The 143789-nt window shown below is 41.6% G+C and overlaps 6 protein-coding genes across 12 annotated transcripts; 5 read left to right on the top strand and 1 right to left on the bottom strand.

Moving 5' to 3' along the window:
- The first annotated feature begins 236 nt into the window (after positions 1 to 236).
- ablim1a (actin binding LIM protein 1a) lies at positions 237 to 47340 on the top strand. 4 transcript variants are annotated; one of them, XM_078273442.1, is made up of 24 exons: positions 3894 to 4033; positions 21798 to 21935; positions 25650 to 25833; positions 26157 to 26266; positions 28382 to 28508; positions 28637 to 28730; positions 30799 to 30886; positions 32081 to 32145; positions 33262 to 33339; positions 33517 to 33675; positions 33902 to 33946; positions 34275 to 34310; positions 34450 to 34579; positions 36094 to 36198; positions 36608 to 36655; positions 37496 to 37636; positions 40477 to 40556; positions 40758 to 40881; positions 41768 to 41829; positions 44043 to 44103; positions 44341 to 44348; positions 44875 to 44949; positions 46010 to 46090; positions 46304 to 47340. In XM_078273442.1, exons 1-24 carry the CDS (start codon positions 3943 to 3945, stop codon positions 46415 to 46417), a joined length of 2244 nt encoding a protein of 747 aa, XP_078129568.1. In that variant the 5' UTR covers positions 3894 to 3942; the 3' UTR covers positions 46418 to 47340. The 4 variants fall into 4 exon arrangements, 1 of the variants encoding a protein (XP_078129568.1); XR_013503362.1 differs by lacking the exons at positions 3894 to 4033; positions 36094 to 36198; positions 44341 to 44348; positions 46304 to 47340 and adding an exon at positions 237 to 434 and having other exon boundaries at positions 46010 to 46034; XR_013503361.1 differs by lacking the exons at positions 3894 to 4033; positions 36094 to 36198; positions 44341 to 44348; positions 46304 to 47340 and adding an exon at positions 12223 to 12432 and having other exon boundaries at positions 46010 to 46034.
- Positions 47341 to 50555: 3215 nt separating this feature from the next.
- On the top strand, positions 50556 to 52237 carry LOC144532795 (putative E3 ubiquitin-protein ligase TRIML1). The gene is made up of 5 exons (XM_078273730.1): positions 50556 to 50567; positions 50718 to 50813; positions 50967 to 51220; positions 51437 to 51579; positions 51675 to 52237. The coding sequence occupies exons 1-5, from the start codon at positions 50556 to 50558 to the stop codon at positions 52235 to 52237; spliced, it is 1068 nt and encodes a 355-aa protein (XP_078129856.1).
- A 3897-nt stretch (positions 52238 to 56134) lies between these two features.
- Positions 56135 to 59878, top strand: LOC144532734 (factor VII-activating protease). Its single transcript, XM_078273665.1, has 14 exons — positions 56135 to 56194; positions 56454 to 56520; positions 56578 to 56613; positions 56743 to 56832; positions 56953 to 57063; positions 57158 to 57274; positions 57379 to 57489; positions 57586 to 57757; positions 57837 to 57934; positions 58022 to 58403; positions 58493 to 58635; positions 59063 to 59197; positions 59384 to 59529; positions 59711 to 59878. Exons 1-14 carry the CDS (start codon positions 56135 to 56137, stop codon positions 59876 to 59878), a joined length of 1836 nt encoding a protein of 611 aa, XP_078129791.1.
- Positions 59879 to 61017: 1139 nt separating this feature from the next.
- On the bottom strand, positions 61018 to 64669 carry LOC144532732 (tripartite motif-containing protein 14). The gene is made up of 6 exons (XM_078273660.1): positions 63870 to 64669; positions 63667 to 63762; positions 63341 to 63574; positions 63184 to 63206; positions 62958 to 63091; positions 61018 to 62876 (listed from the first exon to the last, which is right to left on the bottom strand). Exons 1-6 carry the CDS (start codon positions 64464 to 64466, stop codon positions 62278 to 62280), a joined length of 1683 nt encoding a protein of 560 aa, XP_078129786.1. The 5' UTR covers positions 64467 to 64669; the 3' UTR covers positions 61018 to 62277.
- Positions 64670 to 65314: 645 nt separating this feature from the next.
- Positions 65315 to 74083, top strand: LOC144532731 (delta-1-pyrroline-5-carboxylate synthase-like). 2 transcript variants are annotated; one of them, XM_078273659.1, is made up of 17 exons: positions 65315 to 65451; positions 66003 to 66117; positions 66226 to 66368; positions 67571 to 67720; positions 67828 to 67932; positions 68020 to 68172; positions 68627 to 68717; positions 69831 to 69955; positions 70040 to 70184; positions 70277 to 70350; positions 70713 to 70812; positions 71214 to 71434; positions 72027 to 72164; positions 72270 to 72465; positions 72694 to 72815; positions 72943 to 73225; positions 73368 to 74083. In XM_078273659.1, exons 2-17 carry the CDS (start codon positions 66021 to 66023, stop codon positions 73547 to 73549), a joined length of 2325 nt encoding a protein of 774 aa, XP_078129785.1. In that variant the 5' UTR covers positions 65315 to 65451; positions 66003 to 66020; the 3' UTR covers positions 73550 to 74083. The 2 variants fall into 2 exon arrangements, with proteins under 2 accessions (XP_078129785.1, XP_078129784.1); XM_078273658.1 differs by having other exon boundaries at positions 68020 to 68178.
- A 349-nt stretch (positions 74084 to 74432) lies between these two features.
- On the top strand, positions 74433 to 136938 carry ate1 (arginyltransferase 1). Of its 3 annotated transcripts, XM_078273661.1 has the most exons (13): positions 74433 to 74602; positions 80096 to 80159; positions 80265 to 80327; positions 80519 to 80622; positions 80871 to 81113; positions 88621 to 88832; positions 92834 to 92962; positions 94412 to 94540; positions 103060 to 103092; positions 109699 to 109880; positions 114589 to 114688; positions 129029 to 129149; positions 135372 to 136938. In XM_078273661.1, exons 1-13 carry the CDS (start codon positions 74494 to 74496, stop codon positions 135548 to 135550), a joined length of 1668 nt encoding a protein of 555 aa, XP_078129787.1. In that variant the 5' UTR covers positions 74433 to 74493; the 3' UTR covers positions 135551 to 136938. The 3 variants fall into 3 exon arrangements, with proteins under 3 accessions (XP_078129787.1, XP_078129789.1, XP_078129788.1); XM_078273663.1 differs by lacking the exon at positions 92834 to 92962 and having other exon boundaries at positions 74434 to 74602; XM_078273662.1 differs by lacking the exon at positions 94412 to 94540 and having other exon boundaries at positions 74434 to 74602.
- The last annotated feature ends 6851 nt before the right edge of the window (positions 136939 to 143789 follow it).

Genomic DNA, 143789 nt, shown 5'->3' with positions numbered 1-143789 from the left:
ACAGCACAGTCATCCCAGACAAAAAGTATTGCTACCCGGTTTAACGTTTAGGCGACCCGACATCAGCTGCCTGCAGGCGAGGAATTTCAAGAATGATTGGAATTTCTGATTGGAACTCCGTAATTCTGCGATATTATGTTCACATATGGACATGAAATGGAAAATAAGAAGGATGCTGTCTGTTCCAGGACACGCCCTGTCGCTGGAAAGTGCTCTCCATCGCGCAGTCTAGTATAGTCTGCCAAATCGCAGGCTGAATGCTTCCCCTGCGTTTAATCCCATTAAATGACAGTCAAAAACTTAAAGTCGGCCTACAGATAATATCAGCCTCTCAAACGGTCTTTTCCCCTCCTTCAAAGCTGCACCAGGGCATATCCTCGTGGAAATCTCGGCAAAGAAAGAGAGGCTCTACCTACCGGGCATGTCTGCTAGAGGTGAGTATCTTTTGCCGCAGAAGCCTTCATAACAATACCTATACAGGGGAAAAGTCTCTTAATTTTTGTAGAGGAGGGGGTCTTGGTTCAAGGATGGATGCAATGGACAAGAGAGCCCATTTGCGTCGTCTTTCCGGAGGATCAGGCTGTGATAATGACACTGTTAGTATGTAGGTTAGCTGAAACTACAGCTTCCACTGCTGCAGCCCTCTCTAGACAGCCTACAACTTATTCTGTTGATATGAACACTCTGTTGCAACCTATAGCCTACATAGATCATACCTTTTCCTTAAATCCCTTTCCTTAGTTATGATGAACCTCACTTCATGGCTGTTTCTTTTAACATTTGCTATTAATCCGAGATGATGCATGTCATTAGTTAAAGAATGCACACGCCCAAATTGTTGCCTAAATGAAAGCTGTTGATGGTGGACTTGTAGCATATGATGTTCATTCTTAACTGGTTGATTGTGATACAATGGAGTATTGCAATTTGAGTGCCATTGTACTGTACCTGTCATGCATTTAGCTGGTGATGTGACAAGAAGTGCCATCTTTTTGGAAACAGATGCACAAATACAAACTATCATTTAGTGCAACAATCTCAACCTGTCTGACTGGAGAAGATGTTTTCAGGCAGAACATGTTTGTACCCATCAGGTGGGTCTTAGTGGATTTGTGACAGGTGACTGTGTTCTCTGGCAGAAGAGATAAAGAGCCTCCAGCTGCTCCTGCTATACCTTGTGTCATCAGATGATCTGACTGACTGATTGAGCGCTGGATAGAAGCAGAGAAGTTGCAATATTAACCTGACCTCAAGGTTATTATATTAAATCTGCAGTTGGATTTATCCTGACGGGTCTGATCCAGTTATGAAACATCAACATTTTATAAAGAGATTTAAGCTGTACTCCCTAAAGACTATGTATGGTTGGGCCTGTGTAGCAAGACGGCTTTGAACTGATGGCTGTCACTGATGTGGCCTATCTGTCCTCCATGACTGCTGGTGGAAATCGATGGAGTCCACTGCTTGACGGCCCCCCTGTGGTACATAGATCTGATTAGCACCCTTAAGCCCCTGCAAACAGCCAATCGTTATTCATGAGAACTACACCCTACATTTGTGGCTCTACCTCTGTGTTGGTTACACAAATGTGAGGTTATTAATTTATTATCACAGATAAATCAAGCACATTGACACAAACAACAGTCTTTGTAACAATATGTCAAATCAAAGACATATTTTTTCATGGGCCAGCTGAGTCAATGCTATTTCAATTGACTGGCTGTAGTAGTCCCATCTCACATGACCTCGAGAACTTGACTTACATGTGTTTCATAATATTTAACCAGAGGACATAAAGTGTTTTTGTGTAGATAATAATTCAGAATATTTCGTGACGTCTCAACACGTTTTGGGCGGTCCAAATAAACAGAACATTTTGATAATCGATTAATTGTTAAGTCATTTTTCAAGCAAATATGCCAAACCTTTTTTCCAGATTCTCAAATGTGAGGATTTTCTTTGTCATATGTGATAGTAAATGTAATATCTTGGTTGGTGGGCCAAAACAAGCAGTTTGAAGACATCACATTGGGATTTAGAAATTGAGGATTTTCTGACATTTTATAGAAGAAATTATTAACTGAGAAAATAATCTCCATGTTAGTCAAAAAAAAAAAGGTAGCAACTGTTAGTTGTTGTCCTATTGTGGATTACTGGAAAGAATGGAGATTATCCTTGAACCAATGGTATGTTCCAAATATCAATATATAGTTGCAGGCTCGGTCTGCATTGTTGTTGTATAATTCTATATATTGTAGTATCCAGAAATCTATAGGCATTGGGCAACATCTAAAACACTTTAGCCAATTAAAACATGTTCCTTCTCATAGAAAGAGGAAGTTAAAAAATGTCTCAAATGATTCCACTTTTCCCTCCCAGTATGCATTCATGATTACCAGCCCCTCCCTCTGTTGTCCAGCAAGCCTCAGCCATTACTGTGCTCTCAGTCTTACAGTCGCCAACCCCCCACTCCTCTTATCAGCACAGGGCCATCAGCTTTTACCTTGGTAGTGATGCTACCTTCCATTAGTCACCCCACCTTATAATACACCCTCGTGGCCATACTGCTCTATCTGGGCCTTTTAGTGTCATCATATTTCCTGTGCTGTTTTCTTTTGTCTAGAATCTCTTAACATTATTACTTTTTTTTAAATAAAACCTTTATTTAAAAAAAAAACTTTATCCCAGAGATGTTGACAAAGCACATACTGTATACCTGAGCTGCTGCAGTGAGTCTGCCATTCATGGCCATTGAGCAGTTTGACCCGAGCAAGTGGGAGTTCAGTTCATTGTTCAATGCAAGGTCACCTACAGTATGTAGTGGCATTAAAGGGGGGGCTGGGTGTTTCATATCAGATTCCTCCATCTACAGAACATTCTCCCTCTTGGTCTGGGAAATCACCTGAAAACCTACCACAGTTATGACATTAAGCATCGTCTCGTCGTTTATTGTTATAGTTTGCTATTCTGCTACCATTGGTTCTCTACTGTTTAGGTTGGCCATTCATATGTGGGTGAATTTATTGTTCCTCTTGGTCCATTTAAGCCATTTATCTCTGCTCCACCGCAGAATCTTAAAACAACATGTTGGACGGCAGAGTTCTCACATATGCATGCCAATGTAGTTTATTTATGGTTATTCAGTTTTCTGCTACTCTGGGGCTGTTTGTGAAAGTTGACTTGTCATATTTTATATCTGATTGTATGGACCTTTTTAAAGCCACTGTAGTTTTTCAGGTTTTTCCTTACTTCTTAATGCATTTTTCAACTGAATCTCAGCAACAGAGTTTAGAGAGTTTACCACAAGGTTATTAGGTTGTTAGAATGATTAGACCTGTGATGACAATCATGCAGAATTTTTTTTAAAATTATATTAAATGAATTTAATTAACTGCAAGTACCACATATTATTATAAGTTGTAGCATGAATGCAAGGTATTCAGAGTTATGTCAGCCTAAATAATTGGGGGTTACTTTACTGCTTTCCTGCTTTATCAGATGTGACAGTAATCATTGCATTTGGAAGACTGGATAGCTTTAAACAACTAGCATCTTTAGTTTTCAGCCCTGCTCTGACCTCCTTCTCTGCCCCGCCCTTACCTTGAGCAGGGTTAGCACATCTTGCACACCGAACCTGTTACACTGCAGTGTAATCTGGATGATCAATGGTAGATGGAAAAGGAGGCATTGCTCCATTCTGCAGTAACCCAATCTGATGCCTCATCCTTATCTGAGCACTGGAGAGGGCTGCTCATGCTCCAACAGCACGACCCTCTGCATCAGCACTTTTCTCTGTCTGTGTGTGTGTATACTGTATGTGCGAATATGAGGGTTGGTGTGCGCGCGCATGCATGTGTCCTGGCAAAAGCCTGAATAATTGATGAGCAGGGTAAGGAGTGAAAGCGCTGCCGGACGGGACGGTGTGTGTGGGAGTGTGTAGAGATGGGGGAGAGGGATACAGCGTGGCCGGAGCCTGGCTACGATGGGCTCTGCAACTACGCCCAAAAAATCACCTCCTGCTTCGGACTGGATGGTAAGACTGGGGGGAAACAGATGAAGAGGAAGAGGGGGGAGGGGTGTTTCTTCTAGTGTGGAGCAGAATGCAACAAAAGCTTTGGATGTATTTTGTGTGCGATGCTGATTTTTCTGTGTGCAGGGACAGCTGTCTTGTTTTCTGAGCATGCATGTGTTGATCTGTGAGTGTGTGGGTAGTTGTGTCAAAGCTACCACAGAGTGGATGACAATTGGAGGGCAGTGCCTCACTGCAGCAGAATAGCATGTCCTTAGCCACCCTGGTGTGATGTATGTGTGTGTGTGTGTGTGTGTGTGTGTGTGTGTGTGTGTGTGTGTGTGTGTGTGTGTGTGTGTGTGTGTGTGTGTGTGTGTGTGTGTTAGAGTGTGTCTTCTTGCTTACACCTCTCACACTGGATCTTTTCTCTGAAATGAAACTTTCTGAACGGGAGTCTAATTAGCTAAATACTGTATAGATTTTCAATAGTTAGTTAACTCGGCCAGTCAAGCTCCAGCCACCCCGTTTCTGTGCACCTTCTCCGACGAAGAGGAAAATCATTAAATTTGAAGTGCAGGCCAAGACCGATATCTTCAGACTAAAAGGATATTTTATGCTATGTCATTGTCTGCTGTGCTTTTCATCATGCCTATGTACCTCAATGCTGTACTTAATTTGGTGGGAGAAAGGAGCCGTGATTAGCCTTATCTATTTGATGAATATTGGATGTCACAGAAGTTTTTGTTTTGTTTTTATGATTTTAGTCATTAAAGATGCAGTAGGTAAGACTTATAAGACTAACTTTCTGTCATATTTGCTGAAACTGACCCTATGTTCCAGTAGAACTACATAAAGCAGTTAATTTAAAAAAAAATCCAACTCCTCTGGCACCACCTACAGCCTGTAGTGCGATTTGCAAAACTCCACAGCTCCCTGTTCATTTACACCAATCAGGGCCAGGGGGGGACGTCTAACTGCGTGTCAATCACTGCTCATGCACACACATTAATTTTACCTTGTGGGGGGAGGGGCTTAGGAGACAGTTTGGCCTCTAGCAGAAAGGGGGGGAGGGGACTGAGAAGTTGTTGATGTTCAAATTCTTTGGCTAAGTCCTGGATCTTCACCATAGAGCTCAACAGTCCCGCCCACAGTGGGTTCCGGAAGTACAAATACAATGCAATTTCTCCATTGACAAATTGGAGTATAAGCCATAAAATCGTAACCGTCAATGGTAGCCTTAAAAGAGAGATAAATGTCTTTTATTCACGATGTCTTGGATAAGTACTTCATTACCCACAATCCTGAACAATCCCACAATCCCACAGTGATGCCTCTGATTGGTGGAACTCATGCTGGTGAGGAGGGGGGGTGTCAGTACCCGATTTGTGCTGCCTGCATGATCCGTCACGAGGATTTACAACACTGCACGAATCACGATCTGTTCCACGCTTCTGACGTTAGCCTCTGCCGAGAAGCTAACGTTAGTTTAGCTAACAGCTAATTCGGCTAACCGCTAGCTGACAGCTTGATTCAGTCTAAAATAACGTTAACTCAAACTTAACACTATTTTCTGGTTTTATTTTGAGGGTCTTTTAAAGTTATTACATGCTGTCTCAGCTAGCCGAATTAGCTGTTAGCTAAACTAACGTTAGCTTCCTTTGTTCAGTGGTGCGCAGTGGTTTATGGGATGAGTAGTTCCTTCGCTCTGAGATGACAATATGTACACAGTCTTGTACCTTTGACTTTTTTGGGATTTTCTGTTAGTTTTTTTACTCTAAATGATACGTTGTATGCTTATGAGTCACGTACCACCTGTTTAGATTTTTCCAGACGTCAATGGGAGAAATGAATGGGAAATTTACTTCCGGAACCCAAGGTCTCTCAGAGGAGGGGCGGGACTGTTGAGCTCTGTCTTACCTACAGCACCTTTAATCTGTGTGTATGTATGTAAGATACAGTCCTGTTTTAGCAGCACTGTTTTTATGGTTTAATAAATAACATAATGTTTTCAGTTGCTTTTAAAGATATCAGAGTAACAGCAACATATCGCTTTTGTGGAGTTTGCTCAGATTCTCCCTCTGCATCATCTATCTTTTCACCTCACACCAGGACATGTCTATGATTTAAACTGTACCTCATGCTGAACTCACATTTCCAAGGAAGGTGAATTCATCTTTTCAAGAAAGAGTGCTTGTAATTTAAAAAAAAAGTAATAGCTAGATGTTGGTTTTACCGATTTGACTCATCAAAAAAGCACTCTGGTAGTTTTTGCAGAATCTAATTTGTCCCGACATTAGATGGTTTGAAGATTAAAAACTCAGAACATGCCTTCTTACTACATCTTCCAAAATCCTATACTCCACCACTTCAGCGGATAATTGAGAGTCACTGCTAGCTTTTCCACTACAGACTGATGTAGTTCTTTTATTGTGAAGGATCCTGCCGATGATTAACAGTGGGGTTTTTACATTGTTCGCTGGTGGGGTGACCTTGCTGGTTGTTGCTGGCAGACTCTCAAGGCAATTTACCTTGAAAGTATGTCTTGGATCACTGTGATGCTGCGTGCTGATATGCATCCATTTGGTTAATGCAAAGCACATTCACATAAAAAAACACTTATGAGCGTAATAGAACCTAGAGCCATCTAAAATGCTGTCTCAAAGAGAATCTTGTTGTTTAATGAATTACTTTTACCTAAAATGCAGCGACACAGGAAAAAACAATGTGTTTGCTTTTGATCTTGGCTCATCAAAGACGTGAATAAGCAAAGCAGTGATTGGGATGCACATGTCACATCAGGTATAGAGACTCTCACCATACACAACCAGATGTAGAGCTACCTAACCCCACCCAGAAGATAATCATAGGCTCGACGTCAGCCCTAAGCTGCTTAAGGCCCTAGGCTGGTTGGGCTGAAGACACTCATATAGTGTAAGCTTCTTTACTGTATCTCACTCTGCTCTACCTGCAGCAGAGTGCTTTGTCATACATGCCACCTGCTGTTTGGCGTCTCCACCTGAAGGTGGACATCAACGCTCCAATTCTTACAGCACATTCACTGCAGATCTGAAGTAACAGGTGGATGGATTGTAGAAGCAGGAGTTTCCACTGGAGGCCTCACTGGATATTGCTATGATTTTATGATGAGCTGCTGTGAAGTCGCCCACCAAGCTCTGGCTCCTTTCTTTCTGTTTTGTGCCTCTTTGAACACCCCAGGTTCTTGATGTCCAAAGGCACTGGATTTTAGAACGGGTCTGATCCCGACTCTGGCCGACTTCCACCTGTAGTGCTTCACCCTACTCTGTGGGACAGTCGAAGGGGAACAGGGCGCCATGCCCACTATGCCCAATCTCAACAGCCTGGGCAAGCTGTGCAGCTCCAGCCGCAGCCACAGTGTCCACAGTATCCACCGCGTCCGGGTGAAGCGCAAGAGCTCGGTCAAGCGCATGTCCATTATCGAAGATGGGCACGTGGCTGAGGTCCTGTACCTCATTCCTAAACAATACATGGAGCAGCTGCCCAACCTCAACCCAAATGATTATTATCTGAGTGAGAGGCTGAACGAGGTCACTACAGGTAGGACAGGAGAAACGATGCATCTATTAGATTCACCCATCTCCCATTACAGCCATCCATCCTAACTGAGGCTGACTGCAACACCAGTCAGCTTTAATGATGATTGCTTAATCAATGAGTATTACAAATTACCATTAAAATGCAACAAAAAAAAGGTTTTTGCAAATACATATTTGTTCTACTTTTAGACGCTTTTAATTGAAGTTACATTTCATTTTATTATCCTCTGTCCCTTTCCCTCTCCTCTGCTTTTCTCTCTTCAACAGTTTGTCTGTTGTTGGGTCTGTTGTTATGGTCCTGTATTGCAGTTTGGCCGCTCGGCTTTGCATTCTTTGATTAGTTGTTACTCAGAGATTACTTAATTTTAATTGGATTACAGTGAGTGATAACTCCTCTTGAGGCTTTCCACATCTGACCTGTGTGTATCTGTGAGAGAGCTCCTGTGCATGAGTTACACAACCACAACTCCCCGACGCCAAAAAGTGTTACTGCAAATCACCGTCCTCTCCATAGTTATATAATGCAAACCCATATGCAAGGGTAGACCTGCTGCATTTTGCCAATCAACAGTACATGGGGAAGCAACATGGTGGCTTACATCAGGATTACAACATGGGCATGAGGACAAATCGAGATTTTCAGACCTTATGTATTTTCTGGCTGCATGCCAGGCACAGTAGTAAAATCATCATTGCTTGGCACTTAGTTTGTTTGCAAAATACCACAGACTGCAATAACTCCTTCTGTTTTGTAGTGAAAAGTTTGATTTTGACTAATATCTCAGGTTCGAGGAAGCTTTGTGTCTGCAAACTGACCCTAGATCAAAAATCACAGAGGTCAAGGCTTATGTTAGCCATTTCATTCCTTTAGTGAGAGCTGACAGCGACAGTGACAGTCAATAGCTGCTTATATTCAGAGAGTTCTGAGGCCGAGTCTGGGTCATTTGACTGCTGCTTTCCTGAGACCTGATCTAAAAAAAATCTTTGGCAAGACTTTTAACCTCACAAAGAAACAATAGTCCTGATTTAATTCCCCATCCATTTTTCTTAAACCTCTCTAGTGTTGAATCGTCAGCCCAACAACGCTGAAACATTGTGCTCACATTGTAAACAATGCTGCAGTATTTCACTTGTGTGCTTTTGAATATGAGTGGCACTGATTCTACTCCCCGAGTTATGTTATCCAGAGGTCACCGAATGTTTGACGATACCTCAAAGAAACATGAAAATAAACCAGCAACCCAAGCTTCCTGTGGATTTTAGATTAGAAAATGTGGTGTTTTATGTATACAGATTGTTCTTACACAATTCTTACACAAAGAAAGAATGTTGATTGAATGTTGTAGTAAAAACATATTTCTGTGTATTCAGGGTAACACAGGAATGTAAGCCATTTTAAAATAGAAACAAGCTGGTGAAATGCTTGTCATTATCCAGAGATAGAAAGGAAGGTCTGTCTATGCTCCAAAACAGTTGTCATTAGTATTTTGTCTGTCACGCTATGTGTCTGTTGGATTTGTAAAAATCTGCAAATCATCATCCAGGGCATAGGCATACACATGTTCTGTATGCATTTGTTGGTGTGTGTGTGTGTGTGTGTGTGTGTGTGTGTGTGTGTGTGTGTGTGTGTGTGTGTGTGTGTGTGTGTGTGTGTGTGTGTGTGATTCCTGTTACCCTAATTTTAATCCAGGGATAACAATGTGCAAAATATCCACACACCATTTGTTGTTTACTGTAAATGTGGCCTCAGTCTGGCTTCACCACTCAAGGCAACAGTCCATAACTGTAAAAGGCCTTTATTAGTGGTAATGGTAACAGTGCTTCATCTGCACTGTAGAGATATGATGGCTGTGGAGTGTATAGTCCCCTGGCCAGATTATTAATGGACAGTCAGATATGGATAATCCACAGGTGAGCCAAATAAAGTAGAAACCTTTCATCCATGGATAATAGGCTTTGCTACTCAGGAATTGCTCTTGGCAAGCCTTATGTAGCATGAATGTCCAGCAGCTCCTACAGAGATTATTAAAAGAGGCACAAATGATAATAGGTCCATTACAGTATAATGAGAAGACACAATAATGGGACACTCTTTGTGTTGCATTTAGCAGTTAGTAACCACACTGTAAACCTCTAATCTTTTTAAAGGAGATGGTTTTTCACTAGCCAACATTTAGAAAACTGCTCAGCCACTCAAATCTTTGGCCATCACAAACTCATTACATGTTTCTCTCCCTTTACAATAAAAAAGGGTGGAGTGCTGGAAAGAATATCCACTAACTATTTTTACCGTTTGCCTCACTGGCATGTATCCATAGCCAGATGAGAAGAAAACGCCCATGTGGAAACTGATGCACATTGTTGGGTATCCAGCAGGTGGCATAGTTGACACTGCAGTGGATGAATGCATTATGAATGCATAATGATCTGCCTGCATCAGCAATTACAGAGGTGGTGCTGATGCAAAACTATTCCTCCCCTCTCAGCTGTAGAGAGATACAGTGAGGCTCCAGCATGGGACAGATGGATCAGTGACCGTGTGGTCCCTAATTGCCGCTGGTGTGACATGGCTGTGTTAATTCTGAAATCATATTTTCTTTAGCTTACACATTGAAGTGTCTGCAGACATTGGTTTGGCCCTCTGCTGTGTCTCTGCTGGGTCTCAGTGGATTTAATTTGCTCCCAAAGAGACAAATAAGAAATTGTATTAACACGTTAAATTGTGGAGCGCTGCTACTCAGGCTTGAGTGAAATAGTACTAGTGCATACATACAAAATATAACAGAACTTAGTCAGGTAAGACTTGTAAGTCTGCGAAATATAATAGAAAAGGCTGTCATATACGAAAAAAATGTATCAGTGTCACCTCTCATCGTGTACTTAATTTTCAAGAAAAACATAACATCTTTGAGCCGATGTGAAACTGAAGGAGGGTTTTGAAACTAAAAATGTCTTTCTTTGCCAAATTTAGTCGATCTGACTGGTCTGGACTCCCAAAAATAGCAATTAAGGGGCACGGTTGAAAATCTATTCCTGTTATAATTGAAATTGTGTTGAAATAACCAGACCAGAAAATGTGTAAGCGTGGACAAAGGAAAAACATGTGGCTCAAGTGGCAATGTGAGTTCAGACATCTATCGCACTTATCCTCTACTTCCGGGAAAATAACAGACAGTTTGGTAAAATGGTTTTCTATGTGTTTTTGGCCTTTCGTCCACACTCAAAAACAGATCTTTTGGAAAACTCCTTACAGGGTGAAGATGTTCAGAAACTCAGGTTTCGTAACGTCAGAGTGTGCGTCGTTATCTCCTTTGTGAGGCGTTACAAATGAGGCGACACAACGGTGGACATGGCCAAAATAGTGCTGGTTGTTTTAACCTTGCTAACAGGACTTGTTACAGGTTAACACATACATGTACATTTATTTGTCCACTATATTAAGGAACAGAAGCGTTGGAATGCGCTACGATCAATGTGCCGTTGCAGCCAGGTAGCCTTCCGGTAATAGCTTTTTTTCAAGCTTCTGATTGGCCAACATGGCTTGGTTATATTGTTGGCATGTTGGTTATATTGCTGCCTGTTGGTTTGGACAGCGTTTCAATTGTGTTTTTACGTTTTCATTTGGACAGATTTTTTTTTTTTTTTAAACGGTGCTTGTGTGGACAGGATTTCTTTTTTTAGAACAAAGGACGGAAAAACCCTGTTTTCAAAAATACCTGTGTACGTGTGGACAAGGCCTTAGGTGAGTCTGGCTTTACTGCATGTTGATCAGGTCAACAGTGTTGATTGTATCTGATTAGATAACACCTATATCTTAATACTGTAGTGTAGATAATATTCTCAAAAAGTACTTATCATTTAGGCAGCATTTTATGAACTGTGGATAATGTGTTCAATGCATATTTTATTTAATGTTAATTATTAATTTTGGTGCTTGGCGCTATAACCACTTTACTGTTACGAAAGACAAACATTTCCAGAAAAAAAATCTGTCTTTTACTCCGTTGCTTTATTATTTTACAGCTTTTAACTTCATTCTTTTGTCATATGCGTCAAATACACCAATTGTTGTTCAACTCGACCAATCTTTAGCGCAGCAGGCTGAATACTGCACTAAAAAGAGTAATTGATCTCCACCTGCTACCCTGTTGTAGTGATACAAAGTCTGTTAAGGTGTGTGTGTGTTTAGAGTTTATCTTCATTTTTAGGGAGTCATACATTTACATCATACTACACAGTTTATATTGGAAGTTGATGTGATGTGTTACAAAGACAAGATGTTACAACAGAAAAATACAGAGAAGAAGAAAGTCTAATGTAACAGATTTTCTTTATATATATGGTGATCTTAACAGTTGGTGTCACAGTTTGTCTTTACATGCATGTGTGTTATGTCATGTGTGTAGTCCTGCATTTTTCCTGTATGTGCTTAAATGGGTCTGTTTTAGGGATTTGGGGTTACTGTTTTTGGTTACAGAAGCAGCAGCAGCAGCCACCTGGTTGCTGCAATGAGGAGGCGGCTGACACAACAGAGGGGCTGAAATACTGGGAACAGGAGGGGAAGAGGGAGGAGGAGTGGGCAGAGGAGGAGGAGGAGGAGGAGAGGGATGGGAGGAAAACAGGCAGTTGGGAGGCAAACCCCACGCTGTAGCGGTGTTTTCGGGAGGAGAGCTTAGCAGCGCCTACACCTCTCTCTCTCTCTCTCTGTTTTGTCTCAGCTCTGTTTTCTGCACTTCATTCTTGTCTAAAAAAAGGAACTAGCAGCTCCTGTGTGACTGGTGATCGATACCCGGAACCTTTTCTGGTGCAGATTTACCTCAATTCCAATGGTCATGGTCAAAGAAAAAGGTATTCCAGCGGTCGTGATCAGAGAGTGTGTGTGTATGTATGTGTCAGGAGTGTGTGTTTTTGTGATTTGTTTTGCTTGTTGGGCTGTTCACTGTCTGCAGTGTGTGTAGATGTGCAGCATGTCCAGTTGGATTTGAACTGCCTTGTCTGGCTGTTTGAATTAGATTTAGTTTGAAATTGATTATGTTTTAGATGTGTGATATAGTCACAGTAATATAGACATGGCTTTCTTTATGTGTGTGTGTGTGTGTGTGTGTGTGTTGCTTGCAAGAAACATAATAACACAGTATAAAGATGCATATTCGATATATCAACGGGTTCTCTCTAGTTAAAGACTTGAACGTGCTACGCCCTTTTCAGTACTCTCTAGCAGCTGATGATGCTTGGGTTGGAGTCTGCTTAATTTGGCAGCGTCAGTCTTTATGTAAATGTATGTTGGAACAAAGCATCTGGCTCGTTGTATAGGAGCATGACAGACAAAACATATAGAGTGATAATGTTCAGAGAGTTCCAGGTTAAAACATCCGTCTTCTTATACAGGCTGAATATGACGATAACGTGTAGAGAGAAGAAGTGGAGCACTAGTGTAGGGATCCACATTGCGCAGAGCTATGGACCTGCACTCTCTGTCTCTCCCTCTCTCTCTCTCTCTCTCTCTCTCTCTCTCTCTCTCTCGCTCGCTCTGTCTGCAGCCGTTGCCATGGCGACCATCTAAAAGGCACACTCCATTGTTGTCAGCTGTGGCTTCATTCATAGTGTCCTGTTAAAAGAGAAAGATGATTGTTTCTACCTATAAGTGAGGTCGCCCAGCTGTGTGGGATGAATTAGGTGAGGTCAGGGGGCATGTTCCAGAGATATTAACATTCCCAGCCATTTGCTGGGGCATGTGGTTCGTGAGGTTAACCATTGTTTGTCTCACTATGACTCACTGCAAGCAGCTACATAGGCACAATTTTCTATAATAAAAATGTCTGCTTTAAATTCAGAGATGAAGAATGATGGCAACAATGTTCTTCCTTTCTTTTTGACTTTAACCACAAAGACAAATTAACAATAAATATTTGATTTATAAGCATGTAACTTATACTGAATCCATAAATATTACTAACTATTACATCAACGTTTTCCACATTAACAGTCAACCGAACTGGAAGTGAATATGAAGGTAAAGAATCACAGTAATAAGTCATTATGCGTCACCATTACACTCCATTAACAGTGTCTCAATAGAACCAGCTTTGATATATTACTCCTGTGTTTCAGTAGAAGTTTAATGAGTTGATCCTCCAGCCAGTATTCTATGTGTGGGCATGTGCTATTTTTATGTTTTGTCTGAAAATATTTCTATCACTAAAAAAAACATGTTTACAGATTTTTTTTTAGTGTTTAGGTAGCTTGTTCTCTTGATGTGGATTCGACTAGCCACAAAGAAAAAGGCCTTTGCCATCGAGTCCCAAGGCTGGCAGAACACCCATAACCTCTGGCTGCCACATGTTCATCTCCGACAATCCCTCTGAAAGTGTTTTCCGTAGACTTAACCCGCTGCCTCGCCTGCCGACTCTTGGGATCTGTTGGTGGCAGGAGAATTGTCTGGGTTTATCGTTCACATTTAGAGGCCTCTAGATTTTCATTCCTCTGCCACATACGATTTCTTCTTGTATCTTCCAGGGAGCTCATCGTGCAATCTGTCTGAGGCCAGGTGGGCTCTGTACCATCAGCATGCACAGCTGACCAAATACTAAATTATACTGTATGCCCAGGATGATGAATCATAATAAAAGGATTGCAGTGGTAGCGTTTTGTCTGCTTGCAGGCGGTTGTCCTATTTTCAAAGCCAAGAATACGCTTGAAATAGTTTGTAATTTATTGGGGCCATGTGTACCCAAGGCAGTCTGATCTTGATCTACACGTGCTTCTGAGATTTGTGCACTTTTATACAACTAGTTGATTTATTTATGCTCTTTCTCCTTCTTGCGTTCTCAGCGTTACATTGCGTAAGAGACCTCGCTGACCGCTGACCGCGCTCTGTGAAATTGGATAATCGCCATCACATGCATGTCACCAACTCCCAGAACAACCTGCAATCACCATCTGAACATGAAAGCCTAATGTCATGTGTCTGTGTAGCTGCTTCCCGTGATTTCGCAGAGTGCTGCAGACAACTGCAGTGGTGCCTCATCTTTGAAGCTTGCTAGTGTCTACCCCCTGAAAGAGAAGCTAAACCCTTTCACAGACATCAATGCAACACACACTCTCATAGACACACACTGTTTGTACAGCTGACACACACAGGACCAGAATATACAGATGAGATAAGTGGTCGGCCGGGGAGAGACAGCCACTGACCTATAATATACAGGCTGTAACAACAAGAGCGACGTGAGAATCACATGAAAGAAACACAGACTGTAGCAATACATTGTGCCAGTCAACAAACATCCTCCCTGTCTGGCATCAATCGGTTTGATTATCACAGGAAATATGACACAGGAGTGTGGGGCCGTAATGGGCCGGCATTCAGAGGCAAAGAGCTAAGGCCTTCATCAGCTCCACTTCGGCAAACACAATGGCTTCTGCAGTTCATGAAGCCACCATTGTCTCTGCTCAGATAAGTAGCTGGTCTGGAAGTCCCTGTCTTTGTTTATCAGCTTAGTATTATTATTATGTACCTGCCCAACAACAAACGCTCCGTATTGTGGCGTTCAAGCATTCATAACAGATTATTATTCCAAACCCAGGTCCCTGAGGATTAGTTATTTAAGGTTGGGGGGCCTGGTGGAGGCCGATAGGGTTCCCCCCTGCAATTTGTGACCGCGTTTGAAGTGCTTTGTCTGGGACGCTGGTGGTGGGGCAGAGGGGCGGGGAGGCAGTGAATACAGCCATACATATTCATGGTGGGGAGGGTTAAGAGCTCCTTGTTATGTCTGGGTGATGAAGAGCTCCGAACACCCTCCCCCAAGCACACACTCATCTGATCACGCATTGGGATTTCATGGTGGGCATATTTTGTGCCCTTTGATATTCATTAAGGGTCAGACCCCCTTGGAATATTCCATCCCAAACTGGTTGGATTGGATACTGGAGTAAAAAGTGTGTTTGTGTGCGTTTCGTTTTCACGTCTATGAAGCAGACACATCTAGGGCCCAAAGTATTGGCATGGTTACCAAGAGTGGAGCTTTTGCCACTCTCTTTATCTGTCCCTCTGTCTCTCTTTGTAACACACACACACACACTCATAAGGCACATGTGCACATACTGTACAGACACACACTCCATTGGGGCTGCTATGTGTCTGTACTGGAAACTCTTCTGTCTGTGAATCTTAGTAACAAAGGCGGTGAGTGACTAATATTTTATTTAGACCTTTTCGTCTCTCATCTATTGTTTGATTTAATTCCCCTTTTCCCTGTGCATTTGCAAACCACTACAATGGCTTTGTGTTCCTCAGGGTTCATTGAAGGAAATGAAGGCAACAAAGTCTGAAGCTTCCGCAGCAAATCCTGCACTCTCTGTCAATAAGCCCGCTCTATTGTTATTTACCAGCAAGGCCGGGGCACGTGTTACGGGAAAATCTGTCCTCAGGGAATTCAAGATGGCCTTCTTCACTTCCCTCCACAGGCTCATCTGAAGCCTTTATTATTGCCAACGCAGCTAGGCTCTGCTTAAATGGGTGGGGGGTCGGTGGGATGTAGGGGTGGAGAGAGCAGCCCCCTTTCCTCTACGCCTGGCTTTGGGATGCTCTGCTGGGTTATTGTTCCCTCAGCACCATGTTTGTGTATGTGTATGTGTGTGTGTGTGTGTGTGTGTGTGTGTGTGTGTGTGTGTGTGTGTGTGTGTGTGTGTGTGTGTGTGTGTGTGTGTGTGTGTGTGTGTGTGTGTGTGTGTGTGTGTGTGTGTGTGTGTGTGTGTGTGTGTGTGTGTGTGTGTGTCCATTGTGTGTTTAGGCTCATATCAGTCACTGTATCCCCTGGTGATGAGGCAGTACAGATCACACTGTCAGCACAGCCAACACATCCAGCCCAGAATGAGGAATGTGAGCAGCAGTCGGAAAAATTTGTACTACTGTATATTTCACAGGAAGTTCCTCTGTGCTGAGGTTGCTTCATGTACTGCATGCTTACTTATTTATGGCATTATATAATATACATTCTAGCAAATCAAGCGCCATTTTACTGCCATCAGAAGAACCCCTAAAGACTTACTAATGGATTTATTTCAAATTGATGTTATTGCAGTAAAATTGCTTGAAGTCAAGTCTTTTGTAAAGTCGTAAGTTTTACAGGAGGCCTGCTAAACATTTGAAAGAGACCTCACTAGTTGATTTATGTCCAAACAAGTCCTATAAATGGTTCGATCTGAATCCTTTAAGCAAATTCAAAATTCAAATCTTTTGATGTTGGCTTTCTTAATTTTTTTAAACACCATATAGAGTACCCAGAAGAGGTGGAGCTAAGCTCAAAAAACACACAGCACTCCAATTTTTTTAGATCCTCTGTGCATGGGATTCAAACATCTGTCTTGGATTTTTGTCAACCTGTTATGACGTTAGCAGTGTTGACTTTTCCAAGCTGGGCTGTCCCCGCTGACAACACAACACTTTATGAAATGAAATGTTCAAAATAGTACGTCGGAAATACTCTCAACTCTAAGAGAGATTGTTTGCATCACAGCCACGTAAAATATATACTTCTAAGCTGCTCTCATTATTATTTTTATATGAACACTGGATAAAATGACTTTGTTTGTGAGGATTTGTGTGTAGTGACAAACCCACAGAGAATTACCACCACTGACACTGCAGTTCCCCTCAGATCTACGGAGCTTTTTTTAGTGTCTTTTAACACATTGATCTGGTTTCAAAGCCTGAAACTGTTTTGGTTCACTGTTACCACTCTATTTGGCGTTGTTTTCAGAAATAGCAGGCAGCTTGATAGGATGTCGAATTCCTACTGACCTGATTGTTTTGTTACTTAATGACAACTCTAAATTACATCTGCTTGGGAGACAGAAGAAAATTTGGCTAGCCGGCTCAACCGCAACCAAGAAAAAGATAGCTCAACGCTGGCTCCCCTCCACTCGCTTTGTATAAAACAGTGGTTGGCGCACTTCCTAGACATAATTATGCGGGAGCGCTCTACAGCAAGGATTAACAAAGCCAAGGCATCAACTATAGATAGACCTATGGAAAAACGCAGCAGCACAAGTATCAGTCCTAATGACCTCAGCACCACAAGAATTAGAGGAGAGCAACTAGGCAAGGTGTGATTTTTGTTTTGTTTTGTTTTCTTGTATATTAGTTTGTTTTGTTTTCCCCGACACCGCAGAGGGTGGGGGGTGGGAGAGGGTTTTGGTTCTTGTTTGATTGTAGTTGTTTGTTGTGTATGTTCTATGTTCAAAAATATAAAAATAATAAAAAAAAATTGATCATAAAACAAAAGAAATAGCAGGCAGCTGTTTAATGCAAAAAAGCTCTAAAAACCCTAGTTGTGTTACCCGCCAAGGACCAAACAGAAGGGTGAACATGTAGTTCACAGTGAATGCATTTAGCAGCTAAAAAGACCAAACCAGAGCTAAAGGAGAGTAGTAGAGCTTATTAGCCAGGTTGCCAGAAACACAACTCCAAATCCTGTGTTGGGCAGTAATGCATTACTTAGTAACATGTTTCAGTAATAACTTCTTTCAGTAACGAGTGGTGAAAAGGATTATAATTTGAAATTCAGTAATGTCATTACAGTTACTTTACTTAAACATTTGGAGATCAATTTGTTCATTGGCTTACCAGGAGTTTGATGGAGGGTTGTTGGCAGTTTGGTCTCTCTGCTTTCAGTGGACAGACAGTTCCAGGATGTGCTAGCATGGTACAAAGACTTGAGCTGGGGGGGAGGCAGAGTCTCTCAAAGGGGAGAAATGCAACTCCAGGCAATTCCAAAGTTGTTGGAATTGTTATGTTTTCTTTGCCACGGGCACACCTTCAGGAATAACCTAGTTTTTGTTTAGAGTTGGAGGGGTGTGAACTGCACAGCTGAGGTCAGGACTTGTGGAGAACTGTGTGTGCAGTCACCGAAGCTAAGCTAGCTGCTGGATCTCTCCAAATTATAGGGCTGCCTGGTTGTAAAACAACTATGCCTGGTTTTCTATTTCTACACGTGTTAAAGCTTTAGTGCGTAACTTTTTAATATTATATTATGAACCAGTTACATTCAAGACACAGATAAAGGAATAGTTTGACATTGGGAAATACACTACACACGTTCTTTCTGAGAGCTATCTGAGAAGATTGATACTACTCATATCTGTACGTTAAAGATGAAGCTTTAAGCTTTAGTGCGTAACTTTTTGATAATAATAAACGTCAGTTACATTCAAGCCATTGCCAAATTAGTTGCTACAAAGCTAATCAAGACTATCAGCTCCACACAACTCTCTCTGTATTTCTCAGTATGGCTATGTTCAGAAGATTGTGGCGTCCGGTGACTTTCCCGCGCAGAAACTGGAGTGAAGATAATTACCTCTTCTGAAGAATCCATCTTGGTTTTTTTAATCCTCCGTGTCCTCCGTGGCTACTAGCAACTGCGTGGGGGAGGGGTGGGTGCACGTGTGCAATCACGTAAGGCTTGTATCATGTAGACGCGCCGACAGTGTTGTTGTCATTACTTAGAATTCCTCATGGGGGAGTCAGAAACTACGCACTATAGCTTTAAATACAAAATATGCAATGTGTAGGTGTGGAAGATATGGAGATGTTTAGAAGCACCTTTGACAGAGCTGGGCTGAGTAACAAAAGTAAAGTAAATAATCTAATGCATTACGTTTGCTGCTGAGCAATTAGTTAAGTATGTATTACTTTTTGAATGATTGATTGATATACCCCTAACAGATGGGGCAAGAAACACAAGCAGTAAGTAATTCAGACAGGTTCTAAACAAACCCTCAGTTTAATTATTTAATTATAATTATTTGAAAGAAAAAAACAAAGGGGAATGGTAAAAGTAGAACCTAACCTGTCCATTGTAAGCATCCATCACAATTTACAGACCGAATTCTTGGTTCAGCTTTGACCTTTCATACTTACTGTAGCTGTGGCAGTATGACGGATCAACTTTTCAGATGTGCTCACTTTTGGTATTACCTCCAAATACAGTCTGATCATTTGACCACTCAGATCTCTTAGTTGTAGTGATGTGTGTGTCCAGATCTTAGCAATTACTTTAATTGAGTACAGTGTATAGTCTACATTACTGGTAGAAATGGTGGCCAAACCAACAAAAAAATTAATAAAAATAGAACTAAGTTGTTATAAACTGGATGAAAAGTGTCCATTAGGCTTAAAATGACGTGCAGTTACCCAGATGGCCTGTGTGTTTTCCTGTAGAGGTGCAATGTCACACACACAGAGCTGCTGAGACTCAATTTGCTGTCACAGTAGTCTGGTTCACCCAGAGATGACTCATAGTACTGCTGAGTGTAATCACATCAGAGACACCAGGGAGAGAGCCCCCACCCTCTCATACCCACATCCCTTCCAGCCTCCATCATGTTATCCCGTCTTCTTCTTTAACTGTTTTTTACAACTTCTCTCACTTCCATTTCAATCCAAATTCTGAATGGACCGATGCTCTGTGAATTTGTATCCTTAGGAATTGGCACAGGATATTTTAGACTGCCCCTAGTTGATGAATCAAAGACTGTTGAAGTGTCTCATCAACAAAAGAATGTTCTTGCTGGTTTGATTTTTACTGCAATTAAACAACCGCTCAATATCAGAAAACCACTGCAACTGTAGAAGTGGGATGCAAGGTAGGCCAAGTCATCAATAATCCAGAGTAATGTCTTTCTTTGGTAGACCATTGATTGGTCATGATGCTATTTCTGTGCCTTTGGTGGTGTCTTATTTTAGCCTTGCAGATAATGATTTATTGCAGCACAGAAAGACCAAAGATCCTTTAATTTGTATTCTAAGAGTGTGTGTGTGTCTGTGTGTTTGTGTGTTTGTGTGTTTGTGTGTGTGTGTGTGTGTGTGTGTGTGTGTGTGTGTGTGTGTGTGTTTTTGTGTATCTTTGTTTGAGGGGCTGCCTAGCTGGTTAATGCTCTTGAATATAAAATAATATGGTGGTTTCAGAACAGCTGATAAACTGTGTGCAGTGCGGCACTGCAGCAGTATTTACATCCAGTACAGTAGTGCTGGATTAATGTCTGTCTATGTCAGGGAGGCCCAAACTTTCTACTGAGGAGGGCCAGAGGCTGACGTGTCATGGATCTAAAGATAACACTGGATACTGCTTGTCGAGATAAAGCAAGATGATAACAGCTTCTCTGTCTTATATAATTATAATGGTTGTCCCAATACCTCACATTAAGAAAGTGATGTCTAAATTTTTACTCAGATTAGGGTATTTGCATGCTCTGCAACCAGAGTCATTGTAAAATATTGCCATTAAAAGTAGGCTTTTTCAATACATGTTGGTGGCACAAGTGTGGCTTTAGGGATAGCAATGTCGGTCCACTAATTTTGTTCAGACTGAAATATCCCAACAACTATTTGATGGATTGTTATGGAATGGAAGTACAGCCTCACAAAGCTGCTAATGTGGCTTTGATTTAGTCTTGTGCAAAGTTGCTACTTTACATTGTTTACCTTATTCTTGTTTAATTCACTCATTTGCAACTCTTCCACAGGGTGAGATATTCAATCACCGGAAACATGTAGCCTGCTCTGTTTTATTGTTATCTGAGCTGAGTGCCATGCTCTGCTTACTGTCAAACACTTAACATCCACAGAGAAGAATGGAATGGAACGAATGGAACACCAGCCACAAAAAGCGTGGGACAGGAGTTCATGTCAGGCAGTGTTTGACACTAAAATTTGTCTTCTAAACATGGCAATAGGAAGCCATATATAGCGTGCCCTGCACAATTATTACTAGGAATATAAGCTAGGCATAGACAGCAAATGGCTCATGATATTTTCCTTTAACGATGAAAGTACAGTAAACTCCGTAGCAAAACTGATTTTATCAATACCCCTTTAGGATGCCATTTACCAAGCCCTGATCAGCATTTTGCCTGTCCATCCTCCACTGATAAAGACAGACTATATTTAGGTTGTTTCTCTCTAGAGAGCCTGTCTGGGCCATGAACCCCAAGTTGTGCTGTCCTGCTCAATGTTGTCCTTTTTTCAATCTGACAGGCTCTCAGCAGTTGGTCTTTGGGGTCTGTGTGATGTTGCAGATTCAGATTCACAGTGTGGCCTCAGAAGAACAGAACTTAGAAAACTAAAAGCAATGTTACAAAAACTGCACTGAGTGACTGCTATGACTCATCAACATTACAGTTCAATAGTAACATTAATGTCTCTTCTCTTGCAGTGGCTCATGCACAGGACACACACCACCACTCCACAGAGAAGCCCCTGATTCAGTGCTACAAGTGCGGGGAGCCATGTAAGGGCGAGGTGCTGCGGGTGCAGAACAAGCACTTCCATCTCAAGTGCTTCACCTGTAAAGGTACTGGCATTTTATGTAATTAAATATCTGTTGGTAAATAGGTTTCACATGTATTTACTGATTGTGATTTGGCTCAGCTTTACTCCATAGGAGACAACCCTAATATTATATTAAAAAAAGGCCATAAAAATGAGCCTGTCTTAATTTTTTTCTGAATTGGAGAAGAATAATGTGGGAGTTGTGTGAAAATTGGCAGCTAAGTTGTGAAGTTTTAAAATGTATAGCTAATTTCATGCTGTCACAATAGTAGGACATTTGCTTCCTTTCATTCAGTACATGCTGCCTTATGCTGACTAGTTGTGTTTAGCTAAATATGATTCTCTCCTGTGATGTAGTATGATAGTTCATAGGTATAGAGAAGTCTAGTCTCGCATTGCCAGACCTACAGTATCTCCATAGCGCTGCAGAGTGGACCGGACGCAGCGACGGTGCCTCTGCAAAATGGCATCCCGCAAAAGAAAAGACCACACTGTTCACACAATACAGTAACGTGAGCTATTTAAATCAGCTTTATACATAGTTAAACATAATTTGCTCTTACCAGTGTATCACTGTGTGTCCTTCGTTCACAGCAATCTCACCAATCGGTCCCAAAACGTCCTAGTTAGATAGTAAATGTCCTAAAACATCTTACATCTTTACAATCATTTCCCGAAAGAACCAAGCAGGCCTGCCTTATTGCACGATCCAAATTTTCTTCAAAACTTCCTATTTTCAGCGTGTAGCCTGCTAGTTTGAAGGTTGTTTTTTACCAATAGAACAGAGTTTAACATTGGTAACACACAGGGAGCGGAAGGCGAGGGACATTCGGCGGAACATTCGGCACCGCCGTATGTGAGGCAGTTATCCTGAAAATGTACTGTTTTTGATCCAGATTAAGAGGAGTCATATGTCTGATGGCCCTTTAGGTAAAAAGACAAAAGTGCGACTAAACAAATGTACTTTTTCAACGTCTGTCCCAAAAAGCATCCCAATCACACAAGGTTGGACAGGAGCACTCTCTAAAGGCCACAACGTGCTTTCCATCCTCCTCTAAGGAGAGGGATACATGGTGGTATGACTTATCTTCACTTTTCAAACATACATACTTTAATTAAAGTACCATCCAGACTGCTATGACAAGTTACAGTGCAAATCCTTTAGCCTTATTACTGATGGATTTCTGGCATTCTGTCATGATTACAATGTAGCTTCCCACGGCCGACCAAGCAGTGTCACTCTTGTAGGCTAAACCTGTCCTGCTGAAGCCCTTGTAGTTAATCTGTGACTGAAGCACTGTTATCTTAGGTCACCAAAGGCCCAGAATAACACAAGCAAACGCTGAGATTAGTACCTAATTCAGTCCTTTAAAAGTGGATATACATGCCTTTAGATAGCCAGTGGTACTAAAAGTGTATGTGTGTTTGTGCACGCGAATTAGTGGTTGCCAAAGAAGACACGAGGGCTGCTTTAATAGCCAAAAGACACACTGGCTTAGTCTTTGCTCTAAATTTATATGTGCTGTTGTGAGTCTCCAACTTGTAGGACTAATAATACTGTCAGTTGTGGTCATGTCAGGTTGACTGAGCTTATTGACATTCATACTATCCCCTTGCATGTGTTTATCTCATCTAACTAAAAATGTAAGGAGTCTCTGTCTGTCTGTCCTTCAATCTTCTCAACAACCGTTCATCTAATCGACTTCACTTACTAATAGCCTGGTCCCAAATAGCTAGCTGTAAGCAAATTTCATATATACTCTAGCATTACCAGGGGACACAGCTATGTCATGGCAGGTGTATTGCTCAGAAACCAAGGAAGTGCAGTGTCGAGTATGAAGTTGTTTGGTTGAGCAGTTTTCGAGAAAGCTGCAAGCAGCAATACCAGAGGCCAAGCAATCAACCCGTTCCAAACCAGCACGTTTTGAAAGGGCACTGCAGTGTTCCAAATGCACAAAAGCAAAATATTTTAGTTTCTCTGAATTCACTTTAATTTTCACAAGTTGACCTTCTTAAGTTTCCAAAAATGTATTTAATGTAATGGCATGCATCTGTTGAAAAGCTGAGGTGGTTGGACCTAATGGTCAATGGCCAAAGAATCTCCACTGATGGCTGATTTTCTCTTGACTAGGATAGCTTACAAGCTAATCCCATCACCCCTGAGCCCTAATGAAATTAAATCTGATTCTCCCCTCACTCACTCCCATTCATCCCCAGGATTTAGCGTGGCTCATTGCATAAGAATGATTAGGTACAGTCTTCTCAAAGATCTAAATATTTTCCCTCTTAGTTGTTGCCTTTCCAAAAGGCTATTCAATTCCCAGGCTCACTCTGTGATGCTGGAATGGTGCACTACATGCCCATGTGATCATTATGTGGTTGAAATACTGTACTTATAGACACGCCTTATGTGTGAATCGTGATCAAACCATATGTAGAGTTAACGCAACATATGCAGTCATCATTTTCTTTCTGACAATAAGTGAGTCTTGATAAATGGGAAAACTACGAGAATAATAAAATGTGACATGGAAAATAAGTGATTATTCAAGCCAAGATTTTTTTAATCAGCCATCACACCTGAACAATTTCCCCCCAAATCAGCCACCAAAGGCAGCATGTCATCAGAACTACAATATCTGTTGAAGCATTGGAGAACATGGATTTTTCAATGTGGGTCTGTCTGTTGGTCAAAATCAGTCCACCACTTAAGTCCAGTCTGAAATAACTAACAACAACTATTAGATGGATTGGCATGGCATTTTGTACAGACTGAATTGTAATAACTTTGGTGATCCTGTACTCTAACTTTCTATACCATCATTATTTCATTTGTCCAATACTTTTGTTTTATGACCAAATAAGCACGCAAAAAGACAGTCTCATCAGCCTTTGTGTTTAGTGCCGATTAGTTAATGCACGCTAACACCCTAAACTAAGATGTAGGGGTGGGTGATATGGCCCTAAAATATTATCAAAATATTTCATTTTTCATATTTAAAAAAAGTAAAAAGCCATGAATTCGTAGCCATCCTGGATGTCTCTGCTTGATGTCACAGAGATCAAAGCTATTGTATTCAAATGTACATTCAAATGTTTGAATTTCATATTTCCTCCGAAATAGTAAATCTTTTATATGGTCAGTAAAACCTGATAACAGCGTCACATCAACATTAAAATATCCCAAACTCTTAATTGTTCCCAAACTACTATTTCTGCCTTTGCTAGTCTGTCATGTTTGTCTAGATGACAAGGTTATATTTGAATTGAAGGAAGCTTGTTGGAGACCGACAGTGTAGTATAGAGTATCTATCTTCATGAACAGATCAAGGCCATTTCCTGGGCTAGACAATTGTAGAATTGTTGTTGCATTGAACACTCCACCTCCACATGGACAATCAAAAGACCTTGCAGTGGTAGTGCTGATTAATTGACATGACCCCTCGATGCAGAGTTCCTCCAAAGTGAGAATGTTTAGTTTCTTTTATGGTGACTGTAAACACTGATAAAAGGATTGTACGTTGCGTTCACACGTGTAACGCCCACAGCTGTTAAAATGTATTTTTCAGCATCCATGTCATGCATTCACTGAGCCTCTCAGGATTACACTGACTAGCAAGTCTTAACAAAGCCATTGATGCGTGGAGGAGTTGGGTGACTTGATAGTTGGCTGTGTTATGTGTTATATGGGTAAATGACCTGACTGGCAGAGTGCCAATGTGTGTGTCCCATACAGTATGTGGCTGTGACCTCGCCCAGGGGGGCTTCTTCATGAAGAATGGAGATTATCTGTGCACGCTGGACTACCAACGCATGCACGGCACACGCTGCAATGGCTGTGGGGACTTTGTGGAGGGGGAAGTGGTCACTGCCCTGGGCAAGACCTATCACCCTGCTTGCTTCGTCTGCACCATCTGCAAGTAAGACAAACAGGCACCTTACTTTCTTGCATTTGTGTGAACCTTTCCAATACAGTAATTATGAAATTCTGCTCAGAATCATGTGAACTGATGGACGGTTGTTGAAATCAAAGATGTCAGCAATACCAGTAGACAGTGTCACGTCTGCATCATCTGACTAAATGGCCTCCTTAGGCGCACAGTGTTTACACACATCCATATCATCAGGTCCTGTCATCTTCACCATCAGACAGCCTGCGAGCCACAAATAAATAACTCTTACATTTACCACAGGCTGCAGCTCATGTCTTGTTGACTGATTGTTCATGTCACCCCTCTTCCAGACGACCGTTCCCCGCCGGGGACAGGGTGACCTTTAATGGGAAGGACTGCCTGTGTCAGTACTGTGTCGAGCCCATGTCTCCGGGACCAAAGGACATCCTGGGCTCCAGCAGTAAGTTGCTATCGTCTAATAAACACATGTACACAGGTTTAATTCACAGGAAGGCATTCACTTTCACATTATGCTATTTTTGCTTCCACACAGAATTGGCAGGTTCATAGTAGGATTCATAGTGAAAGTGGATTATTTAAAGGAATTAAAGAAAGTTTTAGAAAAATAAAAATTCTGCATTGTTTGTTGCATGTTTATGTTGATATTTGTGCTGTGAAAAACGATGTTCAGGTTGACATCATCTTGCCCATACATTATTAGTATCAATTTAATTTGCCATAATTATGGAATCGCGGGGCATCTGGTTAGCTCGCCTGGTTGAGCGTGTTGAATCATGATTCATTAACAACTTGTGCTCTGAAGCCAAACATTGTTCAAACCAACAAAAATTCACTTTGAATACTAGTGGAGATCCAGAAGTTTCCAAACTAAAAATGTAGTACTGCTATTAGTGGTAGTAGTTGTAGTAGTAATACTAGTGGTAATGTAGTAACATTATGGGGAAGTATGTATAAAATGAGACACAGCTTGAGTCTTGGGTTTGAAAATGTTACTCAGTGATGACTTTTCCAACCTTAAAACTACTAAAGGAATAGTTTGACATTGGAAAATACACTACACACGTTCTTTCTGAGAGCTATCTGAGAAGATTGATACTACTCATATCTGTACGTTAAATATGAAGCTTTAAGCTTTAGTGCGTAACTTTTTGATAATAATAAACGTCAGTTACATTCAAGCCATTGCCAAATGAGTTGCTACAAAGCTAATTAAGACTATCAGCTCCACACAACTCTCTCTGTATTTTTCATCATGGCTATGTTCAAAAGATTGTGGCGTCCGGTGACTTTCCCGCGCAGAAACTCGAGTGAAGATAATTACCTCTTCTGAAGAGTCCATCATGTTTTTTTTTTAAATCCTCCGTGTCCTCCTTGGCTACTAGCAACTGCGTGGAGGAGGGGTGGGGGCGGTGCGCAATCACGGAAGGCTTGTATCATGTGGACCCGCCAACAGTTTTGTTGTCATTACTTTGAATTCCTCATGGGGGCGCCAGAAACTACGCCCTATAGCTTTGAGGCCAGCACCGGTTAGCTTAGCTTAGCAGACCTACCCATACTTTTTGTACGAATTAAACAAATGAGATAAAACTTTTTAACTAGTGAGCTTTAGAGGTGCTCGTAGGCAGATTTTAGTAACTTTGAACAGAGCCAGGCTAATTGTTTGCCCTTGTTTCTAGCAGCCACCAACATAAGCTAAACTAAGCTAAGCTAAGCTAAGCTTAGTGAATACTGGCTGTGGCTTCATGTTGATTGAGCAGACAATGAAATTCATCTTCATCTTCATTCTTCTTTAACTCTCAGCAAGATGGCGGATAAGCATATCTCTCAAAAGGCATTTCCCTTTCTCTGGAACAGGGAATGTGCAGCCCTAAAACCCCTCCTCTTCCAACTCCTCTCATCCTCCCTCTTCCTGTTCTCTCTCTCTCTCTCTCTCTCTCTCTCTCTCTCTCTCTCTCTCTCTCTCTCTCTCACCCCCACTGGTATCTCTGTTGGCGTTTGAAGAGCTTTTAGACAAGGTCACCTATAAATAAGGCATGCTGATTCTCCTCACGTCATCATCGCAACCTCCTTATGCCTTACGCAGTTATCGTCCCCTGTGGTTGTAGCGGGCTCTGTGTTGCTTTCATCCTCTATTCATTAAAGAAGAGATGACAGGAAGATTGTTCGTTTGGAAACCAACCTCTTGCACTTTTAGAGCCTCAGGATCCCACTTGGATATGGATGGAGCTTTTAGAGCCATGGTAAGAGAGATGTGGATGATAGAAAGAGGCAGCTGTCAGAACATTGCTGGTTACCCTCTATCACCCTCTAGTGTTTTGGGTCAGAACTGACAAGATGTCTTATTCTTTGCATGCTATAATTTGCATTTGTTAATATTGCGAGCCCATTAAAGGCTGTGTTTTTACATGAAACAAACCTTCCAGCGATTATTATATCACTATATAACACACACAGTTATTTCCTTGCTCTGTTATTGTATTTTCTTTTAGTTTGTGTTGTGAGAACACTTGATTTATTTGTGTTTTTAAGCCATGCCACTTTTGCTTTTCCGCAGATTGTGCAGGATGTGGTAGAGACATTAAAAACGGACAGGCTCTTCTAGCATTGGACAAACAGTGGCATCTGGGCTGCTTTAAGTGTAAGGCCTGCACCAAAGTGCTGACCGGGGAGTACATCAGCAAGTAAGCAGCTCATATTTACTGTAATTACAGGCTACTTGGTCAAATTTAGGCCTGCATGAGTTTCACACACACATTATGATATTTCACTGTCAAGTCCCTGCTACTTAGATTTGGCTGTCTCCTCTCAGGGACGGCGCCCCCTACTGTGAGAAGGACTACCAGATCCATTTTGGAGTTCAGTGTGAGGCGTGTCATCAGTTCATCACAGGGAAGGTGCTAGAGGTAAGACACACACACACATACACACACACACACACACACACACACACACACACACACACACACACACACACACACACACACACACACACACACACATCACATTCTTCAATTATTCATCAACATCCTCTGATTGGCTCCCTAGTACAGGCTGATGTCTCTCTGTCCAGCCTGATGTATGCTTTTGTAAAAGGACTATTAACTGTGCACTTGGATTTCATATGAATCCTGCCTGAGGTAAGTTTGAAAGAATTTTAAGGGAACAAATGCTTTCACAATGACTTCACAGTCCTTAATGTTTATTTAAGGACTACAATTATTGCAGTTACTTTTGGAAAATGAACCTAAAGTTTCAAATAAATATTTGCATTATGTGGATTTACAGAAATAAGTCAACACATAGTTAAGAGCACAGTTTGAGAGTTGGTTGTAGTGTCTAAATTCTGCTACCCATACAGACAGAGGATGTTCATAGGAGTGAAATTGTGAAATGTAGTTTGATAATCTCGGGTGTAATCTCTTCGTCACAGAGCCAAATAGACTCTCGACATGTAGGCATTCAACTAAAAGATTAATTCTTAGCAGATTTTTTAGGTCTTTCCAACTCTGTCTAAATACACGTGCTTGCACACGGCCATAACTCGCTTTGCCGCAAATTATATAAATATTACCTAACACCTAATGTGATCTGACATTTAGAAAGGGATCATTATTCATCAATACTGTATGTCATGCAGCTGTTATAAAAGTCTGGTTTAAACGTTATTAACGTTGTCTGAGCCGAGTTTATGTAAAACAACACCTCTATCCTTGACGCTCTGTGTTTTCACTGGTGTCTTAAACAAGTGCTGGCCTGTCTGTTCTGCAGACAGTGACCCAATCAGACACTGAGTTATGTGTCATTTAATGGTATGAAAATGTCACTGCTAGCCAGCCAGGCTTAAAGTAATCCAGCACTAAGGCAGGCCTTTATGACAATCGGAAAAAGGCCTTAGCATCTCACCCCTGAGCTGCTGCCAATGGATCAGTGTGGCCAAAGCCATAGCAGTCTGTCTGATAGTCTGATCACTGACCCAAGACCCAGGTCAAATACCGTGTAGCCATCGGTGGGTATGCATACCGTCTGCTCCTCTGGGAGTGAATGGCTTATTAATGCAGGGGTAATTAATGTAGCTATTAACAGCTGAGAGAAATAGGGAGAGTATTTAATAGCATACTACACATATAGCACAAGCACCTTTATTATCCCTGAGAGAGAGATTCTGTTTTACAGTGTACTTGAGGAGAGTATTTGGTAGGAGGTGCTGTGAAGTACTTGTTATAGCCACTCTGTAAAATGTAAAAATGCAAATATTAGTCAGTTTCTCCATATCGCTTAGTGTCCACTTGCTAGCTGAAATGATACTGAGGGTTGTTATACAGCAGGCACAATTTCATTTGGGTATTTTATCACTCCCCGGTCAAAGTCACATAGCCTTTTTAAATGGGTCTCTTTGCATGCAAAGTGCCACATCAATGTAGTGATGGAAATATAGGCGCTCTAGTCGTCAGATCATTTTATTGGATTGCATTATGCAGGTTATCGCAAAGAGGATCACTCAGATATAGAATACAGGTTGATTGTGTGAAACAGGCAGATGTCATGGTGGCCATATTTAACAAACATGTTTTTTTCTTGAAAGAGAAAGAGCATGAAAGAGAACTGAAAGAGAATATGACTGGAATACATGAAATAATTTCACATTCCCCCACGAACTGTTGAGAAACACCTTATTTACATTAAACCTGCAGAGCAGTCTAAGGGGAACATATTCACCAGCAGCTGCCCAGTGCAACAATTTCCTCAACAGTTCTTGAAGGGAGAGAGAGTAGTTACACCAGGACTGATGAAACTATCCCTTGCACTTACAGGGTTTGGGTGTTACAGGGAAGAAGTGTAGCTGAGTGCAGGTAGAGCACTGGGTTATTTCCTGGAAGTCGCAGCTCCGCTTCACTCACTTTAACTGCAGGCTTCATTGCTCTTCATTTTCCTGTGATGTCAAGTCTGTTCTGTGTGCTCTGTGTTTTCCAGGCAGGAGATAAGCACTACCACCCCAGCTGTGCGAGATGCAGCAGGTGCAATCAGATGTTCACAGAAGGAGAAGAGATGTATCTGCAAGGTGAGCGGACCTACCTGCATTGTCACTGCCGCATGAAAACGATGTTACTCCACTTTTAGTCATTGTTTAACAGAAACTGAAGAATCGCATGCTCCTCTGTAGTATGGCTTAGGGGTGTGAAACCTGTCTGCATGGGGATTAAATAGCATAATTTACTATTGTTGGAGTTTGGTGACAAATTTAAGAAAATTATTATTATTTATTGTGTGATATGTCTGCTTGTATGCTGTGCTGCTGAAACTGTGTACTGAGCGTTTATGTCCATGCTGTACTAATTCCACCGTCTTAGTAAGGTGTTGGTTGCTCACAAGCCAACAGAGCAGCTTTAATGTTCTTTTTATAAATCGCTTAAACTACTAAAGAGACTACAATTATTTCCAAAGATATTCTCTCATTTGGTTTTTTGATGATGGTGGTGGAGAATGCTGTCAAAATCTCCAAAAAAGGTGTTCTGTTAAGGCCATAGTATAAGATTCACATCATTTTCTTCATACTCAGTGACCCCTTATATTTTGTGTTGTGTAGAAGCATCTGTATTTGTGTCTCATTTATAAGTTTTTTTCCTGCACTAAGTGTATTAAACATGCAACATTTCAACAAACACCTGAGACAATTACAAAAAAAATCACTAAAATGAGAGTTATAAACATTAAAAACACTGGACTGGCGATAAAAAATATGTGATTTTATTTTTTTATTTTTCTCTCAATTATTGATGGTGTAATTGTTATTATTGATGTGTCTTTTTTTGATTAGTTGCTGCAGCCTCTGGCCGTAGTGTAAAGATGATGTTTCATATTGATTTCATATGAATGAGTTTGATGCTTGATATTGCTATTGCTATATTTGATGAAGATCTATGACCGAAATGTTGAAGTGTTGTGCGTGCAGGAATTTATATCATCTTTTACATTATACATTTTTACATTACATTTATGTACTGTGTACCAAAGACATTCTTTAATTAAGTCTGTTAATACCGTTACTGTTAATAAAAACCCATTTGTCACCCATCTGTATATATGTGCAGAATATGAATATTAACAACAGCAATGTGTCTCAGAACAGTTCAAACACACTTTTGGAACACAAGTAGTCATATATGCAACCATTTTTTTTATTTTTTATAATGTGAATAGAATTTATTTCCATGTGTTGCTCTAAATGTATTTTCTCTCCATCTTTCCTCCTCAGGATCAACAGTGTGGCATCCTGGCTGCAAGAACACCACCAGAACAGAGGAGAGACACAGGGAGCGGGTAGGAATTTGGGCGTCACTGACTCCATTGTCCATGACTTTGTCTTGACTGAAAGCACCTTTCTGTTCATGTCTCATGACAGTGTTTTCCTGGAAAAGAATTTGGAATATGTAACCAGGGATTCTGAATGGGCTGTTCCTGCTCCCTCGTTGAACTGTTAAACCTTAACCTACTGTGGTTTACATAATTTGCCTATTGAGGCAGTGTGTGTGTGTGTGTGTGTGTGTGTGTGTGTGTGTGTGTGTGTGTGTGTGTGTGTGTGTGTGTGTGTGTGTGTGTGTGTGTGTGCCTTTGCATGCTTGTATAAATATTTGTTCATGTGCATATTTACATGTTCACATGTTCACCTTGATGTATGTGTGAACTGTGAATCAGGCTGGAGAGGCACAACCCCTGTCTGATGTCCTGTGAACCCCCCTCTCCCTTCCTCCACAGCTATTGCCTCCGTCCCTCTTATTCCTCCAAAAAACACAAAGGCAGGTACTGTATTCGCTATTGGCTATGAGATGGCATCATCCTGTGTTCCACCATGTACATGAGACACTGTACAGCACTGTATGCTGCCACCTGCTGGGGACAGCCTGCAGTGCCCTCTCTGTGTGTCATATGGAGCCATTCAGTCTTGTCTATTAACACCTTATTATATGCTCATATCAAAGGTGCATGAGACAAAGATTATGCACACATTTGGAGGAGCAGAAATCCCAGATGCCTAATTTGTCCCCATTCACCCATTAGGTGACAAGCTCATTTAATTACGCTACACTCAGACCTGCTGCTGCCATCCAAACTGTTCATTTCCCATAAACAGGCATGAGGTTCTTAAGAACATAAATCTACAGTGCCAAAGTACTCATTCACTTTGCAAATTTGCAAATGAATGACCTAATCATGAAATGACATGTTGGTATTTCAAAGTACCTCATGTTATTAATGAAACCTAAAAACAGGGTTTGCAATTCCCTCTCATCGCTCATACAGTATAAAAGCCGAATGTTGGAGTGTTTTGGGTAATAATCACGGTGATGTGCAGATGGCAGGGGGCTGTGGATCATGGGAGAATGTCTGACTGACGTCATTGTGACTAACAGCCACTTGTGTGTTTTCTTTTCTCAGCCTACGAGGTCGTCATCCGAGAGTATTTGTTCCAGACCTGGTTCAAGCATACCTGGCTCACCGGGTCACACGATCTATGTAAGAAATATTTTAGACTTATACGCCACTTGTTACTCGCCAGAAGTTCCCATTTTTTTTTATTTTTATATAACAGCCAATTTTGACAGTTACGCCTTGTTCGGTAATAGAATGTTCTACAGTGGTAATCTCTACCCTTGTGTGTGTATGCATGTTTGTCTTTATTTGTCTCCCTAGGCAAAAGTAGACAATGAGATCCTTGATTACCGAGACCTAGCTGCCATTCCAAAAGTCAAAGCCATTTATGACATTGAGCGCCCTGATCTTATTACCTATGAACCTTTGTACACCACCTCCCTGGATGAGAGGGAGGAGAGAGGAGAGAATGTGGGAGAGGTAAACACACAGATGCCATGCACCTTTTTCCTGCATGCATGCCATCTTTATGCACATAGAGTCCTGTGCACTAAGAGAAATAGTCATCAAATGATCCTCGATGTTTTGTTGTTGGCTAAGTTTCCCTCTAGTAAGACTTTTCCTCAAAAACAAAACACAAATAAGTCTTTTTTCATGCTGTAATAAAAGCTTTTAAAGCAGTACTAAACTTTGGTGTCCCTCACAGCTCCACACTGCCAGGAGGGAGCGTTCCCCCTTGCCCGATGACAAGGTGAGATACGTCTTCGTGTGGTGATGATGATAAATGAAAGAACAGGGGTGTGCATCATATAAAAAGGAGACCATGTACATTGTAGCTACACAGCTTGCCAAATGTGGAAAATCAGCAGATTCTCAGTCCTGGTACAGAGCGGTTTTTTTTTTTAAAGCCTGTTAACACCCAGGTGTATCATACATTATGATACTCATATATTTTTGTCTGGTTGTTTCTGGGCTTTTACCTCTATAGAGCAGTCTAACATTAGCTAGATAAACTGTCTTGTTTTCAAAGAAGGTCTTAACAACAAAGTTATAATTCAGACTTGTTTGATTCTTACTAGTTTTCAAGAAACATGTCACCAACCCTACCTGGTGAGGTGAGCATAAATTTTTTTTGTCAACTGTTCCCTGTATGCAATTTAAATACTGTATATAATGTCTCATTAATCCCAGCATTATGTGTAATAACCTGTGTGTGTGTGTGTGTGTGTGTGTGTGTGTGTGTGTGTGTGTTAGGGCTCTTACGACAGGAGGGAACGCATCCTCCAAAGGTCCACCAGTCAGGGCTCCATAGGATCGCCAGTTTATAATCGCCATGGTTACACCCCCACCTTGTCAAGGTCACCACAGCATTTTCACAGGCCAGGTGAGTATGTGTAATGTATGTGCGTGTGTGGGCACAATGTGTATTGTTCCACTGTCTGTGATTAAATCTGTGGGTTTTTATAAGGTGGATCGATGAGATCTTTACTGCTCAGGTCGATGTTAAAACACTGTGGATGAGTTCACTGACCCTCCACCTTAAGGTTCTCACTTCCCTCCTTCCTTCTGATCTGTTGACCACTTTAAAGGGGAACGTCACCAAAATTGACTTTGGGTTGTTAATGTATGTTATTGATTTTTGCTTTGTCATGATGGACTAGCCATCTTTTTGCAGGATAACAACCTTAAAGTCAATTTTGTGCCTTCAACAACACAACTTCTCCTGTGTTTGCTATTCTTTCCATTAAAAAGTTTAATTTGAACGTGTAACACTCTTTCTTGTTTCTTACTTTTCATCTTGAATACTCCTTACCTCTCACGTTGGGTGTCTTTTATTTCCTCTTTTTTACATGTGATTCCTGTATATCTCCCTTTTCTTTTGTCCCTCACCTTCTCACCTTCTATCTCCTCTCCACACCGTCCACCTCTGCTGCCTGGTCCTGGGGTTTTTCCCCCTTTCCCACACCCTCCCTCCCTGCAGAGGCTCTGACAGGCATGCAGAAGCTCTGCTCCTCCTTGTGCAGTAACAGTGTGGGCTCCAGAAATAATGACTCCCGCCCCACCTCCCCTTTCAGACACCACTTCCTCCCCCATAGCCAAGGTAAGGGCCCCACTCCACTCCTCTCCGCTGCCCCCCCTAAAAGGCAACACATCATTTCCATCGCCACCTGGGATGCCACCTCCTGTCAATGCCCCATCTGTCATTTTGGATCCATCGCCATTTCTCATTAGACTACATCTGCCATCCTGAATGGTCAAACCCCTGTCTTGGTCAAACCCATGCAGCCAAGGCACTGATTCTTCACTTACTAGCATGCACTTTTTCACCTTTGACTATCACAGCCTCTGCCAAAGTAGCTGACTGGCTCTTTGTGTTTGTGTTTTTGCAGCTTTGCATGTACAATACTTGAGAGATACTAGCAATCCAAATCCAATATCCAAACTGACAGCTCGCCAAATGTTGTGTGATGGATGACTTTTTCGTCAGAATGAGTCTCCACACTCCAGTAAACTGTAAAACTGTAAACTGAGATAAAAAGAAAGGGTTTTGTAATATAAGTTTGCCGCTGCATGCTGGGAGTTATTGACTTCTTAAGCGTGAACTCTTATTGAACAGTGAATTCAGATTATACAACTGACTAACAGACATTATAGTTCATGACTCATTTCCCAATCTCGCTATTTTAAACTCTGCCCGTTTGCTCTGCCTTTGTACCTTCATCATGCACAGAGCACACAGCTCCATGAACTGCATTTATCAAAAGCAACCACAATGTCTCCCATTCACTTTAAGTGACTTCAACTGGTCCCGTTGGTCCCTGTGTGTTGCACCGTTCAGACTGTGGTTCCCCTTTAGTATCCCTGCTTATGTTCTGTTCTTGGTTCTTCTCACTGGAGGCACTGACCCGCCGAGTGGCCGGAGTTCCCCCCTCCCGCTCAGGCCCGACAGCCGGCCGGTCACCCCGCCTCTCTCTCTGACCCCTAAACATTTCCACCTCCCAGGTAGGAGCTGGAGCGCACCCTGTCACTGCTCGCCCCTTCTTTCTTTCTTTCTTTCTTAATTTCTTTCTGTCTATCTATCTATCTATCTATCTATCTATCTATCTATCTATCTATCTATGTATCGATCTCTCTCTCTCTCTCTCTCTCTCTCTCTCTCTCTATCTATCTATCTATCTATCTATCTATCTATCTAGTGCTGTCATTATACTCCATTTGGGATCAGCTTTTGCTTTTTCCCCTCTTCTTTCACAACTATACAGATGTATCAAAGGAAAAAGGGTGAAATTCACTGTAATCCCTATGCGTCATTGCTTGGTGTTGAGATGTTTACAATAGATTTTTAAGTTGTATAATAGAGGCACTGTATACTCTGTAAATGTCTTTTCTGTCTGCATTTGAATGTTTTCAGATCAGGGGAGCAACATCTACAGAAAACCACCCATCTACAAACAACATGGTACCTTTCCTTCTCTAGTATTGCATGTTTTACTGTAAAAAGAGAAGGGAAAATATCTGTCTGAGTAAAAGTTCAGAGTAATGCGTCTTGGTAATTATGTTATATATAGCCGGGTTAGTTTGTCTCTTAACAAATCACAGTAGTAATGTAGTTTTCTTAAAGCGAGATGATGTAACTTTTGCGGAGTTGTGACAATTTCAGGTTAATGACACTTCATTTTCCAAGAGTCAGTTGCAATCTGTGACAGGCTACAATGTAATCTGTACACAATAGCACAAGTGGAGAATTGTGATAAAGTCAGTAGACTATGACTTACACTGTAATATCTACCTGCTAATGTTAGCTAACATTAGCCACTTCAGTGGTCATACCAGATCAAGTGAGGCCGGAGCAGCAGAACCCATGAGCATATTGAATGGAAGAAGCGTTTTATTGCTTAATTTTTCAAAAGTTACATAGTCTGGCTTTAAAATGGAACTGAAAAAATATGTCAATGGCCCGAGCAAATTTCCCTTGCTCAATTAAGTGATGTTTCACAGAACAGGTGCAATCTTGCTTATGCAAGATGTCACTAAAATCATCCTTGAAACATCCTTAAAACCACACTTACCCTTTTCCACTAGCACCACTTACTGATTATATTTCAAGTTTTATCCAAAATTCATTGACTTGTTAGGAAAGAATTTTCTTTTGCACTGTAGACAGCATCTATTTTAAACCTGGACGACCCAGGTTTGAATGATCCTTGAGTATGAAAATCAGACGGTGCTTCAATGTTTACCTGTGGTTGAGACTGTGACCCAGACACTGATAGATCAGTTCCCATGGTTACCAACCTAGATACAGATGCCATAGCACGTCAAAGCAAGTCTGGTGATGACATCATCAGATCTGCCACCTTCCCCGCTGCCCATGCTCCCTCTCCGGATGACAGCTCACGAAGTGAGGGCGACCATTGGCCCTGCTCTCTCGCTGTATTAGGTACAGTAGGCTCCTGATGGGCATGCTTGCACTGCTACCTTCTAGCGGTACAAAAGACACCTCACCACAACCTAACTGTTGTTTCCCCCCTCCAGCTGCCCCAAAAGCTTAAAGTGTAATTTCGGTATTTTTCAACCTGGACCCTATTTTCCTAGGCATTGGTGTCTACGTGACTAATGTAAACAAAACTCTTTAAAATTGGTCCAGTATTGAGCGAGAACACTAATCGGCAGCCGCAAACCGAGCTGCAATGTAATCCTATAGGGCAAATGCGCATCATCAATTTACGTCCACTACAAGTGCTGTTTTTTGCCACTGACAGGCTTAGATTGTTATTATAACTGTCTGAAAACATTATGGAGATGATCCCTACAGCTTTAAACCTTTTTGTCAAAGAGTAAGGTCCTTTTTGTTTACCCAGAACCAGCCCCAAAATCGCCATTGCCAAACTCACTAGGCTCCATTAAACGAACCAATACTTTTAGTGTGCATAGAGCCAGAGTATTTTCACATGTAAATGGGTGAATTAAAAGTTTATTCCAACCAAACCAGAGTGGTGATTGTTGGAACAGTGGAAAGATGAACCAAAACAGCTTTTGATTGTTTTATTTTGTTTCTGTCGACTTTGAATTAAGTGGGTTTGATAAAATTACTGTTTATTTAAATTAAGCGATTTTGGGGGCTGTTTCATGTTAAACAAAAAGGATCTTACTCTTTAACAAAAAGTTCGACCTCTGTGCGGAAGCTTTCCATAATGTCCTCAGACAGTAATAATAATAATAATAATATTAATAATAATCTGAGCATGTCAGTGGTAAAACAAGCACATTTTGTGGACCTAAATTATAGGTGTGGAATTGCCCATTAAAGCTTTAGTGCGTAACTTTTTGATATTAATGAACGCCTGTTACATTCAAGCCATTGCCAAATGAGTTGCTACAAAGCTAATTAAGACTATCAGCTCCACACAACTCTCTCTGTATTTCTCAGTATGGCCAAAGCCAGTCTACAGAAAGCCTTTCCACTCCCTATTCAGCCCCATTGTACCGAATTTGGTTGCAGTTCCACCAGAGTTCCACTGTGGGTGATCACGGTCCAGTGCTAAATGAATGGGACTCTATGGAGCTAGACGACTAAGTCTCTTTCGCCAGATTGTCGTTGAGAAATCTCAGATTTGATTGTAGTTTTTGCAAGTTCAACATGGATTATAGGTCGAAAGTTGAATGAACGAGTACTTATGTCCTTTTGATTTCTTACAGGTTGAGTCGTTGTTGCCCATAACACGCTAGCATTCTGCTAATGAATGCTGATTGGTCAGTGAAGGACTGATTACGATCGGAGATCCCGCTTGATGGCATCCAAAGCAGAACCAGAATGTCAGAGTGAATATTTCGGCGTGGTCTTTAAAACATTAGCAAACCTCTTTCTAGCACGTGTATTAACAGGGAGAGGCTAACCTGTCAGCTGTGTTGTCGATGCCTCGAGAGAAAAAAGGAAGCAACTTAGAGCTTGCCGTAAAGCAGTATCTCTGGCCGTATATGTGTATGACGTCATTGACATTTTAAAAGGCTTTTTAGAACAAAAAAGCCACTTTAAAAAAATCTAACACCCAGCAGTGTGTATTTTCTTAGCCTCCCCTTTCGAATGCAACATTCAAATTACTAGACAAAAAATGAGAAAAGTGGATTTTGAGGTGTATAGCTCCATAGAGTCCCATTCATTCTGCACTGGCCTGTGAGCGCCCCCTATATGGATCAAGAGTGGAACTGCAACCAGTTCAGAAGCCGGAAGTAACGAGAGAGTGGAACTTCTTCCCTTATTAGAAATTCTTTGGTATGGCTATGTTCAGAAGATTGTGGCGTCCGGTGACTTTCACGCGCAGAAACTGGAGTGAAGATAGTTACCTCTTCTGAAGAGTCCATCATGTTTTTTTAATCCTCCGTGTCCTCTTTGGCTACTAGCAACTGCGTGGGGGAGGGGTGGTGCGCGATCACGGAAGGCTTGTATCATGTGGACGCGCCAACAGTTTTGTTGTCATTACTTAGAATTCCTCATGGGGGCAACAGAAACTACGCACTATAGCTTTAATGTGACATTGCAGCTTGTTTCGCCACTGTCGACTCCAACGGTCCTGCTTAATATCGTACCGATTTAAAAGAAATGCTGTTCCCATGAGTCACTTAGACACCAAAACATGGGAAAATAGGGTCCAGGTTGAAAAATACCAAAGTTACCCTTTAACTGCATCCTTGCTTCATTCGAGCTCACGCTTTCATAAGGCGGTACAGTATTTGCCTTTTAGTTTTGCTTGCACAAAAGCAGGAGCGTTGTTTGGTTTCTGTTGCTGACATATTATTTTCTGCTTGAGGTAGCATCAGTTTCACCATTTTATGCTCACTTACTGCACATGATGGGTGCACTAGCTATACACAATAGTGCCACAAATGACTTGGACAGAGATAACTGAGATTGACTTCAAACTGACTTTTGTCTGTCTGTCTTACAATGTGCTGTTCTGTGTATTTGACATCCAGTAAAATCTTGACATAAATGATGAAGTGTAAACATCTGTCATGTCAGCGTAGCCAAATATTCCAATAAGTCCCTCTGTTTGTCTGTCTCGTCACCTCTGTCTCACATTTGTGTTCCTCCGTCCACCTATTCCTCATTTACTGTCTATACTCTACTGTCTTTCTCTTCATTTGAGGATGAAGCATTTGATCTGGTTGTACTATACATATAAGTACATGTGAAGCATGGATGCGTGTGTGTCTTTATGTGTGCGTGTATATGTGTTTTATGTAACTTTTTGGGCTTGTGTACGCCACCTGTGGGTACAGAAGGGAGGAGACGATCCAGAGAAGAGGACGAGGAAGAGGCCTTGAAAAGAAAGCAGCTCCACGAGGAACATCTCAGCAAGGTCAGTGAGATAACTTTGAATCTTCAACTTAACATCTGTCTTTGACTGCCACGTGCCTGAGATGAAAGCCATACATGTATGCTTTGTATCCTTAATGTTTGTTTCATAGATTGATGTTTATCTGTGGATATACTGTACGCTATTTTATGTTATATGTGTGTGTGTGTGTGTGTGTGTGTGTGTATATGTGTGTTTGTGTAGATTCAGTCTGGTTTGGGGAAGCTCATACTGAAGGAGGAGATGGAAAAAGAGGAGATCAGGGAGCGTCACGCACGTAGCCTCTCTGCTCAGCGCTACGACCCTAAACAGACCAACTGTGACGCAGGTACAGAGCAGCTTCATCAGCTAATACGCAAAAAAAGAGGCTGTCAGCAATGTACTGTAACACATGGTCCAAGCCATGGTCAAGTCATGTGAAAAAATTAGGACACCCATGCTAAAGTTGACTAAAAAGAGGAATAAAAAAATCATCTTTTGGAAATTGATCTTAATGCCTTAATTAAAAAAATTAGGTAAAATCCAATCTTTAAGGACACCAATTTTCTTTGTGAATGAATTATGTATCGTACATAAATAAATGTTCTTCCTTAAAATACAGGGGGCATAAGTAAGTGCACCCCTATGTTAAATTCCCATAGAGGCAGGCAGGTTTTTATTTTTAAAGGCCAGTTATTTCATGGATCCAGGATACTATGCATCCTGATAAAGTTCCCTTGGCCCCCACATCATCACATACCCTTCACCATACCTAGAGATTGGCATGGGGTACTTTCCATAAAATCATCTCTCAATGCAAATCAAACCAGCTATTAGGCTAACTGAAATAAAACCTTGCCAATCTCTAGGTATGGTGAAGGGTATGTGATGATGTGTATTTTAAGGAAGAACATTTATTTATTTACAAAACATTATTCATTCACAAAGAAAATTGGTGTCCTTAAAGGTTGGAGTTTTCCTCATTTTTTTAATTAAGGCATTAAGATCAATTTCCTAAAGATGATTTTTTTTATTCCTCTTTTTAGTCAACTTTAGCATGGGTGTCCTAATTTTTTCACATGACTGTATATAGCACCTAGTAGATTGTTGCATTTGTTTTACTGTCACATGTTACAAAATAGCTTCAATTTGTGATTTGAAATGTGAAATGTTCATGATTTGGGTCAACATCTTTTTAAATCCAAATATAAATTTGAACATTATTTATGTTTCAGATCCAACTTCTCCAACCAAAACTAACTCTCTGCCTGGCTATGGAAGGAATGGGCTGCACCGGGTGAGAGCTCACTCATACTAACAAGATTGCTGTTGATTATGTAACACAGACAGCTGAATGCAGATCGATGACAATCAGAAAAATCGGCTTCTCAGAAAAATCCAAGAAGCAGAAATTGCATGTTAAATGCATAATATCATGTCACCAATGCCAGAATTATTATACACGTTTTACACATAGTTATTATAATTAAAGATATAATATGTTACTGTCTAATAACGAATAGTCCTACGTATATATTTTGTTGAGTTGTGTACTTACATCATCTGAATCTGTCATTTTAATCAAAGACACAGTCGCAGTTGTCTGTCAGTGGCGTCATATCTCCTTTGTTAAGCGTCAGCGTAACCAGATTAAGGATTTTAGTCATTGGACATCTGGATTTTAAATTACTGTGTCAGTAGTCTCGCTTTGCCAGACCTTCCTCCACAGTGCTGCGGAGGAGGGTCTGGCTAGTCCACTCAGCATTCCGGGATGGGAGAAAAACGGCCTCTGGTTTGTTGGCATTTCTTTAAACCAATCACAGTTGTCATGGGGGGTGCTAAGCTCCGGGCGGAGCCACGGTGGCACTGCAAAATAGCCTCTGGAAGGAACTTGTTTTGGGGGAACGTGTACATTCAAAGGTTGTTTTAGTCGTGCGAGAAAAAACTCAGATTGGACAGATAGTCTAGCTAGCTGTCTGGATTTACCCTGCACAGATCTGAGGAGCAGTTAACCATAGTCCTCAGAAATCCACCAGAGTTTAAAATGCCAACACAAAAAAATCGGAAGGTACCGGACATCTGGCCGAAAAGAGTGAAATCCGGCGGAATTTCCGGCAGCAATGGAGCAATCCCAGAAGTGGAACATCGTGGATATAGACTACTGTATCTGTGAAACAAGCTGAGCCAGCGACATGCCAAACAGCGTCGGAGAAACACAGATTTTTTACGTAAAACTGCTTTATCAGTCCCTCCAGGATTTCGCGGCCTTTTTTGAGATTGTTGCAGCCCAAAATGCCTGATTTCGCGGGAGCTTTTGTAAAAAGTTTTGATAAAAGTTACAATGTCTTTTGTATGTTTGTTGCAATGAAGTTGTGGGATACAGTGAAAGTTGCAAAAAAAGTTGCAACAAAGGAAACTTGTTTTGGGGAGAATAAAACTACTCTGGGCTGAGTTTTCCTAGTAACCTTACCAAAAAGGCTCAGGATGCTGCAAATGTTGGTATAATATGAAAATGGCTGGTGGGTTTAAGACAAAAAATAATAATATATTGAATGAATCAAATCTGAACATATGTGTCAGTGGCTTGTTGATCTTACATTGTTAGTTCATTTCCTATCCTGGCCTGGGACACACCTTCATACGGTTTGATAAAGTACTTATTGGACTTTAACTTATCATTGCACTTACAATAACAAGCATAGCTGTCCTCAATTTAGGTCATCGTTTCGTCTCATCTCCGGTTTTTCCTGCAGCCACAGTGTGTGATTGTGTGTGTTTGTGTGTGTGTGTGTGTGTGTGTGTGTGTGTGCGCGTGTGCGCGTCAGTCGCGGGGGGAACGGAGCAGCAACCCCGCCCGCTGGATTGAAACAGCAGCAGCTTTCAGCGACTTTAGAGAGAAAAAACTTTACAGCGTACATTGATGTTAAAATATATACAGGTTGGCAGGACGGCCTGAAATTTTTGCACGGTCTTTCGCTGTACGTTTTCTTGGTAAATGTGAGATGTTCGAGTCAGTCACACACGTCTCGTCTTCATCAGAAACAAGGAAATGATCAACCTGTGGCCGTTCTCACTCCCGCTTGGTCATTGGCTCTCAGAGTCACATACTGACGGCCCGTGGGACTGCTGGGATTGGTTGAATTCGCGGAAAAGTTGCGGTGATTGGTCAAAATTGCGAGTCGCACCAAATTCACAGTGATTGGTTGAATTTGCGTGAATTGGCGCGATCGTGACATCGTGAAATCCTGGAGGGACTGCTTTATTCAGTGTTTTTACCAGTTTAAATCACCTGGTTTGTTTTAGAGAAGATGAGACCTCTCAGTAAAAGACTCCTAATCGGGAGAAGCTGACTGCAATGACGGCATTGCTCTGTCTTTTGTTATTTGTTTAATGAGAGACCCCTAGTGACAGAAAATTACAAACTGTACATTCAAACCCTATTCTGGTCCTAAATCAGCATCAAAATATCCATATGTTAATATTGATGTACTGTTGTCTGTGTCCCCGCAGCCCCAGTCAACAGATTTCACGCAGTACAACAGCTATGGTGACATGTGTGGAGGAGGCAGAGGTGAGAGCTGCTACCAGAATGTGGCCACCAAGCAAATCTCTTGGCAATGTCACCATAGCTATTCAGCATCAGTATTATTCCGAAATGGCTTGCTACGTGTACATAAATGGACATGCATTTTGAAATACTTGCATAATAATTCAGGGAAAACAGTGTTGTAGATAGTAGCCTGGCAGGGGATTTGATAGCAAAACCATTAACTGTGAGTCTCATTTTCTGTCCCATGTTGTCCTGCAGAGTTTCAGGTATGTCTCTCATCTGCTTTTTCACATGGCATGCTTCCTCACCTTGCATTATATACTTGCTTGCTCATGGGTTGCAAGAGGCACCTTGCCCTGAATGCACACCGCCCACTCCTGCTACATGCTTGCATCATTGTTGGATTTAATGTCAACTACAGGGCATGCAGTGTAGTGATTTAAAAATGTCAAAACATGCACTGCCCAGTAGCTGAACCAGTGTTCTGTAAATGCAATGTACAACCATCGCCTCATGTCTTGTTTTGAGTGTTGTTTGCCAATGTTATGACTCAAGCTAAATGTCACATTTAAATATATGATTTTAAAATTCACCATAGAAAAAAAAAACTACAGAGACATTCTGTAGACATTTAGAAACAACTGCCCATCTCAAATACTAATTAAGATACGGAACAGTATCCAAGCTACTTGCTCCATCCAGTGAAAACTGTGCCCACAGTGGACATTTTCATGCCATTAACCCTGCAGTCCCCTTCCACTATATTACATTCTTGTATCTTCTATTCTTTAGCACATTAAGGATGGCCGTGCAGCACTTGCAAGGATGGACAGGGGAGTATCTATGCCTAATATGTTGGAACCAAAAGCAAGTATATTCTTCTTTTTGTACTGATGATAACATTGTAATCTACACTAAAATATGTTACAACATTTATACATTGTTCACTTATTTTAGTGCATTTTAACTTGTAAATGAGGACACATTTTGCAACTAATTTAGAGACAGTCTGACCTCGAGAATTAGACTAAGAAATAAAAGAGACCAGCCCAAAAGAGGAGGATGAAATGAAATGATTAGCATGTTGTATTCACCCTCGTAGTGCGGGGGACATTGGTGGAAGAAATAGGGAACTAAATTAGATTGTTACTGGAGATGAAAGACTCACATTAGCTGGGTTCCAGATTTAGCATGCTGCTTTAGGAGCTACCGAGTCACGCTTAGCATGCTGGCTTCTCCATGCTCATCTGCACATAGCTTTGACTTAAAGTGGCTGGATACTGTATGCAGCATACAGTGGACAATCCATCGCCCAGATTGTCATTCAAACAACTCATATCACTATATACTGCGTAGTATATAAGTGATTGTACATTACTGTGTTGATATGAGTTGGTCAGAGGCCTCAAAGGACTTCTTGTTGCTTATTATTGAGCATTTCAGCTAAATGAACAACTATAATTTACCAGTTTCTTCTTGTACAGAGGGGATAAGTTATTTAGAAAAGTAGAAGCATCTCAGTTTTCCAGGACGACCATTCCCATGTGGATTTACTTGGCCTACATTACTGGTGTTTTTTTTTTAATTTGCATTAAATAACTAAAAATACAGCCCGCTACATAACTCTGTTTTCATGTTTTTGCCCTAACCTAATCTGTTGCACTTTTCTACACCGAAAAAAGTGTGCACACCCTAGAACCCTGCATTTCCCCAACAACCTGAAAAACAGCTCTCACTCCCAGTCGGCCTCCTGTCACATACCTGTTCTCCCACCCAGTGTTCCCTCTGTCACAGTCAGAACTATACAGATATCCAAATTTGATAGATTAGTTTGATTAAAAAAATAATGCTTTGCAAGTTTTTGAAACTTAACTCCAGCTTGTACGTAGATTTGAACCTGTTGACTGACGAGTGTCTCCTTCTGAAGGTGTATCCCTATGAAATGCTCATGATAACCAGTAGAGGGAGAGCTAAACTGCCCAGGGATGTGGACAGAACCAGACTGGAGGTATCAGATTTCCACCTGACTGTCCGCAATTGATACTGGATTTCTCTACTTTGTGTAAATAACATGTTACACAAATACAATTGTAGCAAGGAATGTGCAGTAGCCATTGCTTCTTGTCATCTTTGCAGTGGCCCCTTTTTGTGGCTTTGGTGCTAACTCCCTCCCTCCCACCCTCCCCTCCTTTGTTTTGTCCACCTTTGTTCTCAATTCTAGCGCCACTTAGCACCTGAAAAGTTCTTTGACATCTTTGGAATGGAGATCCAGGAGTTTGACAGGCTTCCACTGTGGAAACGCAACGACATGAAAAAGAAGGCCAAGCTCTTCTAGCACTCAGAGCAGCATGCACATACTGTACATTCATTCAGATAGCACACAACAACTGTAATCTAGATGTAGGTTTTGGTTTATTTCCTATTTCTTCTGTTGTTGTTTTTTTGTTTTATCCTGGCATAACCAAGGAAGCCATGGAATGGACTCTTTTTTTGCTCTGATGCTTCCTGAGACTGTGGCCTGAATGATTTTGTCCAGTTGGACTTGCACAGGAAACAAGGAATGGGAATCTCTTCCATGTTCAAAAATGACAAAGAATGAAAATGAATGGGAAATAGGGTCATGTTATTTGGTTTGACTGCGCTCGTTTTACTTCTTGCTTTGCTTTTGAGTGGAACTGCTTTCCTTTCTTATTTGCTTGTTTCTTCCTACTATTTGTTGCTGTTGATTCCTGTGGAACTTTGTAAGTACAGTAGAACCTCATGGCGCCATTACGAAATGTCCATGCTCGTAGCTTGAACATGTGTCAGCTTTCCTTCGCTTGGGCTGAAACAGTTTTAGTCCAAAGTTCGCAAGAATCGGCTCAGTGAGTCTTTGAATAAAAACATTTAAAAAGAAAAGACACTGGAAAAGCAGTCATCTCACTCATCAACTGTTTTAACGGATCTACATGGAAATGAATCATCTGAGCACCTACACATCGCCAGTCTCCTTTCCCATCTTGACCCTGACAAAAAGAAAATGTCTCTCTTCTCAGGCTCTCATTAACATGGCCAGACACTTTCCCTTTACATGTATTGGAAGTACAAATCTTAATATATTTTAGTGCCGTATTCAACATACAGTAACCAACAAATAAATAAAACAACTAATGTGAGAAGCAACTGTATTTGAAAGTACTGTTTTATAAAACCCACACTGCCATTTGTTGTATTGAAATCTAAGCCAATAAAGCTTTAAATCACCATGAACCATATGATCCTCAGCTATACCAAAGGTACCCACTGCCTCTTTTCTGTTCTCTGTTTTCTTCTTTGCATTTTACCAATAAACACACCGGTTCTGTGATGGTACACAGGGTGAGAGGTGGTCTGAGGACGTTTATGAGACCAGTCAGACAGTGAGGTCTATTGTCTTTCTACACAAACATTAGTTGAGGCCCCTGTGAGGAAACATCTTTTTACACGAGCTTGGCCTTCTACTCTGATACAATTCTTTACAGCTGCATTTCAGTTTAGTGTGGGGAAATGATGTCTCTGATGTCAAAACACAGACTAGTCAACAACAACCACCAAGTAAAACATTCAGTCATTATTCTAATTATTGCCAAAATTGAAACTTCATTACAGATTGTGTCTTGAAAGCTACTTTGGAACACATCACATACTGCATAAATAACTGACCATTTCCCAAAGCATGCCATTTTTTTTCTAGATTAAATAAGGGTTTTCTTCATTCCAAGCTCATTCGGTATATGTTTTATATTAAATATTTAAATCTTGCTTCAGAAACAATGCATCACTGGGAACATTAAATAACATTCTGATTGGTTAGCTATCTGTTTTGTTAGTTATATTTTTGTGTTAACAATAGGCTGCTTCATGTAGTTCTACTGGAACATAGGGTCAGTTTTCAGCAAATATCACTCCCGACTCATTGAAGACATATAAAATACTCTGAATAATTTGCATCTGATATATTTCCCCCACAAAATAAGTTCGAAAACCAGTTAGAAATTCTTAAAATTGCATCTACTCCTTCTCCCTCACTGAAAAATCCAGAATCAATGAATATGCAAGTGATGTTCATAGAACAGAAGCTGTCTCTTACTCACATCTTAAGTAAAAGTAGCCTACTGTAGCAATACCACAGTGTAGAAGTATTCTGTTACAAGTAAAATGCATGCATTCAAATGTTTACTTAAGTAAAATTACATAATAACATCAAAATGTACTTAACATTCCAAAAGTCAAAGTACTCATTATGCAGAATGCACCATTTCAGAATAATATATATTATAATTGTTGGTACATTCATGTGTTCATCACTTTAAAATAGAGGAGAGTGACTAGGCAAGGTGTGATTTCCGTTTGTTTATTTGTTTTGTTTTCCTCGATACAGAGGGTGGGGGGTGGGAGAGGGTTTTTGTTCTTGTTCAATTTGTGTTTCTGTTCTGTATGTTAAAAAAAAGAAACAAAACAATAAAAAAATTGATCATAAAAAAAAAAGATGCAGCAGGTAAGACTTATAAAACTATCTTTCTGTCATATTCGCTGAAACTAACCCTATGTTCGAGTAGAACTTCATGAAGCAGTTCATTTAATAAAAAATGTGGCTCCTCTGGCACCACCTACAGCCTTGTGGATTTGCGGATTTGCACAAATCCACAGCTCCTTGTTCAGATGCACCAATCAGGGCGGGGGGGGGTGTCTAACTGCTGGTCAATCACTGTCAGGCACATGCATTTCATAGCGTCCTCCCCTCCCCCTTCCCCGTGTACGAGCTGCAGATAGGTTTCCTCCCCTTCGCCCCATTTCACACGCGCTCTATCGTGCACAGCTCTCCCTTGTGGGGGGAGGGGCTTAGGAGACCGTTTGGGCTTTAGCAGAAAGGGGGGAGGGACTGAGAAGTTGTTGGTGTTAAAATTTTTTGGCTAAGTCCTGGATCTTCACTTGCCTGGTCCTACCACACTCTCGTACATTTCATTTGTCCAGAGAGTCTGGCCACTCTCCATTGACAAGTGTTAACTTCTTTGAAGGCGGGTACTCTGTTGAAGTTTAAAACTATTGGCTCTGCCCAGAGCCACTCTGGAGTTGCCATAACCAATCGCTAACGTTTGGTCGTGACATATGTCATGCGCATGTGCAACAAGAGGGGAGACAACAACTATCGGCTTATATTTAGCATTAGCATCGCTAGCGTTAGCCTTAACCAACTCCTTCACCACTAACGGACCAAGCTGGAAAATCAAACCTCATGGTCACCAACACAACTCAGCAAATATTGTTCTTGCTCGGGCTTTAACTTCTGGATATTCGGCAGCGTTGCCACAACGGACCGAATGGCTTCGCTCACATCTTTCTCGCACACGTCCTCAACGTCATCGTTCTCAGCCACTCCCTCTGTTCGCTGATTGGCCCGCCAAATATTTGGCCGGAGAAAACCCAAGAATATACCGCGAACCCAGACGTAGTACTGAAGGAAAATGAAAATTGAGCGGAAGTATGTAGGAGGGCGGAGCCAGGCTAGATCTTCACAATCCTACCTACAGCACCTTTAATGTTGCAGCTCATTTTGTATAGCCTACTTTATCTCTTTATAAAACATTTCTTTTGCCTTTTGTATTATCAATCTGAATCTGCAAAGTAACTTAAGTTATCAAATAAAGTGGAGTGAAAAGTATAATATTTATCTCTGAGATGTAGTGTAGTAGTTCAATATAAAGTAGCAGAAAATGGAAATACTGAAGAAAAGTACCTTAAAATTGTACTCAGTATTTGAGTTAATCATTTCTTTCCACCACTGGTTTTTACATCACACTTGTGTAAGTTGCATACTGGACGGCACATTAGCTTCCAAACTAGTTGTGATGTCACAAAATCCTTTTTATACATAAGCATCTTAAACTGAAACGTAAGGTGATCGCAGAGAATCTTTCCTCTTTCAGCAGATGAGTGTCAAAATAGCCCATTAACTGAAAATGTGTTTTTGAATGAAGGGGGATTTTAACAATGTAGAAAACCACAGTAGCTTTGGAAAATATCAACGGTTGTATAACGCATAAAGCAATGTGTAGTAATAAATGCACAAACATGCCAGTATGGGTCATAAAATATCATGACAAAAATATTCTCCTTAGCTATCTAATTCATCACTAGAGTTGCAGTGTGGCCTCATTCAGTCACAGGGGGAATTATTATGGGACAAATGGGAGAAGGCAGCACTGACAAACACTGACACTTGGAATATGGAAGAGAGATGCCTGCTTCTAGCGTCACAACACTGCAGTGTGCCAGACCAGTCATGTAATAGAAATAAGGAAATCAATGGGCATCAGCTTGATAAGGGAGCAGCAACACAGCAAAGCCTTCAGTGCGGCTACAGAAAATTGTACCATATGAAAACACAGTCTCAAAAATGCACACAATGTGTTGTGCCTTGTAATAAACAGTCGAAGAGAAATACTGAAGACAAAATGGTTGTCACAGTAAACACACTCCTGTCAGTCAATCTCCGTTTTGTTGCTTTGTACATCCAGCTGCATAATAAACTGCTTCTGCAGCTGCACTTCACAAAGAATCTGTCTGGCTGGTGTTGATTTGAGCTGTGCTGAATATGTTTGCAACTCTTTCTACAGGAGACATTAGAAAAGCAACAGGAGTGTCTAAAGAGGCAAAGGGAAGCCGTGAAATACAGACTGAAAAAACTGGCAGCACGGCAATCAGAAATCACAGTAAGTTGTGTTCAGACCAGTCAGTGTCGAAATTTTTCCACAACATGAATTTTTTTTTCTGTCTGTATTTTGATATTTGATACTTTTGAATGTTAAATCACACCTGTGATCAGGCAGGTATAATGAACTGATACATGCTTATGCCTGACTCAGAAAAGGTCCACAGTGATAAGAGAGAACATCATACTGAAATATCTGGAGATCCGGGCCATCCTGGACGAGGACCTGAGGATCACCCTGTCCCACCTGGAGATGGAGGAGCGGGCTGCAGTCTCTGCCCTGGATGGGCTGATAGAAAGGAACTGTTCTCTAATCCAGCAGATAGAGCAGGACCTGGCCAGACTCACTGTGGCAATGGACCAGACCGACACAGACCCTGATACAATGGTGATTCAACTTAAAGTCCAGTGGACCAAATACAGTTTCTCATTTGTGTATGAGAACCAAAAAATGTTTAAATTTGCTTTTAAAGTGCATTTAATTTCCTTTTCTTCAGTCTTTCTTTTCATACCCTGAGCAGCAAGACATGAAGACAGTGGAAAGGTATGGAATCACATCTTTAATTAATAATAAAAGAAATGGAGCAGCAGCTGATGTTTCTCACTGTGGTCTGCCTCCTCCAGAGTGATGGATCTGCTAAACAGCACAGACCCGAGCAGTGTGAGGCTGGACGAAGCTAAAGCCGAGCAGATCCTCAGCCTCGCCAACAACATGCTCCTGCTGATCAGCTCACAGACGCCTATAATCAAGAGCTTCACCAAGAGTTGTCAGTTCACACAATATTTCTATACAGTAGTGTTTCTAACCACAACTTGACCTCCTGTAGATTTTTCTGTATAAACATTAAATATGTGTCTCCAGATTCCAGCGAGGTGTGTTTGGACCCGGAGACGGCCCATCCAAAGCTGATCATCTCCCCCCATGGGGACAGTGCCATCTATACAGACACCTGGCAGCAACTTCCTGACCTCCCTGGACGCTTCGACACCACCCTCAATGTCATCAGCTTGCAAGGATTCAGCTTCGGCCACCATTACTGGGAGATTGATGTGACTGGGAAGACTTACTGGGAGCTGGGCGTCACCTATCCCAACATTCCCCGCAAGGGCACCACTGAGGACTGCTGGCTGGGCCGGGGGGACGAGTCCTGGTGTGTGGAGTTCTTTGATGGGGAGTATACAGCCTGGCACGGAGGGGTGCCCCATCAGCTGCCTTTCACAAAACGCTTCTGTCGGATTGGTGTTTTGTGTAGTTTCCCCGCAGGATTGGTGACATTTCTTGAGGCAGAGAACATGACGCCGTTGTTCTCCTTCTGTGCAGGAACCTTCTCAGACTGCCTCCACCTGGCTCTGTGTCCTGGCCATGACCACAATGGCACCAATGCGCAGCCTATTGTGATCTGTAATGCTCCATCTCCCCAGTGATCTCTGATTAGCTTCGAGGCTCCACAGAAAAGCTTTTAGTAATTCGTTGCTAAGGCCCCACTTTTCAATAATGCACCAATTATAAAGGTTTATAGGCAAGTAATGGCTTTATTTATATATATATATATATATATATATATATATATATATATATATATATATATATATATATAAAAATGTCCTTGGACTAAACATTTAATGAAGAATATGTCACTAATTAAATAAAACAATGAATCTGTTACCGATGCTTTCGGTGTCATAATAGGCTACCAGATTTTTGAGAATATGAAACATTGACAGTATGAACAGTAATAATTGGTTGCTGGACTAAACAATTTATTAGAATAAGAAGTGGAACCTATTTGGATTGCCGTGACTGATACATTCGTGGTTTAATTGAAGATAATCACACTTCTGCAGTTAAATTCTGTGTGAAAGCAACAAGAACCAAAATATAATATAATATAATATATATATATACATATATATATATATATAGATATATAGATATATATAGATATATAGATATATACACTTGTGCATCATTTTGTATTCATTCTATTTTATTTGTATTTAATTTAGCCAAAAAGATAATATATTATGGATTTTTGTTTTTATAATTGCTGGTATAATTATAGAAAATGCAGCAGGGTTGTCTGTTAGCACTCAACTCACCTCATTGTTTCTGATTTGGGATCAGATTTCAATTTAGACATCCCACCAATACAATTTAATTTCCCATGTGTGGACTAGGTTCAGCAGCACTAAATTACAACCTCTGATTAAGGATCTTCATTACAAACATTACACACGGTGACGCCACATTCCTCTGCTAATGTCAGTGAATTTACTGCTTTGAATTTACTCTCAAATGAAATGTGTTATGTAAGTAAAATAGCCTTGCCTTGAATGCAAATCATGCAACACTTCATGCAACAATAAAAAGAACAGCTTTCACCGAGTACGACTCAATTCCCTTCGTTCGTACCAAGGAGCATCAGATCGTTCGTTAAACGTAACATCACTACCTCATGGGGGATTCTTCCTCTGGGGACCATGAATGTCTGTCTATTCCATCCAGTAGATGTTGAGATATTTCACATAATAGGGGAAACTTTGACCTGTTGGTGGCGCTATAGAGGAAAAGACAGGGAATCACTAAAGACATACAGTACAATTCATCCTCTGGACACCGTGGATATCTGTACCACATGACAATTCTTTTTTTAAAGATAATTTTTTGGGCTTTTTCTGCCTTTAAAGGACAGGACAGTTGCGAAAGACACGCTGTAAATCGTCACAGGTCAGAGTCAAACCCTGGACCTCTGCGTCGAGGCATAAACCATCTACCCACTGAGCCAATTCAGTTTTTGAGATGTTTCTCTAAAAGCTCAAAACGTCAAATTCATGGTAGTACTCGTGACAATAATTGTCATTTTTGGAGATATTTCAGTGTGGACCAAAGTGGTGGACAGGCTGTACAGCATTAGTACTGTGGCTGAAAATCATCCACAGTACTAATGCTTTATTGATGACTTAGCCAGTTGTGGAATATCTGTCTGGTGTTTATCCTTTCTATTTGGTAATAATGCGGTTATAAATGTTGGCAATCCATTTAATCATGGGTTTCTCTCTTTTCAGTAATCTACCCAGTGTAAAGTTGGAAATGGTAATAAACTGTTAATAAATGGAGTTTGGGCCAAATGGTCCAACAGTCCTCATGAATTAGAGATTTTGCTGAAGACACAAAGCAAATGTCATGTTGGGGCATAAACATAATCCATAACGCATCACTAAATTCTTTATTAACCATAAATAAAGCTGTTAGTTACAACCAATAAACACTTTATAAAGGGTGCCTTATTAAAAACGTGGTAGCCTGCTTATGCTGATAATAAATTCTAGTAGGAAGATAGTTCCTTACAAGGAGAACACTACATTTCTCACAGTGCCTGTATTGAACTTTCAGATGAATGTACAATGTATTAGAAGCAGTGTGGCCCATCTCTTCATTAAGTTATATTATATATATATTATACTGAGAAAAAAGGACCATGAAAACAGTGTTTGATGCACATTTTTATTTATTTTTTATTTTATTATTTATTTATCTTGAACAATCAACAATGTTGCAAAACAAAACACAAAATTAAAACACAAAATAAAACACAATCAGAATTTAACAAAAAATTAAAAATAAAAAATAAAAATGGATTAGTTCGAGAAGGAGCAGGTGGAAGCAAATAGCTTATTTGGTCCTGCCCCTATTTCACAAAATCATATTATTAAAAAGCAAATAGATATGCAAATACAGCATACAATTTTTCAGGTCTTACAATAACTTACAATTCCATTCCTGTGTTTCGGTCTGTTCTTTTCTGTATTGGTCAAGTAATGATGTCTTTAATCTATTTTTGAACTGAATGATATTATGGCTCTGTTTGATGTCATTGTTCAGTCCATTCCATAAGGTCACCCCACAAACTGAAACACACATGCTATTAACAGCAGTTCGCACAAGAGGTTGTTTGAACATACAATGTCCTCTTAGATGATATCCCCCCTCTCTTTCATTAAACATTGCGCGTATGTTACATGGCAAATTATTTTCTTTAACTTTAAACATAAATTGTGCAGTTTTAAATGTAACAATGTCCATACATTTCAGCAATTGTGAATTAAAAAACAGATGATTAGTGTGCTCATAATACCCGTGATGTGTGATTTATTATCCTGATTAATCTTTTTTGCAATGTGCAAATATTTTGTAAGTTGCTTTTGTAGGTATTTCCCCAAACCTCCACACAATATAACATATATGGTAAAATAAGTGTGCAGTACAGAGTATGTAATGTATTTTGGTTCTAGTTTTGCTCAATATACCAATACTCCTGGCCATCTTCATGCACAGATATTTAATGTGGGGCTTCCAGCACAGTTTGTGGTCAAGTACAACACCCAGAAATTTACTTTCATAGACTCTTTCAATTGTTTCGTTAGCAATTACTATTTTTACATCTGTATTTATAGTACCATTTCCAAATATCATGAATTTAGTTTTGTTCAAGTTTAAAGATAACTTATTTGAATCAAACCAAAGTTTTAATTTATTCATTTCATTTGTGACCATTTTCAGCATCTGCTGCAAGTTATCCCCACAACAAAAAATATTTGTGTCATCTGCAAAAACAGTAAATTTGATACTTTGCAAATGTCATTTAGATAAAGGATAAACAGTTTTGGGCTTAAAACTGACCCCTGTGGAACGCCACATTGAGTGTACATATTCTTTCTGTATGACAAAGTCTTGTTTAAGAGTTTCATTTTTACTTGGAAGTCATAGAAGTTACTGATACATAAATATATAAGAAGTATTACATTTTACTTAGTAATTTATCCTTAAATGCACCAAGTGTATTTGGATCCAAAGTCTGTATTCAAACAAACAATTGGCTTTGCAAATATGCTCTCTGAGCCTTTGTGTTGCATTTGAGTGCACACTTATCCTATTCAAACAAAATTCATTCTAATGAATTTCAACATAAATAAATAAATAAATAAATGAAAGTGCGCGCCTGGTTAGCTCACCTGGTAGAGCGGGCGCCCATATATAGAGTTTTACTCCTCGACGCAGCGGCCGCGGGTTCGACTACGACCTGCATGTCATTCCCCCTCTCACTCCCCTTTCAAGTCTAAGCTGTCCTACACAAATAAAGGCCTAAAATGCCACCAAAAAAAATCAATAAAAGTGACTCAGCAACAGGGACAGATGCCAGACAACCCCACGCTCATACAAAGGTTAGTGTACTTGCACAAATGTTCAGACAAGTGCGAGTGTTCTGTCAGACAGTGCACTCTCATTTTACTCTCTTGGAAGTCTTCTGATCCACTGCCATCATGAACCTTAAGCTCCTCTTCTTTTGCCTCTTCTGTGCGGTGCTCCTCATACCTGCTGAAGTATGTATTCACTGATTATACAGCAATTGTGTAGCAATAAGCAAATGTAATGGCTCTTGTTTACAATGTTGCAATGTTATTGATAAGGCATTTAGCTGGGAATAAAATGCATTCAAACTTGTTGTCCAGGTTAAAATAGATTAATTCATTACATTGTTTTGTAATAAATATCAACAAAATTCTACTAAGCACTTTCATTATCATATTTATATTATTATATTTATTGACTCTTATGTGGTGCTTTCAAATTATTGTTCAGCTGAAACCTGATAAACCCAAAAAGCATGAACGTCATGAACATCATGAACGTCATGAACATCATGAACGTCATGAACATCATGATCGTGAGCTTCAGGGACATGGGCGTCAAAAACATGACAAAGAAAGGAAGAAAGGAAGATTTGAGGACATAATTTCAGGTAACTGCTTCTTTTTAATTCCTTATATAATATATTATATATAACAAGATTTGACATTTAGTTTTACAGGATAAGAGCGAAAGGAAGACAACAAAGCTTAAAGCTTATAAAGGAAAATTATTGTTTTAGACGACTTCTTTGAGATCCGAGCTCCGAGTGATGATGAAGACGATGATGACAGTCATTCAGACTGGGTTTTTGAACTTCAAGAGCTAGAAGGTGAGAGAATTGACACTCAAAGTATTTATTGAAAATATTTATACCAATTTGTGTAATGTCACATTTTCCCATAAAAGGCTACCTCACCTTGGAAGCTTACGTTCCCCTTCTACTTTTTAGGCAAATGCATCCCAAACCCTTGCCTCAACAATGGAGTGTGTGAGCAAAAAGGCAAGAGGGGATTCAAATGCAGGTGTCCCAAACCTTTTAAGGGAAGGAAATGCCAGAAAGGTGTGAACATTTAGCATGCTGTTGTTGGACTGCAGACTAATGTGCACTATATCCTGAGCAAACTAAAACTAAAACCATGGTGTTATCATTTCAGGCCCAAAATACTGTAGAAAAGGTCAATGCGGGCGTGGGGAATGTGTTCGGATTCCAACTGCCCCGTTCTATGAGTGCAAATGTAAGATGCCCTTCCAGCCTCCAGACTGCAGAACTTGTAAGTAGTGTTTCTTTATCCAAACAAGACAGAATACATATTTTCTACATGTTTGTACAATTCCTGAAAAGCAAGCTTTAACTGTTGACTGTTTTTCTCCAAAGTTTCAGTGTGTCAGCCTAATCCATGTAAGAATGGTGGACAGTGCGTCAAGGATGGTAATAACTTTGACTGCCAATGCCCTCTGGGGTTCAGAGGACGTTTCTGCCATGTTGGTAAATATGACACCCTACATTATTGTTTTCCTTTTCCCATTCCAATATATGCATCATCATATCTCATATACTGACTGGGTGAGGTATAATTCCTAGGCCCAAATGACTGCTATGTGGATGACGGAGAGTCATACCTTGGCAATGTGAGCGAGACAGATGACGGCTATGAATGCCTCTACTGGAACTCTCACTTCATCCTGGAGAACGGAGCTAATCCCTTCAAAACCTTCCAGGACACAGATGGACTTGGCCCTCACAACTTCTGCAGGTCAGGAAAATAAATGAGGGTATTCAAGTAGCAGAGGATATCTACAAGAAGATGCTCACTCACATATTTTCTATGACAGAAACCCAGACGAAGACAAGATGCCCTGGTGTTTCTACAGAAAAGGCAGCAGGTTGTTGTGGGACTACTGTAATGTCACAAAGTGTCTTGAACCAACAGGTCGGCTTTAAAGCTTCAGATAACTTTCTAATTATGAGTCAACAAAAACAGTTATCTTCTGTTAACTTCTTGTGCATGTGTTTTCAGGTGTGGCGCCAACTAAAATTGTCCCGACAGACGCCAGTCCCACTGTTTCTAAGGCCCCACCTCCAACACTTAAACCCACAGCATCAACCACCGTACCTACAAAGACTGAGAAGCCCAGCCAGGCTCCACAACCTTCTACTACACCCAGTGTTCCTCTCATCCCCACCGGCACTGCTCCCCCGCAACAGTTTGCCACTTGTGGGAAGCCTCTGCCAAAAAGGCCCATTACACGAATTTTTCAGGGTCTGAAGGTCGCTCCCGGGGCTCTACCTTGGCAGGTGTCCCTGCAAGTGAGACCAAAGAACTCCAACCTGCCATTCAAACACATATGTGGAGGAGTTCTCATCAAGAGCTGCTGGGTACTGACAGCTGGACACTGCATGTAAGCGCAATCATAATGACTGCGAGTCTGAAAAAACACAAAATGCAACTTAATATTTATTGAACCATGTGCTGTTTGTGTTTGAATAGAGAACAAAATAAGGATATGCAGGTGGTCATGGGAGGTCTGTCACTGAATACAGAGGAACCCACAGAACAAACCATAAAAGTTGCAGAGGCTATTGTACATGAGAACTACAGAGAGACTATAACAGCTGTTTACAACGACATAGGTGATCTATCTCTTTCTCTTATCTTATATTAAAAAAACACTGAGATTACTAACAATATGATAATATATTCTAAAAAGCCTTTTTTAGTCAAATAGCACCATTTGTGGGGCGGCCTTTAGCTCACCCAGTAAGAGCGTGCGCCCCATGTAGACTGAGTCCTTGGCAGCGGCCCGCGTTTGAATCCAACCTGCGGCCCTTTGCTGCGTGTCATCCCCTCTCTCTCCCCCTTTCCTGTCTATCCGTTATCACTATCGAATAAAGGGAAAAGCCCCAAAAAATAATCTTTAAACAAAAATAAAAAATAGCACCATTTGTAATGTTATGATTGATGACAGTATGACAGTATTGATGAAAGAAAAACAGTGATAATGTGATGTAAACATTCCAAAAGTTAATTTTATTTTTTATCCAATCTGCATTTCCAAAGCTTTGTTGAGGCTGAGCGGCACTGATGGAGTTTGTGCCAATGAGACCCAGTTCGTGAAGACTGCCTGTCTTCCTGATGCCCAACTGCCTGATGGGATGGAGTGTAAAATTGCTGGATGGGGTGTCACAGAAGACGGTAAGGCCACTTTTGCATATTCAACCACTAAAACAATTCGATTTTTTTGGTACTTCAGGGTTGTTGTTGTCCTGTATATCTTTATTAGCATACAACTACTGAAATTAGACACACATTTCTTTGTTACAACTTTGTTGCATTAGTTGTTATTTGCTAAAATCTCCTTTTTCCACCTTCTCTCTGCAGCTCAGTATGGTTCCAACCACCTGCTGGATGCCAATGTGCTGCTGATCAACCAGGAAAAGTGCTCTGAACCTCGTGTTTATGGCAGAGTCCTGGACAATACTATGTTCTGCGCTGGCTACCTGCAGGGAGGGGCAGATTCTTGCCAGGTTGGTAGAGGGAACTTCCCAGTTAAATTCATGCTCAGCGCTGTGGAGGAAGGTCTGGCAATGCAAGACTAAATGCATGCTATCATTCAGAATATCTGCATGACTAACTTACCTAAGCTCTTTAACTGTATGCAGCATTGTGTGCATTTGCTATGTGGTCAGCTGTGTGCTCTTGTTTCAGGGTGACTCTGGAGGACCACTGACTTGTCAGGAGAACAATACCAACGTTATATATGGCCTGGTGAGTTGGGGAGACCAATGTGGACAGAAGAACAAGCCTGGGGTCTACACACGGGTCACTCGCTTCCTGAACTGGATCAAGACAAAGACTCAAGCAGCTGCTCCATAGGCAACCTCTATTACTCAGCAACATGCCAGTGTAGCCAAGAACTTGGTTATGGTCATGATTTAGCTTTGGGGTTTTGTGCGGTTGTACCTGGTATTTTGCGTTTTAAGACTAGAGCAATTTTATATTTCAATGCTACTCTACACCCCTCCAAAAAAATCAAAACCATTTTATCAAATTGTTTTGTTGTGGAGTAAATGTGCATTGTTATTTCAGGTTCATGTGTTTTACCTGTTACATATAGCCCAAGGCAATCCAAACATTATATTAAAAAGGATGCATGCGTGGAAAAGGAAAAGATACAATAAATGTTAAATGTGACTACCCTGAAAATGTGTCATTTTTTTTTATTAATCAAGGACAGTCTTTCTCAGTGGTCTCTCAACAGGAATTACGTTAGAATTGTAGTGGGATGCATTCTTTCTGGTCCTGCCACCAACTTTCAGGCTACTGGACAATAGTTTTTAAAACACTTCAGAGGTTCTTGGAGTGACGCTGGAAACCTGTCCACTTATAGCAATATTTAGTGTAGCAGATGAAATTCTGAGTTTAAATGCAAACCAGTCGGACATCATTGCATTCACATCATTTTTGGCCCGTAGGAGAATTTTGTTAGTTTGGAAATCTTCTATTTCCCCATCAGCTTCTGCTTGGCTGGATGGAATGTTTTTTCTAAAGCTAGAGAAGATAACATTTACATTGAGAGGGTCTGTGGAAAGGTTCTATTTCAAGTGGGGACCGTTTTTGTTGTACTTTGAAAGTCTGAAAGAGTTGCCCACTGGGTGAGTGTCCCTAATTTTAACTGAGACACCCCCCCCCCCCCCCCCCCCCATCCTTTCCACTGTTTTTTATTTTAATTTCTATTTTTTTATAAACCATTCTTCTTTCTATTCATTGCCTATTTATTCATCTCTCTTTGTTTTCTGTTGGTATTTGATCGCCTCATGGAATGGTTGACACATTGTAAATAATTACTTAATTTGATTATTACTTAATATGCTTTGAAAGAATTTTGATGCATAGCTGTGAGAATGCATCAATTGAGATTTTTTTTTTTTTTTTGTTGAACATACTAGCTGGCAAGAGGTGTATGGGGAGGGTGGGGGAGGGTAATCTTGTTCCCGTTTACAAAAAAGAAAAAACTGGAGGATAATGTACTGTTTGATGTAACCTGTATTGTGCAATTCCTTCAATAAAAAATAAATAAATAAACAGTTTCTAATTGTAGAATCAGGATTTTCTTGTTTAGGTTGTGGTTTAAATTATGTACACCCTTTTTGTGTCACATCCATAACAACATGCTGAAGAGATGTTGATATGGCAGCTGGCACTAATACATGGGAAAAGTAAACAGTAAGATGCCATCTGAAAAAAAAAAAAAAAGGAATTGTAGTGGGACAGTAAATAAATATTTTAAATGTCTTCTAACAATAAGCAGATATATCATCATTCTTTGGAGAAATGCAGTCAAATGATGGCACAGCATGAACAGTAAAGGTATTGACAGTATATTAATGTTAACACCATGCTAATAAATGCTTCATCTTACTGTTTACTTCAATGTTGGTGCTGGAATGTGTGTAAAATGTAGATTTTACAAATGTTAGCTGCCTGTCATCTGGGTTTACATGAATATGCCTTATAATACACAGGTGCACAAAATGATTGCTCAAATCAAACAGGGTTACATTTTCTCATTTTCTCACCACTTTTTAAAAGCTGATTATGTTTAGCAAGGTTCTGTTGATGAGCCACAAAAATGCTCCAGCTTTAAAGTCTATGATAAAGTCTTGGGTGACAGATGATTGGCCTCGCTGGGTATTTTATTTGCTGCAGGGCCACTGATATACGAGAATGAAGGCATGCATGTCATCCATGGTCCGGTGAACTGAAGGGACAGTTATACAAAGAACGAGCCAGTAGTTTATGCACGGATCATTTACTTCCTGAACTACATCAAGTCAAACATGAGAGCTGCTAAGCTGCTTCCTGAATCTATAGGCTTTACAACAGAACAAAAGTGCTGTTTGAGGCTACACCTGATACCCCTTGATACAATATTTACTGTATGTGACACTGACAAGTTTATATAGATACTATCAACGACTATAGAAAGAAATACAATTAGAATATCCCTTCTTGACTATATTTCTTACTTAACAGCTTTCTATAAAAATATCAGAATTATAGGATCACAATAATATAATATCACAACATAATACAGTTTTTTCTATATCAGTTCTGGAAATAACTTCTCTTAAATACAGAGGTAGGTCTTTTACAGCATCTTTTAAAGCATGTTTGACATTTCCACTGTGTAAAAATGTTAGTGAGGAAAAAAATAAGAGTTCAATCAGTGAATCTTGATTCACAACACAGTCACTTAAGGTTGTCCTCTAAGTTCACTCTTTGCTCCCATTTGTGTTTCCGTGCCAATCCCAGGGGTCCTTAATCCAAAACATGGTAAGCGGCTGCATGTTCAGTCCATTTACATCAATGCATGGGTTTAACATGGGGTAGAGAGGCTCTGTGCACTGCACACAGAAAGTGTGAAGCAGGGTCATAGCATCAGCATCATAAAACGACAGCTCCCCCTTCTGGAGATTTGCCAGTATGCCCAGCTTTCTGACTCTCTTTCCCACCGACAGCTGCTTCTCCTGGGTATCATGGCATGCCAGGTACTGTCCGTCTCCATGGTAGATGCACCAGGATGTGTTGTTCACACCCAGGCTGGAGAAACTCTGACTTGGAGCACCTTTTTTATTGACTGACCCAGTGGTCACACCCATTAGCCAGTAAGGTTTCTCCTGGACGATGACCTCCCAATAATGCTGGCCAGTAGTAAAACTCTCCTGAGCCAGGACACTGTACTGGGAGTCATAAGGCTCAGGGCTCAGAGCTTCACTGACAGACTGCCTTCTCCAGTACACTTGTTTCCTGTCCTGGGATATTTCCAGTTTGGGATGGGCTGACTTGGAGTCCAGAGCAGGTGAACTTAGATCTGCAAATACAAATCTACATTGAGTACATAGAGATAGCGGGGGTTGATTTTAGATGGCAAAATATTGGATTCTTTACTAACATGACCACATTCGTGGAAAGTGTTGAGACAGAGCCACTGAGAGGTCATCCACCAGCCTCTCTACTGTTCTCAGCTTCTCAGGGTCACACAGATCTTTGTCTACTTCCTGGATTGGTGCTAAATCCAAAGGGTCGCTACAATAACAACTGAAAACCATTAGAAGGCAAAAATCATACCAAAAGAAGGCAGTTAGGATAGAAAAAAATTAGAGTGACGATATACTCACCAAAGATTCTGTGCTGTGATTTGCTGTTGAAAATAAACAGGCCATGTACTACTGTGCTGCACTGTACTGTACGTTTACAATCACAGAAAACATTTTACCTGCATTTGTACTTTCACATGATCACAACAACACACTGTGATAATATTAGGTAACCTACCTGTAGGAATCGCAGCTCATTTGTTTCTCGGAGGAGTGATTTGCTAGAGGCTCTGAGGCTGTCTATCTCTTTGATCTGAGCCTCCATGATGCCCCTGTGGGCCTCCAGCCACTCTGTCATGTATGTCTCCTCTGCGTCTATAATCTGCATCATCAGACGCTCATCACCATCCAGCACAACACGGATCCTGCTGTACTTGTCTGAGATTCTCTCTCTGAAATCTGCAGCAGACCTCTAAAGAAGAAGAAAAAGATACATTATTTAAATACATACAAGAGGGGATTCTTCAAATAAAACAATAGATGGCTATTTCACATTGACTGTACCACTGTTTGTGTATACAATGACTCCAAGTCCCTGATGGCATGTTCTGCTTCACTTCTCCTCTTCAGCAGTTTGTTCATGGTGGTCTCTAACATGCTCTAAAGACAGAAATACAACAGGCCTATAGTACATAAACACCCTGACAGAGAAATCAAAACATATTCATGATATTTTCAGGGAAATAAAACAGCCAAAATATATTCACCTTGAAGTCTGTGCAGGCTTCATGGAGTTGAAACGCTTTGTGGTTTTTGTGCATGCCGACCAGGACACACAGACAGCACACAGGGACCCTCTCCTCCATACAGAAGAGCTTGAGCTCCTCACGGTGCTCCCTGCACTTCAGAGACAGAGGATCCCCCGTCACCTCCACAACTGTGTGCTCCCTCAGAGCAGACCTCTGCTGGTGCAGCAGGGCGTGAGCCTGGCACAGTGAGGCATCACAGGTCAGACAGGTCCTTATGGCTACCGATGGTGTCTCTATGCAGTGGTCACAGTGGATAGTTGATGATGATACGGTTGCCCTGCTTGGTGGTGTTGTCCGTAGCTCTGCTGTTGACGGGCTGTTAGTGGTGAAGTCCTTTACTTTATTCTGAAGGCTGGTGTTTACCTCCAGTGTGAGGCCAGAGGGGAGGAATATCTGACATTCTGGACAGAAGAAAGGACCCTCATCAGATCCCTCTGTTTCCCACACAGCCTGGATACAGGTGAGACAGAAGTCATGTCCGCATGGCAGTGTCACAGGATCTGTGAAGAAATCCTGGCAGACGGGACACTTGAAGGTTTCCTCAACAGTCCCCATAGCTCTGTGTGCACCTGTTATGGCAGCTCAGTGTGCACTGTGCTCCAGGCCTTTCTGCTCATGAATGTTTCACAGGCCTCTCTTGGCATGCACATGCCACTCATGTGCCTCAGTGTCAGATTACTAAAGATGAGATAATATCTTCCACTAGCTGATTCAAGCCATTGACTCTAGACCACACACAATTGAATGGCACATTTCCAACAAACTTGATTAAATGAATTAGATTACCAAACATGTGTTCTAAATGAAGTACAATTTACATGTGATAAAAAAGCTAATTCATTTCAGTCTGAAAATCAATTCTTGACTTTGGGTTCAGTAACAAAATAATCTGAACTCATCACCACATCTTAATTTCTTCATCAGCAAACGGATTTTGCATGTCATGGCATGACAAGTTATAAGTGAATCTTGAGTTGAGATTATTCTGTACAAAATGTGCCTTCAGTATAGTCAGTGATAGTTAATTAAAACAGTTATCGTTATACAGATCAGTGCTCAAATATGTTACGCTTACAATGATGTTCCCACTTTATAAATAAATATGTGACATTGTATTTCATTTAATGAAGGAAATCATTTTAGAGGTATACTATTTCTTTTAGCGCAGTTGCGTTTAAGGTATAACTGAATCAATATTTTTTTATAAAACCTATCTCATGTAAAACACTACTTTTACGATACGCTATCTAAAATGATTTGTATTATGATTATTATGAGTATCTGCGTACGTGCAGTCAGGACTTTTACTCATCTTTCTCGTAGATTAGCTACTCATTGATGTAATATAGCGCTTACTCCCTGAACGTATATTTTACGTACACGTCATTCGTGCATAGCTCAAATACGGCACTTCCCAATCAACACCAACGTCGTGGGCTGTGGATGTGGCAGCAAAGCACCGGTCTAGCTGACAACGTGTCTCCTGCAGTGCACTCACAAGTGTAGTTGTGCTTGGTTTTCTAGATTTTCACATTGTAAGGTAAGGAGTAATCTTGTACAGCCTGCTTTCAGTTAATTTAGTCGTAACATAGCAGCTAAGCAATGCAGTGAGGTAGTTCATAACAGCTAATGATAGCTAACGTCAGCTAGCCCTAGGTACGTTTCGACAGCAGAAACAATAACGTTAGACACTTTGCTACAATATGTTCAGTCTTAATAACTAACGTTAAATTGCAAACTGCAGGGGCTTCACATATAGAGTTTAATTTAATATGTATGAACAGCACCTAACGTTAGCCCTTGAATTTGGTAGCTAATATGTCTAAGCTAACGTAAACCAATCCAAACAATATCATCTTCACTGGGTCAGTGTGTCAAGTACCACAATGCTGATACCTCATGGCAGATGATGCAGAGAAAACTAATGTTCAAATAAATAATGTTAATTAATTTTGTTATTGTATCTTATTTACATTTTAAGTATGGTGTAGATAGCTAACCATATAGCCTGTCTATCATACTGTATCCAAATCTGCTTATCTCAGATGCGGTTATTGCACTTAAGTAACCTAGGTTGTGTGTTCATCACAGCTGTCAAGTGTCAGTGCCATGTTTGCCAGACTGGCCTTGTGCACTCGCCTGCCATCCAGAATCAGGCAGTCAAAAGTCTGTCCAGTGTCCATCAGATCACATTCCCAGGTTAAATGTAAGTAACCAGCCAGCTTCTTTGTCATACCTGACCTGGACACTATTCTCACCATCTCTGATATATATGCTATAATACTCTTTGGTGCATGCTGATGTGTCTCTGCAGTCCCACGTCCCCATGGAAAGTCTTTTGTCCACCGCAGTGAGTTAAAGCAGGCCAAGCGTATTGTAGTGAAGCTGGGAAGTGCTGTGGTGACACGCGACGAGTGCGGTCTGGCACTGGGACGACTGGCCTCGATAGTAGAGCAGGTAACGCCACACTAATATTGTTGATCGAGAGGAACTCTGCGACGATGGCTCTGGGAATATACAGGTGCTGGTCATATAATTAGAATATCATGGAAAAAGTTGCTTTATTTCAGTAATTCCATTTAAAAAGTGAAACTTGTATAATGTATACATTCATTCCACACAGACTGATATAATTCAAGTGTTTATTTCTTTTACTTTTGATGATTAGAACTGACAACTAATGAAAACCCCAAATTCAGTATCTCAGAAAATTAGAATATTGTGAAAAGGTTCAATATAATCAGCTAATTAACTCAAAACACCTGCAAAGGCCTTTAAATGGTCTCTCAGTCTAGTTCTGTAGGCTATACAATCATGGGGAAGACTGCTGACTTGACAGCTGTCCAAAAGACGACCATTGACACCTTGCACAAGGAGGGCAAGACACAAAAGGTCATTGCTAAAGAGGCTGGCTGTTCACAGAGCTCTGTGTCCAAGCACATTAATAGAGTCGAAGGGAAGGAAAAGATGTGGTAGAAAAAAGTGTACAAGCAATAGATTTCATTTTCTGACAGGACTTTGCACCTGCACAAAGTGCCAAAGCTACCAGTACCTGGTTTAAGGACCATGGTATCCCTGTTCTTAATTGGCCAGCAAACTCGCCTGACCTTAACCCTATAGAAAATCTATGGGGTATGGTGAAGAGGATGATGCGACGCGCCAGACCCAACAATGCAGAAGAGCTGAAGGCCACTATCTCATAACACCTGAGCAGTGCCACAGACTGATCGACTCCATGCCACGCCGCATTGCTGCAGTAATTCAGGCAAAAGGAGCCCCAACTAAGTATTGAGTGCTGTACATGCTCATACTTTTCAGTTGGCCAACATTTCTAAAAATCCTTTTTTTGTATTGGTCATAGTCAAGTAGTAATCTAATTTTCTGAGATACTGAATTTGGGGTTTTCATTAGTTGTCAGTTCTAATCATCAAAATTAAAAAACACTTGAAATATATCGGTCTGTGTGGAATGAATGTATACAAGTTTCACTTTTTGAATGGAATTACTGAAATAAATCAACTTTTTCATGATATTCTAATTATATAACCAGCACCTGTAATATTATGTGGGCTCAAGGAAGACTTAAAAACAAACTGGAGGAGTAATCTTGGCTGTGAAAAAAATGGCTTGATTGTTATAGCCTTTATGTCTCCTGTCAGGTGGCCATGCTGCAGAACCAAGGCAGGGAGATGATGATTGTAACCAGTGGTGCTGTGGCATTTGGGAAGCAGAGACTAAGACATGAGATCCTGCTGTCTCAAAGCGTCAGACAAGCCTTGCATTCTGGACAGAACCAACTCAAAGAAATGGTGAGTAATTATCTTTAACACTGGGGATTTTAGTCCACTCTTTGAAAAATGTTTAAATATAAATATGACTTTTGTTCATGGTCTTTAACTTTAGTGAAATCTTTAAGTCAGTTCCAGTTTTGGAGGCGAGGGCGTGTGCAGCTGCTGGACAGAGCGGTCTGATGGCATTGTATGAAGCTATGTTTACCCAGTACAGCACCTGCACTGCACAAGTATGTACTTGACTGTCCTCACAGTAAAAACGCTGACAAGAGTTTTAAATGTCACTTAATTCTCTACATTTCTGTCTACTTCTGTAGATTCTGGTCACCAACCTGGATTTCCATGATGAGCAGAAGCGTCGCAACCTGAACAGCACGCTCCATGAACTGCTGCGGATGAACATAGTTCCGATCATCAATACCAATGATGCTGTTGTTCCGCCCCCTGTTCCCAACAGTGACCTGCAGGGGGTAAATGTGGGTACTGTGTGAAGGGCATGCTGGGAATGCTGAATGTGGTCCAGATTTGTGATGGTGGATTGCTTAAATCATGCATAAATGGAAGAAGTGTGTTTCTTTTCACAAACATATTCTCTCCCCCCCCCCCCCGTAACCTGTAACTTCTTGGACGCATGATTTTTAACATTTAAAGGCTGCTTTAAATGTTCTCTGCTAATTTAAAGTGTGGTTGTAGAATGTGGGTGTCTTATTTAATTTTTTGCCATTTTATTGTGCATATAGACGTGCTGGTTTTATCGTGTGTGTTGTTTTGCAACTACATGGGACTAGGAGGCTTTTGTTGTATGGTAGCAACTGATATTGTAAGCTGCTATACTACAGTAATTATACTGTAGTATAGCAGCTTACAATGGTGAGATACAGTGATTTTCCTTTTGGCTTAATGACATTTCTGTTTGTATTTCAGGTAATAAGCATCAAAGATAATGACAGCTTGGCTGCACGGCTGGCTGTTGAAATGAAAGCAGACCTCCTTATTGCCCTATCTGATGTTGAAGGTACAGAAATCGCCACTAATTTAATGATTATGATTTACTTTGCATGTGTGTAAGATTAGGTCTCTTTTATAAATTAAATGTTTCCAAAGGTTTGCAAAATTGTTTAATTTACATGTGAAAATGTATCACAAATATCCATCCGGATCTCTGCAAATAGTTCATTTTGTCTTATCAACCACAAGAGTGGTTACTGTACGTTATAGGGAATGCAGCATTCAGGTTTTTTTTTCCCTTCTTTCTCCAGTAGCAGAGATTAAAAATCAGGATATCTAAGCATCAGCCAGACTGATTTTTGTCTCTTGTCAGTCGCCCAACTTTATGGAAGAGGAATGCTTAATCGCAAGAGCACTTAATGTTAATCAGGATTCATAATGATCGTTAATGAAACTATCAAGCTGCAATAATCGGCTGTCCCTGTTTTGCTTTTAAGGCTCTGACACACCAACCCGACGGCCGACCGTCGGCAGAAAAGGCAGTCGGACTGATCAGGCTCTCCGAGTTGGTCAAAAGTACCTTGGAACACACCGAAGCGACGCCGGCTTGCGCGTACGTTCTGCACGAGACGTAATATGTCTTCATAACAGCAGGCGGCGCTAATCTGTATTGTCATCTAAAAAATGAAAACCGGAAATGACAAACCTCTCTCTAGACCTAGTAAACACAGAGCACGCTGTCGTCCGTCATTGTTTTCATCAGAGTGTTGATGGTAGTCAAGAAAGATTGTTGTTGTCATTACTCGCTGAACGGAAGAAAATACGATGGCTACCGGTAGTAATAAGAAGATACTGGCGTTGTCAGCTCGTGCACTGATTTGCTAGTCAAGGGCTAGCGCTCCACCAATCAGATTGGCCATTGAGTCCGACTGCCCACTGGCCGATTCAACAAGTCAACTCGGCCAAAGTGAAGGCCGACTGCTACTCTGACGACGGCACGGAACACACCGAACAGACTCGAGTCACTGACCTCACCAGACTGTCCAACGGCCGATAATCGGGTTGGTGTGTCGGTGCCTTTTAGTCATGAACATGTATACTGTGTAGGTGTTTTGGTCTGATAGAAAGATGTGACTGCTTTTGGTTCTGTAAAGGATACAAACATGTTTTTCTTCCACAGGCTTATACGACAGTCCCCCAGGAACAGATGATGCCAAGCTTATTGATATATTCTACCCTGGAGACCAGCAGTCAATCACGTTTGGCACGAAGTCCAGAGTCGGCAGCGGTGGCATGGAAGCCAAGGTCAGCATCACATTTTATATTTTGGACTGAGTTGGTTGAATGATGAAAACGTTGCATTATACTCAATCATGTCTTCTTAATCAGGTGAAAGCCGCCCTTTGGGCACTACAGGGTGGGACGTCCGTTGTCATTGCCAACGGCACACATCCTAAAGTCACAGGCCACGTCATCACAGACATTGTGGAAGGGAAGAAAGTTGGCACCTTCTTCTCTGAGGTGAAACCTGCAGGTACTGGGTGAAACCATAATGACCAAAGAATATTTGACCTACTTGTTGCCATGTGTTTTTATATTTGATGCGTGTATTATTGACACCACCAGGTCCAACTGTGGAGCAGCAGACCGAGATGGCCCGGCATGCAGGCAGGACTCTGGCCTCCCTGGACCCTGAACAGGTGAGTTTGATTTTAAAATGCTTTTGTATATGAAGCCAATTTTCTCATGGGGTCCAAATTGGTTTTAGGCTTGATTGCAGTAGATATACTGTGTGCTGATATATTAAGAGTTAATACAAAAAGTCATGGTTAAGTCCCCTAAATACAGTATATTGACCTCCATTATATCATTCCTAAATGAAATGACAAGATTACAATAGAGTGCATCTCTTGGTTAGCACTCAGCAAACCTAATCCATTAAAAACATATCAACACTAAAGAATCATTTTCACAACAGGATATGTGGGGCTGGCCAAAGTCATTACTTTTTACATTGTACTGGTAGTAGCTTAATTACTAATTTGATGTGTGTGTGTTCCAGAGAGGGGAGATCATCTGCTGTCTTGCTGAGCTACTTACAGAGAAGAAAGATGAGATTCTCAGTGCCAACAGGAGAGACATGGAGTTAGCAAATTCGTCAGGTACCGAAGCACAGAAGACACACTGATCACATTAATCCACAGCTCCATGCAATCGTCTGACTCAAATGCACTGGATCACTCCTCTGTAGCACTTCTACTTAGGGAAACTGGCATATAAAGGAGGCTTAGATCATCTGGTTGTCAGCATTGGTTGTCATTTATCTTAGCTCTGGTGTGCATCAGCCATCTTGTCAGTAAGAGGCTTTTGAATGTGTTGTACTAGTAAGTTTATGAGTTTGGCTGGAGTCATTGCGTTCCCAGTGTTGTAGCGCAGCAGATTGAGTAGGAAGATTGCTATTTAACTGGATGATCGAAGTTGTCACTCCTGCTTCACCGCGCCATTTTCTGCAAATTCTCTCGACATGTCGGTGTCTTTATTCGTTGATTCGATTTCCTCGTAGGTCGTCTCTCCCAGCCTCTGATCGACCGCCTGAGTCTGTCCACTGCTAAGCTGAACAGCCTTGCCATTGGCCTCCGTCAGCTTGCCGTGTCCTCCAGGGATAGCGTGGGTCGGGTGCTGAGGAGGACCAGGGTGGCCAATAACCTAGAGCTGGAACAGATCACAGTCCCCATCGGTGTGCTGCTGGTCATCTTTGAGTCCCGTCCTGATTGTCTCCCTCAGGTCAGTCAACCCAAACACTCTGCCTTCAGACGTACTCACCAGTAGCTGCTGGTTAGGGAGACTTGACATCTGTGTCATTTAAAGTTAATAACATTTTCATGTAAGGCTGGGCAATATATGGATATATATATATATATATATATATATATATATATATATATATATATATATATATATATATATATATATATATATATATATATATATATATATATATATATATATATATATATATATATGGATATATATAAGACTAGAATCGTCTTAGATTTTGAATATCGTAATATGGCTTAAGTGTCCCACCCCGGTTTTAAAGGCTGCATAACAGTAAAGTGATGTAATTTTCTGAACTTACCAGTGTGTTAGCTGTCATTTGTTTGCCTTTAACCACTTAGTCATTATATACAGATTACTGATGATTATTTATCAAAAATGTCAGTGTAAATATTTTGTGAAAGCACCAATATTTAACCCTACAATAGTGTCACAATATCATTATCGAGGTATTTGATTAAAAAAAAAAATATTTCGCCATGTTTGATTTTCATCATATCGCCCAGCCCTATTTTCATGTATTTTTCATGTGTTCCAGGTGGCAGCTCTGGCTATTGCCAGTGGAAATGCTTTGCTACTGAAGGGGGGTAAAGAAGCTTCCAACACCAATAAAATTCTACATCAACTCACTCAGGAAGCACTTTCCATTCATGGAGTGGCGGATGCCATTCAACTGGTAAAACTGAAAAGCAATGCATTATTGAACCAGTGTGAATCTTTCCACTATTACAATATTAACGCCGATATTCTGTGACATTATAAAATGTACCTTGGCGTGTAGGTGAGCACACGTGAAGAAGTCGAAGATCTGTGCAGGCTCGACAAGTTGATCGACCTGATCATTCCAAGGGGCTCGTCCCAGCTGGTCCGGACCATCCAAAGGGCGGCTAAGGGTATTCCTGTGCTGGGCCACAGCGAGGGCATTTGTCACGTCTACATTGACAACGACGCCAGCATAGACAAAGCTATTGATGTTGGTATGTGGTTCCCGTGTGTGGCTGTCGTTTGATGATGTTTCCATATCTGCTATGGTTTGGTCAGTGTTTTTGAAAGTTGTAGAACTGGAAAATAAATCTTGTCATTTTCTTTTCGAACACCTAGCAGTTGTAATTGATATTATTTACCTTGTTGCCCAAGAGTAATTGACTTGTTGGGGTAACGCAGAACTGCTGAATTAATGTGTACTAACTTATGATTCATTCCAGTCAGAGACTCCAAATGTGACTACCCTGCAGCCTGCAATGCCATGGAGACCCTTCTTATTCACAGGGATCTGCTGCGAACTCCTATATTTGACCAGATCATTGATATGCTGAGAACAGAAAATGTAAGAAACGTGCAACAAACCTTCTAGAGAGAGAGTTTGGCACTTAATTCAGGCCAACTAAGTACAGCTTCTATTTATGTTTTACTGATTATTTATGTTAAATCATTGTGCAATTGCTTTCTCTCAGGTAAAGATCCATGCAGGCCCCCGGTTTGCATCCTATTTAACTTTCAGCCCATCTGAGGTGAAGTCTCTGAGGACAGAGTATGGGGATCTGGAGTGCTGCATTGAGGTGGTAGACAGCATGCAGGATGCTGTGGACCACATCCACAAATATGGCAGCTCCCACACTGATGTCATTATTACAGAAAATGAAGAGACAGCGGAACAGTTTCTGCAGCAGGTGGACAGCGCCTGTGTTTTCTGGAACGCCAGCTCTCGCTTTGCCGATGGCTACCGCTTTGGCCTAGGTATGTACAGTATCAAGCATGGTTTTACTTCTTACTGCCATCTGAGAAAAATATGAGAATATACATCCTTTTGTAAATGGATCTAACCTACCAGTCTTGAAAATGGGGCAGAGGAGTTAATTTGACGGTACTTATTTTGCAGGAGCGGAGGTTGGTATCAGTACGGCACGGATACACGCCAGAGGTCCAGTGGGTTTGGAGGGGCTTCTGACCACCAAATGGGTCCTTCGAGGAGAAGGGCACACTGCGGCTGACTTCTCTGAGCAAGGCAGTATGAAATACCTTCATGAAAACATCCCTGTACCCCAGGGGAGCTTTAGTTAAGTGCCCAACCAAAGAGGCATCAACAGGAATCAAGATAACTGATGTCTACCCAGAGTTCATTTAAAGGGTTGTGTCTGCCAGTAGCTGCTTCGTCACCTGTATACAACCACTATGTTGGTGCAGGAAACTTGCATGCAGAACAGAGGCAACTTATACTGGACAACCACGCTCCTGCTTTTGTGAACCTGCCATAAACCTGTGATCCACTTTTTTTAGATGAATAACAATCTCCTGAGACTTATTGGTTGTTACATGACTGGTGAGAGGGAAATGTTTCTGGTAAAAGGAAAAAAAACTAAATTCTGTTATTTATATGCGACAGCGTGACAAAGTATACACGGACAAAGCTCTTTCCTCTGTTTAAAAAATAATAATCATTGGCCTAGCTGTGGTTTTATAACTTATTTTTCTACATGCAAACTATCCCTTGGCCTTTTTTGTAATGTACTTTAAGTGTTTTTGCAGGATTGTGGTTTAGGTATTTTGCTGTCCTTCCTCTTTGCACAGATGATTTAATAAATATGCTGTACAGTTCTTTACTGATGACTTGTGTTATCTGTCACAAACAAAATCTGCATCATAATGTCACTGGTTTACAACATTTAGTTACACAATGTCACCAAGGTAATTGAGTTTTTGAATATCTAGTACAGATTACTCTTGTCAGACCATACCATTTCTCATTTCAGTTCTCCACAATAATTGAAGACCTATGTGAACAATACTGTTTCAATTTGTTCTTGGAGATACAGAAATTCTAATTAAACCAACATCACACAACAACACAAAGCTTTTCAGATTTGAGAGGGCTGGATGTTAAACACTTTCAAAAGTTCCCACTTGTCGTTAACGCTGCACTAGTGACGTTGTGTATGGGCGGGCCTTGACATCCTGCAGTACTTGCCTGGGCAGACACCGGGCAAACTCAGCTGTCATCTGACTCGATGTTAAAGATGGCAGGAAACAAGTCTTATACAATAGTTGAATACTTCGGCGGGGATGGTGGTTACCGGTGTGGTTACTGTAAAAATGATGAAGGAAACTTTTCTCATGGTAAGTGTCTAATCAAGTAACGTCAGCGAAAAAACCTCGGTATCGCTGAACTGGCTCTTATGCTAACGAGCTAACGTTAGCCCCCTCTACTTGCTTGCTTTGAGAGAGGGATAGCTAGCTAATGTTGGCAGTGCACTGTAGTCGTTATGTCAGTACATTTGAGTAAGTTATGTTATATCTGCTGTATTTTAGTACAAGACCAGTACATTTAACCGAGTGCACACATAAGGTAACGTTACCTTGGATAGTTTTGGGTTGTTAGCGTTAACTCAGTTTTTAGCTCTTAGCATCTTTGTAAACAAGCAATCGTGGTAAACAAACCAAGACTGTCGTAGAATAAAACGATAAGATAATTAAGTACGGTTGGGCTTATGTTATTGAATTACTATTCCGTTGGACAATAATAGTTACTCGAGACTAACGCTGTAACATTAGCAGCTTAGCAGTAGCCTACATTTGTATTTCTACTAGCATCAAGGTAGCTAACTAGCATACCGGGGTAACAGAGCAGGACGGGACCAAGGATGTTGCGCTCACAAGCGAAGTGCAGCTGTCTTGCTTTCGTTAGGTCCGTCAGTGCTGTGACACTGCAACCAGAGGCCTTTACGTGGCAGGTAATATGACTTGCGGAAATGCTATCGTGTATTTACATATTTAGGTCTGGAGAGCTCAGATATGATGGTCAGTAAGAAGCAGGGGTTTTATGTAACGTTACACAGAGCAAAATACTTAAAGTCCCAAGTCTTCCTCCGCAGCGCTGTGGCGATAAGTCTGGCAATGCGAGTCTACAAATCACATAATATGATGATCGTCTAATTATTTGGTGAATGGCGTAACAATACGAGATGAGTGGAGTGCCCCAACAGCATAAACAAATATGAGACTCCCAGCATGCTGAAACAGAAGACAGCAGCGTGTTTACCGTTGTGTACTATGTGATCTCAACAAACTGCTGCTTTTATACAGGGGCAGCATCCTCTGAGATAAAAACATATTGGTGCAAATATTCATTCAGTTTTTACCCCTATTTAGTAGTTAAGGTATACTATTTAACTTTTCCGCATTAAAATGTCTATAAAGACTTGTCTTATTTTGTTGAGTTGTGTATAGGGGTGCAAGATATATCGACTCAATATCGTTATCGCAATATATCGAACGTGTCGCAATAAGTATGCAATATTTTGTTTATTTTGTGGAGCGCTGCGTCCCGTCCGTTGACTGTGCGGCTTAGTTGTGTTTTATTTAGAGCCCGCTTGAAACGCTATAATGATCATGTTTCATTGGCCAGTTACCGTGCCACTTGCACATGTTAGTGCACGTCAGCGCACGGGTCCACTACGTGACAAACCCTCCGGAGCGTACCACGTGTGTGCATATTTCGACAGAGCGACAGTGTAAGTGAAGAAATAGATAGAGACAACAAAACGGAACAAATCGGAGAAGCGAAAGAAAAGTTTTGTCCTGTTCTCTTTGTATATTTTATACTGTCCAACCAGTAAAACATGTCCTGTTCTGTAGACATGGTCCTTATTCATTTATTCATGTTGTACCAGTCCAATACGACCGTCAGTTGAAATAAACCTTGTGTTGTAAGAAAACTTGTTTAATTTGTTATGAATCTATTTTGATGCGTTTTCCCGTAACTTTTGTGATTTTACATATGTTTAAAAATATCGAAATTAATATCGATATCGCAATATTCATAATCGATATCGTAATATCACATTTTGTCAATATCGTGCAACCCTAGTTGTGTACTTACATTATCCCTGTGATAGCAGCACACTTAACTTCTGAGTGACAGTGTGGTTGTCATAAATTGACTTTTTATCAATTTTCAGGATACACTTTTTCTTTTTTTGCTATTAGCTCTTGGTCGTTTTTAACTATACATATTGACTGGATGAAGTATTGTATTCATTGGACATCTGGAGTTTAAGTTATCAGAGAAACAAGCCGAGCAAACGTTTGTTTGTTTGTTTGTCGCCTGAAGAAAAGAAACACTGATTTTTAACGTGAAATTCAGATTCCGTGTTTTTACCGGTTTTAGTCACCTGGTTCGTTTGTTTTGGAGACAAATGGGACGTCTGCAGATAATATCGGCTCCTGGTAAAAAACCTCCTGAATGATAAACACTGAAGGAATCCTAACCACAAGAAGCTGACTGCCATGATGGCAATGATGGTGAAGACGACAACCTGATCCCGCTCTGCTTCACAACCTCATCAAACTGGGGCTTTTGTAATTGTTTTGATTGAGAGACCCGTAGCGGTAGAAAATGACACATTGTACATTCTTTCATTATTTGTTCAGTTTAAGGAGATGAGAAACAACTCCGTCAAGCTGCAGTGGAAATCCGTCCTCCCTGGTCCAGTTGTGATCGGTAACCTGGGCTCACTTCCAAGTGAACACTGAAATAGTTTTAGTAAAAAAAACAAAAATCAAACCGTGAAAGCTCTTAGACTACATTTCTGAATATTGTGTCTTGGACAGCCATGAACCAGAAAAGAGCCGTTCCACCCACCGCCTGCTGTGTAACTGGATACTTAATGAAAAGTAAGGGAAGCTTAATATATTAGGTTAATTCGGGGTAGAGTTTCATTAGCCCACAAGAATCCTACAGTGCCAGGATTCAGGAACATTCTGCCATGGATCTGTTCACAGGAACTGTGACACAGACCACACAGTCACATGCCATGAAGATTTATGAAACCTTTTATAAATGCTCTGTACAGGACAATTGAGCAGAGCTTAAAGGGCACCAAAAGATGACAAACTGTACTTTGACGTTAATTTAAAGCCAGCAAAGGTCAATTTAATTTAGCATTTTTCAGAAGTTCTGAGTTTGACACCAAGCTGCAAAAAGAAGTAAGAAGATGGGAAGGGATTTTCTGTGGGACAGAACGGGTTCATTCAGAGTAGGTTAGCAGGGGCGAGACAGGTTGACTATAGCCACTTTCTGACCGGAGGGATTTTTGCACTTCCTAGAACATTTTTTTTTTCTCGTGTTCCGACTGGACCAATTTGGGGATTATTAAGTTCCTCTGACCACAGTTCCTGTAACTCTTTCAGTTCCTACTTCAGGGCAGGGTCTTTTCCCTTTTCTGCATAGTGGTGGTTAGATGGCTGTGTTATAATAACAAAAGGTCAGTTCCTATGGCCACTTGGCCAGTGTGAATGCAAATGGCAAAACATGAAATCGTACGAGGTACAATTCCAGTGAAAAGTTATCCCATCAGCTCCTTTTAACTTGTGCATTATTAATCATCACGAAGCAGAATGTGGCCGTCAGATCGGCACACAGAAAAAGAGTCCCCCGCTTGAATGGCGCCGGCACTCCAGGATCCAGCCAAGTCTCTGCGCAAGGACACCACAGCTCCCGACATCCTGCTTAAAAACCGACAGCGGCACGGAGGCCACCCAGCTCTATGTCCAGCGCCTGCACACTGGCCACTGCAGGGTGCCCAGCAGAGAAGTCACAGTTGGTGTTAATTCCTCCACGCTGTGTCCCCTCTGATGTAGAGATGCTCGTCCACGTGGTCGGGATGGTAGCCATAGGTCGTAGCTGATAGCCATCTTCACCTTTCCCTCTGCGTTTAACTCTGATGTTTACATTTGAAGACTTTGGCCAGGCTAGCAGAGTCCGCAGCGGACTGGTCAGTTGATCCAGGTTAATTGAAAGTGCACTAGATTTACAACTATTGAAATTACTTCAAGCGTCGTTGAGGTCCAGTTAGTTATTATATTAAGACTTTTGATGGCCTTGTTGTTTTACATGTTTCTGGCAAGACATGTAAAACAGTCTATAGATCAGCGGAGTGATTTCTACATGAGCAGTGTTTCTCCTGTATTGTTAACTTTTCCGAGCAGGTGCTCAGTGAGATGATGCTTTTTCCTCTTATGTGATTGGCGCAGTGACGTTATCAACAGTGTTACGTGAAAAGCAAATGCGACCCCCACACACTACTGAGCACAACATCTGCCCTCCTCTCTGTTCCTGTGTCTGTCATGCCTCCGGGGAGGCTGGTCAGGTGTGAACAATAGAAAGGCACTCCCGTTGTGCCATGATGACAGCAGCTGCCGCACTCACATGCTCTGGAACTAACTATTACTTTTTAAACTTCTGACTTCCTGCCTGACTTGATATCGGGGTTTTTGGCATATTCAATGTTTCTTAACATAATACTGAAATTAGTATTTCATGTGAAATTTATATGAAAACTTGACAGCTCTGTAATTACACAGGTCATGAGAATTCTGGGACACAAACATTGGGGTCGCAGGGCAGACTCCTGAGAGATTATATTCGAAATGTATGGTGACTGAGGCCATACATGCTTGGTGTTTAACTCCCAAAGGATCTTAAATAATAGATGTATGCTGTGCATTTTGCTGGATTTCACTCTTGTTTATGCCGGTGTTTTCACTGAACATCTCCTTTTATTCTGTAAGTGTTTTTTTTTGCCTCCGCGCCAGTGACAGCCCGTGGCCAGTGTAGCATTATGTTTTTAGGGTTGTCCGTCCTGCACATGATTCCTTTTTATTAAATTCCGTCAAATTCTTCACTACATAGATAATGCAAGTCTGGACAGACATGGATGTAAACTGCAACTTGATTGGTTGACGGAGGCATACAACCTCAAGGCGGTAATTCTTGTTTCGTTCTGCTCGGTGTCTTCAGTTCCTTCAACCTTCAAAATGGCCCATGTAATAACAATGATAATTATTATCACTGACGTTGAATTTATACAGTTTATTCAGTTGTTTATGCCTGCAGTCTTGCTGCTGTATCTGCCGGCCTTAGAACTAGCTCCAGTCATTAACTGCTGCACTGTTGTAGTGTCTGTTTGTTGGCTCCCACTGTGTCGTCTCCTTGTCTCTGTGGACTCTGGCTAAACACCATTCTCTTGGGACATAGAACATTATACTTAGTTGCAAACTCAGTGTGTGTTGTGTGAACTGTTACACAGTGAATTCCCTCGGTTGTTTTAGCTGTAAACTGATAGTGGTCTTGTTATTGAGATGAGTTTTGTGTGTGTGTGTGTGTGTGTGTGTGTGTGTATATGGTTGCAGAGGAGAAGGTCAGGAGTTGAAACGGGGAGCTTAGACCTCAGTTCTGGGAAGTAGGATCCAAGCTGCTGTGGACACAAATAATACATTTGTGACCATTGGGGACTGTGGGAATGTACTTTGGGGGACTTTGGTGATTTAAGATGAAACAAACATGTGGACCTCCCACCAGACTCTGTGAGCAGCTTCTTGACAAACATGACTTGCATATTTACCTATAACTGTCTCTTATATGTATTTCGTTCAGCCGAGCTAATTCAAGACTCTTTTCTGCCTGTTTCTAATATAATAGCCTTCAAGTTAGGCATGAGACAGCAATGCTCTGAAGGATGTTTATTCCATATGAAAAGTATAATGTAAAATCATATGAAAACAATTTGTTTTAAAGTTATCAGGTTCCTTTTTTTTTTCTTTTATATCCAGGGATGTGGTCTCACACCATGACTGTACAAGACTACCAAGACCTCATAGACCGAGGATGGAGAAGGTGAGGAGCTGTCTCTACCTTCATGCAATAAATGGTCCTTTTGAATTTTCTCATTATTATAGTTCAAGAAATATCATTTGGGTTATCTGTTCTTTCCTTTTTCAGAAGTGGGAAATATGTCTATAAGCCCAAACTGAACAAGACCTGCTGTCCACAGTATACCATCAGGTAATTCTAGCCATCAGGATTTCCCCCTATGATTCAGTTTCAACTTCAGAACTGGCAAGACCAGAATAACATGGAACATGTGAGGATGAGCCATTGTAGTTAGCTAGATATGCTGTATTACATATTTGTGTAACAGCAGAAATATATACACATATTCTAACCAAACCTTTACCTTTGTGCTCTCTGTCAAGATGTCATGCACTGAAATTCCAGCCTTCCAAATCCCACAAGAAAGTCATGAAGAAGATAAGCAAATTCATTTCCAAAGGGGAGTTGCCGAAAGGAGAGGGTGATGGTGAGAGTATATTTATTTTTGTATAATAGTTATTAATGCATGTGTATTGTCTGATAAACTTCTCTGAATTGATATGAAGAAAAAAAATGGAAGAAACTGAAGTCAGCGGCCAACACTATTGGACTATTGGACTGCATAAGAGTGCATGGTTGGAATTACAGGAAGAGATGGGCACAAACTCAAAACAGTGTTGACACTGTGGCTCTGTAGTACACATTATCTGGTGTAAGCAATTGTGTGCCTTGCAGGGGAGCCAATGGACAATGGAATGGTGTGTGAAGAAGCAGGTCCACGGGAACCGAGTAAAGTCTGCCACTCAGAAGTTAAGTGTGCTGCTATCACAGACATTCAGAAGGAACTACCAGAGCGTGCCGACATCACCGAATTTCAGAGAGAGGTAGCGGATGCCGCAGCTACCGAAACATCGGGAACATCAAGAAAAGATCCAGTGTCTGTCGCGGATGAGAGAACAGCCGCAGCTCCAAAAGCAGGTAAGAAATCTGATTCACTTTCAAATAGCTGCTAGCACTCATCAACAACAGGGCTGGGCGATATGGAGAAAATCGGATATCACAATATTCTTGACCAAATGCCTCGATATCGATATTGCGGCGATATTCTAGGGTTGACAATTGGTGCTTTTAACAAAATATCTTCACACTAAGATTTTAGATAACTAATCATCAGTAATGTGGACATAATGTCTAAGTGGGTAAAGGCAAATAATAGAACAGCTGGAACAGTCTGGTAAGTTCAGAAAAGTATATCATTTATTGTAACGGAGCCTTTAAAACAGGAAAAGACAACACTTATGTCATATCACGATATCCAAAATCTAAGACGATATCTAGTCTCATATCACGATATCAATATAATATCGATATATTGCCCAGCCCTAATCAACAATCAGGGTTGTTCTTGCTGATACTGAAAATGGTGTGATAAATGACTAGTTACTTATAATGTAATAACAACACATTGCCTATTACTGTGATTTTCCTTTACCAGGATAGCTCTTCAGGTGTTTTAGCTTATTTAACACATTTTGTTTTCATGAAGAACATGAACCATAGAGCTGCAACGATTAATTGATGGGTCGCGTAATCTTTTCAGTTTTTTTTTTTTTTTTTAAGCATAAATGCCAAATATTAGCTGGTTTCAGCTTCTCAATTGTGAGAGTGCTTTTGTTACTGAAATTTGATAGTAAAGTAAATATCTTTTGGTTTTGGACTGCATTTTTCACCATTTTCAATAGATCAAGACAAAAATTGGCACATTAATCGATAATGATAATTGTTAGTTGCAGCCCTACATGAATTCATGAACTTGGATGCCAAATGTATGCTGGCTCATGCAGCCTTGGTGTGAAATTGACATTACAGCAGCTGCATTTACACAGGAATCATGTTTGGTTATCTGCTTTTACTGTGGTTCTGCTGCACCTACCAAATAGCTGTTAGCTGTTGTTTTGTGTTGTATTATTTTTTTTTTTGGATGTCTGGTATTTTTGAAACTGCAGTAGGGACGACTTTAAAAGTAGGGACGGTAGCTTTAATGTCAATTCACCACAATCATTTGCAAGAGTGCCACTGTGGTGTTGTAGCTGAAGCGCCATTGCCCGCCACAGTGTGTCACTGTTCACCTTGTAATAGACTCCACTGTGCAGCAGCTTGTTGAATGAGGCTGGTGTTTCTTCTTTGTTTTCAAGAGTGTGTCTGGTTTGGGCTTATCTGTCATGTTCTCCTCCTTACTCTCCAGTACAGGATATTCTCACAGCCAACTCACACTAATGAATAAATAACACTCACAGTAAAGGGAGATAATAAACTCCTATTAAACACAGGAAGCAGCACTTCTAACAACTGCTCATGTTTCAGGCCTCAACCACTTTCCCCCCTCTCAAACATCTAATGAGAGCAGGACCCCTTGCTCATTAATCAAAAGGCAGGGACGTACATTGGAAAGCTGTACTTTGGCAGGAAAGCTTGGTGTTGGCACAGGTTGATCCAGATGCAGACATAAACATACAGCGGTGCCAGTGTCCTCCTGCTCCTACACCTGTGTCAGCACCACACTATTCCTACCCAGACTGTCAGAAATAATATGCCTTTTCAGGAGGCTAGCAAAGAGGAAGCAAGGAGGATTTACTATGTTGGCCCAGTGGTTCTCCACTCCCCCCTTATTCACCTCCAACAGAAAACACCTGGACATATCTTTCCTCTAGTTTTATGACTGGAGTGCTTTATGGCTTTGGGCAGGTTCCAGTTCTAGCTTGAGAAACATTGGCTCCCCATTTTCTATATACTGTACGCAAAGCCAGAGGTAAACAGATACAGAAGTACGTGTTGTGTTTTGCAAAGCTGTCCTAGGATCGGCTTTTTAGGTAATCACAAGTAGTGAAACTTGCATACAAGTATTTGTATTCTTGAAATTAAGTATTTTATCAATGTGTTGTGTGTGTTGCAATAAAAGTCCAGCTAGTCAGCAGGGCTGAACGATTAATTGCATTTGCAATTAAATTGCGATATGTTAAAATTAGATTTTTTTTAATCGCAGAGGCTGCGATTACACCCTGGACACGCGAGAGTAAAAAGGTCTGCAGAGGAAGTTTCTGCAAACCGTCACGTATTGTGCAAAACGTGCCTTGCTAATGTTGCTACCTCACGGGGGCAACACCACTAACCTGTATCACCACTTAAAAAACACCACAAAGCCATGTACGACAGTTGCATGGCTAAAAAGCCAAACACCAGGGTGTCAACTGTCAGGTAAGCGAAATACCACCCGACGGGGATCACTGACCACGTAACTCTATATGAACATACTTCAGTAACAGAACGTGGAAATTACTCTAGCAGGAAGTTTATCACGAAAGAAAGGATGCACCTCAGTACTGTGACCAAGCCTGGGCTGACGATAAATAATACTTGATAAATACACTGGATAAGCCCTCCGCACATATTTTAGCCAGGGGCCTGTTGCACAAAACCAGGATAAGGGATTAAGCCGGGATATTCAAGTTATCCTGGATGAATTTAGCTTTGACTTGGTTGCACAAAAGCAGGTTGAATTAAACCCAGCCAAGTAACCATGGAGATTTATTCTTTGCAGCTAGCCTGCTCCACAGCAGGCTAACAGCCAGGCTAAGATTAATCCTGGAGTCTGATGTGTTAAATCAGCTGCTGCTCTGATCCGAAATAAACATGTTTAACAGTTATTCCGTTGTCTTCTAAATGTGCATGCAAAAAACATGCATTACTTGTCACTATTGCGGTCACAAGTTTGATTTAAATCCTACTATTGCAGTCGTTTGGATCTTTTTATTTTGGTGCCGTCACGCATCTTGGAGCTTGGGAGTGAGAAAAATACCTGAATAATAGGCTATATTGTTTTACAGATATGCTTACAGTGTGTATTGAAGTCACTTACTTCTTTTTCTAGTTTTTGTCCAGTCATGTTTGTTCTGTATGAACATTAATTGTAGAAATATATTTAGAATTATAGCTTATAGAGATTTGTGGATATGGTTGTAAAACATATTCTCTCATTATGAATAAGGGTTTAAGTTAAGCCTAGTCCTTAGGGTAAATTGCCCGAGGAACATGAATTCCCTCTGCTCACTTTTAAGGCAAAGTAGTCTAAATAATAAAACATTTTATTTATATAGTACTTTACAGGCTACTCAAAGACACTTTACACTAAAACCAGCACATTTAGCACAAAACAGATACAGCAATACAACCAGCACATAAAACAAGCATATTAAAAGCAATTAAAACTTTGTAAAAATGTGGAGTGACTAGTAGGCCCTAAGTAGATCTTTTTAAATCCTTACGCATTGTTTTGTCTGTCTGGACTTTTTCTCTCTGTCTGATAACAACAGCCGTATTTCCCTTTTTGCATGTTAAATGTTTCACCTCCTCGTAATTTTCCATTAACAGCTGCTGCTCAGCGGGTTAAACACATGCCGCACGCGTCTTCTCCATTTCTGCATCAGTAAATCTGTGATCGATACCGTGGTCTATTTAAGAAAGTCGTGGACGTGCACTTATCCCAGCTATCTACACCTGGCTTGACATAGCTTCACCTTCTCATCCTGGCTCGGCAAACGTGCAACCGATTAAGCCGCAATGAGCGGACCACACTAAGTCAAGCTGCGCTTTTTCAGTTATCCTGGATTTCTTCATTCTACTTTTGTGCAACAGGCCCCAGGTTGCCATACCGAAGCTAACGTTACACAAAAAATGTAAACGGGGAGTTGCAGCGGAGCTGAAAAAAGGAGTATTTTCCGCTGCGACAACTGTCGTGGTCAAGCCGTAGGATCACTGCGGCTGGCACTGCCATACTCGTTGTGCACATATACATATTTAAAGACTGTATATGTGACTGAAGCTACGATACCCATTAGCAGCGTTAGCAGCACCTGTGAGTTAATCATGTGACAGCAGAAACGCGAAAGGCGGAGCAGTATGTCCTGTATGTCCCTTACCGGCTAACGTATTTCAAGATGGGGCATGAATATGGAGCGTCTACCCCAGTTCATTCATGCGAATGCAAATGTAAAATTTCAAGCCAATAGGAATACTTGGAATTAATGGTGGTGGTAAATATTCATGAAAAAAGGACAAGTTTGTGAACGGGCAACACAGATTTTGACAATTAACAACTAAACACGTTACACACTGGACCTTTTAAGTGGTAGCATGATGGCCCGCATGTGTTAGTTTGTAAGAAGCAGGAAGCAGTATTATTGTAGGATATAGCAGTATAGTGTGCTTTAAGTAGGCAGAATAAATAGTGCAGACAGTACAGTTTCCCAGAGTATACTTCATACCTCCATGTTAATATTTTAGTGGCTGCTCAGTCACATATATAACAGCATCTTCCTCCCACAGTGAATGAATTGTAGTGTCTCTACATGTTTACATGCAAGAAAGCAGTATGTCACAACAGTTTACACTGATTTTGAGAGTTGTATGTGCGTTTGGGGAAGCGGGGAGGGAGAGTGTCACAGCTTTTATGAAGTGCTAACTGCTGGAGCGGGAGAATGTATCCTCCACAGGAACTGATCTGTCAGACTTTATCTTCACCACGGCTGCATACGCTGTCCTCAGGAGTACCTGTATGTGTGTGTGTGTGTGTGTGTGTGTGTGTAGTGAGAGTGCAATTAATGGGAAGAGAGGCACGTGGACAGAGTGATCATGGATAAGGGTTGATGTGTTTGTGTGACCAGTCCGTCTTGACCTTGTCGTATTTATAGAGGAAACCATTCAAATCCATTTACAACCATTAGGGTTTTATATTTATATCCGAAGGCTTGCTTAGAAATACTTCCCTCTTTTCCAGTCATTTACTTTTAAAGACCAATACAGCCAACAGGGATATTGAGATGATGCAAGGACCAGGTAATTCTCCATCTAGTAACTCAATTTGTGAAAATGTGAAACAAGTTGTTAACAAGAACATAGCAGTTAGTGATTCAAAGCTGCATTGAAATTTAGTTATATTATACTTGAATATTTAACTGTTGTTGTTGTCATCCTCAAGGTTTTAGTTCACCTTGTACATTCAAAAGTACAAGTCAGGATTTAAAGATAAATCATGAAATAAGCCAAAAAAGTGCATAAATTTCCTGCTGTGGTCTGTTTTTACTATTCACAGGACAGAAGCAAGGGGGTAAGCGAGCCTCCACAAAGTGTACCTCCTATGGAGCCATTTTGATGCTATCCAACATCACCTGCCGTTAGCATTCCATTGACTGCCATTCATTTTGGCGTCACTCTGACAGCGAATAACTTTACATCTGAAGAGTTTAAAGACTCTGTTTGTCCATTGTTTATATTTAAAGAAACACGACAATGTATAAAAGGCTCCATTACCTTGTACCTCACGTTATGCCTCCGTAGCAGACGTTTTTGTAAAAATAGGCTAACGATTGTGTCATAACCACGGGACTTACTGTCGCATAGTAGAGGAATTACCGTATAGTACAGGAGAAGCTTGCAGGCAGTTTCGACTTACATTAGCTGTTTTAGTTTAATTACTAATGTTAACTAGCATTTTAGTTAGCAATAGTTAGCCTGTGCCTATGTTATCTCCTTACATATACCTACGCTCTCCGTCTCTGCAAGATTCAGAATGATTGAGATTTCTCCTGGCACAGCTACCAGAAGACTTCCAACTTTCAGACAGGTTGCTCACATCACATCTATGTAGTCAAGCTCAGAAGGCTGTGCAGTAACGCTCAGCCATCACCAGAAAAGTGCTTCTAATAGACTTCACTGGGCTCCGTGGAAATCTACGGCATCGCTTTGTTCTTTGATTTTACCGTCTATTGACAGAAGCTGTACCTTACAGTAGAAAAAATTTAGCTTGAGTCAGCTGAAGCTGCATGCTGCCAGTGAACCGTGGCCAGTGCCAGAGTTTCCCTCTCCCCTTGTCAGGACCAGGCGTCCCTCTCTTCCTTGTTACGTCAACACAGGGGAAAGTTAGTAAGTGAGCTGATGGCAGCGGCTGGCAATAGGACAAGGAGGAAATAGCTCTCGTTTCCTTATTGCTCCAAACAGGATGTGGGCGTGTAAACTGTTGACATGGGATGCCCGTAGAGCTGCAGGGCTTGGCAAGAGCCTAGGAGGTGGTGGTGGTGCTTGGAGGAGGAGGAGAAGCAGAAGGATGAGGAGGGGTACAGAGAGAGGGAAACAGGGAGAGATTTAGTTGCTTCAGATTGTTCATGTCAGTCTTGTTGAGGAAGAAAAACAGAGAAAGTGTGTGTGTTTGTGTGTGTTCTGCTCGTAACAACCTCAATGTGCCCACACCAGCTAACCAAGATCTCTTATCTTTGTTGTTGTAGGTTTTAGAAAAAAACAACAACTGTGGATTCATTATGTCTTTTGCTTCTTCTTGTTTCTTTATATAAACGCACACTAGCTAGCTGCTAATCATTTGGGCCAACACAGATCATATAGTTTTATAGCCTCATGAGCAATGATGTAATATAAAGACTATTGAGGCAGAGAAACAAGAACAGGACTTTCATAGGCCTGTCTGTTGACACTGGCTTCTTCGGCAGGGGATACACTAAAGTAAACATGCAGCCCGTTTGTCCGGAGGGGCAGGGGAAAATCCATCGGAGACATGGTCTAAAGGCAGTTACACACCAACCAGACGGCTGACCGTTGGCAGAAAAGGCAGTTGGACTGATCAGTCTCCCCGAGTGCCTCGGAACACACCAAAGCGACGAGACGTAATACGTCTCCATAACAGCAGGCGGCGCTAATCTGTATTGTCGCCCAAAAATGAAAACCGGCAGCTGATTGGACGAACGCGTCACGTGGGTTTGTTTTCTCTGGAAATTCAAAGACAGACTGTCATGGCGGCTTGTTCAGAATACGATCTCATTGTACTAAAATAGTTATAGGCCATGCAGTTGCTGAATCTGTCTTCATTTCAGATCGACAAAGGTCAGTTTATAAGATTTTCGTCTGATTTTGAGAGACTCTAGTCACGCTCATTCCGCTTCCCGTTTCCGAGAGTCCCGACTGCCCTTTCTCCGACTGAGCACGTCAGGTCGGCCAAAATGAAGGCCGACAGCCCCTCGGACGGACGACGGCACGGAACACACCAAACAGACTCGAGTCACCGACCTCGCCAGACTGTCCCAATGGCCGATTATCGGCCCGGTGTGTAGCTGCCTTAACACTCACAAAACCTGCCCCAACTTTGGGACCCATCAATGCCAGCAGCTTGAAGTTACCACCTTTCTTACTTCTGTGTTAATTCATATTCTAAAGGCAGCGTTTTAAGGAGTAATTCAATTATTTCTTATAACTGCCTCTTTTTTCTTCCATATTCTCACCTGGAAATACTTTGCAAATGCTATGCCATGTCTTTCACATGAAAATAGATTAAGAATGGCGTTTTCGTAGCACCCCCACCTAACCTAACCTTTGGAAAGCATTTACAGTTCTCCCCCTCTTCTGTCTTTTCTCTGGGGTGCAGGGATGGGAGCTGATCCTGGCCGGCCGCCCTGTCGGAAGGCCAAAGACTTGAGAAAGGAACGACGTCTTCAGAAAGAGCAGATTAGACAGGCTGACGGGGTCTCTTCTATTGTCTCTCCTACCCCACCCGCTCCGGCCCAGCCCAAGCTACCCAAAGCCCTGGAAGATTTCATCAATGAGTCATTGCCTGAAAACTCTTCTCATTGCCTTGAGGTGAGCAGAAATATAGAGTTGGTACTTTCTTTTTCTCTTTTTATGTGAATTGGAATAAACATCAGCCTATTGTGATGTTTCCAGCTGCCATTAAGAAAAAGTCTCCATAATGTTTGGATTTAGTTAGCTTGAACATTTGGTTTCATAGAGCTCTCTCCCCTAGCCCCAGTGACTTCACCATGTGTTTATGTGTGTGGAGAGCAAAGCTGGCCAGAGCAGAGTGGAAAAACCACTCCTCTCCCAGTTCGGATTTTCAACCATATGACAGGCACACCACACAAACTAGGTCCCGTTACCCTGCTGATGACATTAAAACCACAGCTCCCAGCTCAGTCGGTACGAGAAGACATGGAAATGAACTTTTGGCATGGGGCAGAACGAAGGCCTCAAGCTGAGGTTGGTAGAGTAACGTCATTTTTGGTCTTGACCAAGATTTGAGCCAGATGCAGTGATGAACCAGGCAGTGTCTGTCTCTTGTCTACACACCCCCTGAGACCTCCTCCCAGTCAGCTCTTTCCAATTTGTTCGCATACAATAATCCTTCCATTTCACTAAGTCGGCGTAGACATGAGGCCATCCTTTGTAAAGGAAGGTTAATTACATGTTTCCCAAGTCAAATAATTAAGAGATGCCTCCATTTGACAGATTTAGCTGTTTATTACATGTGGCTAGGCTGCATCAGATTTGGAGGATAAGCACTTGAGTGAATTTGATGCCGAGTCTTGGGCTTCTGTACCATTGACTGAGCTGCAGGTTTTAAGAGGTTTTCACATCAGTACCAGAAAAAAGATGTTTAGATCATTTAAATGTAGCAGCAGCTCAATTTCATCATAAATGCATCTGTTAAAGTTATCACGCTACTCGACTGATGAGAATACTCTGCAGGATACAAACGGTTTTAATCCATATAGAGAGGAATTATTGTCATATGCTCACCTTTGCTTACTGGTCAGGCAACATTTCTCACTTGCCCTGTATACTCTGGCATCTGTGACATTGGAGGAGCTTATTGCTTTTGGTGTAATTTAAATGCATAGCAAAGAGATATATCACAGTGACAGGGTAGACAGGTTTAGATATACCTTACTGTATGTACAGTGTGGTAGTTACCTCTGTTCTGGCTTTAAATGCAATTCCAGTGGCCACCACCAGGGTTCAGTGTAAGAATGTGATTCTGAGCCTCTCAGGCACCTCAGGAAAGTGTGGAACTGTTCACCCACTATTCCCTTCAAGAATCTTCTCTACTGTCTCCACACCAGGGTGGGAAATTAGCACCCGCCACCAGCCAATGGCAGGTACTTTTTCAAAGTGGAGGGTGACTTTGCCTTGTATACCAGCCACAGTGGCGGGTGGATTGTAAAACATTCCTTGTAACGGATTGGACAGCTTTTGTCAAAGAATGCTGTTGCTAAGTAACAATGCACAATGCTTATAGGAGTCGCGTTACGTTACTGCTAATGAATCCCCAACATTTCCGGATTTTGCTGCGTCATAATAAAAACATTAAAATACCAAAATAACGGAGGACTTTTATTGTGAAGAACTGAAACCGTTCACAGCCGGGGCTTTGACCACACATATTTCCATCAACTCCAGACTTTTGTGAAGTAGTTTTCAGCTCTAGTCCGTGACACCACGTAGCTGAGCTGAGGTACAGACGAAAGGAAAATTATCGGTTAAAAAAAAATGTGGCGACATATCCCCGGTGTTAAGAGGCCCGCTGCGGAGTCAGGAGTAGCTGTGAATGTACAAACTGTTGAGGAGAGGAAAAGAAAAAGAGAAGGTACTTTTTGAACAAGTGGCGCATTGACAAAACGTACAGCGAACGACCGTGCAAAACATTTCAGACCGTCCTGCCAACCTGTATTAAACATCAATGTACGCTCTAACGATTTTTCAGTTGCTGAAAGCTGCTGCTGCTGTCGGCCTCTCTGCTGCTCGGTTCCCCCCGCGACTGACACACACACACACACACACACACACACACACACACACACACACACACACACACACACACACACACACACACACAAACAAACGGTGGATGCAGGAAAAACCAGAGATGAGACGTACATGGTGACCTAAATTGAGGACAGCTTGCTGGTAAAATTGGGCAAAAAAGTTAATTTCCCACCCTGCTCCACACTAGCATTACATTCTAAATCTCCTAACATGCAATGGTTATGCAATCAGTTGTTTGCTCTTATTATATTACTTTATAATGGTGTTCTGCAAGGTCTTGAAGATCCAGGTTAAGAGCAACACATCTTTCAATAAAGCTTTGATGAACCATGATCTTTCATTTTAATTAAAGTTAAACAAAAGCCACTTTTATTATGTGGCTTTATTCAAACATTCATAAAGCGGTCAAGTGTCAGACAGACTGTTGGTGTTACATTTCAAGACTGTTATGAGAATTGCTAAAATTTCATTTCCATGCCGTCCAAAATCTGCTGCAGTGTTGTTTCACCAAAAGGATTTCAGCCTATGAAAATATATCTCTAGATTAAGAACGAAATTAAAAGGACCGAACTTCAGCATTGTCCTTGTAAGAGACCAAATGAAGGATGCAGATGCCAAGTGGTCATATGAGAGAAACCCACTTAGGTCCAACTCAAACAAACCCCAGGTTCAATTCCTCCATCCTGTCCGTCCTGGGGATTCATATGGCAACTAAAGCTTCAAAACAAAGAGACTAAGGTTAATTAAATGGGGCCGGAGGATGTAGAAGTTGAATTCTTCTTTCAGTTTGTGTGACATAAGCAACACTCAGTTAGTTTTCCTTTCTGAACGTGTGTCTATCACAGGCTTCTCGTTATTCTCCCAGTTAACCTTGATTTATAGCGATACAAAAAGAATCCTATTTTGTTTGCATCTTTGGTGTTTTTGGATACATGTTTGTATTTGTTGACTTTTGCATGATTGTTTACTCACTTGGGCTAGGTTAGCTGAACTGGGACTGGTTTCAATGTGTGTCCAGCTCATCATCATTATTTCAGCAGACACTATACCCTGACCGAACCTGGGTTTCTGAGGCCGATATTGATATTTGGGAGTTTAAAAAAATCTGATAAGGATATCAGCTATTGGGATTCTTTATTTATTTATTTGTAAACACAAATGCAACAGACATTGTGCCTATGATACATACTGACTGAGACATTTTACAGTTGAAAAAATCAACTTGTCAGGGCTCCCTGGTGTACAAAACTAAATGATCTCAAACCTAGTTTGGTATTTCTCTCATCTGCTATTAGCTAATATTGGCCATTATATCACCACTGTTATCACTCTAGCTCGACTAGACACGATAACTCATCAACAGAACAATAACAGAAATATTAAAGAGCAACAAAAGAAGGAAAAAAAATACTTTTAAAAAAGATGATTAGTTTACCTTAATCTGAAACCTCTCGACACACTGATTTCTGTTCGGTATGATCAGGATCAAGAATTAAACATGAGTCTCAGATGACATGGTGAAGCACTGGGAATGGGCTCATATACTCAATATGAAGAGTTGATAGAAAGTTAAAAAGGCTAATGATAAGCTCTTCTTTTTGAGCCCTTTACGAGTAGTTATATGTTTTCTATTACAGCAAATGATGTGTTGAATGTTAGATTCTTTGTTATTTTGGGTAACGCCTGCTGTTTTTGTGTCGAGATGGACATAACACACCCTCTTGGTATTCTGGTTTTCCCATAAAGATACAGCTATGGTGACCAACAGGTGCAATTGGTTAAAACAATCCCTTTTACTAAACTAGAAATGTTTCCATTTTGTTTTTAAAATGGTTTAAAATCCTCAAAGGCGTGTCACCTGTCCAGGAGAGGGTGTGTTTGTCTCTCTTCCCCTTCACACACTTTTCTCACTCCTTCTCTCTTTGATTTGTGACGATATCTTCCTTTTTTTTATGGATTTGAATCACCACTTTTGTTAATCTGCAGTACTTTTTTTCCATTTTGACGTTAACCTTTGTCTGCCCGTATTCTTTTTGAAGGTGAGGCTAGTGCGCTCCAATCCCCCTAGCCCGCAGTTCAAAGCCTCGTTCGATGCCTCCTACCAGGTGTACAAACTCTACCAGATGGCCATTCACAAGGACCCTCCTGACAAACCCTCCGAGAGCCAGGTCAGAGGGTGGGGGGGCATAGGTCGACCTGCTCAAGGGGTACCCAGGGAGGGAGGGAGGGAGAGGGTCCACAAGTTTGGGTTCCTACAGAGGCACCAAAAGGATTTTTATCTTGCTCTAATCTCTTATGAATATGTTTATTATGGTCCTTTTTTTGTTTTATATCATATAATGGACTAAAATGTATCATTGCTTCAATAATTTCTTTATTTTAAGTCCTGGATGTGATTTCATATTTTAAACAAATGCAACACAGGAAGAAGTTTTTGTCAAATTATTATTATTAAGTTTGTACTTTTAAATATGTAATGGGTATAATTTACATGTTTTGAGTCATTTCACAGTTTTAACAGTCAGGACTGTACTGTAGATATCTTTAAACTGTAGAAGTCTGAAACTAGATTGTAATTAATAAATCATTTGGGCTTAAACTTTGCATCATCAAGCAAAAAGGCAGTTTTAAAATTGATGGAAAAAAAAAAAAAAAAGTCTGAATGAGAAAAAAAAAGTGAATTAAGGTGTTAGTATTAAAGACCGTGAATGTGTATAAGAGCGAGTCAAAGGGAGAGGAAATGGAGGGGAAAATGTTTCCATACGGCCTTGGTTGAGAGCAGTGTTTCTCCAGGTGTCTGAGTTGGCCCTCGGTTGGCCAGCCAGGTCATTAGTCGTGAGCTGTTTCAGTTTTTGGGGGGGCAGTTTGTCAGCTGAACCCTTTCGACCTTCACACATTTACCTCGGCTGCCCCCCCCATCACCCTACTTGCGCCGTAGTTCCCTGTGTCTAAACTGGAATCGCATTTGAGTTCGAGGATTAAGCAGTGATGATGAGATCTTAAATGTCTTTGTGCGTGCAGTCTGTTCAGCCTTGTTTGCCTGTTTGAGAGGAGTCTGTAGTGTTGGAAGAGTCTGTGTCTAGCTGAGATGATTCACTCAGACACAATTTTGGATTTCCTGCTGCTCCGTCCGGACCTTACACGCACTGACACTGTGTTGAATCTTGAACTGCCAACCGTCTCCATGCGATCTGTGATAAAAGCTAGGTGGTGCACTAGCCTCATCCTCAAGTCATTTTAAAAAACACACTTTCAGTCTCCTGGAGTCCTATTGTTTGTCTTGCATTCATGTGTCCTTTTTGCACACAAATCTGATAAATCACTTAATCAGGTCACAAACTCAAAACAGACCGGCTGTGTTACCAGCTTGCCTCGAGGACTAGGAGACTGATGTGAAGCCTAAGATGCCAAAACGCTTGGATAACACTGTTTAAAACATCTTTTGTTGAATCTTGCACTGTCAATTCCTCCAAAGCACCCATGCTTCCTCTTCTTCTTTTTTTCTTTTCTTTCTTTTAATCATCTAACAACCCACCATCCTTGTATTCATTGTCAACCGATTGTAAAAACCTCCCTCCACCTTATTGCTCCTTTCCCTCCACACCCTGTGCTTGAAGGTGAGGCTAGTGCCGGTCAACTTTGAGGACCCTCAATTCACAGCGTCCTATCAGCAGTCGGTGGCGCTGTACGCCCGCTACCAGATGGCCATTCATGGTGATGACCCCAGCGAATGTAGTGAGAGCGAGGTACTGTATGATTATTATTCCGCACATACTGTAGGGCACTACTGCACATGCTTGTTCCAGATTCTTACTGCTTTACTATTTTATATGGTTTTAATTGAAGGTTTTTAATTATTTGGACTGTTTGAATAAAAACCAAAAAAAGCACATTTGAATGCAGCAATGAGCATTTTTCACTTTATTTCAGTATTTTCTGGGGATTTGTAGACTAAATGAATAATCTAAACGAGTAATTGTTAAAGTAACTGACAGATGAATTAATCTCCACCCTAGTTGTGGCACAATTTGAAAATAGATTTCTTTGTTAAAGATCTAATGTGTAATATTTCTGCATTAAAGTGTCTAAAAAGTATACACTATACCTATGGTATATATTTGGTTTAGTTGTATAGTTGCGTTATCACAAATGTTTCCAACAATGCTCAAACCCAGAGAAATCTGTATTGTAATCGGTGACACGGAGCGATTCGGTTGGTCGCCTGTCGATGGTCGTCATGTAACCTTTAACCCCTCTAACTTCAGGCAAAACACGGAAAAAGCCCGGAAACACCAGATGATATGCCAGAGAGTAATTGTAAATCATGTCATAAAATTATACTCCGTAACAATATACAGCATTTTTTATTTAGCATTTTATCGATAGGAGAGAGAGAGAGAGAGAGAGAGAGAGAGAGAGAGAGAGAGAGAGAGAGAGAGAGAGAGAGAGAGAGAGAGAGAGAGAGAGAGGCAGCAAGTGGCCGCGGGTTGGAATTGAACCCGGGCCGCTGTGGTAACGACTGAGCCTTGGTACTTGAGGCGCGCGCTCAACCAGGGCGCCCCATTCATTAGTCTTTTAAAAATAATAATTATAAAAACGTCTGCATGTTATTCTTTGAATTTGTAAGCTGGAACTTTAAACGTCAAGTATTGTCCAGTAATGAATGGTAATGGGAAACAGAAACAATAACGAATAAAGTAAAGATTCATAAAGTTTTTAAAGTGAATTTATAATGCACAGTAAAAGTATTATGAAATATGCTCACACCTCCATTTCTCCACTTTATATATGAATAAAAGAGGAGAAAATAAAGTCTAGTCAGGATGCAGAAGTGCTGGATGTTCTCACTAACCTGAGAGGGCCTTTTGTCCCCCAGGGCTGGAAAAACAACCTCCTCCACCCTCCTGCCAGCAGGCCTCAGTAAATTACTGAATTCTCCAGCTTGTAAAAGGAAGGCAATTAATAAATAATAAAAGCTGTCAGATTGGGCAAACTGTGGCAGATTCTTTCCTAGTGCCATAACACTAGCTCTATTAAAGGGAACGTGCGTTTGTGCGTGTTTGTGAGCACTTCAGCTCAGGTTTATAACTGTACTGGGATTGGATGGGTTCAAGAACTAGAGGAATAACTTTAAAGTGCCCATATTATGAAAAAAATCACTTTTTCTGGGATTTGGGGTGTTATTTTGTGTCTCTGGTGCTTCTACACGCATACAAACTTTGTGTCCTACCTTCAGTCTCCGGGTGAGCTGTTCAAAATCTGCACAGCTTTCTACGTAACTAGCCAAGACGAGGGGCCTAGGGGGCTAACCGTTAGCATGCTAGCTCGTTCTCAATGGCAAAACACTGCTACAACCAGTGTTGGGGAGTAACAGAATACATGTACCGGCGTTACGTATTCAGAATACAAATCATGAGTAACTGTATTCCGTTACAGTTACAATTTAAATAGTTGGTATTTAGAATACAGTTACATTGTTGAAATCAATGGATTACATGACGATACTTCTCTGTTTCACAAGTTTATTCACTCTCGCAACTCCATGCATTTCCCAGAAGCCCCAATATGAAAACGAAAAAAATGAGCTATTTGCGTGATCACTGATAGAGGTAGAGATGGAGCCGGAACCGACACAACAGAGCCAGGGCAGGAATGCGTTTCTATCTTGGAAATTTAAACAGCATTTCACAACAAAAGAGAAGGGAGAAGGAAATATAACTGCACTGCAGTACAACCTCTGCTTGCCAGCAACCAACCTCCTTTCAGCGTCCAAATTACTCCACCTCCAACCTGAAGAAGCATCTTAAAGTAAGTTTTTGTTTTTTAATTAGCCAAGGGTAGTCGTCTGCTGTAGTTTTACTGGTCACCTTGCTATTTTATAGTTGACGTGCGACTTTACATTCTCCTACATGCTGATTTACTATCCCCAGAGCCGTTGAAAGACTGACTAGCCCCGTTTGACATGTTAGCATTAGCTAAAATTAGCTTGTGGTAGCTTAAGACAGTTTTGTAGTATGCAGTTTGGGACTACAAATACAAAAATCTATCTGCTTGTTTAGGTACACATTCAGCCAGTTGGAACAGAAGAACACACCAGAATAGGCCTGTTTAGTAAGCTGTATGTGATGGCCGCATTCCTACTTATAAAATGCAATTTAATGTGGAAGTAATCCAAGTATTCGGAATACGTTACTCAGATTGAGTAACTTAACGGAATACGTTACAAATTACATTTTTGGGCATGTATTCTGTAACGGAATACGTTTTTAAAGTATCCTTCCCAACACTGGCTACAACACACACCAATTCACCCTAATCTACAAAATAAATTGTATAGAACTACTTGCATGTCCCTCGTCTGCAGGTATTCCAGGCAAAGTTGGAAGTGCGCTCTCGTTTAGAAGAAGTCTCCCAGCTAATCCTGCCTTGTACAGGCCGAAATTGGAGAAACAGCTAGCTAGCTCATGTAATCCTTACCTAGCTACTGCGCATGTGCGACTCAAAGATGTTACAGAAGTTGCGAGGTCTCACTCTGTAGCTAAAACAGAGACCTGAACACAGGGTGAAAAGAGGAGCTGCAGCAATGTGCAGTACAACAAAAATATGGTGTTTTTTGAAAATTAAACCATGTAAACCTATTCTGATACAATCTCAAATTACAATTATGAACCTGAAAATGAGCATAATATGGCCACTTTAAAAAGAAATTAAAACAAAAGGTGTGGATCTGCGCAAAACATCTTTGCTGTCAGTTGGGTTGCCAAAAAAATAAAGTTCCTTTTGTTTTTATTGATGGACTTTCCAGGTTGGATAATGACTGAATGTCAAAGCACAGAGTGAATTAATGTTGGGTTGACTACTCTTAAAGACATCTCTACCGTAGGGAATGGTATAGAGAAGTGCCTGGACTCTAGATTGTAACAACACAATATATTCATTTTGACAGGGTTTAATTAAGATGATAATATGTACAATTCATACATTCAAACATTTTCTGTGCTACATGGAACTATTCTAGAGGTTGACACTGGTCAAATTCTGACAGACCTAAACATCCTCCTGATATTGGCCTTGTAAAAAAACCTCTTCTGTATCATTAATACCAGAACAGGGGATGCCATGCTGTCCTCTCCTTGGTTTGTCTTGTCCCGCTGCAGTTCGTTTGCAAATGGACATCCCTAATTGTTCCCACTCAAACATCTGACTTTATTAAATTCCCCTTAGTTGGACTCACTACTGTGACAACTACTCCTGAGTCCATAATACTAAACACTACTGATTTTATTTTCTTGCCCATCCAGCTCCTGGTTAACATGCACATCCTCATCACAGAAGCTCATGGCACCCCCCCTCCCCCTTCCCCTTTGTTCTGTTGCAATCGTAAAGAAATGGGGAAACACATTGTTGATGTGGGAATAGCACATTTTGGTGCCATGCCACTCTATGCCTGCTTCTGCTACTTTGGAAGTTGAGTCACTTAGTATTTGTGGAGGTATTTATTAATCCATTAAAGTATTACCTAGGGACAGAATGTGGAATACCGTGTGTGTGTGTGTGTGTGTGTGTGTGTGTGAGAGAGAGAGTTCAATTACCCTGCCAAAATTGTACTACCATTAGACAGTATGATGTCCTGGAGGGGAATGGCTTTGTTTGTTTTAAGGATGTATGCATTTCCTGTCATACCATGACTGGAAGGGAGCCAGACATTATTCCTTCCACATCCAATCATGGTTTCCTGACAGACTTGAAGCACAAACTTGCAATTATTTAGACACACACGCATACACACACACACCCATGCACACACTCTTACTCACACTTACTGGTCTTAACTGTTTTGCTGAGCCGTGACTCTGAGTTCCTGCACATGTGGCTTTCATTTTGAGGAAAACAAATCCTGTTTAATCTGTATTTACTCTTCTTGATGGCCAGGACCTTAACCAAGACACACACAAAAAAAAAGTATATGGAAAAAGCTGAGAAATGGCAATAAAATTTGTCAGTAAAAATGGAAGAAATGAGTGAGGAAAATAACTTTTGGCTCAGATCAGCTTAAAGCTATTTATGCACAATAATGAGAGATTCAATAAAACCTTCTATAAGCAGCGTTCCTCTTATGTCAGAGCTCATAGTATTTAGTTTATATTAACCCATTGATCTGTACATTGCAGCTTGGTTCCTGAAGCTGCTGTGCTGAACACTGAAACAGACAATGATCTAGTCAGCAAACGTTTGGTGAAGAGAAAAAGAAATGGGTTGTTTTTTAATGTGAGACTACTGAGATTGAATACAGGCACCTTGTCGCTAAAAGAAGTGCAGCCGTTTGAGTGTGTAAAGAGCACAATGACGAGAGGTCTAAGTAGCAATTAGGCTTAAGCAGATGCTTGTGTTTATATGTATGAGTGAAGACACGACAGCGTGCGTGCGTGCGTGCGTGTGTGAGAGACGGCTGCTTGACCCTCTAATCTTACACAGATGAGTGTTTACTATAGGAAAGGGAGAGTTAGAGAGGAAGTGATGGACTCCATGTGTTGTAAAAGAAAACGTTCCAGAAGGCACTCTGGGCATGGCACCGTTTACAGGCATATGTGTTGTTGTATTAGAGATACAGAGAGATAGTATTCACGTTTGTTCCCTTGCGGTCTTAATGCCCGAGTGACTGTACCTACACATTAGACTATCTGTCTATTCCCTGCAGAGTCTGTGTGTGTGTGTTAATTAGTTTTGTCCGTTTGTGTGTTAGTGTCAGCCTGGCATGGTCGTGTGGTATGTTGGTCTGTCGGTCAGTGGCTAGAGAAGGGTCAACCCTGCCAGGCTCCAGGAGAGCGGCCTCACCCAGCCAAGCAGGGTTGAGGAAGCAGCGGAAAAGCTGCCGTGCTCCCCTGTTTCTTCCCCTTGGTATGATTACCCATCAGCCCCCTGATAAAGGCGGAGGAGGAGGGACTGAGGAAGGGTGTTCGGAGTTTACCATTACACAAACATGCAAGTATATGTACTTGCATATTATTAACATGTTTGAATGTCTAAACGTTCTCACTTTTCACAATTCAGCATTTTACTACAAGGTCAATTGGAGATACACACACACACACACACACACACACACACACACACACACACACACACACACACACACACAGCAGCCAGTGTCGTAGCATGGCCTGCATAAATGATGTAATCTAATAACTGCAGCTGTTGTTCTGTTGGTAAACCGTTTAGTTTTTTTTTTAGGTTTGAACAAAAGTTTTATTTGTGCCCTCCAGCAGTATTACACATTGGGAGGCTTTGCTGTTGGTTAGACAAAGTTAGAAGAGGAAAATTACTTTACTGGCATGGTTACACAGATGGGGAGCTTGATGAGCATGGTTTTGCATGAGCAAAGATCATTATCAAATAAACAGTTCAGATGTAGTCACTATGATTTCCACATTGGTCATCAGAATCAGAATCACTTCTGTTTAGCAGGTGTATAGAATGTCAATGAATTTGAATTACAGAGTATGCAAAGTATAATTGCATGCATTGAGTCACACTTATTTTAATACTGCTAAAGACCTATTCTCCCTGGGATAGATGTAGGCACAAGGACTTTTGCAGTAATTGCATGTCAATATTGTTGCATTACACTTGGCCCTAATTGCCTTTAGCAGGAGAATGTAAAGTTAAAATAACATTTTATAACATATTGTTTTGTGTCTGAGGATTCTGTCCAGCCCCTGTCCTACTTTACACCCTGGTGTGAGTTTGAGTTGAGGGTGAGGCGTGGTGTTGCATCTCGTTGAAGTATTCAACATCTGCGGGGTGCACAGTTTGTGAGACTTTTTATATCTCACAACAATACCTCTCAGAAAGAAGTGGATGCATGTTTTTTTTTTTTTTTTATTTTTTTTTTTAAGTTCTGTTGTTTTTTAGTTCTGTGCACTAGCTATCTTCTTGCTTCATCCTCCTATTTTTCACTTATTTTTCTGACTGAAACTTCAATAATTTTTTGTGCATAAAGTCATTTTTATGTCTAGAATCCAACTCAAGTGGGCGAATTTGAAAGCTAGTGAAAACAAGTTTGCTTCAGGCAAAGGTCAAATAGAAATGACAGAGTACAGTGCATCATTCGTAGCTCTTTCTCTGCCAAAACACCCCCCATATTGGTGAACATGGCAGACAAACGGAGAAACACACACTCTGGATGAGTTCAGTACACTGGCTGGATTTTGAGTTGCTCCTAAGCCAGTACTGTCCCACCCAGGCAGTGAACCATGCCTTCAGCAGTCAATGCTATTACTAGCTGTAATGCTGTGTATACACAGACACACATACAGAGAATGTTGGTGTGCTTATGGGAATTTCCAGTAACTTATAGCATATTAGTTTTATTCATCCTAGTATGTACGGAGCTGCTGTATAGGATAACTTGGATCCATCCATCTGCTGTTGGTAATTTGGCAGAGCAGTAGTAGTCACTGCAAAGTTAGAAGAGGAAAATTACTTTACTGGCATGGTTACACAGATGGGGAGCTTGATGAGCATGGTTTTGCATGAGCAAAGATCATTATCAAATAAACAGTTCAGATGTAGTCACTATGATTTCCACATTGGTCATCAGAATCAGAATCACTTCTGTTTAGCAGGTGTATAGAATTTCAATGAATTTGAATTACAGAGTATGCAAAGTATAACTGCATGCATTGAGTCACACTTATTTTAATACTGCTAAAGACCTATTCTCCCTGGGATAGATGTAGGCACAAGGACTTTTGCAGTAATTGCATGTCAATATTTTTGTTCAGTACACTGGCTGGATTTTGAGTTGCTCCTAAGCCAGTACTGTCCCACCCAGGCAGTGAACCATGCTTTCAGCAGTCAATGCTATTACTAGCTGTCATGCTGTGTATACACAGACACACAGACAGAGAATGTTGGTGTGCTTATGGGAATTTCCAGTAACTTATAGCATATTAGTTTTATTAAAAAAAAAAAAAAAGAGACAGTATATATCCTATGTACATATACATATACATATCCATCTATGTATACTATATATCCTAGTATGTGCGGAGCTGCTGTATAGGATAACTTGGATTTATCCATTTTTTTTACAGAGACTCTATGAGAGTCTATTCCAAATACTAGCAGTCTCGACAGAAATTAAATCAGAGAAGCTAGTAAGCCTAGAGTCAGGGTATGAATGAGGGAAAACAAGACAAGAAAACATTATTAACGGCAGCCATTAGTTAATAGGAAATGTCATAATATAATAATATAATTTATATCCCCTTCTTGTTTATTTATTTTTGTAGTTTTTCCATTACATGGTACCTGCTCGACTCGCCTCGACTCCACTCGCCTTTTTTGGTTTTCCATTACGAAAAAAAGTCCCTGGTACTTGCTAACAGGTTTACGGCGGGTTTACGGCGGCGCCGCTATGACGACCAGCCAAGCTCGCCTCACGCATGAGGCGGTACTAAATCTGCAATGGAAAAAGGAGGACGGGGCACCGCGGCCGAGCCGAGTAGAGCTGGTACAGGGGAAAAACGCCATTGGTCTCTGGAACCTCTCTATCTTAGGTTTATGATATTTTGGTTCTATTCTAGACTGCTGTCCTGCTCACCAGACAGTGGAACCAAAGTTAAATATCACTGCTGGATTGTAGCATTTCCTTGTGAAATATGAACTTGAAACTGTGGTGTGTGGTGCATGAGGGTGAGACAGACAGAGTAAACCAAAAGCTGTCCATCACTGCTCCACTGTGGCAGTGCTGGCTCTCATTATAGAATGGGGTTTTGGCCCTAAACATTGAAAGCTTGCTACGTTTGTCTTCCTGCAGGTCAGCTTGTCTGTAAACACACTGCTCTCAACCCTTGCGCTAAAAAAGAAGGATCGCAGGAAATAGTAGAGAGAATGGAAGAAAGATTTCATGTTTCCACAGACGTAAAGTCCCCCAGTAATTGACTTCTCATGCGCATTTCTAAAGCGTGTTCTGGGGTAGGCTATTTTGACGGCAACGCTGATTATTTAAGCTGTCACTATGTCGGCCCTGGACTGTGAGTTTCAGTTGATAGGCTAAATGTTTTCATTTGTGTAAATACACAATGCTCCTTTGGCTGCATTTGATATGTGACACCTGAGTGAGGAGAAAACGGGGAGGGATAAACTGTATAGGACAGCAGTGACATGTATGGTTTTCATTTATGCCTTTTCAAAAGAGTTGGTGACCCAGAGAACTAACTGTTTTTCTCTCCCCCCACCTCCCCCCCGCATCCCTCCACAGTTCCGGAGATTTCTCTGTGATTCACCACTAGAGGTATGTATTTCCTTTGGTCTGTTGACAGTTTAAGTTTTTAATGTGTCTATCCATCCATATGTGTTACCTGTAACGATTTAACGTGGATTAAATCGCATTTTAAGAAAATGTCCTCCTGGTGAAATTACTGTCATGGAGATGATTATAAGGATTTGAAAAATGTCCAGTTTCAGTATTTAGTTCTTCAACAAACACACTAAAAACGAGATAAATATACATTAGTTCCCCTTGTCCAGTACATATCTAGCCAACCACTTTTGCTCTCTCTCAAAGAGCCCTCCAGCTGGATTGAAAGGGGGGGGGGGGTTAAGGGATTCAGGAAGGGGGTTTTGTTTCATATTGGAGGGGTTTTAATTTAGCCCTGTCTAAGTGAAAGGGGGTGTTGAGGGAGGAAAATAGTGAAATGTGGCATCCAGATTGCGTCCTTTCCTGTGGCCTTCAACGAATGGGACACACCACTGCTCTTCACTTCATGTGGTGTGGTACAGATTACAGGCTGATGAGGCAGCTTCGCGGGCATCACTTTGGGACTTAACAGATGGCTGTCGGCCTAGTTAGCTAAAAGAAGTAATTATTTAGGCACCATGGGACGTTCTGTATCAGCTTCTGGTGCATTAATTAATACAATCTTGCTTACAATCCATTAACTGCTCGGATTTTTAGATGGTTATAATATGAAGGATAGTGATAGCATCTGGAAGAGGATTGACTGTTACGCTGTGGTATTCTCTGTGGTCACTGAGTGACAAGTAGTTGCAGTCAGGCATCACTAAGTGAGCACTTGGCAGGCCTGGTGAGCTGCAGCCTTCAGAAACACCAGTGGACCTGTCGGGTCAGGACAATTACACCAGCAATTAGACCCAGGATGGGCATTTATAAAAGCCACTTTAATAGGATTGAGGGCCATGAGCGCACACACAAACTGACACTGAGACACGCAAACACAGTCACTCTGTGTTGCCCCGTGGGCCCCCTCAGGTCTTCACTAATGAACATCATTAGTGTTTATAGGAATCAAGCTTTTATCACCTCGTCAAGGCTGGCGGCCAGGCACACTGAATTACACAGCTCTGCACACATACACACACTGTCCTGTGGCACACTGCCTCACATATCTTCCTGCATTCACCGTCCCCTCCTCTCAGACTGGGTCAGGAGGCCGTCTCCATTCGTTTGGCCTCCTCTCGCCCAACTTGTTTTTATTTCTTTCTCTGATCTCCCTCCCTGTCTTCTCCTGTCTCTCTCCAAATGCTCTCCATTTCAGAGTGATTATGCGTGGCTTTCTGCGCTACCTCTGCGTGTCGGGCTCCATCTGTCTCCAATCAGAGTGCTATTAAAACACACACACACAGACACTCACCACATGGATCTGCATACTGTGTGGTTCATCAGCTCACATGTAAGCCTGCATTTATACAAATGTATGCAAACTGCATACTTACAAATCCAACTGCAGCTAATTAGGGCCCAGGTTGCCTGACTTGTTTGTTTGTTGCTGTGTTCCATTTCACCACAATAATTGCAGAGGATTCGTACTGAAGCTCTGAGGTAATTAACATCAGCTGTCCCTGATTCCCTGAAAAAAAAAGAGACTACATTTGCACACACAGACACGTAAACACATTTGTGCAGTCTAATAAACAGTGGAACATCAGTACCTGCAAACACGATGAGCAGCCGTCATGCAGGTGTCTGTCACTGCACTTGACCTCGGTAAGGTCTCAGTTGCATGTGCTGGAGAAACTCTGGGTTTTATGGGCTATGCGGGGTTCGTGCACTCACTCTGTTTCTATTTATTTTTCTTTACAGCCTCCTAATGTGTCTAACCAAGGGGCAAACACTCATTAACAGGGGTGTTGGCCAATTAGTCACTACGTTTTTTATGGCCCCAGCTCTCTTTCTCTCTTGTCTATCTGTGATTTGAACTCTCTTTCCCTTAGAGGAAGAAAATGTGAATTTTCATGTAAGGAAACAGATACACATCAGCAGGGTATGCACCAGCTGACATACCATAACAGTGAACACACAGACCCCACTGTAAATGCCTCAGCTGTAAGCCAAAAACAGAAGGGTCCACCAGCTGAATCTACTTCTGTGAATTTTACTTTGTCCTTTACAGCATAGGACAAATAGATAAATATGCATACTGACAATAATGGTGCAATAATGCAGCCTGCTTGCAGGACTTGCCCTGTGTACGTTTGTGATTTTGTGTGGATGCACATTTGTGAGGGGAAAAAAGGAGAGAGAGTTTGAAATGTGTGAGTTCAACATCTGTTGTTGGTCAGTGCCAGAATCACCACAGCATCGCTGCTGCAGCAGGCCCAACAACTCACTGCAGCAGATTTGCACCAAGTTAATGTTAAGATAAAAGAACAAGTAGTACCATGGTAAACACTCATCCTCCACTGATTTGATTTTCACCCAAAAGCAATTTAAAAAAGAAATCAATTAAAAGACGGAACATGCTATTTATCAACTGCAATAAACTGTATAAACATGTCCAGCACAATTGAAATAAGAAACCACGTGTTTCAGTATTACTTCAAAATAATATTGGTAACCACATCAAAAGGGCTAATAAATACATAATAACATAAATACGAGAAAAGAGAAAAGTATGAACAAAAACACATGAAAATGAATACACCAGGGGAAAACCCTTGAAAAACAAACGAGATTGTAAAGGAAACGATGCTCATCCCAAATAGATTGTGTAATTCACTATTGTTGTGAGGAAATGGAATAGACTCAAAGCTATTTCCAAAATCTGTTCTTCAGCTAATATCTGACTCATCCAAACTCTCTAAGCACAAGCCAGGCCTTTGTCCATTCTGTTGTTGGAAAACTATTTTCCTAACAACTGCTTTGATCAGACACTTTGTGGACTTTCATCACATCGAAAGAAACCTCACCCTGGTTGTACACATTTTTTTGATCAATGTGTTACGCGTAAAACATATACATGAATGTTTAAAAGGCATCAGGGCGCTGCAGAATCCAGCAGACTCCTGTGGGCCACAAACTGGTTCACTGACTTTCTAGCCGCACTCAATAATCAGACTGATCTCATGAAGTGATCTCAATGTATGACAAGCCAATTCGTATGCCTGTTATCAAGACGCATACTTGCTTTTTAGCGTGTTTATCAAAGCCGTCTGGCCTCCATTGACTTACATTACCTTGCGATTGCGTGTGAATTGATGCCGTAGCGAGTAATATGAAAGGGGCGAAAATCCGCGTAGGGAGGTTGGTCGAACACAGGACTTTTACACAGGAGAGCGGGGATCGTGTCCCGCGTGTGACGTTTCCTTTCCACGTTTGTTCTTTTCCTAAACACAACCGGTTCTTCTTTTCCTAAACCCAAGGCGCGTGTCACGTTTCCTAAACCCAACTCCGTTCTTCTTTTCCTAAACCCAACCCCGTTCTTCTTTTCCTAAACCCAACCCGCGGGTCACGTTTCCTAAACCCAACCCCGGTCTTCTTTTCCTAAACCCAACCCCGTTCTTCTTTTCCTAAACCCAACCCGCGTGTGACATTTTCCAAACCCAACCGTAGCCTCGCGATAACACGTAGTCTCGCGATAACACGCCACGTGGCTTTAGAAAGTGGCGTGTATGTTTACGCTGTGACGTTGCAGACCGCCGTCCGCTGTATACAGCGTAGACATACACGCGGATAGCTCAAAATGCGTACAGATAACGCGCCACTTGGCTTTAGGAAAGTGCCGTGTATGTTTACGCGAAGTCATGATGTCATGTTGCAATAATGCCTTTTGAAATGTTTGTGAAAGATATAACCGGAATAACATCACCAGTAGCAATGAAGGACATTTTCATTTCACACATGAGACCATTAAACCACTATAGTCATTTCTAAAAATTGGAACAAATCCGTTCTGTTTATTGTTTCGAGATGTAATCAGTATTGATACATCACGTGGAAAATGTTGCACCCTTTATGAATTAAATAATCATACAAAATGATCTCATTTAGCAAGATATTGTATTATATTTAAAGCTCATACCTGAACTCTGAGCTGTTAGTCTTAGTGCAGTCTGTTCCACCATTAGAGCCACATCAGGCTTATATTTATTTGTGTGGGATTGGCTAGAACGAGCAACTGAACAATGCCAACAACTTTCAACAATCACAAAAAAGTGTCTGTCAATTCAATGTCATACACTAGGTTCCCGTTTCTGATGATTTTACATTGTTGAAACAAGCATCCAGGACACCAGCTCCCCACTTTGTCAAGACAGGCACACTGCTCACATGGCCCTGTGTTTAGGCCATATGAGAGTGATTTGGGGCTGCAGGGAAAGCTCTCGGGTAGTTTGAAGTGTTCCAGAGAATGTTTAGATTGTTGTCACAGTGGCAAGGACAGAGCCATTAAGCTGTCGTCTGAGGTGACGCAGAGGTCAGTCGGACAAGATCGGCCTTGAGCACGGTACGAACTTATAAACAAACATGCAAACTCAGACAGACATTTACTTTACTAAAGTGCACAGGCATTCACATTCATGTGATTGTGTGTATAGTCGAGGTGGTGTAAGAAGAAAAAAACAATCTCCCTCTCTTACACACACTGATCACCTATCGCTCTTTCCCTTTTACTTACAACTTCTGAACTGACACAGAGGGGCCTCTGACAAAGCCTCCAGTGTTTCTGGGGGAACTGGTGCCAAGAAATAACAGGCTGCTTTCACAGACGAACAGTTCCTGCACACACACACGCACGCACACACACACACACACACACACACACACACACACACACACACACACACACACACACACACAGCCACGTGGTGCCTGTCACCCTTCAACACCCCCAGCTGACCTCCAAATAACTGTCCTTCTTGTCTAAATCCACATCATCTTTTATCTTATATCATATAAATCATATATCATATAGAGGACATATATATGGACATAAATAATATGTCCTCTCTCCTCTGTCAGAGGACATATTATCTATATATGTCCATATATATACAGTATCTAACAAAAGTGAGTACACCCCTATGTTAAATTCCCATAGAGGTAGACAGATGTTTATTTTTAAAGGCCAGTTATTTCATGGATCCAGGATACTATGCATCCTGATAAAGTTCCCTTGGCCCCCACATCATCACATACCCTTCACCATACCTAGAGATTGGCATGGGGTACTTTCCATAAAATCATCTCTCAATGCAGATCAAACCAGCTATTAGGATAACTGAAATAAAACCATGCCAATCTCTAGGTATGGTGAAGGGTATGTGATGATGTGGGGGCCAAGGGAACTTTATCAGGATGCATAGTATCCTGGATCCATGAAATAACTGGCCTTTAAAAATAAAAATGGGGGGTGTACTCACTTTTGTGAGATACTGTGTATGTATATGTATATGTATATATATATATATATATATATATAAAAATATGTCCTCTGATGTGAAGCAGGATTTAAACAATGTAATCATCCCTTCCCACCCAACTACCCCCACACACAAAAGTAAATGGCCTCTGGTGTATATTGTGTCAGACAGGTAATCAGACCTGAGTGTTCAAGGGGCCTGAGTTAGGGAGGATATAATGTTATTTTTACTACCAGCTCTACTTAAGAAAACCTTACATGGTGGTAAGATGGAATGTGGCACACAGTCACCCCGTTGGTGATACTCAGCCGCGTGTGTGTGTGTGTGTGTGTGTGTGTGTGTGTGTGTGTGTGTGTGTGTGTGTGTTTTGTTTTTATTTGGTCAGTCTTAATTTGGTCAGGGTGTGGGCCCAGTGGCGCGATGGATTAGCGAGCTAGCTCTCTCAGTGTTGTGATAACTAGCAGCGTCTGCGCTACATAACTGGGTCCAGATGACTGTTGTTGAAGGAGAAGGATCCTTTTACTAGTGCACTGCAGAAAGACACACACACACACACACACACACACACACACACACACACACACACAAACCCTGGCTTACTATGACTTTTAACCCTAACTCCAAGCCTCTCGTCTTAAGCCTCTGTGATAAAAGCACTAAAGTGACTTGATTGAAAAACCCACCATGTGGATCCCTATGAGAAATGCAACGTGTGTTAAACACTTAACTGTTTTATTAATGTAGTAGACTCAAGCACGCGGGTGTACAGCTACACCCACATTCTTTCATGCCACATGGAGAGAACAGACAGACATATAGGAGAAAGCTTGGCAACACTCCACCACCGCCTGGTGAAATGGATTTTGCTCATGCAGGGTCTTTTATTAAAAAGTCCTCTCCTGGAGTGTTCCTGTGGCCAGCTCCCCCCCTCCCCCCTAAACTCCACCCTGCTCTTGCTCCACATTTGGGAGCCATTAACAGGCTGAACGTGAGGCTACTGTACACCCCCACACATAATGCGTGAGGCCTGGCAGGGAAAGGCCTGGATTATGATACACCATCATACAGGTGTGTGTCTGTGTGTATAAGACGGTATAAAAACAGTCCTATTAAATACCACATTCCCATTCCACTGTGATTTATATATTTTACATACAAACTATATAGCACACAAGAGTATTACTACAGCTTTGACCAGTGACCACCTTCTCTTACTGTTCTGTCTTTGCCTCTCCCTTAGGCGGAACATTCTCCAGATGGGCCCGAGGTGGGCTACGGCTCCTTCCACCAGCAATACTGGCTGGACGAGCGCATTGTGGCGGTGGGGGTGATCGATATCCTGCCTACCTGTGTGTCCTCTGTCTACCTGTACTACCACCCAGACTTTGCCTCACTGTCTTTGGGCTCCTACTCTGCTCTCAGGTTGGTTGCCAGGACTTAGACCATCCACATCATCCCATTTTTTGCAGTTTGGAAAGTCTCCTTGTAGTTGTCGTAAACATATTAGAGGATGGTGGAGATGATTGGTAGCCCCGATGGCATGTCAGGGATAGTGTCAGTGATCATGTTTCATAAAATCAGGGCCATATGTTTGTTGCTTCCTGTCACAAAGAGGATGCTGATGCAATAATTAAAACAACTTTATTTTGCAACTGATTTCCTGTCAATTGTAACCCAGTTGTGCACAATGCAAATTATGATGTAGAGGGCAGTAAAGCTTTGGCAATATCCGTATACTATGTCCTAAAATGAATAGGGTAATGATTTAGGTTGTGTAGGTTGTGTGTTGATGTAGGTTCTTTTAAGAGAGGAGTTGCTTTGCTTCTCATTGGTGACCATCCCTTTCTTTGTTCTCACTCTTATTCTTCCTCCCTTCTCATTCCTTCATATTTGCCCTCCTCTTAACCTGCTCTCTCCCTGACTCTTGATCTTCCCGCCTCCTCCAAACTTTTTATCTTTCCTTAGAACTCTATACTATAAGTGCCATAATACTGTAGGTTGGGGAAAAGTACCTCTTTCTTCACACTCGATTGGCTGAGGCAGTGCTCTGTTTGTGGTTCAGCTGACGACAGTTCTCTCTGCCAAGATGAAATAAGAGCACACACTCATACACTACAGGCGCACATATCTGGCGTTTCCTGTAAAATGTAACCCAATAATGTGAGAAAGGCTTTTTAAAATATTTCTGCACAGATGTAGGAGACTGGGTGATCTCGGCTTCAAAGTTGGCGTGTGTACCGTACAGGTGTTCGTATGTGAGTTGTGAGCGGTCATTCGTGTAATCGCACACTAAGTCAGCCCAGCAGTTCAACAGACAGGCTCTGCTCATATAGAAGGAACACCCTGGTCATCATAAGCACACAGTTCCCCATCACTTATTATTTTAAGAGTCTGACTCCAAGAGTAACACAGAGTGCTCGGTGTGTGGAGGAGGCCTTGGAGAAGGGAGCAAGCGGGACTAAAAACCTCCCGCTTGTTTACAGACACCAGAGCCTGGGCCTTTGATCAGGTCTGGACACTCCCTAGTCTGCTTAGCCTGGCTGACTCTGTCCAAAACTTACTGTTCAGAATGCATGTACGCACACACCCACACACAACTTGTGCAAACATTCATTACATTAGATGGTGTTTCTTCTCCACAGCAAGCCCAGATGGATTGCAACCTGGGCTGCTCAACCATGTATAAGTGCACTCCTTTAAAACAACATTTATATATATATGTATATGTGTATGTATGTATATGTATGTATGTATGTATGTATATATATATATATATATATATATGTGTGTGTGTGTATGTATATGTACAAAAGTACAAGTACAACACTGTGTGCATTTTGGTCCTCCTCTGTACACCAGTATGTGTATAAAGGTGTGATTCAGCAGTAGAAACAGGAGAGGGGGATGTTGAGAAATGTCAGGAGTGTAGCTCCTTCTGCCACGGGCCCAGAGGACAGGAGGAGGAGGAGGAGAAGTAAAGAGGCACATAATGAGGTGCCTAAGGCACTGTGTGTAGGAAACACAGCTGGTGTCCAACCTCCATCACTTTCTTATGGGGATGTCCTGATTAAGTTCTTAAATATTCAGTAATTGCTGATACTGCACCCAATCAAAATTCAAAAATAGTACTCAATGTACACAATAAAGTGGCAGAATGCACATATAGGCATATGGCCTACAGCAACATGCTAGAGGTGTGTTACCTGCAAAATGTAGCAAATGCAAAGCAACACAAAGAGCTCTGTACACATGGCTTACTCGAGGCTGCATGCTCTCATATCATTAATTCAAACTGCAGGCTACTGTTTGTTTAACTTGTGTTTTAGTTCATTTAGCTTGAACTTGCTCCCAACTTTGTATAGTTCCAATTTTGAAGGGGTTGCGATTTAGGTTAGCAGCTATCGATTATTTTAGTAATCGAGTATTCTACCGATTATTCCATCGATTAATCGAGTAATGGGATAAGAAATACTTTTTCTTTTAATGAAGAGCAATAATATACAATAGTTTGGTTAAATTTTCAGAAAAAGAAACATTTTTGTTGCCTACATTGCTTACAATATCATCTCTCAAAAAACTAAACATATGAAGTGCATTTAAGTGCCATATTACATTGTAAAATTTTTAAAGAAAACATTTTCTGAAATGTCAACCTCAAACTAAGCCATACATTAAACATACATTAAACATACATTAAACATACATAAACATACATTAAACATACATAAACATTACCTTAAGTTGTGCAACTTAACTTTCAGAACTACAAGTTTCAACCTGAGACTGATCTGTATATAGGCCTATATGTACATATTAGTTATACTCAACCTATTTTAATTTATATATTTGATTACAATGCTACACAGCTCTGTTAGACTTATGCTAGTAGATCGTTGATCAGCTGTTTCTCCGTGAAGAGAGAGTGAGAGAAAATGGTGCACAAGAATCAGCTGTGATAGTCAACCAGTCGGCTCTTTAGGAAAATTGTGGTCACCGCTATGTATTTTCTTGTCTTTGTTTTTGGTAGTTGTTGTGTTTGGTGTAGTTTCATCGTCCATACGACTCTGTGATTTACTTTTGTCGGATCCGCTTCGTGGAATGGATGAGAAATGTTTTCTGTTGAGATGCTGAAGCATTGACGTTGTGCTATTATTGTGGTAAGCTAGCTCCATTATGCAGTAGACACACTGTACGGAGTTTTTGTTTCGTTTTTTAATTATGTTTGAACTGATTCCAAACTTTGGACACTTTCTGTCGTTTTCTCCAGCCTGTCTCTACTCTTAGCCCCTCACTGTTTACGCTCTGGCATGTCTCGCCAGCAGACTTAGCAGCGTCTGGTGTGCGACAATAATGATTCGTGTGGAAACACCGTCCGTCAGCAATACAACGTTGGTAACACTGATTTAACGAAGCTTCGAGGCAAATCATTTTGCATCGAGGATTTTTTGTAATCAAATTATTCGAGGAATCGCTTAAGCCCATGTTGCGATGGAGCATTGCTGTGCCAGAGCATGCCGGACCAATTCTTAATCCTGCAGCTCGGGACATTCCTAATTTTTAATTTATTTACAGTACATACATATGCTATCTGATTTCAGATTAATGTCCTGAGTTAAATAAGCCTCTGTGTGCTTCCCATTACTGTTATGTCTGGCTAATCAACACTGTTCTTGTAGCGTTTGGTAATGAAATGTTTCCGCACGCATGTAAGGCTGCAGTAAGCACCTTGTGTTATGCACAATTATGGGACGTGTGTGTGTGTGTGTGTGTGTGTGTGTGTGTGTGTGTGTGTGTACATACATCAGTATGAGGGAAGCTGTGCAGGAGCTTGATAGGACTTGATAATTGGCTTGTGCTGGAGTGTCAGATGGCTGAAGAGGGGATAATGGCGGACTCAAGCTGCTGCCATGGGGGTGGAGGTGGGGGTGTGAAGGCCTCAAGTGAAAGGGGGTGCAGGACTTTTTGTGAATGGGCCCCTCGCCTCTTTTGACCCCCCTCCCCCAATTCAGGCCTTTTGTGAAGAGGGGATGGGAACCCAGGAACCTGGCAGCAAGCGGGTGACCTTCTAGCACCTCGCTCTAGCTGCCTCTCTTCTCCCTCCCTTTCTCTTTCTTGACCCTCCTCTTTTATATTCTTCTCCTGCTCTCTCTCTCTCTCTCTCTCTCTCTCCCTGTCTCTCCCCCTCCCTGGATTGGGCTGCTTTGTCCCATGTCTTATTTTTCAGTGCATCTATTTTATTTTAAGGCCTCTTTCTCTCTCTGTTAAGTATTGTAAGAAAGGGATTTCTCCCCCTTCATTTGAGTGGGTGAAAAACAGAGGGTGGAAGGAAGAGTGAAACAAAAAGAGAGAAGAAAGAGGAGCTGGAATTTAGTTATGGAATAGTGAAGGAAACAGCGGAGAGAAAGAGGAAAATAGGCTTTTAGAAAAAGGATGCAATTAGGGAAGAAACTATTGAGGGACATAAAGCAGGCAAGACATTTACTGTATTTGAAGAAGCCATATAAATCTTCCAAGTTCTAAATCTTTATTTTACACGCTCTCTGTTTTTTTACCACCTTCCTTTCTGCTGGAGGGCTCATGCAGATAAAGAGAAGGCAGTTGTTTTTGTGTAATGAAATGAGACCAAGAAAAGCTGTCTTTTTGAGTGTGGGTGTTTACTTCCTCAGCTTAGGCACTGCTCTAGTCAGAGCTGCTAGTACCAATTTTATTTCTTAATGCCCTCATTTATATGCTGTTGATATACTAACTTGTAAGGAAAACACATTTTAAGTTAGCTGGTGTACACTCAGACACTACTGTTTAGGTATTGTAATATAAATGAATATATTCTAAATTGGTCTTTGTCAAACAAACATAAATTTAAAATAATAAAATCGCCAGTAAAATATGTAATGCATTAATCTTACACCCAGTTCACTGTGTACATTGCAAACATGTTTATGTACTGTGTACACTGCAATGCAGCATCTCCAACCAGGATTAGCTGAAAAAGAGAAAGTGGTGCTGGAGTGAGCCGTTATTGTGAAGAAGCAACAACACCAACAACATGCATATGTGTGTTTTCTGAAAGCCTGAGCCTTTTCTTCCAGTGCCTATCTGAAAAGGTGTGTCTGTGTGTTTGCTGCCACAGGGAGATCGCTTTCACCAGGCAGCTGCAGAAACAGTCCCCCAAGCTGTCCTACTACTACCTGGGCTTTTACATTCACTCCTGTCCCAAGATGCGGTATAAGGTATGCATTGTCTCACATTTACACGTACAACACGTTTCTCATGTTTTTCACTTTTTATATAAACCACATCTATAAATGCTAAAAAAGATAAATTGATTTGTATCACACATCTTTGATACTTTGCTCAAAATCGTTTCCTAAGCATTTTTTTTTTTTTTTTACATGTTTTTAGTATTACATTTAATAGTTACATGTTTTGGCAACTGCGAGAGAACTGCTGCAACACTACATAATCCTAGTGTGAGTTACACATACATCCATGCAAACTTTTGCTCTGATAGATAACACACTTCTGTCCCTTATGTAACTTGATGGCAACACTGCTGAATCTTAAAATTCAAATTTCTGTTAATGATAACCAGTTTAATGGCTGTACAGCATTAAGCTCAATGATGCTGTATTCCCATGCTTTGTTTATTATTTCACATAAAGTGAGTTGTTGCCCTGCTACCCAAAATGCCACGCTAATATATATGACTAACATTTTGATGTGCAAGCCCATTTCGCGTGAGAAAAATGTTTCCGCTCTATCTGTTTGGGGTTTTAATGTTTCACACCGAGCCTCGCTTCCACAGCATCTCTCTGTTCATGAGGGACGGTCAAGATATCTGTCCTTTACCGTTATCATGTGTGGAAGACAGACAGCGAAGCAGTAAAGTTCAACTGTTTTATGGGCACATCAGGAGGATGAGTCAATTTCAATGTGTTGATCCCTCTCCCACACTATTTACATATCTCTCTCTCCGTCCATCCGCCTCTTCCCTGAACTGGTCCTCCCCTCTCAGTCCAGTGACCAAAGGGGTTTGTTTCTCTGATTACTTTTGCATAATGTAGGTTTCTATCTTCCTGAGAGACATTAAATGTCCCAACTGCCTGCTACTTTTGTTATTATAGGTGCAAAGGCCTCAACAGGGGTCTACCTATGTGCTTTCCTCTCTCATTTCCACATGAACACTGGCACCTGCTCTACATTTTCATGTTTTAGAGTATGGAATGTTGCTGTCCATAAGTCTATCCAGCTCAGTGATACAGATCGAGTATACTTCTTTAGAAGGAAAGGGTTGATTAAATGGTGCAAGAGGGGGTTACCTTAAAGATCAACTTTTTGTAACAGTCCAAAGGTAGATCAGGGGTCCTTTGTCGCTATCAAGATAACATAAACCTGCAAATGCATTATACTGTATAATCAAATTCACATGGAAAAGTTGTTAAACCTCAACAGCTGATTCATACGCAGTAAACCTCACGTTAGGAGTGGAAAAACAAGGAGAAATGTAAGTAAAGAGAGTGTGAGAGAAAAAAAGGGATAGAGGGGAGGCACATACAAGGAAGAGAGGACAAGGCTGCTGAAGACATTAAAGGTTGAGATGAAGTTCACACTGGTGACGGCAACTGTAACTCGGCAGCAAGAAGTGTGTTTGGACACAGGCATATATATGCATAATTTTACTGCAGTTGATGTACTTTTACACAATATGCACAATGTACATGCACACAGGAGCCACTGCACACAAACACGCTCACATTCACACCAAACACCATTTAAAGATCTATAGCTTCAGGAGGATGGTGAAAGAAAGCAGCCTTTCCAAGTCCATTAGTTTGGCCAAGATTTACCATTCATCCCCTCTTTTTCTCATCCATCCTCTATTTCTCTGTCATTTCATTCAGATGTTCCCAGATCTTGTTCTTGTCCATGGGAGGCTGATGTCTTGTTGGGGATTATGGCAACGTGCCACATCTTTTTATCCATTTACATCTTCTTTTGGGGGGTTGCATAGTGCTTTGCCCATTTTCTCAGTTTGAGAGTGTGTATGGAATGTATGTGAGTGTGTTTGCTCTGTTTATGTGTCTGTGTGTTGAATCTTGATCACGCTGTTTGTCTGAGAACGCTGTTACCACAGCACCTAACCCCCCTCTGCGCTGGTATTTACTCCCCCCAACCCCCCATATCTGTTCTTGTGTGTTTGCCATTGCGGCGTCTTGTTCACAGCCTCCCCACTTCTTCCTATTTTACCCTCGGGAAAGAACACAGAAAAAGGGTGAGAAGGTTGCCCGGTTCCCACCTTTGGGCTCTCACACTCCCACAGAAGCACACCCGCGCTCAAATGCACTCTCTCCACATGCACAGTGTCTCGCTCCATTGTCTGATTTGCATATGAGCCCAAGTAGATCATTAATGCACAGCCATACTGTGGAATTGTTCAAGTCGCTAAGATGGGGAGCCCCTAAACTCCACTGTTATTGTGTTGGAGGGTTTCTGGTTTCTGGATCTCAGTCCTGCTGCTTGCCTCTTTAAAGACCAAAACACCAGCACTTGAACCCTGCTGGACACCACTCAAACCCCTTGAACACCACTCCCCCTCTCCATGTTACCCACCTACCCCCTCCCCTTTCCCCTTGCCACCTCTTCAGGGAACTCCCTCTACCCATCGCTTTCTGAGAACGTGTACACACTGGTACGTGGATACATTTAAAAATACATTTCTGCCCCTCATTTGAGCCTTCTGCGCATGCAAAGGTGGGGCTTTTCACACCCAAACTCTGAGCTTTTTGCAAATATAAGCAGATAATCAAATCAGTGCATTATACTTGTGTGGACAATCACTGTTATGTGTTACTCTTATGTGTGCAAGCTTGCACAGCAGCTGGATTCTGTCATTATCACGGGATCATACAAAAATTTGTGTCCGAACTGCAGCGGACCGAACCAATCAGCGTCCAGTATGTAGCTACCGGCAGCTACGAGCATGGTTTAGGTGTGTGTGTGTGACATCCACAACTGTCCGTTCAAAACAACAATGACGGACGTGGTGGACAGATGGTTCATTCAATCACCTGCCTTGTATTTTTTGCAATTGCCTTCTCAGATGGTTCTGTGTAAAAAACCATTTGGTGCGTCAGGTTATTAATAGGGTGGATGTGAACTGAATTTCAGTGGAAGCTTAGATTGCCTTTCTCAACCCATGCTGAGTGGAATCCTGAAAACATATTATTTACCATTCAAAACCAGTTTCCTCTGTGGAATTTCAAACGATTGTTCATACAGTACTCTCATTCCCTGAGGAGCAATGAAAATGCATTGTTTATGTAACTGATACCAGCAGGATCGTGAAAGGCTTTTTATGGTGCCTCTATATAGCGTTCATAGACATACTGGAGATTTTTCAAAACTAGTAGTAAGGTAACACTTTCTTAAGCCTCTACCTGAGCTGTTCTTTTGTGTGCCCTGTCCTGTCTCCTGCTGCATGTGTGTTAAGGCCCTGACACACCAACCCAATAATCGGCCGTCGGACAGTCTGGCGAGGTCAGTGACTCGAGTCTGTTCGGTGTGTTCCGTGCCGTCGTCAGTCGGAGGAGCTGTCGGCCCTCATTTTGGCCACCTGACTTGCTGGGTCGGAGGGCGGGCAGTGCAAACCTGGAAATAACGAGCGGGATGAGCGACGGAACGCCTCTCAAAATCTGACGAAAATCTTTTAAACTGACCTTTGTCGATCTGAAATGAAGACAGATTCAGCAGCTGTATGGCCTATTTCTCGCTTAAAATATTTTCAGAAACACGTTTCAGTGAACTATTTTTGTAAAATACGAGATCATATTTCGAACAAGCCGCCTTTACTATCGGCTGGAGAAGCCAGACCCACGTGACGCGTTGTCATTTCCATTGTGCAGAACGTACGCTCAAGACGGCGTCGCTTCGGTGTGTTCCAAGGCACTTTTTGGACCTCGGGGAGCTGACTGATCTGTCCGACTGCCTTTTCTGCCGACGGTCAACCGTCGGGTTGGTGTGTCAGAGGCTTTAGGGATTTAGCTGTGTAAGGCTGCAGTCTTAAGAGTGGACTGGCTCTTATCTGTGTTTCCATTTTAGAGCATTCTTGAGTTCTGAGTCTTTTCTGCCAGGTCACATCTCTGCATGCCCAGGGGAACAGCTCCATGTGTGATGGGGTTTAAAACTTCTAAGCAGTGCCAAAGCCTGGACATGGTCCTGCAGTGCAGCCTTAAAGGGTCCTAGAAGACTTGGAGTCCAGCCAGGAACAGGAGGCTGCCTGGCCAGTGTCAGACCCTCTCCTTTGTCTTCAAAGCTGGGACGGAGCGTCCCACAGTGCCTTGTTGGTTTGGCTGGTGGGTTCGGGGTTAGACGTGACATCCTGCCCCTGGCTCCTGTCCTTTGGCCCTCCCTTAGCCCTCCCTTAGTCCTCTCTGGCCCTCTGATGTTGAGCTGTGGAGAGCAGAAGGTGAAGCTGTTGGAGGCTAAATGAGACCAAAGGTCTTGGCCCTTCTGCCACTCTTTTTCCCCCCACATTGCCTCTCATGTGAAGCTAAAAGTCATCTGAATTAACCACTCTTGTGACTTTAGACGGAGTAACTGAGGCTTTGTGGCTTAGAAAGCTAAATTCTCTGGCTTTCTGATATATATATATATATATATATCTATATATATATATATAGATATAGATATATATATAGATATATATATATATATATATAAGTCACGCAGCATATTTGTAGCTTGCTTGGACCGATTGTGGTCAAATGGCAATGGAAACTGGTGACAATAGTACACACACATTTCTTGGGGCTTCCCTAACAAAATTTTCTAAAAATTCTGCTGCCATCAAGACTTTTTGCAATAGACCTATACATCTAGATGCAGCTACGGTTTTTTACAAGTACAATGAGATTAATAGGTAAAATAGCAATAAAGTGACAGTAAAGTTACACCCTAAACGGTAAACCTAATCTGGCATTATACATCTTATATTACCTGAGGTTCAACTCTTGACATGATCTGCCTTAGCATGTTTATCTGTTAACACCAAATACAAATGCCTTACCCTGCACACTTTTTTTCTCCTCATGTTTTAGTCCCTTGTCCTCCAATAACAACCACCACCCAGCTTCAGCAGCTCGCAAAATGTACTCAGCGTTTCATTTGCTTTCATTTGATACACTTCCACTTTTGATTTTGGGCCGAACAAGGAGTAAAAGATCCATGCCACGTTATAGTGATTTTCCATTTCTTTGCCGAGGTGTGTGTATATATGTGAGCACTTGTCCGTGTCGGTTATTTGGAAATCCTGAATAAGCAGACTTTGATGATAACAAACGAGGCGCTCACCCACTTGGCTTTACCAATCTGCAGTACCTGGTTTTAGCAGATCAAGCACTTTTCAATTGTGGCATACATGCACATACACACAAGACAGAATATGCACACAGACAGAATACCCAGTCGTACCCAGTCAGCGAGGGAGTGAGAGAGTTACATGAAGTGGCTCTTACTTTTGTTATTATTGTTCCCAGTGAAAGAATGTCTTGTTCTGAGCCCAGGAAACCATTAAATTTTCCACAGAGGGGAAGAAAGAAGGAGTGAGCAAAATAAGTGAAAGGAGGAGGAAGAGTACAGATGGAGAGAAAAAAAGGAGTGACAAAATGTGTGCCAAATGAGAAAAGGAAGCAAGATGAAAAGGATTATTCGTTTTCTTGGTGGTACTTCACTGACTTTTAAAGAGCCCTTTTTTCGCAGCAGCTGCACCTCCGTTCCCTTTCAAACCAGCTCCTCCTTGCCCACAAACAACAAACACACTGTCAGAGAGCCGGTCAGTTCTCTAGCAACAGCCAGCAGTTTACCGCATGGCTTTTAAATTCACTGGACCTGAAATGAATCCATCCAGGTGTCAGCCACTGTGTGGAAGAGTGTGTCACAGCCGATAAAAGAATTTGATGTTGCTTTCAGTCAGTTGCTGCTATGGTAATGTTTGTCCTTCATCAGCGTGTGCCTGCAGGCTTTTCTGTCACCTGCTGCATGAGCCTAGTTCTCATGACATCAATTAGACATGACAAATTACCTCCCAGCTCAGGCATGTACAACGGACCTCATTTTCTCAGGACATACAAATACATACACAAGTTGAATAGTGATCAATACTAAAGGTCTCATACTCTCACTGATTTAATTTCAGTTCAATCAAATCAATCCTGATAGCTGGCCCTAAAAGAGAAAAACTATACTCATCAACTAGCGGTGTATATCAATGTATTGAATCCCTCCCTCAAACAGTCTCCTCTCCAGGTACGTAGTTGCAGGTTGTGACATGCTAAAAGGCTCCAAGCCACCGCTATCAGGATGCATGAATGTTTTTTTCTTACTCAAGGGGCTCATTCAGACAGTATGTTATGTGTACGTGTGACCTCACATTCTGCGTGTAACTTGTTGTACATCTGGGCAGATTAAGAGTGACAGTGAGTGAGTTTGAGGCATCTAGAGGCCCCCCATTCCTTCACACTGTGCTACAGTACACCGTTATATATATATATATATATATATGCATATGTATGTATGTGTATATATATGTATATGTATGTATATATATATATATATATATATGTGTGTGTTGGATTTGTTCATGAGGACACTCTTTTCTTTCCCTTTTTCTCTCGGCACAAACGTTACAACCCTTTTGATAGATTTTTATGAGTTGTATTGAAAATGTTTTACGGTGAACAGCAGTGTTTGTGTGGAACTGTGGGTTTACGCTTCACAGGCCCTACAGGTCCAGGCACAGTATAGCCACCCCCTTTTTCTCTTTCTGTCCGTCTTTTTTTTTTGCTTCAGTTCTTCTTTCAGCAACTGTTCAGGAATCCAGCCACCATGCTGGCTTCAATGAAAGATTGATCGAGAGAGAGAGAGAGAAGAGATCAGACTGAACAAACTTTCAGCAAATGTTATTCAGAGTTATGGCATCACATTTTGTTCATTTAGTCTGATGTTATTACTGGGCTAGCAGTCAGAAGTGGTGAGGATCCTGTTTCTCCAATTGCCATATCTGCATCTTAAGATGCACTAAGCCGTGATGGCTTAAATAGAGGTGGTATAAGTTTACTGTGGTGGGTGCTCTGTTCCATTTTGAAACTGATGGCCTCATGTGTTTACCGTAATAATTCTTTTCTTTCTTTATACTTTCTTTTCCTGAGATGAAACAATATTCAGTTGGTTTTTCAAAGGTATTCTTTTGCCAGCAGCATTACCTTCCAAATTAGAAAACCTGTGCCCATCAAAATAAGATCCAACCCAACCAGGCACATTTTCACCCTCTCTGAAATTTATAAGCTAAAACATACCGCTTTTGCTGGCTTCCAGCTCCCCTCCCCCCTGTCTTAAATTGGAGCCTTTCTGACAAAAACAGTTCTTTTTGATTTAGTTCGACAGGAGACCACCAACAGTGCACCTCTTAGCAGAAACATTTGTTTAAAGTTTTTGATAATTTCTCTTCTCTTTTATACCTCATCATCTTTTTCTTTTCTTTTCGTTGTGTCCTGCCACGGTTGTGTTTTTAACAAATCATTAACAGGCTGCAGCAAAGTCTGGGGGCGTCCGCTGCCTGGCACCCCCCGGGAGGAGCGCTGACAGGGTGATGGTCCGAGGGAGCAGAGTCAGGTCAGAGGTCAGGTCAGACGATTCAGTCTTACTGTGTGTGGAAGGACGGAGTTGGAGGAGGGTAGGAGTGAGGGAAAGGTGTGATGGTCACAAGGGTGAAAGTGAGAGTTTGGATATGGTGTCATGCTGAGCAGATCCAGAGCCCCCTTTCTGCCAGCCTGAGGTGTTTGCCTTGCCATTAACTTCAGCACTATTTATTTTCAAACCTTCTGCAGCTGCGCCACTTTGTCTGAAATGCCTAGTTTCTTTTTGGCAAGGGAATGCATTCAGATCTTTGATAAGCACTACTGGACAGAATAAGCTGGTCTCATGAATGCAGTTAGACACATATTCAAAATGTGGGTGGAGGGCCTCGGGTTTAGTCTTGCAGTTAGAAGTTTGAGGTGGGGTTTTAAGACCGAGATTAGTGGCTGCAGCTTTAACTGCAAGTCGGTAAGCTGTGGTCTGTGTCAGACAGGCGTAACAGCTCGCCTGTCTATAAAGACCAGAGTAGATAAAGAGATAAAAGTGCCCAGTCTGTGAGCTGATGCCCATAAAAGCGCTGCCATTGGTTCTCAGGGCTCCGTCGAAATGCGATCCTGTAAAAATATTTTCTCCTCATTAACCTGTCATCCGTGGAGCCGTGACGCATAGGCGAGGGAGTGCTGGGACAGATTGGGGTGGGTGGAGGGGATTGTGCGGGTTGTCTAGGGGCCCAAGGGGGAGACTTAACAGAACTGGGTGCTTTATTCGAAGGCCATCCTGTGGTAATGTGTTGAGTAGGGTGAAAAGGCCTTGGTGGGCTCGGAATGTTTAAACAGCAGCAGTTAGGATACATCTCCCCAAACGCAGAGCCCAGACATGTTCGGGGCGCACACACACACACACACACACACACACACACACACACACACACACACACACACACACAATAACACACAATAACACACACACAGAACTAAACACACACACAAAAGTGTGTACATTCTGTCACAGACTGTGGTGAAAGTACATCTCTGTGGTCTTTTCTGAGACATGGCTTGTTTGGACATGTCTTTCATTGGCGCTGTCCCTCTGTCCAGCCTGCTTTGGTTCTGGTGTTATTTGTCTAGCTGCATGTGTGCTTGTGTGAGTTGCGCTGTTTACGTGTGTCCATCAGCAGCTCCAGGCCCCCTGGCCATGCCCCCTTGTCTGGGCAGAATGTATGCATTTCAACAGTCTTAGGACTATAGAGGGAGTGTATTGTGAGAGCTGTATGTTTGAGAGAGAGTACGGATGTATGGATCAGGGCCTCTGTTTATTGTTTTTTGACGAAGGTTGGCTGAATTTGACCCTGGGTCAGAGTGCAGGCCCAGGCCAGCCTAGGTTAGCACTGCTCGGCTCTGGGTCACACTAGGCTCCTTTGTATACCCTCCGAGTTCAGGCTTGTCCTGGGTGACAAGCAGCTGAATAACGTACTGCCAGGAGTAGACAAATGTGACTCGGTGGTGACCACATTTGTCTGTTTTGGGTCAAATGTCCTTGTTCTGCTGAAAGTGCTTGACAAATGCGTAATCCTGACTAAATATCCCATTCACTATTGTGCTCAACCTCCTATATTACGAAACCGGCTCCTGTTTGTATTGCATGTTATTTTTTGAATATCTTTTGCCAGAAGCAAACGGAGCAAGGTCTAACATTAGTGACCTCATCTATTCTGCGACCAGCCTTACATCACACTCTTGGAGCCGCTCTGTCTCATACTGAAGTAGGTGTTCAGTTGACCTGCAGATTACTCTATAACTTAATGCTCTTTCCTGCAGAGATTCATGCTGCACCGATACTGTTAACAAGAATAGACTCATTGAGGCTGCATTCAGACATTGGGCACAGTCCCTGACTCGTGCACACACACACGCTACTGTAAAGGAACACCTCAGCTAGGTGTAGGGTGGGTGAAAACCCAACTGGCAATATGAGCAGGAAATCAACAGCAGATGTGGGTGTAAAGTAATGCACATGGAGGCAGGGGAACCCTCTTACTAGGACACCAAGTCCACCTCCTATCTTCTGGTCTTTCCTCCACCAAGCCTGAAAGAGGATCACTTTGAACCATGAAACCGCTGTGCGACTGCGAAGTAGTGAATGACCTCATCCTCAAAAAGTCTCCCTCTAATGCAAGATGTGGTAGTGTCAACATATTGCTGCATTTTATGATATCAGGAGAAATATTAAAAGACAATATAAAAGTAATAGAAAGCAGGGGAAAACACAAGAGGAACATAAAAAACAAAGGGTAAGAATAATGATATATAGGACATCAGGGTAGGTCTATCAATTTGAATTAGTGATTTGATTCTGTAGGCTTTGGCTGCATACATTTTCTATTTTCTCAATTTAACCATTGATCGCTTTGGTCTACGAAAAATGCTCAACAGAATTTCCAAGTAGACGTCTTCAGATTCAATTTTTTTGTTGTTGCTTTTTTTGACCAATGTTCCACATCCCAAAGTGATTTTAATTTACAGTGATTTAAAACAGAAGCAAATCCTCACAAATTGAGAAGCTGAAACCAGATAAATATTCAGAATTAAATGACATGAATTGTTATGCCAGAGCCAAAAGCATGGCTGCATTAATCCATGAATTTGTTCCTCAGTTCTTCCTCTGTTTGCTCCACGCAAACCCATTTTATTGTTGCCAGAAGGATACAACGCATTACTTTCTATCCAGCGGATGTGTTCTAATAAATATTGGCCTGACACAGGTTTTTACTGTAGCAAAATATTAAACTGTTGGTAACACTTTACTTGAAGGTATCTACGTAAGAGTGACATGACGCTAACGTGACCCTAACTTGTCATGACAAAAACCGAATGACACTTAATGACAGAAGTGTTATGTCATAAATGTTTATGACTTGTTCATAATGTTTATGACACGTTCATGACCGTGTCATGTCACTCTTATGTAGATACCTTCAAGTAAAGTGTAGCCAAACTATTTAACTGGTAATAAGCTGAGCTGATGTGAATTGGTGGGACATGTGAATGACACTTGTGGCTGATGGTCTCTCGCTTGATGAAAGCTGTCTCAACTTTAAACATACTGAACTCATACTCAGGCAAGGAGATAGAGGGGGAAAAAAAAAAAGCGGAATGCAAAAGCGGTGTAGGTTTTCACAAGGATTCCTTGGCTGCAGCGAGGCACTCGATTTATGCGTCTGATTAATTGGTTTTCATATAAATCACAGGTACTGGCCTGGGGCATCGCTCCCTATCTTGAGGTGTGTCTAAAAACAAGACAGGCATGTGTGGAAAGGGTGCACAGTGAAGGAGAGCAACACGGTGACAGTTATGTGTTTCAGTCGTTGAGTTGGTCATAAAGTTCAGTCTGACAGCAGGGCCCCTGCTGCACTATCTGTATGTGTGTAAAGTCTGTGTGGCCTGAAAAGAATGAGTGATGCTGTGTCACCGAGGGAGCTCGGCGTGATAATAGATCTGCAAAGTATTGTGTAACTGTGTGTCAAGTTCTGTGGAGATGTGTGTTTATTTACTTGTGATGATTGAGGTTGTGTAATTGTTTACTCTGGGGCAGCTTGTTATTCAAATGAGGTTGAGTAATTTCCCCCGCAGTCTTGTTAAAGTTCAGTTCATTGGGAAGACTGCACTGTAGCAGATTGCCTTCATATAAATGGTGACCTCTTCACATTAATTAACAAAACACACTGCAAAACAATACATTGCAATGATTGAGTGCATTCTCTTACTTGTAAATGTACAGTGTCCATTTTGTTTTATGTAGCTGCCGTTAAATGCAGCTCTTTATTTCTCGTCTTCATCTCACCCTCTGTCTACTTAGCTCTTCCCCCGTTTCTGTCTCTTCTTCCAAGCCAGCCCTCTTCATCCCCAGCTTCCAACACCCTCTCTCAGTGCTGGGCCCCTTCGTCCTGGCACTCAGACTGCTCCTATCACTTCCATCAGCTCGCCTCAGTCTGTGTCTCAGTGACGTTAAATACCATCCCGTTACCCAGCCATCTGCACCTAATTTTCTCTCATCCCTCCCCGATTCAGTCCTATCTCCCTCTCATTTCTCACACCTCTGACGGCAGCCAAGTCTATCTGCTGAAGTTTGTACGTTTCCTTCTTTCTCCACTTGTTTTTTTTCATTCCCCGTGTCCTTTTTTCCATCTCTCTAAATGAGCCTTTCAGAGGTTGTCAGTCATCGGCATCACCTCTATATCCGTCTGAACATGCGAGCGCAGAAAGGAGGGAAGGGATGGAGGGATGGTGACGGATTGGTTTGTGAGGGAGGCTCTGAGCATTCAGAAAGGGAGGAACGGAGCCGCTCAAGAGAGGAGGACCAAACCAAAAAGATGTTCATCTGGAAAGCCTCATCCTGGTTATCTGTCGAGCAGCCGGCTAGCCCTCTAACCCAATAACACACATAAACACACGCAAGAAAGCTCATCCATATGGCTTTCTGGCCATTCACATGTATTCACTATCACTTGCTGTGGCCCTTCTCACGCCACTTGCTGACCTAACATAGGAACATAGAGTTGTAGGAATAGGCCATTTTACTCCCAGCTATTAGATTAGCTGTGACACTCTCTGCACTCTCTCTCTCAAGGATCTACGTTTCAGAAAACTATTACTGCATTATCTGTTGCTATAAGTAAATAGTTAGATAAAGAGATGGATATTGTGAGCAAGCTGACGTGAAAGCAGGAAACACTGGGCTGAAGAAGAGCCAAAGGAAGCTGCAGGGGTAGCTGTAAATTACAGGGCCTTCACGCCAACCTGTGGAAGGAAAAAAATAAAGAGGGAAGAAAAAAGAAAGTCCGTGGTGAGCTCAGTCTTCACTTTCAGTCCAATAAAGAAAAGAAGCTGACAGATGTGTTGTGGCAAACCAGGCTTTTCTTTCCCCTCTTCTTTCTTCTTTTCTCTCTCCTCTGTCCAGACCACTAATAGCTGGGTCCTCTCATCCTCCTACGTCCTTCTCCTCGTCCTTTTTCTTCTTTTCAGGGGAAGAATTGATGTGCCTGTGCCATGACCAGACTCTGTCTCTCATGTTGGTTAGATAGACCTCTCTTTCTGCTGAAGCTTTACAGCGAAAGACTCGCTATATCATGTTGGACTGTAGACACACAAAAAACAGAGGCCTTCAGAAATCAGGCATCCGCTTTGTTTCTTTTACAAATGCACACTGATACAAAGTGCAAACACGCAAAAACACAACTGCCTTTTTTTAAATGGAACAATAGCTTATCCAAACATGTCTCCTCCCATGTTTTCATTCTTCTATCTCTCTCATATCTTGTTAAAGGCTAGCTACTCCATTCACACCTCTATTTCTTTTCTTCACCTTTGTGACCGTCGTGTGTGTGTGTGTGTGTGTGTGTGTGTGTGTGTGTGTGTGTGTGTGTGTGTGTGTTTTCTGCATATAGAGGTGTGAGGTGTGTCCCACTGCGGTGTTGAAGGAGTCTATAGAGGTGAGGTAGAGTGTGAGAGTGTCAAGCTGACCACGCCGACAGTTGCAGAAGGTTGTAGGTTGTTGGGACATGGAGAGCATCCGATCAATGTGTGTGTCCATTGCAGCTACAGATGCATAGCATTCCACCACCATCCATCTGTTAGCAGAAGCACTTAAAGCATGATGGTGTCTTTACTCTGAATTGCCCCCCCCCCCCGTACAGCCTGTATTTCAGTTTTGGCCTTTATGACTATGTGAATTTAGTGATACATTTTGGCCTTTCTCCTGCACCACTTAATTTGTGGCGCAGAGCAAAATTGGTGGCTGCAGATGACAAGAAGGGAAAGCCTGACTATGAGTGCATGCACCAAATTCTTTTATTTCTCATTTTTCAGAGCTGTAAACCAGCATAGTTCATCCTCATGGCATCCTATCCTGCATGTAAAAACAAGCAGCATATTTTCCATATAGGCGTACAGACAGACGGCTCGTGGTCAGAGCGCCAGGCATGGTATTTCCTTTGTCTTGCTTATTTTGAGTTCGTAATGACATTTGTGTTTTCTTTTGTTTTGTTCTGAGTTCGTCCAGCACTTTTTGACCTCAGTTTTGTACATTTTGGAGTCTTTGTCCTATAGTTTACAGTCTCAAAAGCGATAAATATTATTGTGTGTGTTGAGATGGTGCAGCAGGCCCGTTGCAGGCGCCTGCTTGTTTACAGAGCTATCTCGGCAGTTTGTGTTTGTTTGTGTGATGGAAGACAGGTCTCTGATAATGGAGTCTCTTTCTCCTTTTCTCTTCACTCATTCTCTCTCTCTCTCTCTCTCTCTCTCTCTCTCTCTCTCTCTCTCTCTCTCTCTCTCTCTCTCTCTCTCTTCCCTGCAGCTGTTTTTGTTCAGCTTGGTTTACTTTCCATCCAAAATGTTAGGTCAAATACAGACTTGTACCCATTTCACAAGCACACATTACAATATGCTGGTGTGTTTACATTTCCTGCTCAGCATCGCAGACAACATAACACTCCTGATACCGTGAAGCATGACTTAAACAAAGAACAGGTCTCAACCCTGATCCTGACCCCGAGGTCAGTTTACAACTGGTCAAACCTTTAACCTGACAGGGTCACTAGCATCGTGTGAAAAAAAATGTTGCTAGGGTTGCAACAAGTGATTATTTTATCATCAATTTAAAAGAAATGTTTATAGATTAATTGAGTGTTTAAAATGTTAGAAAATTAGACAATGTATTCAAATTGCTTGTTGTGTCCAACTGTACTGAATTTATGGCAATATAAAAAAAATCCAAGGAAATCCTGGCATTTAAGAAGCAGTTGTAAGCAAAAGTTTGGCATTTTCCCTGGAAAAAATATATTTTTTAAAAATTTTAGACATTTTATGTTGATTGATTGATTGAACAATAATATATTGTTTTAGCAGGAGAAGCAGTAACCCTCTCTCTTTTTCATTCCCCAGGGGCAGTACCGGCCTTCAGATCTCCTGTGCCCTGAAACCTATGCCTGGGTACCAATAGAGCAATGCCTACCCCAGCTGGAGAACTCCCGCTATGCTCGTTTCAACCAGGATCCTGATGCAGGTACAACTATGTAACACCTTACTGTAACCAACATTCATTTAATGTATGAAACTGGAGGAAAAAAAACCCAGCATTTTCCTAACTTACTGACCTGTCCCTGTGAGCTTGGTCTTGGATCCTCCACTTCTTTGTACACGATGTTCTGGATGAACCCATGAACCTCGTGTTAACATCTGATCCGGTTTCACTGTGATGGTGTATTGAAATCTGTGGGCTTGCTCCAAGGCGGCGTGCAGTCACTGAACGGGGGTAAAGAGAGGGCCGACAGCTCTGATCACACAGCCTTCACTCCCCGTGATCCTTCAGCATGGTCCAAACAGAGCCAGCGCTGCCATTATGGATAATAGTGATATTAGCAATAATAAACCACATGCAGAATGTAGACTGGCAGACGCTCATCGCTTGGACTTGTGTTTTGAATGATGTTCTGCTTATGTGCATAGCCAAAGAGACTGATACATTTTCTGTCTCCTTCTTAAATCTCTCTCTGTTTACCCTACTGCGTTGATTCTGCATGCTTTTCTAGGTGGTTTACAGTGAATATGCAGTTAAATTCCTGCAACTTCCACATAAACCAAACTCAAAATTGTTTGCATCATTTAGCTGCATGCTGAGCAGAAAGACTCACACGTTATGTAGATTGACACATTCCCATGAGTATGACACCGCTTAGCCTCGGAGTGAAAAAAGTAAAATAAGGTATACTGTACGGATACTGTATAAAGGCATTATTATAGGAGATGACTCAAGATTGTTGGTATGAGTGCACATGGGTTAAAACATGTACACATACCTCCACATGCTTTTCATATTGCAAGGGCCTGTAACTGCAGTGGTTGAGTGTACAGGGGCCAGCCATTCTACTGTTTACTCTTCCCCCATTAATCTGCATCACCAAACGGGCACCAAACGGAGACAATCCACTGATACACAGCAAGAAGAAGATGTGAGAGGACAATAATTTTGATTGTAGACTGTATGACTGGGATTGATAGATGAAGGCTAAGAGAGGGAGTAATAGAGGAATAGATGGAGTGATTGAGAGGGTGATAAAATGATTTTTATACAGATTGGAAGAGAAAGGGAGGGAGGCTGGTAGTTGTATGCTGGCACTAGAAGAGAGAGAGGTACAATAAAATAAGAGACAGATTGACAGGGAGGTGGAGGAGGAAAGAAGGATATGTGAATGTGGAGAGACAGCTTAAGAGTTTGTTGTAGTGAGGTCATACTTGGACTCAGGGCTATGCAGAGAGGTAAAAACCAACACAAATGATCAATCAAGTTCAAAGGAAAAAGTGTTCTGTGGCACAGATGCCTGTTTCCTCTGTTCTTTATTTCAGAATCAAAGTCTTAATACTTGTTTTAAGGAAATAAGGATTCTACTTTTTTGTCCTGGCAAGCTTTTCTTGTTTACTCAAGTGGTGGTGAAAGCACCACACCCAGGAGAAAAAAAGGGCATTTAAAAGGCCATTAGTAGGCTGGCCATTTACAGTACATCGTTGCCATTAACAGCTTAGCCAGTGGTAGGTCTGACCTTTTCTTGTCAATCATACCTCTAATCCCCAAGTAGGCACAAATTACTGAGGACAAAGTGGCGGTCTCAGAGTTAGCCATTTTCACTGTGGCAAGAGTGTGTTTGTGCGTCTGTGGCTCTTGCGGTGCCTCCATTCCTGTGTGGACTGTTGATCTTGGATGAGTCTGGACATTATTTCAGGCCTAGCTGTCCAAACGCGGTGTCATTGCATTTCAGCGCTAGCTGTCTTGATGGTTAGCTTTCCGGTCTGTTGCCAAAGCTGTGTGGTGCCAGACTGTAGTGGTTGTGTGGAGGGTTCTGTCTTCTCCGGAAATACACCCAGTGGTCAGTCAGTCACCAGGTCAGCCTGCAGTGTCATCGTCAGGTTAGCAGCATGACACACTGCTGAGACCTGTGGGCCAGTCCTAATTGGCAGTTTATCAATGTGTGGCTTGTTTGGGGCCTAAATAAAGACATGTTACAATCTGTTTTTAAGTCCTGGGGAAGTCCTGACTGCATGTAATGGTGTCTTTTAGGAAATAACTATCTGTTGCAGTCTCATTTACTTAGCTGTTGTGGTGTGCTGTGATAATGACATTTCATACTCTAGCCTGATTGCTCACTATGCTCCCATGAAATAAGAGTGGCGCTGTTTTGTTTGTCTACTCTTGAGTTTGCCACATGTCAGTAGATATTCATTGTGCCGGTGTATCAGCTGTTCAACGGATACACAACAGCTGGTTCTTTGACAACCTCCACCAATCCACATTTTTCTGTTGACTAACAACAAACATTCAACAGAATATATATTTAATATCAACTACCTTTAGGCTGGTTGTCAAATACGGCTCCCAAAACTTGTATCAATACCCTATCAATAGGGTTAAGCTAAGTTTTTGGTACATATAATAAAAAAATAAAATAAAACTGGGGTAGAGTGAGATATGTTAAAACATGTCGGTAGAGATTAGGGTTAAGTGACAATATAACTTTCTATTCTTGAAAGTGAGAACAAAGAAAAGATAAATACAACTTGACAGAATATGATGTTTATAAAATGTTTTCGAGTCATCATTAATTCCAACTCAGGCTAGTTGCAAGGTCCTTGAACTCCAAGCCTCACCCAGGGGTGAAAGAGAATTGGGGTGCTGGGTGTGCAGTCCGATTGTAAGGGTTACAGAGAGCTGTCTTAATGAGGTGTGCAAAGACAGCCGATCTAAACTTTACACAACTCTGTCCAAAGCAGGCTCACTTGATTACATGCCTGTTGCTGACACATCGAGAGCCCTGGGGCCTCTCACAAATGTACATACAGTGTGTACACACACACACACACACACACACACACACACACACATAGACACACATTCTACACAACACAGATATATTATATCTCACATACTCGTAATCTAGTGTTTGCTTGACGGAGAAAGAAGTAGGGGCGTTGCAAGCTCAGCAGAATAAACATTTGCAAAAATGTGTGACACAAGTAGACACCCCCTGGACCTTGAGTGCGTCCAGCAGGCGCCAAACCATATGCACAAAATTGCACATTGCATAGAATCACTACTTTATGTTGCATTTAATAAAATATCTACACTGTTGAAATAGAATATTGTCATTCTGTCGGTCTCTCTCTCTTTCATATCTGATACAGATACACACATTCACTTCTCATCAAGCTGATTGCCTCTGAGATCTACAGTGTGCTTTCAGCCATGCAAAGTGAAGCCAAAACATTTGGTGGGAGAGACATTGCTAGCCTGACACTCCTTACTATATTTCTAGCTTTTACAGTATGCACTTTCATATCTTGTCTCACTGTCAGGGCCACTTTGCTCTGCTCTTCAGCAGGCTTTCTGCTCCTTAGCCTGACTTGCGGTAATGTTTCCATTCAGAGTGGGGGCGGGGGGAGACACATATAATTCCTCTCAGTTATAATGCAGGAGGTTGTTTTTCCCCCGGATCTGGAATTTTCCCTTATTTTAATAACAATAAGAATGATAATATCCTTTATTATAATCCAGGGAAATTCTCTTGCTGGAGGTCAAAATGAATGGTCAGCTACAGAGATTCCGGGTCAGCTGGAAGGATGCGCTCTAACACAGGGGGCTTGAACCTTGGTCTTCCGGTCAAAGAGCAGGCTTTTTTACTCACTACACTACACCACCATTTTGGCCTTTCTCTTTTCAAACGTAAGCCAAGTTTTGGATTTGCGACATTGGGTCATAGGAAGTGGTCATAACCTGATGGCCTGCCTTTGACCAGCGTCCGGTGTTAAGCAAGTGTTTTGAAAGTTGGAAATGGATGGGAAGAGAGAGAGGAGCGTGGCGAGGTGTCAAGGCCCCTAGCCTCGGCTCTGACCCTCTCACTCCCTGACCGACCCTCACCACTCCTCTTTCCCCCCGACCCTTGAACCCGCGACCCCGAGAAGCTGCTGCCTCAGAGCAGCATGTCACTGAACGTCCAGTGGGCCTGGCGGGGAACAGGGTCTGGAGCTACTCAAACTGAGGAGGGGGCATTGGTGGGGGACGGAGTGAATGAAGAAGCAATGAAAGATGTTTATGTGAGCAGCGGATGTTTGGATTGCCTTGAGTAGGAGAGAGAGAGGGAGAGAGATAGGACCTCTGCTCAGTATTACTGTTGAGGTTAATAGACCATCTTAAAGCTGCATGCTGCTGTCCATTTCGGTCTGTAAAATGTCCACTACTTAATATCTTTAGAAGGGACAGTGGCGCTTTAGAGCAGTGTCACATTTGAGTGGGCAAGTGTACCTTTGTTTAACTGTTGTGTAAGTGGGCTGTCGCACTAATAAAGAACACGAGGAGGCGCATGCTTAGAGAGATAATGTTAAAGGCAGTTTAAGTTATTCAGGAAGCATCAAACGTTTAAATATTTTCACATTCATCCCGTCAGTACGCATTAATTCTTCATGGAGCCAAATGACGGTTGCGTGGAGTTGCATAACATGTTTACATCCCCCCCGCACGTTGGGACTTAACATACTGCTGATTTTCTTCATTTTAAAGTTTATATCAAGCTTTCTTCAATGATGTGACTCAGCAGATTTTTAGAGTAGGGGAAAGACACAGTGGTTAGGGCATTACTGAGCAGGGAAATGAGGCTAAAACATAAAATATGAATCCACGGGGGGGGGGTTTGAGAAAAAAAGAAAAAGTTTAACGTGAAAATATCTTTTATGGAGATTGGGATGTGAGAGCGAAGGAGCCTCGGGGCTTTTTGTTTATACCCAGCTCTCTTCTTTCCTCTGGCTTGCTTTTTAGGTAGTGTCTGTGCTAAGTTAGATGCCATAGTGGTACATGAATAGTTGGGACATTCACTTACTGTACAGCTACCTAAACATGTGACTATTTTAACTCTTTGATTTGTGAGATTTCAAAATGTCCCCTTGGTGCTGCCGTCCTGATTTAGTCATTGTTTATTGCAATGATACTTCACAGCAGCAAAGTTGATTGAGTCATATTGCTTTGTAAACTGGCATCTGGCACAAGAGCAAATACCTTTTGTTTGTGGCATTACATCACAGTTTTGCATCTTTTCTCTCTGTTGTCTTGTTTTCCCACTTTATTAGGCAATCAGGTGGGATTTAGCAGTACTGTGGCGAATATTTTAGGAATAAGGCAGAAATATGTGCACTTGCATCACTCGTACCACCTGGGCACTCAGCTGTGAGCCACATGGGTGTTGTCACAGTGAGCGTTAGTGGCGAGCAGGAGGCCCCAAGCTCTATTAATACCAAATCTAACTCGCTCCTGTTTGACTGATGTGTTGCCATGGGCCTGGCAAGCTAGTCCACTCCACAGCCTGGCTTGAGGTTTGTTTTCATCTGCATCCTCTTAGCGAAGCCAGACCAGGATTGCTCCAGACATGACAGGCTGATTGAATGAAACACTGTGTGTGGAATGTGTAGGGGATTCACATTTCAGAAAGCACGGTTTGAATTTAAAATCCTTCGCTAAGAGCTAAGCAGTGACTAGAGCATCCATTGGGGATGAGATACTTATTAAAGTTCCATTGAATGAAGAAGTCCTCAGTTCTGTATGGCGTGAAAGATTAGAGCTCATGATGTTTTTTTTGAGACCCACTTGCATTCACACATTATGTGCAGTGTATTTGGGTTAGGTTGGCTCTCCCAGTTGATACTCCCTGCTGTGCTAACCCTTGCATGTCCTCTTGGCGCCAGCTGTGGGCTGTGTGGCTCAACCTCTCACTCCTGGAGGCAGCAGTTTTAGTGTCAGAACGAGGGTCATCAGGTTTTTTTTTTTTTAAACTCTTTTATTTATTTATTTTTCCATCCAACTCTCCAGAGGACCATTCTTAGCTGCTGAACACGCACACTTTTGAGATTAGCAGTATTTTCACTGGTCTGATGGGAGCTGGCATTGTATGACACAGGACCTAATGAAATGCTGAGTTTGGCAAGCCAGCAGGGAGCAATGCTCCCGTAAACACGGCCCACTAACTAGCCTGCTCACGCACCACCGTGACTACAGGTTTAGGGCATAGGGGAATTAGAGCTGTGGGGGGAAAATGCTTTGTGCTCCTCCAACAGCTTCTCGGAATAATGGTGCATCCCTGCCAAGTCACTCAGAGGTTAACTTGTAAGAATGTGGGGAAAAGAAGGACAATGTTCATTGTGCTTGATGTGTCTCCACTGCTCCTTATTATGTTCTCATGTTTGTGTCCAGGAGATACTCGGATGCTGAAGGATGTGGGCCGAGCTCTGGTGCTATACAAACGGGCCGTCATGCCCTACGCAGCCTACACCCGCAAATGCAAAGGCTCCAGTGACGAGACGGAGGTGCAGCAGTATGCCGGCTTGGTTGGCCAGGACTGTGCAGAAAGGATCTTGCTTTACCGCTCCTAAACATTACAGCGTCACATCACTGCACCTTTTTTAATATACATGAATAACACCTCCCAGCAATGTCTGTGTGTTTCTGTTAATGTATCTCTGTGTGTCTTCTCACTGTGTGTGAAAGTGCTTTCTGCTGCTGCTCCCAGTAGTCTCACCACGCTTAGCTTTACACAGGCTGGAACAATGCAGTAGCAGCTCACTATCTATATATGTGTCCATTCACCCACTGGCCTCATTCACGTTTATCTATCAATGAATCCTGCAGTATCTATTCTCAGTTTAGTTCTTCTGCATCCTTCGGTTTGATTTGACTCCCATCACGGATCGGTTATTTTGATCTCATGTGTTCATCACTTTGATTTTTCCATCTTCTGTACGCTTCAGTAATGCTGTTCCTGATGATGATGCTCCACACAGGCGACAGCTCTCTTCTGAACTGACACGTTTAGATGTACGTCAGCGTTGCCACTTGAAGAGCATGTGCTACTTGCTACGAATGTTCAGTGAAGTTGGTTCTTAGTTGCTTAAAGTGCCCATATTATTAAAAAAAACACTTTCTGAGATTTGGGGTGTTGTTTTGTGTCTCTGGTGCTTCCACACACATACAAACTTTGAAAAAAATCCATCCATGCTGTTTTGAGTGAGATACGGTTTCTGAATGTGTCCTGCCTTCAGTCTCTGGGTGAGCTGTTCAAAATCGGCACGGCTTGTGACGTCACAAGCCGAAACGAGCTGGCTAACCGCAACCGTTAGCTCGTAGCGTTAGCATGCTAACGCTAATGCTAAGGCTAGCATGCTACCTCATTCTCAATAGCAAAGCACTGCTACAACACACACAAGTTCACCATAATCTACAAAAGAACTACTTACATGTGCGCCCTCATTTAGAAGTCTCCCAGCTAATCCTGCCTTGTAACTGACCAAAGTTGGAGAAACAGCCTTTCTTTTACTGTCTATGGAGCTAGCTAGCTGACATGATCTACATCTGTGCTACTGCACATGTGCGAGTGCAATCAAAGATAGTACAGAAGAAGAAGAAAAGAGGTCTCACTCTGTAGCTAAAACAGAGACCAGCTGAAAAGAGGATCTGCAGCAGTGAGAGAGAGCTGTGCAGTACAACAAAAACATGGTGTTTTTTGAAAATGAAACCATGTAAACCTATTCTGGTACAACCTTAAAATACAATTATGAACCTGAAAATGAGCATAATATGGGCGCTTTAAACTATATCCCCCAAACTTCACTTACTTACTTTTTTTTATCACTGGGTTTATTTGACCCAAAGAACTCTGTTATCAATGTTTTTGTCTGCAATATTTATAGCTTCATTTGCTTTTCTTTTAATATTGACACTGTTATTTTTGGTTAAACCAAATAAAAAGGTTGTATATTCCCTGCTTGGACTTTGTGGCTTTCCTTTGCATGCTAATTTTGCAACACAACCTTGAATCCACTGGCAGCTGGATTTGGGGAACAATAATGCATTAAATCATCTATTGCTGGCACAAACTGTGCACATTTTTACACATACAGAAGTACAGTATGTATCCCAAAACACATGCACGCCCAAAGATTAGTGCTTGAGTGTAGACTTGTTGGACTGGGCCAAGCAACAGGTGTTAGATATATGAGCCGGCAGAACACAAACACCAAAGGCTTCTAGCCCTCAAACAAGAGTGTCAACAGCAGCCCAGCTCTCAGCCAGGGAAGGGCTCGGCCAGCAGCTACGCTTGCTATCTTAATTTAGTTATTGAACAGATTTCAGATTAAGATATACATTATTGATCCCGCAAGAGGAAATTACATTTTACATGCTCTTGTTAGTTATTACACACATTACACACAGGCCCGGAATACACACACATGCCCAGGACCTTTACATGCATTAATGGAGAGATGTCAGAGTGAGAGGGCTGCCATGACAGGCGCCCCGAGCACTTGGGGGTTTGGTGCCTTGCTCAAGGGCAGTGCCCAGGAAGTGAACTGCCACCTCTCCAGCATGGGCACTTGAACCGGCACCCCGTCGGTTCCCAAACCAAGTCCCTACGGACCAAGCTACTGCAACCCCTATTTCAGATTTAATGGATAACCTAGTAATATTGTTTGCTCCAAAGCAACTCTAGATGTCTAAATCTGTCTATAATGTCCATCGCTGATAAATTAACTTAGAAATCATGTAATAAAAGAACAAACAACAACAATGGTGTAAAGTTTGGAGGTGAAACTAAACATACGTGATGATACCAGGTTTTTCCCGCCATGATCTCAGCATCAACAGTGGCCATTAGATACACTTTTTAAAACCTCTTGCACACATACATGTATTTGTGAGGTGGTTAGCCATGTTGTGTGTGGGATATCTCTAACCCAGAACCTAGAGACACACAATTGTGCAACTAACTAAGGGAAAGGTGTAAGCACAGATAATGTGAAGTGTCAGCTTGACCCTGGACTAGACTTGTATTTGTGCAGCAGCTCTCTGCTCTCCAGTGCTGCCTGACCTGCCACCCATTCTGCCAGCCTGTCTGCAACCAATCCTGAGGAAACAGTTGAGAGAGCCAGTCTCTCCAGTTTAAACTCAACCTGGGTTTAAAAGCAGTCGTGTCCTCAGGAATTAGGATGGATTGACAGGCTAATTCTCCAAGAAGGGAACACTGACGCTGGCTAGTAGCCATGTTGGATTCACTGTTTCTCTCCCACATTAGGCATGCTTTCCCTTGGACTAAATGTGCACTCACACATGACACATACACACACACTCCTGGCACTGTCACAAGTAGTTAGTCTTGGTGGACGCCACACATAAGGACGTGCGCCAGTTCTGTGGTGGACCTCTTTCTGTCAAAACAAAAGGCCTCGACCAGTAGGCAATTTTATGAGTGCATAATGCTGCAAGACACAGTATGGCAAGGTTTGGACATTACGCTGATATATAATTGTGTCACTGCTCATAATTCTTATTAAGTATGTGGTACGTACTGACCACGTACTGCCGCTGAAATACCATTCAGCCAAAGGTCAGCATTCAGAGAATGGAGAGTCCTAGAGAGAATGCTTAATCTTTATGTCAGACCTGAGTCACAGAGATGGTTAAAATACTCTATGGTTTATTTTAAGCTGTGTTGGTGCCAAATTGGTGGGTGTTTGTCACACTGGAAAATAAAGAGACTGCCAAAAAGCTCTGAAAGGAGAGTATGACCCTGTAGTAAGATAACCTTAAAGGGATAGTTTGGATATTTTGAAGTGGGGTTGTATGAGGTACTTATCTATAGTCAGTGTATTACCTACAGTAGATGGCGGTCAGCCTGTCCCCAGTTTGGAAAAGCCGACACGAGTCCGGACACAGAAGCTAAGCAATGTACTGCTGTGGGTGCCCACAGCAAAATGCAGTTCTGCCACCTATTAAGGAAAAAGGAATCTAAATATTTTTAAGTATACACAATATTTAGAATATGTTCACTGCTTTACCTTTCCGACTTCGTCTAAGCCACCAGGCTCCTTTGACAAGAACAGTAATTTTACCTCGCAGAAAGCAGGAGGTGCTGGTCTCCCGCTGCCTCGATCGATTAGAGTAAAGCAGTAATTCTCAACCTTTTTTGGGCCAGCGGCCCCCTATCCATAATCCAGGTCCCTTAACTCCCCACCCCCCATCAAATAAGATGTAGGCTAGTTGCCCTGAATATTAATGATTAGGCCCTATCATTGTTATGATGATTATCATTGTTGGTACTATTGTTATCAAAAAATCATATAATTGAATGAAAAATGTTCAACGGCTATGTTCATAGATTTATTAAAGATACATTTGATGGAGACTTTAAAGTTCACAACAAGACTGATACATAACGCTGCAGTACGGAGTTCATTTAAGATGCTACTTTGACGTCCCGTTTCTGTGAAGGCAGCACGGAGCTGACAGAAACACAGAAGAGGAGAAGAGTTGCAATGCACGGTCTTGTCCAGTCGCAGTGGCGTAAACTGGCAGGTTTTAATGTTGCAGACCACTAATTTTTGCAAGTAGTTTAAAGTGTAAACTCGTATTGTTGTGAATCGTTGGTGTAAACTCGCCTTAAAACAAACGCCCCCCTTTCCAAAATATTGCTTCCAATATATATATATATATATATATATATATATAAGGATGAAAGAAATTTAAATGCTAGCTGAGATGTAAAAGTTAAAAGCAATTGAAATTTCAGTTGAAGTAATATTGCCAGAATAAGTGTGTGCACGTTAGTGTCAGTTGGTGTGTAAGCAGTGACAGCAGTTTGAATGTCAGTTTAATCTCAAGTAAATAACTATTTGTTAGAAGTATTTCTATCCATATTCTGTTACACAACAGAACTTTCCTCCCCTATCTGCTGTGGCCTCTCCACACATGTATTGGGGCCAAGTGAATATGCTAGGGGACCCACGGACGAAAGAGGATGTGGCAGCGTGAAATAGTATGGGAAGGAAAAGCAAGTCTGAAAATGACGGAAAAAAGACGCCATTCCTGATGTATTTCCCTTTTGCCAAATGTCTAATCCAAACTCATGTGTGGAATCATGTCAGAGAAGTATGGAATAATATCCCTCAGCTGTTTACGTAAATATCTCTAAATACTATGTGCATGCCTTGGTAAGAGTATAATTTGCTTTTGTGGTAAATAAGAGGGAAAATGTGTTTGGGAAAAGATCAAGTTTGCTGATTTTTATCTTTTTTTAAATGTTCATTTTCCCTTACTGTAGGAACACAAATGCTGACGGAGAATAAGGAGGTGTGCGTCATCCACCAGCATCCCCAGATCACATCTACTGTATATGAGACTCCATTTAGCATCTGAAGGGGCCATTACATGACGCTATCTTCCTGTTTATGAAACTATCTGTAGGCAGCGAGCTGTTTGATCCCTCTCTATTTCGGTCTTTCTCTGAGCTAATCTTTCTGCAGTACACACAAGCTTTGTTTCATCGTACCAGGAGCAGAATGTAAACACTGCCTCTGCCCACAGTACTGTATATATACATATATATATATATATATAGTATATTTGTGTGTGCTCCGTGTTTACTCTTGCTGAGTGTGGGCTGCTTGTTTGGATTGGCTCCCCGTAAGGACAGTGTGAATTTACAAGTTTGTTTTTGTGATTCTCCCATGCTCACTCCTCTCTCCACCATTCCATGATGTCTGTGTATGTGTGTGTATATGTCTGTTGTTTGTGCCACTGTAGTGCGGACGTGTATTATTGGCTCTTGTTTGTACTGGCACCAACGCCAGGCCCCCCAGACCAGCGGAAGCTCCCAGGCCAAAGGAAGTGCTGGGCTCCTTTGTGAACAGGGCCCCCTTGGATTAAGCGTATCGCACCCTAAATGCAGGCCCTTTCTCCTGGGGATTATCTAAGGGACAGGGGGGCGCCCACTCCCACTGGGGCCCTGTCACCCAAATTCAACACACCGTCACCAGACCGCTCGCTAGCCCCCTCGCTAGGATACGGGACATGAGGGGAGGCATTGTGCCCCTAGAGACAATGCTAAAGTGATTAGCCTGAGTTATTAACGGACCATAGAAAATGCATTTTGACATGGGGCTTCAAGTTGATCCAACTCGCTGCTGGACATGGTGAAAATATTTACAAGCATCAGGTTGTTGTGTGCATATGTTTAGTCTGATGCAGGCATGTAGTCAAGAGTAAACTGTTTAAGCTCAGTTGATTTATTTGCTAAATAGTTCAAATTCATTGCGCTCATAAGGGAATAAAAGGGACTTTAAAGAGAACAGAAGCACAAATGTGCTCTTAACTCTTCTTAATATTGATGCTTTGTGATGATCAATGGCTGAAGTTTACAGTTATTTTCTACTACATGACTGGACAGGAGCCTCAAACTGTTGATCAGCTGTTTTCTGTGTAATCGTAGAATGAACTAAGCATTGTTTTTCCATTAGGAATACCTATCCTTTCCACCAGTGGTGGACTGTAATTAGGTACACATACAAGTACTTTACTGTACATAAGTACCATTTTGAGCCATTTGTTACAGTATGCACTTACTTATTTGATAGGTGTAATTACCAGTTACTTTTCAGATTAAGTTTTTACATAAAAATATATGTTATGTTCATAAATTACAATACATTGTTGAAGATGAAACATTTCCCGACTTGTGACCTTACAAAAAAGACTTGACTTTAATTACAAAAAGGCAGTGTCTGGTTGGGGCCCCTTGTCATGTTTAGCAGTTCTACCAAATAAACATTTCACCTCTAACTCTCTCAGATGGTTTCATTTAAATAACTGTTTCAGCTCAAAGAGGAAAAAAAAACTCCCCAATATTTCACCAAAAAAGCAAACACTGAGGGAATAATTCCAAAAGATGAATAGAAATTGGTGTTGCAGAACTTTTTTTTCTTCTTCTTCTTTTCAACCTCATTCTACTTTTTTATTTATATTATGACCCTTTGGAGCAGCCGGACACCTGAGTCGGGAGCCACTGGACTTAACCAACTATGTAAAACCACCTTCACCTCAGCCAGCTACTGCAGTAAAATGCCATGACAATGCCATGTAAACTTAGCACAAAAAGTAAGGAAATTTGTGTTTCTTTTTGTGAGCTTTTTGTTCTACAAAGCTTGTTTTCGGTTATAGTTTAACCTCATGCACTCACATCCTTTACCACACAGCAAAGCTAATGGTCCTGCATTTAAAATCCTACTCCGGTAAAACTAAAAAAATATTATCAGTAAATGTACTTAAAGTATCAAATGTAAAAGAAAATTGCCCCCTGTGACTGATACAGTATTATAAAACTTAGCACAAAAACTAAGGAAATTTGTGTTTGGTAGATTATTTCTCTGTGGTAACAATGCTTTTTGGCAATAAATCTTATACTGTTGGAAAGCCTGTTTAGTTTCCTTTCAAATTGTGCCCCATTTGTAAGGAACATGCATTTGTGGGATGAGCAGCAGCGCAGAGTATGCGGGTTGCGCCCATGAAAAATTTGCCAAATCTTCTCTGCCAATGCCAAACAGCTTATTCTGCCATTGACTCGTTTGGTGTTTGGTGGATTGGATGATTGAAGTTTGAAGAAACAAGACATATTGGCAACTTAACAATTGATTCATTTCACAAACAGGAGCCTCAGTAGCGTGTGGAAGAACCATAAACAGCCACAACAGCCTGGCACCTCCTCCTCATGCTGGTCACCAGCCTGGTCACACACTGCTGTGGGATGGCATCCCATTCTTCAACCAGCATTTGTCGCAAGTCAGCCAACGTGGTTGTGTTGGTCACTCTGGCACGAACAGCACGCCCAAGCTGATCCCACAAGTGTTCAATGGGGTTGAGGTCAGGACTGCTGGCAGGCCATTCCATCCTCTCCACTCCCACATTCTGGAGGTAGTCTCTGATAAGCCCCGCCCTGTGGGGGCGAGCATTGTCATCTTGGAGGGTTGGAGAGTTCGGTCCCAGACTGTAGAGATATGGGATTGCCACTGGTTGCAGAATCTCATCTATATATCTCTCTGCATTGAGATTGCCTCCAATGATGACAAGCCTCGTTTTTCCAGTGAGGGAGATGCCACCCCACACCATCACACTGCCTCCACCAAAAGGTGTTACTCTATCGGTGCAGCAATCAGCATAGCGTTCTCCGCGTCTTCTCCACACTTTGACCCTACAATCCAACTGCAGCACCTGGGGGTACCAGAAGCTCAAAACAAGACGTCAATAGCAACAGCAAAATAACCTGTTTGGCATTGGCAGAAAAGATTTGGCAAATTTTTCATGGGCGCAACCCACATACTTTACATTATAATACTGTATCAGTCACAGGGGGCAATTTTCTATAGAGTACTTTTACATTTGATACTTTAAGTACATTTACTGATAATATTTCTTTAGTTTTACTGGAGTAGGATTTTAAATGCAGGACCATTAGGTAATTCTAAATGAGTATTTTTTTGCTGTGTGGTAAAGGATGTGAGTGCATGAGGTTAAACTATAACCGAAAACAAGCTTTGTAGAACAAAAAGCTGTACGGTAATTCATTATTATCAATTCCTTGTGTGACTATAAAGGTGAACCAGGGTGCACCCGCATAAGAAGAGAGCCCCTCTGGTCTTAAAGCTCTGCTGTGTCGGCATGGAGACGCAGACAATGACTGCAGGGAAATAAATAGTGTCATCATATAAACCCCCTCTATGGTGTTAATGCTTCTCTCCCTACAGGACTTGACCACATTAACGTCTCTCTTCTGTTTACCCCTTCATT

The sequence above is a fragment of the Sander vitreus genome, chromosome 17, assembly GCF_031162955.1.
Source record: "Sander vitreus isolate 19-12246 chromosome 17, sanVit1, whole genome shotgun sequence".
Taxonomy (NCBI): Eukaryota; Metazoa; Chordata; class Actinopteri; order Perciformes; family Percidae; genus Sander; species Sander vitreus.
This window is presented reverse-complemented; position numbering and strand designations above follow the sequence as displayed.

What these genes read in the sequence shown, in the direction of transcription:
- ablim1a (XM_078273442.1), top strand. Translation starts at nt 3,943, where the DNA reads ATGGGGGAGAGGGATACAGCGTGGCCGGAGCCTGGCTACGATGGGCTC. An exon ending in ACAGCATTTTCACAGGCCAG is followed by an intron (nt 34,580 to 36,093) that starts GTGAGTATGTGT and finishes TTCTCACTGGAG; the next exon opens with GCACTGACCCGCCGAGTGGC. An exon ending in GAAGGAATGGGCTGCACCGG is followed by an intron (nt 41,830 to 44,042) that starts GTGAGAGCTCAC and finishes GTGTCCCCGCAG; the next exon opens with CCCCAGTCAACAGATTTCAC.
- LOC144532795 (XM_078273730.1), top strand. An exon ending in CACGGCAATCAGAAATCACA is followed by an intron (nt 50,814 to 50,966) that starts GTAAGTTGTGTT and finishes TGCCTGACTCAG; the next exon opens with AAAAGGTCCACAGTGATAAG. An exon ending in CAAGAGCTTCACCAAGAGTT is followed by an intron (nt 51,580 to 51,674) that starts GTCAGTTCACAC and finishes ATGTGTCTCCAG; the next exon opens with ATTCCAGCGAGGTGTGTTTG.
- LOC144532734 (XM_078273665.1), top strand. Translation starts at nt 56,135, where the DNA reads ATGAACCTTAAGCTCCTCTTCTTTTGCCTCTTCTGTGCGGTGCTCCTC. An exon ending in AAAGTGTCTTGAACCAACAG is followed by an intron (nt 57,935 to 58,021) that starts GTCGGCTTTAAA and finishes ATGTGTTTTCAG; the next exon opens with GTGTGGCGCCAACTAAAATT. An exon ending in AGCTGTTTACAACGACATAG is followed by an intron (nt 58,636 to 59,062) that starts GTGATCTATCTC and finishes GCATTTCCAAAG; the next exon opens with CTTTGTTGAGGCTGAGCGGC.
- LOC144532732 (XM_078273660.1), bottom strand. Translation starts at nt 64,466, where the DNA reads ATGGGGACTGTTGAGGAAACCTTCAAGTGTCCCGTCTGCCAGGATTTC. An exon ending in AAGCCTGCACAGACTTCAAG is followed by an intron (nt 63,763 to 63,869) that starts GTGAATATATTT and finishes TTCTGTCTTTAG; the next exon opens with AGCATGTTAGAGACCACCAT. An exon ending in CATTGTATACACAAACAGTG is followed by an intron (nt 63,575 to 63,666) that starts GTACAGTCAATG and finishes CTTCTTCTTTAG; the next exon opens with AGGTCTGCTGCAGATTTCAG.
- LOC144532731 (XM_078273658.1), top strand. Translation starts at nt 66,021, where the DNA reads ATGTTTGCCAGACTGGCCTTGTGCACTCGCCTGCCATCCAGAATCAGG. An exon ending in AGACAAAGCTATTGATGTTG is followed by an intron (nt 72,466 to 72,693) that starts GTATGTGGTTCC and finishes GATTCATTCCAG; the next exon opens with TCAGAGACTCCAAATGTGAC. An exon ending in TGGCTACCGCTTTGGCCTAG is followed by an intron (nt 73,226 to 73,367) that starts GTATGTACAGTA and finishes CTTATTTTGCAG; the next exon opens with GAGCGGAGGTTGGTATCAGT.
- ate1 (XM_078273661.1), top strand. Translation starts at nt 74,494, where the DNA reads ATGTTAAAGATGGCAGGAAACAAGTCTTATACAATAGTTGAATACTTC. An exon ending in GGCTCCTACTCTGCTCTCAG is followed by an intron (nt 109,881 to 114,588) that starts GTTGGTTGCCAG and finishes TTGCTGCCACAG; the next exon opens with GGAGATCGCTTTCACCAGGC. An exon ending in CAACCAGGATCCTGATGCAG is followed by an intron (nt 129,150 to 135,371) that starts GTACAACTATGT and finishes GTTTGTGTCCAG; the next exon opens with GAGATACTCGGATGCTGAAG.